Genomic DNA, 124,078 nt, shown 5'->3' with positions numbered 1-124,078 from the left:
CTTCTTCAGCTCCGCTATCGTTACGCTCTCCCTACTGCTAGCGGCTCTCTTCTTCAGCTCCGCTATCGTTACGCTCTCCCTACTGCTAGCTGCTTCTCTTCTTCAGCTTCGCTCCACACTCTGTTTCCAAACTCCATCTCCAACTCTGTCTCCAAACTCTGTTTCCAATTCTGTCTCCAAGCTCTGTTTCCAATTCTGTCTCCAAACTCTCCTCCAGACTCCACGTCTTGCCTCGTCCAGCTCCCAACTCCAACTCTTCACTCCCCTAAGCTCTCCAACTTCAACCCATCTCCAAGCTCAACTCCTTCAACTCAACTCTTCAACTTAACTCCCCCTCTGTTGACTCTGACCCCCGCTCTTATACCCGCTCTCATTACACCCCCAATTAATTAACCCGCGTCCCAAAGGCGCTCTGTGTGACCGTCGCACCTGTTTCTCGCCAGACTTCCAGACGCCTCTCCAGCCCCGGCAACAGCACCAACCAATCACAGCCGTCCACGGCTACCCCAGCTTAATTGCCCCAACATAACCTGCATTGTATTCGCCTTCACTACAGACTGACCCAAGATAACCCGTACTGTCTGTGTGATCATGTAATCACGCTGTTTCCACAACGCACCTTCATACTCCACTACACATACAATGAAACAAGAAAATGTAAAAAGATAAAACAGAGCAATGTAATACAATACACTATTAGACATTATTGTAAAAAAAAAAATTAAAAAGTCCATCCCATGTGTTAGTGAATTGTTAAATATTTTAGGCAGGAAATGGCAGGAAATTCGTTTTAAAATTTAGATTTTTTTTTTCTGGGTTGGGACCCCCAGACCGCCTGGAGGATTTGGGTCCCCCCCAATGTTGACTCCATGGCTATGGCCTTGCTATAAGGCCTCCGATGTGGACATGGACAATGCCAAGATACTGTCTTATTCTTTAGTTCTTTCGGTAAAGTCACGTAAATTATAATAAAAAGAAAGTGAATACAAATAATTTAAAAAAACACTAATGTAGACTGTAGCCTGGTTATTAAGTTTGGTGAGTGTACTGGCAGTCTATAATGTAGACTGTAGCCTGGTTATTAATCTGAGTGAGTGTACTGGCAGTCTATAATGTAGACTGTAGCATGGTTATTAAGTTTGGTGAGTGTACTGACAGTCCATAATGTAGACTGTAGCCTGGTTATTAATCTGAGTAAGTGTACTGACAGTCTATAATGTAGACTGTAGCCTGATTATTAAACTGGGTGAGTGTAATGACAGTCTATAATGTAGACTGTAGCCTGGTTATTAACCTGAGTGTACTGGCAGTATATAATGTAGACTATAGCCTGGTTATGAAACTGAGTGAGTGTACTGGCAGTCTATAATGTAGAATGTAGCCTGGTTATTAAGCTGGGTGAGTGTACTGACAGTCTATAATGTAGACTGTAGCCTGGTTATTAACCTGGGTAAGTGTAATGGCAGTCTATAATGTAGACTGTAGCCTGGTTATTAAGCTGAGTGAGTGTACTGGCAGTCTATAATGTAGACTGTAGCCTGGTTATTAAGCTGGGTGAGTGTACTGGCAGTCTATAATGTAGACTGTAGCCTGGTTATTAACCTGGGTAAGTGTAATGGCAGTCTATAATGTAGACTGTAGCCTGGTTATTAAGCTGCGTAAGTGTACTGGCAGTCTATAATGTAGACTGTAGCCTGGTTATTAAGCTGGGTGAGTGTACTGGCAGTCTATAATATAGACTGTAGCCTGGTTAAGCTGGGTGAGTGTACTGACAGTCTATAATGTAGACTGTAGCCTGGTTATTAAGTTTGGTGAGTGTACTGCAGTTTCGATCACAACACAAGCGATCGTCTTCAGGAGAAAAGAGGGGGAAGGTCACCGCAGGTTACCGTTTATAAAGGATTCAGAATTGGGCGTGGCACAACAAAATATAAAAGATCCTGTCTGTTTTTTTTAATCTATTGAGTTAAAGGTGATGAAACATGTGGCAGTAATAGGACTAGGATTAGTTTCAACACCTAACCTAGTCAACCATATTAATATTAATTTATTTATAATGTAGTGTGTAATAGAGTGCTGCCCAAAATGGCGTTTTTTACTTGTAGTGAGGCATGTCAATGAGTAATCTGTAAGCTACGGGTGACTGGTGAAGACCGTATAAAATAAAAAATATCATGACCATCTAGAATATTGTAGATTTGATGAAAAAAATGAACAGAATATGGGAGGTGCCATTGAGAAAGTCTCGGGGTGTGCTGTGTGTGATGGATGAGGTGACAGTTTGATGGGTTGAGTGACAATAGGATAAACACACAGAGCAGAGTTAGTGGTTAGGAGATGAGCAGCAATCCGCTCCACTGGTTCCAGACAGCCCAGCCGCAGCACCAAGACCAGCCAGGGGAGGAGGGCCTCTCTTGAGCAGGAGCCCACCTTGAATGACATGGCCACTGCATGGGGGTCTTCATAGAGCGAACTCCCAGAGCAGTGGCTAAGGCAGCCAAGCAGCTGGGGGGCACGCGGTGCTGGAGACGCGTGGCACGGAGCTGAGTTCCGATCTCCTCTTTAAGAAGTGGAACTCGGCTCCCTGGATCAGGTGGCATGGAGCGCCGCTCTGCGTCGATGAATACCACGCCAAGGATTTTCTGGCGATGCCAAGGGGGCTCTGCACAATGGAACACACAGAACACTACACACTGCACCACGCACATCAAAATTGCATCACGGACTGCAATATTTATCAAACACTACTGCGCACTATAGCATACCACATGTTATACTTTACCCATCTAGCCACTACATCACTGTACAATACTCTTAATTTAACGACACCCACTATAAACATGCACACAAACGCACATACAAAAACAGATACATACACGGATAAATACGAACACACAAAATACGAATGCTAAATGACTAACAAAAAACTGTAAAGATTCTGACATCGAAGGACATTTGCAACATCAGCACACGTTTGCAGTCAACTGTCAATCCTAATGATATTACCACTCTTGTGGATGACCGTCTGGCACGCAGCGGGTCAACATTCGAAATACTCGTAGATGAGGGCATAGAATTTAGGGGCTTATTTGTTTTCAAGACGTATCCATGAAGAGTGTACGGGACATGCGGTCATTGGAGGCAGGGGAGGCAGAGCCTCACCTGTCATTCTCCAATAAAAAATAGCTGTTACAAAAAGTAAAAAATAATAAAATGAAAATTAAGATTTTTCCACTGATCTGTGTTATAAATGTCATTTCTGTATGATTACAATCATGGCAGAGAGATAGTAACGGTCACGCGCTTGTTGCCCGAGCACCATCCAGTGTCTGAGGGGTTGCGCAATCAGAGGGGAGGCTGAGCGCGTCACTGCCTCATCTCTCTTCTCTCCCTGTATTTTCAGCGGAGCTCCACAAATTTGGCGATTTTGACAATACAAATGATTGGAATCATACAGAAATGACATAACTCAGATCAGAGTTATCCCACACACTCCCCACGTACACCACCACTAATGCCGAGGTGGCTGCGTGCACGCACGGGCCCGTGCAGGCGAACGTTGCCCACCACGGCTAGCGCTAAAAATAGCCATATGAATATGCACGCGCCCCTCCCCCCTCCTCGTGGCTATGCCCTAATCCGCGTGCCCGCAATGCTAAGGTAAACTGAAAAGATATGCACACCTACCCTCCGGTGGATCAGCCTTAATCCGCCGTGCAACAGATGCTACACGAAAAGAAGGAGATGACCTGCGGCAGGACCCTGGGTGCATTTCACGCTGTTCAGGATATTTCCACTGTGTAAACGCGCTGCGTAAAGCGCGCTGTGCAAACACGCGCGCGAGGGGTCGCGGTCGTCGAGATGGTAATCTATGCGCAAACGGCAGGGAGTGTATTTAGCGCACCCTGACACCCACTTTAATCACTCACGCAGCACAGCAGGTGCGCGTTTTCTACACACTCGAACGAAAACAATGACGGTCGTATAGATGGTAATAGATGCACACCTCACACACCAACCCCACACCCCGCCCCGAACGTAGTCGCTCCACTCAAAAATCACAGACACCACACGCCGAAGTTCATCCACACACACAGAAATCACACTACACCGATCTTATGAACTGAAGTTTATTCATGACGAGTCTAAAGAAAGCCCTGTGCGGCCTGGAATAAATATTCTGCGAGCAGCGCCTAACCTATCCCTATTCAATCCCTGGATGTACCCCCACTCTACTTGTCACCTCGCAGATGCACTCAGGGTGTCCCACGGACGATGTGGGAGTCAGAGGGACGAGGATCCGAGAGGTCTCTGCCTGGGATCGAGTTGTAGCAGCACTCGCTAGCTTCTCTCGGACGTTGCAAGCGGCTGGGAGTCGGACCGGGCAACTGAACGGCTGGAGGAGAACCCCTTAACGTTTTTCTGCCCTCTCCTTTTATGCCCTCGGAATCCAAAGATCCAGGGTCACGTGTTGTTATCCTGCACGGCAATCAGGCACCTACCTTTCGATTTTAAACCGATGCCCTGCCCCTACCTGGAGCGTTGCTTTCCCATTACGCCTCGATCCATTGTCTACACACCCGTCCTCCCCACCCCGGACTAAACCGGTTTGATCGGGGTGGCCATCCCGCGGAATACACATCTGCAGTGGGTCCAGGAATTTCCCTCCCACCTCCTTGTCTGTGCTGCCCGCGTAATATTTCCGCCCACCTGCCCCTTCCCCGTGCTGTGAGTGTCTCATTGCGGTTAGCCCGGTGAGCTTCGTCGTGCCCATACAATTTTAAGTCAATTTACGGGGGCCAAAATGTAATTTGTCCTGGGGGGTCGGCCAATCTCCTGGCACTGGGAAACCGTGGGACATCCCCGCTAGGAGCCCCTCGGGTAAAAACGAGACGCTACATGGGTGCTTGTGTTTAGTGGGGGTGTGTGTGCGTTCGTGTGGAGTAGTAACTGCACACATTGGGGTGGGGTGGGAGGAGATGCGTGCTTTGGCGCCGTGATCAGCGTCATAATAAATTGCGAAAAAATGTGATTGTATTATATATTCTAAGCTCTTTTGGTAAAGTCACGTTGAAGAGAAACAATAAAATAATAAAATATATATAAAACAATACAATTCTCACGACGTTTCGACCATAACACAAACGGTCGTCATCAGGTGTGTCATTTTGCATTAATTTATTTATTTTAAAACGGTGTATTTATTTATAAAAAACGTCAGCGCCATGCGCAGCGATTTGGCAGTTTATTTAGAAGAACTAGTAAATCTATGTTCTGAAAAGAGGAGGGGGGAGACGAAAAATTAATGTATGCTGTCTGAAAGCCACTGTAAGCGTGAACAATCAATTAAGACCTGAAATGGTTAATCAAATCTTTCCAATGATTGCTAAGCCAGAATCCATCTTCTCGGTTGAAATTGTCTCTGTGCTTGTATATGTGGTTAGCCTCATGAACGAATCTCTCATGGTAGCCACATGGCTTACAAAGAACCTCTGTCTTGGAAAAGTCAATGTCATGTGAGCCTACTAAATAATAATAATGATTTCGATTTAAAGCTTTCGTGACTGCAATGATTCATCTTCTTTGGTTCTTTCGGTAAAGTCACGTAGAATGATAATAAAATAATAAATTGATAAAATAAAATAACACAATAATATTCTCACGACGTTTTGGCCACAACACCTACCAGACAGTCTCGCCCCCTTCACCTGATGAAGGCCGCTTGTGTTGTGGCCGAAACGTCGTGAGAATATTATTGTGTTATTTTATTTTATCAATTTATTATTTTATTATCATTCTACGTGACTTTACCGAAAGAACCAAAGAAGAATAATAATGATCTGCTACGGCCGAGGTGTTGGTCCTACCGTGTTTAAGGTCTGCTTTGTGTTCACGAATGCGGTCCGAGACATGGCATTTGGTTTCTCCAATGTAACTACGACCACAGAGGCAACTTAGTTTGTAGAAACCAGGGTACTGTATGTCCGGAATCACATCTTTTACAGATGGAACCAGATCACGGATTTTATGTAATGTGTTGAAACGGACCTGGATCTTGTGTTTATTCAAGATTTTGGAGATCTTTTTTGTGATCCCTGCAATGTAGGGTAAAGTGATGGTTTTGAAAGGCTCCTCAAGAGGGTCCTTCTTCATGGTTTGAGTGATAGCTTTGCGGATTGTATAGTCGGAGTAACCATTAGCCTTATGAGCTTGGTGTACGTGCTTGAGTTCACTGCCTATGTGTTCCTGGTCGGATATGCATTGGGCTCTATGGTACAGAGTCTTGATGAGAGGATTCTTCTGTGATGGATGGTGGTGGGAATCCGGTTTCAGAAAAGCATCCGTATGGGTAGCTTTCCTGTAGACAGAGTGGCTCATTGAACCATCAGGTCTCTTTTTTATTAGGACATCCAAAAAAGGTAGCTTGCCATCTTTTTCGACTTCCATGGTAAATCTGATGGCTGGGTGTATGGAATTGATGTGGTCGAAGAATTGGTCTAGAGCATGCCGGCCATGTGGCCAGATGACAAAAGTGTCATCCACGTACCTCTTCCATAAGGTTGGGCGCAGAGTGGCAGTCTGGATGGCTTCAATCTCAAATTTCTCCATGAAAATGTTAGCTATAACCGGAGATAGGGGGGAGCCCATTGGGGTGCCCTCAGTTTGTTTGTAGAAAGTTCCATTCCAAGTGAAGTATGTATTGGTTAAACAGTGTCTCACCTGGGGGGGTACCTCAGTGTTTAGTCGTTGATGAACCAAGTCTTCAATGATTGTGATGGTGTCAGGTACAGGAACCTTGGTGAATAAGGAAACTACATCAAAACTGACAAGCAGGTCGTCTGGGGACAGGGAAATACCCTTGATTGTCGATACCAGGTGAGTAGAATTTTGTACCGCAGAGGTGGTTTTTCCAGTGAAAGGACGCAGGATTTCAGACGAAAAACGAGCCAGTTTGTAGGTGGGGGAGTTGATAGTAGAGACGATGGGACGAAGGGGTGTATCTACTTTATGTATTTTTGGTAAGCTGTATAATCTTGGTGGCCTGGCAGCAGAAGGTTTCAACGAAAATCTTTTAGAATGATCAATTAATGTGGTTGAATCACAAATTATTTTGTTGGTTTGTGTGATGAGGCTGTTGGTGGGATCTCTTTTTATTTTTGTATAACTACCATCGTCGAGTAATTCTTTAATTTTGTTGTTGTATTCTATTTTATCCATGATGACAGTATCATTGCCCTTGTCAGCTGAGAGGACTAAAATGTCATCCCTCTTTTTTAATTTATATAATTCAAAACGCTCATCTTTGCTGAGGTTGCTAGCTGGCATCTTAGCGTTTTTGAGGGTTGCAGCGATTTCAGATTTTGCTACGTCTGCAGCGATGTGACCCAGGCCCCTGAGAGCAACGTCTACTTCAGCAATTATATTATTAACTGGTATGTGTTTAGGTGTGACTGCAAAATTTAGACTTTTAGCTAAAACGGATTTCAGACCATCGGAAATAGAACTGTTACTGCGATTAATTACGACTTTGTTAACGTCTAACTTTTTGGTGTGTGGGTCCGGTCTTTTGTTGAGGGGGAGGTTAAATTTGGAAATCAGGTTGTCCTTACATTTGGTCGACATAGTAGCAGCTGAAGAGGCAGTCATATTGTCTACATGTTCCCAATCCGATGTGGACATTGTTGCCGTCAATGATAAGTGTGATTTGTAAAGTGTCTTGTCTAACTGATCTAGTTCAGTGCGTATAAGTCTGATTTTTTCTGAGATAAGAGCTAAGGTAGTTTTGGTGCTGCCCTGGGTCTCAGGGGTTAATTTCACCACGTTGGTCCTTTGTTGGTGAAGGCTAATTGGCCCTGGCAATGCAACACATTGTGCTGCACTGCCCCACCACGGGGCCCTGCCTTGGCCTTGTACAGGCAGTGAGCAAGTTGGTCGCCCATCCTTGTGCTGTACACTCAGCCCTGCTCGGCTGATTTGGTCATGTTCCCAGTAACACTAGTCCACATACTTGACACGTGGCTCAAACGCTGTATGTGTAGTGTTTTTTATAATTACATTTTGTGCTCCTGCTTTTGCTTGAGATTGCCACCTGCCCTGGGCAGAGCCAGAACTACCCGTGCACCTCCATGCAGGGAATCCCGAGTGTAGACGTGTTCGCACACAGTGGTTGTTGCTACGACCCTGCTCTACGCCTCTGCTTATACAGTGAAGCTGGTACGGAGCTGGCTTGTTGCTGAATAGGTAGGGAGTTGAGACACACCCATGCAGAACACGGGGAGAACATATAAAATCATAAGAGGTTCCATAATTGACTACCTAACTAGGCTCTTCTTGCTGACGTACTATGTTACCACAGTGGCATTCTGCTGCTCTATTCCCAAGAGTCCCAGTGAGCTCAATGTTCCCACTGTGTTATTGCCTGGATCTTTCAGTGCCTGGTTCCCTGAACGTCTTACTGCACCGGCGGCTACGTGGGGCTTCTCTTGTGATTCGCCGGACTCTCCCACACCCTCCCACCATGCTCCACCCAGTGTGCACCACAGATGGGCGCTTTGTGGTACCTGTGTCTCGGAATCTGACGTCTCCGCCGCTGGACCTGAGCACCGTGCACCTGACTGGCGGTAACGGTGCGCAGTGCAGCCCCGTGCTGGTGTCTGCAGACCTTGCAGTCTTTGATGTACCCATGGCAGCGTGTGGTGCCACTGTACAGGTGTAGTGGGTTCACGGGAAACGGAGACGGTGGATTAGAGGCAGCACTGTTAATTTAACTTAACAAGGATTACACTGGAAGGGGGAACGGCCCCTTCACCCGTATACACACTGGGACACCCCCTAGGCTATCTAGCCTAACTCCTGTGCTCCCAGTTCCTCCAGCTACAGGCGGTAGATGAGGCTATCTGAACTGGCCCTGGTCAAGTACAGATCACGGCACCCCACCAACCAGACTGACCCTTAAAAGGGCTCCGGCTCTGCGGCTCTGGGGCCGCACCACTGGCTTACCCTGCCGGCCCTTAAAAGGACTGCGGTCAGGGAAGTCCCAGGGCCTATCTAGCCGGCCTTCCTTCTTCACTGGTTCTTCATTCTTGGCCCCAACACACTGCCCCGAGCTCTCTGGCTCCCCGCCCTTTATACCCATACACCACTGAGGGCGGGGCTATAGCGGACGTGGTTGTAGCCACCAAGGTGTGTCTGTGTGTCACCTTCCCACACTGTGTGTTACCTTACCACAACACCCCTACATCACCCCCTCCTGTACAGCCTGCAGCCGTCCCGGCTGCAACAATATTGAACAATAACAACGCAACAAAACCCCAAACCGTGTGTGCCTCATAACAACCCAACTCCCCAATAAATAACCCAACCCACCCATACAAAGATACACTATATACAGCATATACATTTCCACCCCCCCCCCCCCCCCCGCATTCAACCTGAGCCACCCGTTAGCGCAGCAAAAGGAGACGTAACAGGTGAGTAGAACAGTGTGAACAGAACAAGTGCAACCAGAAGGCAACATTACAAAAACCGGCGCGTTTTGGCGAGAGTCCGTTTTGCGGGGCCATTGTAGGAGGGAGAATCGGTTGGGCTGGCAGTGGGTGCTGTCCGTTCGGGTGCGCCACCCTCCGGCATCCCGGGAGGACAAACCCCGTCCCCGCCGGGTGGCGCAGGCAGCTGGGAGGCCGTCATTCTCGAGGCACCTGAAGATGGAACAGTTAGTGGCATATCAAGGGCAGGCGGCGAAGTCGCCATCCGGGAGTCAGCGGACACATCACATGCTTGGCCTGTGTAATGTGGTGGAGGAACGCGCGGTGCCACAAATGGCTTCAGGCGCGATGGGTGTACATGCCAGCGACGTTTCCCCCACTGAATACGAACACACTGTGGCCGCAATTTCCACAGGACCCCTCCATGGCCGCAACAATTTCGCCGAGGTTGCCAACGGTACTTGAGGGCAGTGCAGCCAGGCTCTGTCACCTGGTCTCCACGCATGTGTGCATGACTGGCGCGATCGCAACCTCTCGTTAGCCTTCTGTCGGGAATTAGAGTTTTGGGCGGCTGCCTCTCGCACCTCAGTCAACCTGAGGATATTAAATTTTACATGGTCGGCCAATTTCGATTTTTCGTTTGGTTTGGAGACCCGCAGCTGAGTCTCAATAGGTGGATCAACATCACGACCGTACATTATAAAGAACGGTTAGAATCCGGTCGCCGCGTGAGGAGCCATTCTGTAGGCAGCCAAAACCCCGGGGATCTGAAGGTCCCAATCGGTCTGGGAGTCACACACTTGGTGGCACAACATAGGCGTGAGGGTCCTATGAAGGCGTTCCACCATTCCATCTGTTTGCGGGTGATAGGGGGAAGTACGTTTTTTTTGTACTGAGGAGCGCACACACCTCGTGCAGGACGCCAGAGAAGTCTTTTCCCAAGGTCAGTCAGAAGCCGTTCGGGAGCACCTTTGTCGAGGACATAGCCCTGAACAAAGGCCTCGGCAATGGCTGCTGCTGACTGGTTGGTGAGGGGCCATGCCATAGGCCATCGAGTAAAGTATTCTACGCCAACCAGCAGGTACTTATTACCCCTAGGGGTCGCAGGGAAGGGACCCAATATATCGAGTGCGACGAGTTTGTTAACTCAAGAGACTGTAATAGATTGTATTGGCGGACAGGCGCTCCTCGCTGGTGGCTTCCGTTGGGCACACTGAGTACATGCACCCAGGAGGTCATCCACATCCCTTGCCATGCCCGGCCAGAAGAAATCCAGCTGGAGCATGGCAAGGGTCTTGTGGGTCCCGAGGTGCAACAGTCGCTCGAGAGCAGCCCACACGTCCTTACCCCACAGAGCAGAAGGCACCACCAGCCTGCGACGGCAGGCCTTCCCATCCCAATGCATAAGGAGCCTCTGGTGCAGCCCAAATGAATCAACTCCCGTGACCCCCCTCATGGAATCCCCTGCTCGACAACGCAACGCGAGGAGGGATGCGTACTCCATGTAGAGGCACCCCCATTCCATAAAAGACAATCCCAGCAAGGAGTCTCCACCCCCCTGCTCGATAGGACCCACAGACACAGGGCCCTCGGTGGCGCCAGCAAGAATCGGAACATTTAAAGTGGGGCTATCATCCGGCGGCTTACAATGCCCCGATCCCATGAGATAAGCAAAATCTGAGGCGGGTGGCAGGTGAGACAACGCGTCCGCATTAGTGTGTCGAACACCCTTCCGATATGTGGTTGTGAAATCATAGTCCTGAAGGACCTCGAGCCATCGAGACAATTGCCCTGAAGGCTGTTCCACCCGCAAGGCATATTGCAATGCCGCATGGTCTGTACAGACGGTAAAGTGCCGGCTGTACAGATATGGCCAATATTGTTCTATAAAAAATACAATGGCTAACAGCTCCCGGTGGGTGACGCAGTATCTCTGCTCCGCCGGAGACAAGACCCTACTGCCGTAAGCCATGACGCACTCCACACCACTGACAACCTGTGAGAGCGCACCACCAATACCCGTATTGCTGGCGTCTGTATCGAGCAGGAAGGGTTCGGAAAAATCGGGGTAGCTCAATGGTGGGGCCCCCACGAGAGCGTCGCAAAGGGAACGGCAAACGATCTCCTTGACCTGGCCCCAGTGAAATTTCACTCCCTTTGCCATCAGGGCATGTAAAGGTTTAGCAATGGTCGCGAAGTCCGCAACGAACCACCGGTAATAAGATGCGAACCCAATGAAACTCCTGACCTCAGCCACCGAGGTGGGGGTCGGCCAGGAGCTGACACACTGCGTTTTTGCGGGATCGGTGGATATGCCCGATCAGCTGACGATGTGCCCTAAATACCGCACGGATTCTTGGAGCAAGTGGCACTTCTGTGGTTTGAATTTTAAATTTGCAGCGCACATTTTGAGGAACATGGCACGCAATCTCAAAAGGTGTTCGTCAAACATTTTGCTAAATACAATTACATCATCCAGATAGATCAGACAAACGTCCCATTGTAAGCCAGCCAAAACCAGTTCCATAAGGCGCTGAAATGTCGCCGGAGCGGAGTGTAATCCCATAGGCAACCGGTTAAATTGAAATAGGCCGTGTGGTGTACGGAATGCAGTCTTTAGTCTGGACTCGTCATCCAATGGAAGTTGCCAGAAACCTGACAACAAGTCCAATGTAGAGAAAAATCCTGCTAGAGCATCCAGAGATTCGTCCATTCGGGGGAGTGGATATGCATCGGCCACCGACATTTATTAGGCGACGAATATCCACACAAAATCTCAAAGACCCATCGTGCTTTTTCACAAGCACTATGGGTGCCCCCCACGGACTGGTGGAAGGAGATATAATTTCCGCAGCCAACATGTCGTCCGCAGCTGTTTTAACATGATCCTTTTCGGCAGGGCTCAACCGAAAAGGATTCTGATGTACCGGGGCATTTGCACCCGTATCGATGTGGTGTCGCAGCAAATTCGTGCACCCAATATCATATTTGTGCTTGCTAAAGACGTCAGCGAATTCAATCAAAAGGTTCCATAATCCGGCATGCTCGGAGTCGGATAGATCGTTCATCCCTGAACACAGTGCATCCATCCAACTATCGTCCTCAATGGAACGTGGCCGAGTTGGAGGGTCGGTCCCCACATGTCCCATAACCGTTTCTTCTACGGGTACCGGCGTCGCATGTGAAAGCACGGTCCCCTGGGGAACCACAGCCGGCTGCGCACCGACATTAAGGACCATAATGAACGGGTCATCGCTCCCCTTCACAATCGTTTGAGCGGCCACCAAATCTAGCCCGTTTTCCCAAGCCTTGGAGGGCCCTAACAGAACGCCGTGGCCTGAAACACCCGGCGCGAAAGGTCGATGCAACCAAAGAGGTACGAGAATTTGCGCACCCGGTGGCACCCATACAGTACGAGTGACGAATGGCTGTATCGTCGCGCAGGCCGTCCTTGAGGTGATGGGGGAGGGCAGGAACGTTATACGTCAGCCCGAAGGGAGCTAAATGCATCCCTGGTCAATCAATATTTTAATCGGCATTTTGGCTAAAAAGTGTGTCCCCAACAAGCACGGAACCGCCAGCTAGGATGAGACTAATATTGGCCCAGATAATTTGATATCCCAATGCAAATTTGTGCTCGGATTTGGCCTATCATACCCAACGAACCCCCGTTTGCTGCGTAACATGGAACGTCGACTGGCAGCAAGGGGCGGCTCTGAACGGAGAGGATATTATACATCAAATCCAACACAATTGTCGCCGATGCCCCCGTATTGGACACGCACCTCAACTCTATCGATACGACCCGCAACAACGGATGAACCCGCCAACGCAGCAACAACTCAGTGAGCCAATTCAGACCACTGACCTGGCCCGAGCGCCCTCTCGACCCCGCCGAAAGCCGACGAACCGGTGGCCGTACCACGAGATCCGTACATCGAAGCGCGTGAGGTAGTGACAGGTGCGTGCACAGGCCGAGCATGTGGGGTGCCGTGACTTGCTGGAGTTTGATGTGAAGGATTGAAGGCTGGAGCGCCGTCCGGCCGGGGTCCTGGCGGTCGCTGTCGCGGCGCCCGGCATCCCGAAGCCACGTGGCCCTTGAGGCCACAGTTATAGCAGGTGACGAGTGCACCTGCCGTCTTGGGTTGCTCCTGGTAGCTCGATGTCTTCAGAGTCGGCCTCCCTCCGGATCTCCACTCTGTAGGGCGACCCGCAGCGAAGATCTCCTCGGATGAGGGGATGGTTGACGTCCCAGCACACACCGCAGCTGCACCGTTGGAGACGAGAGGTGGTCGGCGTTGTGACAGCAGATGCGCGTATATGTTCCTTGCTGCCCGCAAGGAACACATGTCCGCATTGTCCGCTGCGATGACAACGATCTGCAGTTCCTGAGCCAGCGCCAGAAGTTTTTCCGTGACCATCGCGTCCACCCCCTCGCAGTCCATGCGCGGGAAAGCTGCTTTTGCAAGCGCCAGGAGAGCCGTGCGGTACGCAAGCGGCGACTCTTTCTGGCCCCTGTGCCACTCGTGGAACAGTTGGCGACAGTCCGATGGCGGCCAATAGACAGTGGCGAGGACTCGGAGCGCCGACTGCAGTGTAGCACGCGCCGACTTGGGAGCCGTGATGATGGTGGCGAGAGCGTCATCGTCCAACATGGCCAGCAAGGCACGCAGCGCCTCGTTGTCCGTCCACCCGGACATCTCCTGATGAGCGAGGAAGCGACGCTCAAAGGCCCCCCAGTCGCCCCCGTGGGACACAAATAATTTTAACACTGGCAAGCGCTGTTGGAACGATGGCTCCGTTTCCAACAGCCGCTGCGCGTTGTTCCCGCCGTTTTCGTCATCACTGGAGGGGATGGGGGTCCCCATCGGCGGTTGCGCCTGCCGATTGGTCCTGGCGGCGAACGTCCATTGGTGATTGGCCCCCGCTGTCCACGTGGTGCTGTGGCCCTCCAATCTCCGTAGTAGACACCGCCATGGCGGCGAATCCAAATTCTGGCGGCTGTGTGCTGGCGGGAACGGCCGTTGACCGGCGTTCTTCGCCATGCCGCATCGGCACCCCCAACCCCGCGCGGTTAATTTATTCCAGCGTGGATGCCGCGGCCGTACAGCAGCTCGGCAAGACGGGAGTGAGCCACCCGTAATCTGTCCCCTAACGGCGGCCACTCCTGCAGCTGCAGCGGCTGTTGGGACGCCTGTGGCATTTCGGGATCGTCGGCAAAGTCCGCTGGCGCTGTCCCAGCAGCCCCAGCAGAGTCGTCTTCCTCCCCAGGTTCTTGCGAGCGATTTGTCCGTCTTGTGTCCATTATAAGACCACTTCTGACTCCAGTTGTAGTGGGTTCATGGGACACGGAGATGGTGGAGTAGAGGCAGCACTGTTTATTTAACTTAACAAGGGTTACACTGGAAGGGGTAATGGCCCCTTCACCCGTATACACGTTGGGACACCCCCTAGGTTATCTAGCCTAACTCCTGTGCTCCCAGTTCTTCCAGCTACAGGCGCTAGAGGAGGCTATCTGATCTGGCCCTGGTCAAGCACAGATCACGGCACCCCACCAACCAGACCGACCCTTAAAAGGGCTCTGGCTCTGAGGCTCTGGGGCCGCACCACTGGCTTACCCTGCCGACCCTTAAAAGGACTGTGGTCAGGGAAGTCCCAGGGTCTATCTAGCCAGTCTTCCTTCACTGGTTCTTCATTCTTGGCCCCAACACACTGCCCCGAGCTCTCTGGCTCCCCGCCCTTTATACCCATACACCACTGAGGGCGGGGCTACAGCGGACGTGGTTGTAGCCACCAAGGTGTGGCTGTGTGTCGCCTTCGCACACTGTGTGTGTTACCTTCCCACAACACCCCTACACAGGTACTGGGCTCCTGGACTCTGCTTTGCCCTGCCCCTATTCTAGCAGTTAAATGGGTGACTTTTGTAACGGTAAACACGAGATGAAACCCAGTGATTAGTTTGCCACACGCATCAATGTTTAGCAATTGATGTAACTTCACCTAAATTGAGAAGCGAGGGCATATGCACTACATGGGAACGTGTGCTGCTGTGCAGTTCCACCGTGGCATTTGCCAAATTGTGCAATCATTGGCGTTGCTCTGGAAAGCCATCTGCTGTCTATGGGATCTGGACGTTGTTTCTGACAGGCGGTCGTTCAACAATCCCAACGCATTCACTCATGGGTGAGTGGCCTGACTCCTGATGCAGTTGTGTACTGACTGCCATATTTCCCATTATCATGGCTTGCACATCTCTTGTTGCTCTTTTTATAGGAGCTGCCTTTAGCAAGAGGTAAAAATCAATTATTCTTGCACGTAAATTATGATTTGGGATTCTGGTTAATGTTGCTTCCATTTGCCGCAGAGATTTAAATATCTGAATACAACACAAATGAAACTAACATGAATAGAGATGTTATTAATATTAACCTAGGAAGACTTCAGTCGCAGGACCCTTAAGAGACCTGTAAAGCTTTTGCAAGAGGGGATGATGCTGATATGTGATCCTTACAGACTGTTTACGCACTTGGAAGCTTAGTTGGTACCGGCTGCTTTAGTTCTTATTGACATTGTACATCACTCTGCGTGACAGCTAAAAATGGTATGATCATGTTGCATGTAAAAGGCCCTGTGGCGTGTCCAGTCAAGTGGGCAGCTCGTGTATGAGGTGCTGTTGGTCTCTGAGCGGGAGCTCTGCATGGATGTAAGCGTCGGGATCACCAAGTCCTCCACATGCAAGTAACCACTGATCCAATTGATCTGCTCGAGAGTTGAGGATGAGTTTTGCAGAACGAGAGCCACAACCTCAAATGGCCACTGTCCCTGTGGCATGAGATTTCTAGCATACGCCTACAGAAAGATGCCCAATTGCTGCGTGGTTTTTGTATTCAATCATTGAATCATCAAATGTAGACCCAGCATGATGTTGGCACACAAGGCCGACTTTTTTTTTCTTTAAATGTCACAGGATTTTTTAAACATTTTTATTGCAACTCTGCGCAAGCCTAGTGCAGTATGCCAAGGGGATACAGCTCATCAGTGGTCTCCTTAGTTTGAACCAATGGTTGTGAATAGCCCGATTGGTGATTATTTGGCCAAAATGGGACCATTAGAGCTTGTCCAACTGTTAGGACCCATTCCCCACCGCTCCATGTGAAAAACTGCACCTTACTACGTCTAGAGCCATTTGAGATGTAATTGAATGGCCAAATCTCGGCCTGAAAATATTTTTTTTGAATATGGACTACTGTGCCCAAGTTCAATGCACAACCCTTTTAGAGTGCATTCCCCTGTAACCGTCATCGCACTGGAACCCGACTCTCCATTTATACCACTAATCCACATGCCTTGTGAACCATGTCCCCACGCTGGCAGACAACTCCTACACCCCACTGTACCCACCCCGCCAGTATCCACTAGTGACGCTGCTGGGGTTGCCACTATGTGCAGGCATTGTTGCTGCACCACTCACCCCACACTGGTGCTCTTCATGGAGGACTGCTGGGCCACACCAACGGTAGATGAGACCCCACGCAGTGGAAGCTTGTGGTGGATGGGTGAGGCTTGGTGATAGTGCTTTCTATATACCCCCCCACCCCGCCCTTCAACAGCAAGGCCTTCAAAGGCAAGCTGTCTCAAAGCATTTTCATCTCTTACAATGACCACATTCATGTCTCATGGTGGCCTCCAGTACTGGCATCACACAATGGAAGTGACGATGAGCTTAGTCCTGGAAATGCTTAACCCCTGGCCTTGCCCCAAGACCAGCATGGGTTGGTTTACGAAAATTGTGCTGCCATCCTGCTTGGGATGTGACATTACTCCTCGAGTTGGTGATCTGAGCAATAACACTGCCACACTTCAGCCTCAAAGCTAGTCGTTTGTACGAGTGTACATGCAGTGATGGTTGCATAGCACAGACTCGCTGCATGGTGGGATTTTGGCATTCCTGCCGTGTGAACACGTCGCCTGTTAATTTGGCCTGGCTTATGTGCGGATTGATTAGAGGTTCATGCTTTCAAGCCTTTGCATGACCAAGTTTAAAGTTAACGCTGATGCTCCCTGTGCATCTGCCATATGCCGTCTCCTTGCTGCAGGGGCAATGTCTTCACAGATTTACCTGCATTGCTGTCATGGTGTGCAGCAGCTCAAGCTTTTCCACAGAGTTCAAGTGGCAGTGTGGACAGACCCCACAGGAGTGGGACAAACAAAATGCATGGCACATACACGGCAGACAGTACATGCTCCAATGCCAACAGCATCACACAGGGTGGCAGCAGCTCTACGTAATTTAGCTCACATTTTACATAGTGCAGCCATGTCAGTGAAGCCAGTAACAGGCACCACCACATACAGCTATCTGGAAACGCCCTGCCTGGGGCATTTGAAATGGGTTCCACTGTAAACAGACGACATTTATCGTGTGAAGTGGCCAATCGTTCGAGGGGGAAAAAAAACCCATTTAGCCGCAGATAGTCCTTCCACACTGAGCTGAACAGTGCTGGAGGCTGAAAGCCAAAGGGAATTTTAACTGTAGCCACGTGTTGGCCAGGATCATGACCATTTAGCCAGATAGCTGCATAGAAAACGATAACAAAAATGAACTGACCACAGGAGCAGAGGTAAATGCAGTTTTATTAAATCATAAGTTTAGACATGCAAATGGTAGATCAGAAGCTCGTTTTTAATTCCTTCCGAGTCGTGTGACGCCTCTTCAAAACAAACAAAGTCACCGTGGCGCTTGCTGCGACAGCCATCACCAGCGCAGCCACTCCCAAACCAAGAACGGGAGCAGCACCTGCAAAACCACCGTGAATTGAGTGTAAGGGATGGTGGGTCAAGGCATAGTACTTAATCTAGGGTTTCCACATGCTGTGAAGGTCGTGGGGGCATCGACCTTTCCTAGTATTTGGTAAAGCGGGCAAAGTGTCGTTCAAAAATATATCACCAGTAAGTTTAGCCATTTAACCCTGGTGCGATGGGTTTAGTTCAGCTTGGCAGGCAGCCCTGCAATGCATCTCGATTAACAAGCTTGCCATCTTAAATATATATACTTTATTTCTTACAACTAAAGGCCACTTCATGAGAATCATAGCAAAGTCTGGTGGACATTTGATAGCACTGCTGTAATATCCGTGTTTTGTACTTTTTTTTAGCTAGTTCTTGGGGAAGTGAGGGTGCAGTCGGGTATGGATAGTAGGCCGACAAATGGGAGGATGGTTTCCAAAATAAAATTAATTTCTGCCCAAATAGCATGAAGGTCCATAGAAATATGAAGTATTAGAGACTGCCAATTAAAGATGTCAACCTTAGAGACGATTTGCTGATGAAGGGCCTGGTTTAGCCTCAATTAGAATCTGGTAGCTTTACCTTTGGATGCAGAAACCTGTGGCTGCTGCCGTTTTTCAGGGCTGCTTGGCTCAGCATTATCCGAGAAGGGCTTGGCAATCACGATGGGGCCCAGCATTACATCTTCTGCAGCATATGACGGTCCTGAGTGAGAGGACCACATTTGGAATGTGGCGAATGCCCAGGCTTTAGAGCTTGGTCTTTTGTACTCCATATTACCCGATTGCATTCAGATAACGTGTTTTGAATTATAAGTCATTGGAGCGTAAGAGGGCACATGTCAACGTTTTACTGTAGCGCCAAAGAATCCCATGCAAATATCCATGTTAAATGCTTTGCATGGGAGAAAGTCAATTCAGAAAGTGTTTATCCAAGGGTCTATAGTTGGAAGCATGGTTTGCAAACAGAAATATCTACAAATTAGAGTCCAAAATATTTACAGCATAGGAGACACTTGAATATCGTAGATTTATCGCAGTCAGCCTTTGTATACCACTTTAGCCATCACGCGAGTTAGTTTGGCTCGCGTGTATACCTGCACCCAGAAGTACCATATAATATGCAGATCGTCATGCAGGTGTTGTTAGCAAGTATCTAGAAGGGCAGGCATGGCACACGAGGGGGGGGGGGGGTGACCAGAACCACAGCCAGTTACTTTGGTCTCTGGTGGCAATATTGCCACATTGTACACCTTAAGGACGGGTCACACCATTATCGGTTCAGAAAATCGATGCTGGTGTTAGGCTTGAGCAGTAACCCTACTCGGGTCACTAGGTTTAAGTCAGTTTAATAACTAGAGTTACGGCTCCCCACAATGTAAAAATAAACACTTAGGATTATCGTATAGAAATTCTTCATAAAAGGGTTTGTTTTAATTATTCATCAAGTTTTGGTACGGTACTCCTTTCAATCTGAGTATTTTTGATTGCCGTGTACCCAACCCTATTTAGGTAATGTTTAAATATCGTAGGATTTTACAAGGACCCCCCCCCATGATATTCAAGTGTCTGTTGAAGGGATTACTTAAAATGGCTGATTACAACGGTTGTATTCACCAGTCATTGCTGCCGCATCCCTGCGCCTTCTTCCACTGGGGCACGTGGACTCGCAGCAGCTGCACACCGAGTCTGAGCCATCAGCAGAGACCCACCTGCATTGCGCACACCACAAATGCCATCTGTAGTTTCAGACAAAGCTAACCATAGCATCTCAATGGAGGCAAGAGGCGATTGGAGCAGCTGTTTAGGCCAGCAGCAGTGGTTGTAGCATGTGGCCAGTCCCATGCTCGACCACCGACGTTTACAACACGACCACGTATGGAGGGTTGAGCCAGTTTAGCTACCACCCTCACGACGTAAGTGGTAGTCAGGAATAACCCTGGTTGAAGGTCGTAATTTCAGACGTATATAAAAAGACGGACCACCTGTAAAGCAAGAGAATAACAGCACATGCACCCCAAAGCATTTATAGCATCAAGGGGTAGTGGGTCAACACCACTTCCAGTGCAGTTGGACATCAGCTCTGTGCATCAAAAGGAGTACCAGAGGTCCAGGCCTGTTGTAATTGTTTACCACCGACTTTAGCAATGAGATCGGTTCTCTCTGGGGGACCAGGTTCATAGCACGACGCACCATCCAGTGGGACTACAAAACAGCTGAAAAGGAGCCAATTGTAAAATGCAGCTTTCCAAACATGAACGCAACAAGTGTAGGCCACGACAAAGCTCCTAGAAAATACCAAGACTCGAGCAGACTAGTGAGAAAGCACATCAATGGCTGCGATGCCGCAGCAAAATGGCGTCACTTGCAGCAAGGAATCAAAGCCTCGGGGATCTTGTTCAAGCATACATACAGCAAACTACATTGCAGCCATGTATCGAATGACCCGAAAAAGAGATTGGGCAAGTCAAGAAAGTAGAAAACCTGTATGCATCCAAGGGGCTGTAGGTGCAAGCTTTATTAACGGTCGTTGGAGAGGTGGCAACATCTGCAACCTTCAGTTGGCAGAAGATGAAAACCTGGACAGAAGCAGAAGATGGTACACTAAAAACATTGTCTACCAGTTGGCTAAAGGGTTTGTTTTTTCCTGTAAAAGCCTGCATGACAGTACATCACCTATAAGAATAGGTTTTACCCTTTTAACTGGCACAAAAACTGACACCTTTATTCAAGGTATCATGTTTGCAATAACCACAACACAAGCAGTCAAAATGCAAACAAAAGCTGTCTCGGGTGTGGACCAATCAAATTCAAGGACAGTGCATATTATTATCAGAGTTGTCTTTTTTGTTTGCATTTTGACTGCTTGTGTTGTGGTTATTGCAAACATGATGCCTTGAATAAAGGTGTCAGTTTTTGTGCCAGTTAAAAAAAGGGTAAAACCTATTCTTATATCTTGTTTCTGGCAAAGGAGGTCTCATAAAGTACATCACCTGATCGCCATTGTTGGTCAACGTCGCAAGGAAGCGGAAGGAATCTATGAAGAAGCGAAGGACGTTGTCACTTTGCCGGAGCAGGAAGCCAGAAGTAAGGAGAGCATCATACGAGACTTTGCCATCCACCAGACACCTGCACAGACACCGTAGTGTTATGGCACGGTTTCATATAGGGCAGGCCAGCAGCAAATCAGCAGTGAGATCGTGTATAATACTGTAACCCAGGCTGTACCAAGCCCACCGCTGCAAAAGTAGGGGCGTTTGCACACCCCCACCCATTGTAACTCAAAGCAGAGTCAATTGGTGTGCATTTATCTGTCCTACTGATGGCAGATGCAGTCATGAGGAAAAGCATTAACTATGCACCTGGCCCTGCTTAGCCACCAGAGCCAGATTCCGGGGCATTGCAAGGCCAGGCTCTGTTGTACATTTAACTACTGGAAGAATGGCACCTATATAAGGACCAGAAACATTTTAGGTGCGATTAGGAGAGAAATCTCACCCAGAGTTAGAAATTATTTGGTAGCTGAGGGGAGAGTTCCTGTCCGAAACCGGGGTTGCAAAGCAGCTGACCACGAAGATCCTGAGTGGAACGTGGTTCAGTGTCTGCACGCTCGCCTCGACATGCAGAGTCTGGCCCAGCTGGTATACGGTGGAAGGTCGCGCCACACTCCAGTCGTCTTCATAAAAAAAAACAATTAGACATCAAAAACACAATTGCCAAGGCCGAGTGCAGACTCAAAGTGCAGCTCGGACAGTGCTTGCTCACGCCACTGCTTGTGGAAGAATCCCATATAAATCATGGGACCTTTTTGCCAGTACCAAAATATGAGAATAGGTTTTCCTTTTTTGGGCAACGGATGTTGGGATGTTAAAACAAACTGAAACCTTTTACGAGGAATGATGTCTGTATTAACCACAAAATCTGTGGTCAGAAGGAATCATGCAGACATGATTGCTTGTAAAAAGGCTTCAGTTTGGTGTTTTAACATCTTAACACCTGTGTTGTCAGAAACATGGGGAAAACCTATTCCTAAACAGATAAAGTTTAAGGACCTCGGGTATACATCTGGCCTATTCTTCAATACCAAGCAAACATCTTTAAGGGTTTAAAGTCTAAACTGTCATTCTCGTAGCAGCCATGTACATAATAGGCAATCAACGTCCTCACATCACCACTGACCGGTCATGAGCCTCAGCGTGAAGCTCAGCTGCTGCTGCATAACCTTGGCGCTGCTGAAGGGGATCCATGTGGGTTTGATGGCATTGCTGGACACGTTCCCCTTCCTACAGTGCAAGAGATCAGGCACACATTCTCTTCGAGTACAGGTGGGTGATGCGCAACTGCACCACTTGTGAACGGATTCTTAGTTCTATGGTGTTACGAGCTTACAAAGCAAGTGAAGATACACAACGATAATTGGAGTAAATTTAACGCAGTGAAAGACGTGGATCAGACGAGACAAAGATTCCAAGTCACTTGTTCAATGAATGCTATGTAATGGAGTACACAGTGTATGTAACCACGTCAGTGCGAGCACTTGCAAGGCGAGTGCCGTGCAAGAATGTTAATTTCGATAAACCTCGCAAAACAGGTTTGAAGCAGGCCACGACAAACAGGAGCGTGATGTGAACCGTTCAGTAAAGGTGGCTCCAACAACCCCCACGACAGACAGCACAGGGAGACTTTCCAGCAGTGGATTAACGCGATGTCATTTAGCTGCAGTGCAATACAGACATCGCAAAGTTCAAGAACACGCAACTGCATTACATTTTAAGACACCGGTAGAATTGAAAGCCGTTTAGCTGGACTTTAAAACCGAGCACAATGCAACAAGAGACTGCTGGTGAACTCGCCTGGGATAGCGGCAAACGACCGGCACGGCGACGTAGTTTGTGCGGATAATGCCCGTGTTGGACGTGGGGCGGTAGTAGAGGTAGTTCTCGTAAGACAGCAGCTCTGCACTCATCTAGGAAGAGGGAAATGTGGGGCCCGATTACCTATGGTGTATGTGGAGTTCAAAATAAACGCAAGCGCCTTTAAAATACCTAAAAAGCAGAACAATTTCCACGAAGAGTATGTTCACCCGAAACTGCACAAAATACGGAAGATGCGGATTTCCGATGCCCAAAATGGAAAATTAAAAAAGTGGTCCAGTGTGCGACTGTGGCCGTCCGTAAGACTATAAAATGATGCAATGCCCGATCCACAAATACAAAAGGAGACATCACAGCGATGTTACACGCAGCTGCTCCCAACTCAGTGGGCTGGCTCGAGCACCAGAAGGCGAAATAGTAGTGTTTGCGCTGCAACTTCATCAGCCATACGAACAATAAGTGGAAAAGTAGTGTATATAAATCAGAGTGGTCAATAAAATATTGCAGGGATGCACAACGCAAAAAGGAATGCGCAGCATTAGCAGCCAGTTACCTGGAGGCTGCTGCCACAGCTTTCCAGTGCGTAAAGGAACGTCACCGTCCCAGCAAGGGCGTCGCTCCCAGTGACGGGGCAGGCTGGCACTCCCAGGGACAGGTCACTCGCCTGGGCCAGGTGACCCGTGCCGAACAGGTCCCTGCTCACGGTCAGCGTGAGCGTCGCCTCGTCACACACCACACTCACCGTGGCGGAGGTGGTCACTGCAGGTGGCGGTGCCACACGCGAAGAGACGCGGAAGTTACCAACACAGCAAGAGGCAGTCCCCGAGCCTCGTAACAAGCTGCATCCGAGACCCTGTTCACCATCACTACGCGGTTACTTGCAAAAAGGGATCGTGGGAAACTTGTGGACACGAATAGAAACACGACCGGAACTTAAATTAGTGCCCAGGTATTCAGAACAGTGACGTAAACACCTTGCCGATTTACCAAACCCCTCATGTACCCATTGTGATCACGTACTTTAACACTGTAGAAGCATGACGAAACAAGATAAGCAATTCACCAGAGGCAAGACACAGACACCCCAAGACCGCAAACAAAGCCCTCGTGGTCTCCATCACAAGGGCAGCTACAACCGAGACGTGGAACGGCACCAGAAGACACCACTCCGTGACTGCTCGACTCAGGACTTTTATCCGCGCGCGGGCTCATTCCGTTTCAAGTCATGAACCAATTAACTCCTCCTGCCCACGTGCCTCGTGATTGCGATGCAGCTCCTATTCATGCACGAGTGCTGAGTGCCACCGATTAATTATTAGCGGTTGGTGAAGGTTCACACCAAGACCGTAATTAAAAATGTCCCCCCAAATATATTGCTATAAAAATTGCTATGCTATGTAAATAAAAACAACAATTTGCTAATCCTTGGCCACAATAGCTGGACTTGTCTTCATATAAATCAATGCATAGATTTCTGTTTATATGATTGTAGTTATGTTTGTACTTTATTAATCCCTAATCTCTGCCATTACATACAATGAAACACGAAATGGTAAAAAAGTAAAAACAGAGCAATGTAATACAATACACTATTAGACATTATTGTAAAAAAACAAATAAAAAGTCCATCCCATGTGTTAGTCAATTGTTAAATATTTTAAGCAGGAAATGAGTTTTCAAATTTAGATCTTTTTCTGGTTTAGGACCCCCAGACACCCTGGAAGATTTTATCACCCCCAATGTTGACTCCATGGCTACGGCCTTGGTTCACACCATCCCAACCCTACCCATATTCTGATCTTTGGGGACTGATCTCATCTAATCTCCTTGGGTTTCACGATCAGTATCTTATTGTGAGTATTGTTAGTCGACTCCAAGAGACCGGGGTAAAGATCCACAAAATCACATCGGAATCTACATTCACGTGAAATCCCATACGCTTAAAGACTCATGTAACCGCACAGAGATGCATAGACTTTCAAAGAGACCAATGCACTTATAGACTCAAAGATCCACGCATAAACCCATATACATGCATACTCATGCGTTCAAATAGCAAACCAGAGACGTAGACAATGAGCCAATCTATACTGATTAGACAATGAATGGGTGGATCTGCTCTGATAAAATGTGACTGATAAGACAATGAGTTGGTGGAAATGATCTGATGAAATCTCGCTGATGAGACAATGAGTGCGTGGATGTGATTCAATCTGGATTGGGATCGCTTAGGGCTCCCCTATAAAAGAATTGGCGTGGCCTAAGGGAGGGGACATGGCCGATGAGTAATTTCGCGATCTTCTGCTGCGAGATGGTCTGCTGCTCCTGACCAGGTGATGATGAAGAGCTTGTGTGGAGTGGTGTTTTCCTCAACAGCTCTGGTTCATGAAGACTGTTTGTTGTACAAGTGAGTGACCGTCATACAGAAACGCATTGCGCTAAAAATGTCAAACTGCAGCTCTGAAATGTCTTGCTCATACCACTGATGATGGAAAGGCCTCAACGAGGGGGAGTTTGAGGATGGTTGGCCTCTTGTTACGAATACGAAGCGTGACCTGTAACGTGCACTACCAGCTCGGCCTCGAGAGAACGACACCGAATGGGAAGGCAGCAGCCATGCAGTGATCTGGTGATAACCAAGGGCTGGCCAATTGCTGGAGTGTGATGCTGAGTTGCATTTATAAAGCTCCTAGACTAATGATTCTGTTTTTAAATAAGAACCGAGGTGTATGAACATTTCTACCAGGTGACCAAAGGTAGCTTTGTTTAGTTCTGTTAACACCAACCTCCCCCCCCCCCCCCCCCTCGTGCACGGTGCTGGCCACCATGGGGGATGAAGGAATGGTTTACTCGCGTTCCCCCTCCTCTGGTCTTGGTGGTCACGTGTCTTGTGGTGTTGCCCGCAGCTGCCTCTGCTGGCGAGGCTCTGCCAGTCGCTGGGACCGCGGAACCTGGGTGAGCCGAGTGGTAGGGGGCGCTGCTGCAGCTACATCGCGCATTCTCTCTATCAATACCACCACGTGTGTACGGACGCTGCCGTGTGCACAAATAGAATGGCGGCGTCTCGGCGCATTGATGGCTACTGGCCACGCAGGCAGCGTGGGGGGGGGGGCTAGTTAATAATATAATAATCGAGCGAATGGGGCATTGGGGGACATTATGAACTCTTACGCGTGTCTGTTACTATAATACATTGCGAAAACTATGGATCACGGCTCCATTGCAGCTTTAAGTTTATATTGTGTGACTGCACAACTGCATGGATTATAATTAAGTGACTTGTGTAACGTTCATGACTGCACACTTACTGTAACTCGCGTGGCAAAATCTTCATTCCGTTTTTCACTTCTATTGTAGTAACGTTTTGTGCACTCATAATTTGACAATTTGCATATCAATATGTAACTTGGCACCCTTTTCTCTGCAATTCAAGAGTCCATTGCAGGGGTCTGCAATCAGAATGTCCAGCACCATGTTTCACATTTGGTACAAAAAAAACTTTCGAACCACTGCATGTGAAAAACGTCACGGAGTCTTTAAAGCATTGTGTGGCTTGGGAGCCGCAGGTTGCTGACCCCTGGTGTAATGTTAATACTGTCGCGTGTCATGAACGTGTGTTTTTTAAATTGGCGCCGAATTAGTATCGCGCAACATCTGGTAGACTTGTGTGCACAGAAACTTGAATAGACTGATGGGCGCCCACACAACAACCAGCACGGACTGATTTGGATGGCTCCATTAGGTGTAGTTGAATTCTCAATGCAATAACTGCCTCCCCCAGGTCTGCTGAAGCAGCGCCTCTCCTCCACTCCGTTTCTGTGGGATGGAGCATTGTGGTGCCACGATTCCCTCCTGGCCCCTGCACTAAACACACCCGCACACAGTGCACCCACGTAGTGTCCTGACAGGGGAATTGCCTGGCACATCGAGTTTTAATCCGAAGGGCCCCTAGAGGGAGTCCAATGGTTTCCCGGTGCTAGGAGATTGGCCGACTCTTGCAGAATGGGTTACATTGCGGTGCCCCTAAAATTTACTTTAAATTGTATGGGCGTGGGAAAAAAAGGCTCCTTGAGCCAACCGCAATGAGTTACTCAGCATTGGGAGGACAGAGGGTGGAATACTAAGCAAGCAAAAGCGCAAGAGCCCTTCTGGGCAATGGATGGCCAGCGCTGCTGCCGCGGCACTTGAGGAAGGACGCGGTAACAAGGGGCAGTAACCACAGGTAGGCGCATGATTGGTCGTGTGGGCCAAGCTCCATCCCAGCCCTTTGCAGTGAGGGGCTAAGGCCAGGGGAGAAAGGAGGAAACAAGAGCACGAGTTCGCAGGTAAGCGCACGATTGGCTGCGTGGTATGACATCACCCTGGGCCTTTGACGTTTAGAGAATAAGAAGGGGGGGGGGCATACGATTTTTCGTCTCTTGGCTTCAACCTCCGGGCGGTCAAGACCCCCTCGTCCTGCCTCTTCGAGTTACTCACAGCATACGTGTGATGCCAGCGAGTGCTGCCTCGAGACAGTGATAGGTCAAGCCTTCCCTCGACCTCCTCCCTCCGACTCTCTCGGCGTCCGCGGGCTGCCGCGAGTCCAGCTTCGAGGTACGTGGTAGAACGTTTGTGCGACTGGTTCATAGGCAGTGTTAGGCTTATCGCTCCTCGCGAAATATTCAACCTCCAGGTAGTGTGTATTTGTGCCATTAATAAACATTAGTTCAGAGTATCGGTGCAGTGTGATTGCTCTGTTTGGGTAGAACCTCGGCGTTGTCTGTAATTTGTGTGTGTGGGGAGACGGTGCGCACGAGAGCGCGGGGCTGCAGCGTCGGTGCGGTGTTGGTAATTTGAGCGCATGTGAGGTGCGTGTGTATTAAAACAAACACGATTCCCGGCGCTCGCGCGCATTTACACAGCGACAACAGCATTAACGGCGAGGCGCGTGTGCAATTTCGCCGGGCCCCCGCGGATCGCCTTATCGGCGGGGGCCTGGCGAGAGGTGGCGGAGGAAGGGGAAGTGGAGGGGGTGGACGTCGCGCCCTGCCCGCTCGCAGGCAGTTGGGAGGTTGGGCGTCAGCCCCCACAATTTGGTGTCAGGTGGTACGACTCCCCACACCTCAAAGGGGGATAGGTGCATCACCCCAAGTAAGGTACGTGTTTACCAGCGGAGGGATGATGTTGTGGAAATCGTTTGCCCGAAACTTCGCGTATGCGAATGCTATTAATGGCTGCACGGATGCGCAATCACTGCTGCAGCTCAATATTAATTTGGATGGGTGGGCAGTCGACTTTATGGAAACGCTACCCACAAGCATACAAGCGCATTGGGGAGGTCATGCACCGCCTCGGCCAGCGCTTCTGTGCGTATGACCGTGAGGAGGCAAAGGCAGCATTAAATGTGCACTGCCACCTATGCCGAGGACGTGCGCTGTTGAGATCATTGACCTCGCCGGCAAGAAAGTCCAGCAGTATCTGATTAGCACGGCATGGTGGCAGCCAGATGACCGTGTCTCCCATTTAACACCCTTGTCAAGCGCGCGTGTGGGAGAGATTTGCTTGAGCGCGCGCAGGTCCGAGGGCTGGGACATGAGCACAGCATCGCAAGCCTTCTTCCAGAGGAAAAGGCGTTCCCCAGGATGGTGAGGAGGGGGCCGAGGGTGCCCCGGAGACCCAGTGAGGCAGCCCCAGGATGGGTGGCAGGGCTACAGACCGGCATGGGAGATTGTCAGGAATATAAACAAGCTGCAATTTACAGTCGAGACAGTCCAGGCTGAGGTAGGGGGGATAACCAGACGACTGTCTCAACGAGAAGCGGAGCTCGAACAAATGCGCACTGGGCTGGGAAGGAGTGAGCAAGGGGCCTCTTATGGAGCCACCGCCCTTCCCCGTGCATGCTATATATGCGACCAACTGGGGCATCTCCATGAGACACTGTCCTCAGATTGCCCACACTAGACAAGCACCAAGGTTTAAACCCCAAGGCCTCCCTAGAGAGGGGACCACCAAAGGGTACAATCGACATGGTCCCAACCCAAATTAATTGTAATGACAATGGTGGGCACCCCCCCCCCCCCCCCCCCCCCCCCCCCCCCGGACACAGGCAGTAGCCTCACTCGTGAGCGCAACACACTGCAGCGTGATTGGGGTTGACGTGGGCCACCTGCAGGCCTTGGATCGCACACTGCAAGTGGAGCTGGGATGGGACTGCTGGGGAGGGTCACCCTTGATGTCCGTTTCAGACACCAGGTGTACACCCAGGAGTTCTGTCTCGAGTGTGTTGTGCCATGAGTGCATTGCAGGTACCGACCTGGAAAAGTTGGGGCTCAATGTACAGCCCCACCAGCGATGTGCCACCGTGGAGGGCAGCGGGGAGCGGATTCTGTTCTCGGGACCAGAGCTGGGTCACCTCCGCTTTGAGCCTGTGGCTGTTGTCCTGGCGTTGGCTGTTACTGTTGGCCCCCTCGTGGAGATGCTGTTGCCGGGAGCAACAACCCCCACCGACCCCTCTCACCGACCAGCGGGTGAGGTAATGTTACCTCACCTGGAGTTGTTGGCACAGTACGGGGTGGTAGGGTCAGCCACATTGGTAAATGCTGATGGGGGCTGGCTGTTTTTGTGAGGTTTTTAACCCCCACAGTACCCCAGCAATGCTGCAACGGTGCACCACGGTAGCTACAGTGTACCCCTGCATGCGCGCCACTCTAGCAGCTCGTTCGCCCTCTGGGCTGATGATCCCTGCCGCACCGAGGACAACCAGGACCTGATATGGCAGGTCGATCTGACCCCTAGAGCAGAGGTCAGGTACCCTGGGCAGATTTACCCAAGGGAGAGGCTGATCAGCTGCGAGGGTTACTCCGGGAGTATGCTGACATGTTTAGTAACCATGATTCGGATGTGGGCCGGACAGACCTCGTTAAGCACCAAATTGACACAGGTGCAGCCTGAACCATTAAACTCCCTGCCTTCGAGTGGGCGCACCCAAACGGGCCCAGCTTAAAGGGGCAGTCGCGGATATGCTCCGCGATAATATAATCCAACCCTCGGCGAGCCCCTGGTCTGCCCCGGTTGTACTGGTGATGAAAAAGGATGGGTCGACCTGGTTTTGTGTTTTATTATCAAAAGTTCAATGCAGTTACCCTCGGTGACGCCTTCCTCATCCCCCGCATCGATGATACCTTTGAGATCCTCGCTCTAGCGTCCAGATACTGGCAGGTAGAGATGGCGGAGGAGGATTGGCCAAAGATTGCATTTACCACCCTGATGGGACTGGTCGAGTGCCGAGTGCTTCCGTTCGGACTCGCTAACACACACCCGCAGCATTCCAGTGGTTGGAGTTGGTGATGTTGGGGGCCTGCAATGGGAACGGTGCCTAATTTACCTGGATGATGTTATTGTTCAGTAGGCCCCTGTCTGAGCACTGGTCCAGGTTACAGACGGTGTTCCAACAGCAGATCTCCCCCTGGATGGTACTGATCCAGGGCGGGGAGAGGGTCGAGAGACTGTGGTCAATGTCCGTCGACTATAACATGGCGTTTGGCCCTTATGGAGGAGGCACCCGCCTCTTGGGTGCCCTGAATACCCGCACCCCAAACTCTCTCCGAGATTTTCCTAGCCTCACTAACATCTCGTGGGTTCCACCCTCCCCCTGCAATGATGCTTCGCTCAGTTGCCTCACTTGACCCAGCCTGTCCTCATTGCTACAATCATTTGTGGCCATGTACTGTCCTTACACTAGCATAGCTCATGGATTTTTAAAGTTGCTTTTCTCCAAAAGGAAGCCACCCACTTTTATTGAGCATATCAAATTTGATTAATACCAGGATCAAAATAATGTTTTCTACTTTTTTTATTGCAACTAAAGTGTGCATTGTAAGGTTGTTTAACCTAATTGTTGTGTACTTGCACTCAGGAAGCGGGACAGTGGCTGATCCGATGCCATGACGAGTAATGTTTATAAGCACTACTTTAAAAAGGGGGGGGGGGGGTAAAATGTGCAGTAATTATTAAAATGCATAGGACCACGATGGGCTGGACTGGGTTTTAAATTTAAATATTGATTTAATCTTGATTTGAAGCTTTCGTGACTGCAGGAATCCATAGTCTCTGGTTCTTTTGATAAGTCACATCGAAAAAATAATAAAAGAGAACACGACGTTTCGGTCGCACCACAAGCGTCCGTCTTCAGGTGAGAAATTATCTGCTGTTGTGGCTTTATATAGGCATGGGAAGGGGGAAGGAGGAGTTTGGCTGTAGGAGTTAGGCACTGGGGGGGGAGGAGGAGTTTGGCTGTAGGGGTTCACAGGGGAGAGGGGAGGGTTTGTGGCGTGCATGGACGGGTGGGGCTGGAGAAATTGGCAGTAAATGGACTTGTACTAGTCGGACAACAATACACGGGTGGGGGAGTAACAATCATAGTTAAAACTTTACGCAGTTTATCACATCCTTCCAATGGTTGCTCAATCTGAATCCACCTTCTCAATTAAAGTTTTGTCTGTTTGCATATCTGGATGGCTTCGTGAACAAATCTCTGATGGTAGCCCGATGGTTTACATAGCACCTTGGTCTTCCTGAGAGCCTGGCATACGTGTTCAAACTCACTGGCTAGGTGGTGCTGGTCGGAGATGCAACGGGCCCTATGGTGTAGTCTTTTTAGGGAATTCTGGGCTGGATTGTGGTGGTAGTCGGGCTTTAGATAGGAATCTGTGTGGGTGGCTTTCCTATAGACAGTGTTCCAACGAGCCATCGGGTCTCTTCTCGATCAAAACATCCAGGAATAGCAGCTTGCCATCCTTTACTTCCACGGTGAATTTGATCGATGGGTGTATGGAATTGATGTGGTTGAGAAATTGGTTCAATGCTGGCAGGCTATGTGGCCAATGACGAAAGTGTCATCTACATCTGCTGGATGTTTTGATCGAAGAGACCTGATGACTTGTTGGGACACTGTCTATAGGAAAGCCACCCACATGGATTCATATCTAAAGCCTGACTCCCACCATCCAGCGCAGAAGAATTCGCTCATCAAAACACTACACCATAGGGCCCATATTCTTGGTTCCTTCGGTAAAGTCACGTAGAAGGGAAACAATAAAATAATAAAAATATAAAACAAAAAAATTCTAATTTTATTGTTTCCCTTCTACTTGACTTTACCGAAAGAACCAAGAATATGAGTCTCTGCAGTCACGAAAGCTTTAAATACAAATTTAATCTTAGGGCCCTTTGCATCTCCGACCAGTACCACCTAGCCAGTGAGCTGGAGCACATACGGTGAGGGGGTAAAAAGTATTTGATCCCCTGCTGATTTTGTACGTTTGCCCACTGACAAATAAATTCAGTCAATTTTAATGGTAGGTTTATTTGAACAGTGAGACAGAAAAACAACAACAAAATCCAGAAAAACACATGTCAAAAATGTTAAATTGATTTGCATTTTAATGAGGGAAATAAGTATTTGACCCCTCTGCAAAACATGACTTGGTACTTGGTGCCAACAAGGGTTTGGCAATCAGAGGTCAGACGTTTCTTGTAGTTGGCCAACAGGATTGCACACATCTCAGGAGGGATTGTCCCACTCCTCTTTGCAGATCTTCTCCAAGTCATTAAGGTTTCGAGGCTAATTGTTTGGTAACTCGAACCTCACCGTCCTCATGATCATTGCAACGTCACGAGGTGAGATCTTGCATGGAGCCCCAGGCCAAGGGAGATTGACAGTTTTGTTTCTTCCATTTACGAATAATCGCACCAACTGTTGTCACCTTCTCACCAAGCTGCTTGGCAATGGTCTTGTAGCCCATTCCAGCCTTGTGTAGGTCTACAATCTTGTACCTGACATCCTTGGAGAGCTCTTTGGTCTTGGCCATGGTGGAGAGTTTGGAATCTATACTCTTTGGTTCTATTGGGTAAAGTCACGTAGGTAAAAAAATAAAACAAAAATCACGACGTTTTGGCCACAACACAAGCGGCCTTCATCAGGTCAAGGGACGAGACTGTCTGGAGGACAGTGCTGTTTTATTTTTTTACCTACGTGACTTTACCCAATAGAACCAAAGAGTATGGATCCTTGCAGTCACAAAAGCTTTACATCTAGAAGTTTGGAATCTGATTGATTGCTTCTGTGGACAGGTGTCTTATAGAGGTAACAAGTTGAGATTAGGAGCACTCCCTTTAAGAGTGCTCCTAATCTCAGCTCGTTACCTGTATAAAAGACACCTGGGAGCCAGAAATCTTTCTGATTGAGAGGGGGTCAAATACTTATTTCCCTCATTAAAATGCAAATCGATTCATAATTTTGAAATTGTTTTTTCTGGATTTTTGTTATGCTGTCTCTCACTGTTCAAATAAACCTACCATTAAAATTATAGACTGATCATTTCTTTGTCAGTGGGCAAATGTACAAAATCAGCAGGGGATCAAATACTTTTTTCCCCTCGCTACACCAAGCCCTCAGGATGAATGGATTTTCTGACTACAATCAGCAAAGCTGCATCCCCAACCATGGGTAGAGAACCATCTAAGTACCCAATCAAAACCATCACCTTACCATACATAGCAGGGGTTCCCAAAAGGATTGCCAAAATCTTAAACAAGATCCAAGTTTGGTTCAATACAGTACACAATCCGTGATTTGATCCCATCAGTGAAGGATGCGATTCCGGACATGCAAATGTCCTGGTATCTATAAGCTGCGTTGTGTCTGTGGCAGCCGTTACATTGAAATTCGGCGACATGTCTCAGACTGGGTTCGCGAACACAAAGCAGATTTGAAACACGGCAGAACCAACACCTCGGTGGTGGCGGATCATTGTTTCAACACTGTGGGCACACATGACATTGTTTTTTCAGAGACCAAGGTACTCTGCAAACCCTCATACTACCATCAGATTTGTTCATGAAGCCATCCAGATATACTAACAGACAGAACTGTAATTGAGAAGATGGGTTCAGATTGAGCAATCATTGTAAGGACGTGATAAACCACGTCAAGTTTTAACTGTTGTGATTTTCCCTCACCCACCCGTGCCGTTTTTGTTTTCGGTTACTAATTCAAGCTCATTGACATATTACTTTCTCCAGCCCCACTCGTCCCTGCACACCACAAACTCCCCCCCCGCCCCCCCCCCCCCCCCCCGTGAACTCGTGCAGCCACGCCTCTACAAACCACCCCCTTCCCCCTCCCTCCCGTGCCTATATAAAGCCACAACAGCAGGATCATTCTTTCTCACCTGATGAGGGACGCTTGTGTTGCGACCGAAACGTCGTGTTTTTTTTTCTCTTCTATTTACGTGACTTTAACGAAAGAACCGGAGAGAATGGATTCCTGCAGTCACGAAAGCTTAAAATCAAGAATACTCCCACTTCAACAGCAAAGCCTGTAAAGGCAACCTGTCTCGAGTCTTTCGGCGTCCCCCCACCCCCCCCCCCCCACATAAGCAGATCCTAAGCCATTTGCATCTCTTACAATGACCACATTCATATATCTAATGGTGGTCTCCAGTACTGGCATCACACAATGGAAGTGACGATGAACTTGGTCCTGGAAATGCTTAACCCCTGGCCTTGCCATAAGACCAGCATGGGTTGGTTAAGGAAAATTGTGCTGCCATCCTGCTTGGGATGGTGACATTACTCCTTGAGTTGGTGATCTGAACAATAACACTGCCACACTTCAGCCTCAAAGCTAGTCGTTTGTACGAGGCCGAGTGTACATGCAGTGATGGTCGCATAGCACGGATGCGCTACATGATGGGATTTGGGCATTCTTGCTGTTTGTGAGCACGTCTCTTGTTAATCTGGCTTTGTTTATGTACAGATTGAGATAAATGCATGCATTAAATCCTTTGCATGACTTTGAGTTTAAGGTTAACGCTGCTCCTCCCTGTGCAGCTGCCCATGCAGTGTACTTGCTGCAGTGTGATCTTCCCTGGTCACTGACCTGCTGCTGCCTTCTCAATACAAGCGTCTGACACTCCCAGGCCTTCGCCTCCATGAGCCCTGGCCGCAGCACCACCCGCGATCTCGTGAGTGCTTGAAACCTTTGCTCATTAAAAACCAGGTAAAGTCGCGAAGTTAGAAAAATAATAGATCACGACGTTTAGATTGCAACACAAGCAATTGTCATCAGGTGGGACAACCACAGCAAGAAAAAACTGCTGAAGTATCTAGAGATCTGCTGTGGCACGAGGTTATATAGGCCTCGGTAGTAGGGGGGAGAGACAAGAGGGGGGGGGGCAGAAAGTAGACCCCGCAGCAGCAGCAGCACCCGCAGCAGCAGCAGCAGCACCCGCAGCAGCAGCAGCACCCGCAGCAGCAGCAGCACCCGCAGCAGCAGCAGCACCCGCAGCAGCAGCAGCACCCGCAGCAGCAGCAGCACCCGCAGCAGCAGCAGCACCCGCAGCAGCAGCACTCGCAGCAGCAGCACCCGCAGCAGCAGCACCCGCAGCAGCAGCACCCGCAGCAGCAGCACCCGCAGCAGCAGCACCCGCAGCAGCAGCACCCGCAGCAGCAGCACCCGGGTCACTGGAGTAAAGTGGGCCACCGCGGCAGTACTGGAGAGGTTGGCTGCAGGAGGGGAGACAGAAGGGGGGGCAGAAAGTGGACCCCACAGCAGCACTCGGGTCACTGGAGGAGAGATTGGAGAGGGAGACCGAGAGAGAAAGACAGTCGGAAATAACAGCTGACATAGGCAGGTAGGACGGAAACATCAGTCGGTTAAGAAATCAACCATTTAGCTAGTACTGATCTTAGGCTGTCCGAAATTGGGATGTTACTATGATTGATGACAATCTTGTTAACATCTATTTACCATCACTTTGTCATACATAGCAGGGGTTACCAAAAAGATTTCCAAAATCTTAAACACAAGATCCAGGTCCGATTCAATATTCCTGACATGCAATATCCGGTTGTCTACAAATCGAGTTGTGGCTGCGGCAGCAGTTACATTGGGGAAACGAAACGACATGTCTCGGACCGCGTTTGCGAACACAAGGCAGATCTTAAACACGGTAGGACCAATACCTCTGCCGTTGCTGATCATTGTTTTAACGCAGTGGGCTCACACGAAATTGACTTTTCCAGACGAAGGTACTCTGCAAACCCACCGGCTATTATCAGAGATTTGAAACCATCCAGATATATAAAGATAGACATAACTTCAACCAAGAAGATGGATATAAAATGAGGAATCATTTGGAAGGACGTTATTAACCAGGTAAAACCTGAACTGTGTATGGTTGTTTCCATCATATTTGCCGGGTACTCGTCTATTTTTCTGAGTTAATTTCCCCCCGCATCCCCAGCTTTCCCGGCCTCCCACTTCCAGCCCCGCCCACTCCCCCCCCCCCCAGCCTCACGTCCTCTCTCTCCCGCAGCGCCCCCTCCCCCTTCCCTACCTATATAACCTCTTGCCACGGCAGCTCTCTCCCACTTCAGCTATTTTTTCTTGCTGTGGTTTTCCCACCTGATGATGATTGCTTGTGTTTGTTCACACTGGAAGGAATACATTCACACACATGTTCTCTTTTGGTGTCCTCCAGGGTTTAAGCCCTTGGCCCACTTTTGTTCTACATATATTTGGCCCCACTTGGCCATATCATACACCAACGTGGACTTTGTTTTCATTGTTACGCTGATGACACTCAAATTTATATTAACGTTTAATCCTCCCTCAATCCAGCAGCATCTTGTGTGTCATGTTTTCTTGTGATAAGGTGTAGATGTAGTTTAACTTTCTTCAGTTAAAAGCTGATAAGACAGAGGTTCTGCTTGTTGGGTCCCGTCATCAATTGGCTAAGGCTGTCTTGGTCAGTGTGTTGATGGCCACAGTGTCGGTGCTTCTCAGTTTGCAATCTTGGTGCTGTCCTTGATCCCTCACTAACCTTCGAAGCACACATTAACAAGGTCTGTGTGTGCCAAGGATGCACCTCCATTCAATGGGTGACCGGGCCTTTCCCGTGTTGCCCCCAAGCTGTGGAATTAACTTCCATCGAATATTCGATCTGCTGAGTCCCTCGCTTTTGTTAAATACGACCTGAAGATTTGTTTTCCCCTTAAGGGCCTTTTCTCCTTGTTAATGTGGTTATGTTTGGCAGGGAGGTGTTGATTTGTATCTGTGGTTAAATGAGCCTGCGTTCTTGTATTAGGTTATATAATTGCGTGAGTTATTTACTAGCTTTTAGCTCTGTGCAGCGCCTTGCAACCTCTTGAGTGAAACGCGCTTCATGAGTGTCAATTATTACATAGTGCACTCTACGCACAAACGCCACCCTCAGCATTTCGCTTGGGAGATCATCTCTGCTCGGCGATTTTCCTGGTCACAGACTCTGGATCCCTTTCTGTACTTCCTCAACAGATGGCACTTCAGCCAGCCACTGACAGGGTGTGACTACTTCCAATATTTGAGAAGCCTCAAAAGGGTTATCCCCACTTTGCCCCATATTTTTCCAGGCTCAGGGATTTCCCCTCCCCCAAGACCTCACAACAACAACCGCCATTCGCCACTAAGTGGCGGTGACGTCACCACGACGCTTGTGCCAGGCCATGTGCACCTTGAGGCCACGTGAAGTGTCGAACGCCCGCTGGCAGGAGGTCACGGGGCAGACCCAGGTGCCACGGGTCGACTGACTGAGATGACTGGCTGGTGCACCACCTGTGCCCCCTACTGTGCCAACCTGCTGTGCTTTATCCACCCGGCGCTCCGCTCGTTGTTGTGAGCGTCGTTCCTCCGCCCTCCGTTGTTGTTGGAGGGCGACTACCTCCAACTGCCCAGTAGCGTCCTTCACGAGCCTCCTCCACAGCGGCCGATCTTGACACCGCTGGTACCAGTCATCGGCAAGTCCACTCAGCTCCACGTCCTCCTGTACCACATCACTCCATCTCTTCTCCAGCCCGTGCCGCGCCCGTTTAGCCCCCTCGATCCTGCCGAACAAAAGCTGTTTCGGCATGCGCGGTGGCTGGGCATGCGGGCTACATGACCCAGCCATCGCAGCCTTGCCCGCCGGAGGAGCTCACCGATGATGGGACCTTGCCCAGATCTTTACACACACACACAAACACGCACGCACGCACACACTCCCAGCGCGAGGCTGACTCAGAGTTCCGCAGGTTTAATTCGCAAATTGCGAGTTCCAGTTTTAACTTAACGTAAAAAAAAAGTTTAATATTTCATGGAAGCAGGATCGTAAGTGCGAGTGTTTGGAAGTCTCAAGTTCGTAAGTCTATGACTGCATGTCGTCGAGTTTAAAGGAGGGAGCAAAAGCAAGGAATCGATTCTAAAAAAACAATTATTTTGGAATCTATAATCGATTTCTTGATTTAAAGCTTTCGGGACAGCAGGGATTCATACTCTTTGGGTCTTTCGGTAAAGTCACGTAGATAAAAAATAATAATTTATTTTTAAAAGAATTGTTTATTATTTTTCTATCTACGTGAGTTTGCCGAAAGAGTATCGATTTCTTACTTCCGCTGAATTCGTCCTGATACATTAAAACGCTGCGCGATTAAATCGGTCACGGCGATCCGACTCCAGCCGGAGAATCTAGAGCCGCGATTACTGGAATCGATCCCATGCGGCTGCCTCCCGCCACGCTGTGAGTATCCAAAGTCGACCCCGAACCCGCGGAGTGGTCGTGGTGGTGGTGGTAGTGGTGGTGGTAGTGGTGGTCGTGGTGGTGGTGGTCGTGGTGGTGGTGGTCGTGGTGGTGGTGGTGGCCGTGGTGGTGGTGGCCGTGGTGGTGGTGGTCGTGGTCGTGGTGGTGGTGGTCGTGGTGGTGGATTCCCGCTCGCGACCACCACCACTTGACGATTACCTCGACCGGTCCCGGGGCCTGCCCTAGGTCGACTCGGCCTCAAATGAGTAACCCGGCGCGATGTGTTAACATCGCCACTTGGGGAGACGAAGGCGGTCGGGCGTGGTGTTGGCCTCGTGTGCCGCGGTTGTAGAGGCTGTCTCTGTGTCCAGGTGTCTCTGTGGTGTAGAGGCTGTCTCTGTGGTATAGAGGCTGTCTCTTGTGTCCAGGTGTCTCTGGTGTAGAGGCTGTCTCTGTCGTGTAGAAGCTGTCTCTGTGGTGTGGAGGCTGTCTCTGTGTCCAGGTGTCTGGTGTGGAGGCTGTCTCTGTGGTATAGAGGCTGTTTCTGTGTCCAGGTGTCTCTGTGGTATAGAGGCTGTCTCTGTGTCCAGGTGTCTGGTGTAGAGGCTATCTCTGTGGTGTGGAGGCTGTCTCTGTGTCCAGGTGTCTGTGGTATAGAGGCTGTCTCTGTGTCCAAGTGTCTCTGGTGTAGAGGCTGTGTCTGTGTCCAGGTGTCTGGTGTAGATGCTGTCTCTGTGGTTTAGAGGCTGTCTCTGTGTCCAGGTGTCTCTGTGGTGTAGAGGCTGTCTGTGTCCAGGTGTCTGGTGTAGAGGCTGTCTCTGTGGTGTGGAGGCTGTCTCTGTGGTGTGGAGGCTGTCTCTGTGGTATGGAGGCTGTCTCTGTGGTGTGGAGGCTGTCTCTGTGGTGTGGAGGCTGTCTCTGTGTCCAGCTGTCTCTGTGGTGTAGAGGCTGTCTCTGTGTCCAGCTGTCTCTGTGGTGTAGAGGCTGTCTCTGTGTCCAGCTGTCTCTGTGGTGTAGAGGCTGTCTCTGTGTCCAGCTGTCTCTGTGGTGTAGAGGCTGTCTCTGGTGTGGAGGCTGTCTCTGTGGTGTAGAGGCTGTCTCTGTGTCCAGGTGTCTCTGTGGTGTAGAAGCTGTCTCTGTGTCCCTGTGTCTGTGTGGAGGCTGTTTATGTGGTGTAGAGGCTGTCTCTGGTGTAGAGGCTGTCTCTGTGGTGTAGAGGCTGTCTCTGTGTCCAGGTGTCTCTGTGGTGTAGAAGCTGTTTCTGTGGTGTAGAGGCTGTTTCTGTGTCCAGGTGTCTCTGTGGTGTGGAGGCTGTCTCTGGTGTAGAAGCTGTTTCTGTGTCCAGGTGTCTGTGGTGTAGAGGCTGTCTGTGTCCAGGTGTCTCTGTGGTGTGGAGGCTGTCTCTGTGGTGTGGAGGCTGTCTCTGTGGTGTGGAGGCTGTCTCTGTGGTGTAGAAGCTGTCTGTGGTGTAGAAGCTGTTTCTGTGTCCAGGTGTCTCTGTGGTGTGAGGCTGTCTCTGTGGTGTAGAAGCTGTTTCTGTGTCCAGGTGTCTGTGGTGTAGAGGCTGTCTGTGTCCAGGTGTCTCTGTGGTGTGAGGCTGTCTCTGTGGTGTAGAAGCTGTCTCTGTGGTGTAGAAGTTGTTTCTGTGTCCAGGTGTCTCTGTGGTGTAGAGGCTGTCTCTGTGTCCAGCTGTCTCTGTGGTGTAGAAGCTGTCTCTGTGTCCCTGTGTCTGGTGTGGAGGCTGTCTCTGTGGTGTGGAGGCTGTCTCTGTGGCGTGGAGGCTGTCTCTGTGGTGCGGAGGCTGTCTCTGTGGTGCGGAGGCTGTCTCTGTGGTGTGAGGCTGTCTCTGTGGTGTAGAAGCTGTCTCTGTGGTGTAGAAGTTGTTTCTGTGTCCAGGTGTCTGTGGTGTAGAGGCTGTCTCTGTGTCCAGGTGTCTCTGTGGTGTAGAAGTTGTCTCTGTCCCTGTGTCTGGTGTGGAGGCTGTCTCTGTGGTGTGGAGGCTGTCTCTGTGGTGTGGAGGCTGTCTCTGTGGTGTGGAAGCTGTCTCTGTGGTATGGAGGCTGTCTCTGTGGTGTGGAGGCTGTCTCTGTGGTGTGGCGGCTGTCTCTGTGGTGTGGAGGCTGTCTCTGTGGTGTGGCGGCTGTCTCTGTGGTGTGGCGGCTGTCTCTGTGGTGTGGCGGCCGTCTCTGTGGTGTGGAGGCTGTCTCTGTGGTGTGGAGGCTGTCTCTGTGGTGTGGAGGCTGTCTCTGTGGTGTGGAGGCTGTCTCTGTGGTGTGGAGGCTGTCTCTGTGGTGTGGAGGCTGTCTCTGTGGTGTGGAGGCTGTCTCTGTGGTGTGTAGGCTGTGTCTGCGGTGTGGAGGCTGTGTCTGCGGTGTGGAGGCTGTGTCTGCGGTGTGGAGGCTGTGTCTGTGGTGTGGAGGCTGTGTCTGTGGTGTGGAGGCTGTCTCTGTGGTGTGGAGGCTGTGTCTGTGGTGTGGAGGCTGTGTCTGTGGTGTGGAGGCTGTGTCTGTGGTGTGGAGGCTGTGTCTGTGGTGTGGAGGCTGTGTCTGTGGTGTGGAGGCTGTGTCTGTGGTGTGGAGGCTGTGTCTGTGGTGTGGAGGCTGTGTCTGTGGTGTGGAGGCTGTGTCTGTGTCCAGGTGTCTGGTGTAGATGCTGTCTCTGTGGTGTAGAGGCTGTCTGTGTCCAGGTGTCTGGTGTAGAGGCTGTCTCTGTGGTGTGGAGGCTGTCTCTGTGGTGTGGAGGCTGTCTCTGTGGTGTGGAGGCTGTCTCTGTGTCCAGCTGTCTCTGTGGTGTAGAGGCTGTCTCTGTGTCCAGCTGTCTCTGTGGTGTAGAGGCTGTCTGTGTCCAGGTGTCTCTGTGGTGTGGAGGCTGTCTCTGTGGTGTGGAGGCTGTCTCTGTGGTGTGGAGGCTGTCTCTGTGGTGTAAAGGCTGTCTCTGTGGTGTAGAGGCTGTCTCTGGTGTGGAGGCTGTCTCTGTGGTGTAGAGGCTGTCTCTGTGTCCAGGTGTCTCTGTGGTGTAGAAGCTGTCTCTGTGTCCCTGTGTCTGGTGTGGAGGCTGTCTCTGTGGTGTGGAGGCTGTCTCTGTGGCGTGGAGGCTGTCTCTGTGGTGCGGAGGCTGTCTCTGTGGTGCGGAGGCTGTCTCTGTGGTGTGGAGGCTGTCTCTGGTGTAGAAGCTGTTTCTGTGTCCAGGTGTCTGTGGTGTAGAGGCTGTCTCTGTGTCCAGGTGTCTCTGTGGTGTAGAAGTTGTCTCTGTCCCTGTGTCTGGTGTGGAGGCTGTCTCTGTGGTGTGGAGGCTGTCTCTGTGGTGTGGAGGCTGTCTCTGTGGTGTGGAGGCTGTCTCTGTGGTATGGAGGCTGTCTCTGTGGTGTGGAGGCTGTCTCTGTGGTGTGGCGGCTGTCTCTGTGGTGTGGAGGCTGTCTCTGTGGTGTGGCGGCTGTCTCTGTGGTGTGGCGGCTGTCTCTGTGGTGTGGCGGCCGTCTCTGTGGTGTGGAGGCTGTCTCTGTGGTGTGGAGGCTGTCTCTGTGGTGTGGAGGCTGTCTCTGTGGTGTGGAGGCTGTCTCTGTGGTGTGGAGGCTGTCTCTGTGGTGTGGAGGCTGTCTCTGTGGTGTGGAGGCTGTCTCTGTGGTGTGTAGGCTGTGTCTGCGGTGTGGAGGCTGTGTCTGCGGTGTGGAGGCTGTGTCTGCGGTGTGGAGGCTGTGTCTGTGGTGTGGAGGCTGTGTCTGTGGTGTGGAGGCTGTCTCTGTGGTGTGGAGGCTGTGTCTGTGGTGTGGAGGCTGTGTCTGTGGTGTGGAGGCTGTGTCTGTGGTGTGGAGGCTGTGTCTGTGGTGTGGAGGCTGTGTCTGTGGTGTGGAGGCTGTGTCTGTGGTGTGGAGGCTGTGTCTGTGGTGTGGAGGCTGTGTCTGTGGTGTGGAGGCTGTGTCTGTGTCCAGGTGTCTGGTGTAGAGGCTGTCTCTGTGGTGTGGAGGCTGTCTCTGTGGTGTGGAGGCTGTCTCTGTGGTGTGGAGGCTGTCTCTGTGTCCAGCTGTCTCTGTGGTGTAGAGGCTGTCTCTGTGTCCAGCTGTCTCTGTGGTGTAGAGGCTGTCTCTGTGTCCAGCTGTCTCTGTGGTGTAGAGGCTGTCTCTGTGTCCAGCTGTCTCTGTGGTGTAGAGGCTGTCTCTGTGTCCAGGTGTCTCTGTGGTGTAGAAGCTGTCTCTGTGGTGTAGAGGCTGTTTCTGTGTCCAGGTGTCTCTGTGGTGTGGAGGCTGTCTCTGGTGTAGAAGCTGTTTCTGTGTCCAGGTGTCTCTGTGGTGTGGAGGCTGTCTCTGGTGTAGAAGCTGTTTCTGTGTCCAGGTGTCTGTGGTGTAGAGGCTGTCTGTGTCCAGGTGTCTCTGTGGTGTGGAGGCTGTCTCTGTGGTGTGGAGGCTGTCTCTGTGGTGTGGAGGCTGTCTCTGTGGTGTAAAGGCTGTCTCTGTGGTGTAGAGGCTGTCTCTGTGGTGTGGAGGCTGTCTCTGTGGTGTGGAGGCTGTCTCTGTGGTGTGGAGGCTGTCTCTGTGGTGTGGAGGCTGTCTCTGTGGTATGGAGGCTGTCTCTGTGGTGTGGAGGCTGTCTCTGTGGTGTGGCGGCTGTCTCTGTGGTGTGGAGGCTGTCTCTGTGGTGTGGCGGCTGTCTCTGTGGTGTGGCGGCTGTCTCTGTGGTGTGGAGGCTGTCTCTGTGGTGTGGAGGCTGTCTCTGTGGTGTGGAGGCTGTCTCTGTGGTGTGGAGGCTGTCTCTGTGGTGTGGAGGCTGTCTCTGTGGTGTGGAGGCTGTGTCTGCGGTGTGGAGGCTGTGTCTGCGGTGTGGAGGCTGTGTCTGCGGTGTGGAGGCTGTGTCTGCGGTGTGGAGGCTGTGTCTGCGGTGTGGAGGCTGTGTCTGCGGTGTGGAGGCTGTCTCTGTGGTGTGGAGGCTGTGTCTGTGGTGTGGAGGCTGTGTCTGTGGTGTGGAGGCTGTGTCTGTGGTGTGGAGGCTGTGTCTGTGGTGTGGAGGCTGTGTCTGGTGTGGAGGCTGTGTCTGTGGTGTGGAGGCTGTGTCTGTGGTGTGGAGGCTGTGTCTGTGGTGTGGAGGCTGTGTCTGTGGTGTGGAGGCTGTCTCTGTGGTGTGGAGGCTGTCTCTGTGGTGTGGAGGCTGTCTCTGTGGTGTGGAGGCTGTCTCTGTGGTGTGGAAGCTGTGTCTGTGGTGTAGAGGCTGTCTCTGTGGTGTAGAGGCTGTCTCTGTGTCCAGGTGTCTCTGGTGTAGAAGCTGTCTCTGTGTCCCTCTGTCTGGTGTGGAGGCTGTCTCTGTGGTGTGGAGGCTGTCTCTGTGGTGTGGAGGCTGTCTCTGTGGTGTGGAGGCTGTCTCTGTGGTGTGGAGGCTGTCTCTGTGGTGTGGAGGCTGTCTCTGTGGTGCGGAGGCTGTCTCTCTGGTGCGGAGGCTGTCTCTGTGCTGCGGAGGCTGTCTCTGTGGTGTGGAGGCTGTCTCTGTGGTGTGGAGGCTGTCTCTGTGGTCTGGAGGCTGTCTCTGTGGTGCGGAGGCTGTCTCTGTCTCTGTGTCCAGGTGTCCAGGTCTCCATGGAGATGGACCCAATGTGCTCCTGGGTGCCGCCAGCTGCTGCTTCTGCGCTTGATGCGGCACTCATGAAGCAGGAGGAGCGGACGCCATGGACGCATGCGGCGTTGAAGCTGGAGGGTGAGGGCCCTTCCCTCTGCACTCACCGCATACTTTCCACACTCGCCCTACTCACCACGCTCACTCACCACACTCGCCTCACTCATCCTGCTCAGCACACTCGGCCTACTCGCTCACAACGCTCACTCCACTCACTACCTATACTCAATCTTCTCACCCCACTCGCTGCACTCATCACTCACCCTGCTCAACACACTCACCACACTCGCTCGTCCCACTCACGTACTACACTCGCATACCACGCCTGGACCAGAAGTAGTCACACTCGACTTGTTGATGTCCAACTGAACACCGCAAAGCGGTGCATCACTGGAACCCTCAAGTAGACCCCAACACCCCTGGCTGCCCATGCTGTCACAAATCTCTCCCCAACCCATCCACCGCAATGCTGAAATCCTCCGGGAAGTCCTGAGAATCGAGGAAAATAGTCGCCTTGCCATTCCCCAGGACCTCAATAACGTCCCACATCATCGCTTGCAGTTACCCTTTTTGACCCCATGCGCTTAACCTTTAACAGTGCGAGTTCAACCCCAATGAACCTTGTAGAGCTGAATGGAGTTCAAAAGAACTCGCAAACACCTTGTGAAAGACTTAATGCAGAAGATCCCTGGCTTTGATCTTCTCATCTGATGGTTCACCATAAATTGCATCCGCACAAACCATGGCAGATGCAAATGGAAAATTAAAAGCTCTCTAGTAGTGTGCGACTGTGGTCATCCAGAATAAACCGTAAAACTTATAGCGACGCAATGGCCGATCTACAAATACGAAGGAGACATCACAGCGATACAGTCCTCTGCTCCTGGCTTGACCACCTGAATGTGTAAATGTAGTTGTTGATCTGTATCAACATCAGCAGCCATACGAAAGAAGAAGACCCATCAAGACCTGAGGCTCAAAAGATTCTGCCAATTTGCTGCGTGTGATCTCAATTGAAGTAATTTTCAGGGGATTTGATTTATTTTTTGCATTGGGAAGTTTTGGCCAATATTGGTTACACCGTGCGTGTGGGTGCTTGCTTTTTTTGGGTAGCTTCAGCAGGAAACTTAAGAACCTGGAGAGAACACAAGCAGAACCAGGGGGAGAATATAAAACTCAGCGCAGAAAGGCGATGCCCGAATACCCATGATGAGCAGCGCTCAGCACTGTGCCACCATTCCACCCCACGTGTCAAATGCGGCGATCCACGTTTGATTCCCGCTCACGACCAATAACAGTGAAAGCAAGTACAGTCTGTTGATCTCCTATAACACGGTAGTAGTTGCCTTTGCTGAATAAAACCGCATTATGGGAAAAACGCATTATAAATAATATATGATAAAGCACAGTCCGCGATAACATGTAAGTTGAGTACGCAGGCTGAACAAAGACTGGGGTATGTGGGTAGCATCGTGAATCATCCAGCAGCATCCCAATGCCTTGTGCGATGATGCTACGCCAAGACAGCCGTACAACGGATTATTCATACTCGCGTGACTCATTTCTGTTCACTCGATCGCATTTTAAGCAATTCGCATCCGTGTTATGAAAAATGTGTTGCTTAATACATGCATGGCGTTTTAGGATAACAGACTGTATTTGAACCAGGCCTAGGCCTTGCCTAGGTCGACTCAGCCTTAAATGAGTACCTTGTGTGACGTGTAACCCATTAGCACTACGGACGGCCTGCTCAGACCTCTCTGGGGGGGGATCTTTGTGTCTTTGTGCGTGCTGTAGCTACAGACAGCTGTACAGAGAGCCCGGGAGAGGCAGCGTCATGGCTCACGGTGAAAAGTGAAGCCTCAGGTGGGGGCTGAGCGCTGCTTCCCCTTCCCCACCTCCGCTCTCTGTGTTTAATTTGCTCGCCGCCATCGCCTCGTTGCGTTTTTCCAAACGCAAGTCTCAAGTCCTGGCCTCCTCGCCGTCGTCTAGAGCAGACTCAATTGGACAGCAGTGCTGGTTTGAAATCAAATGCACCCCCCGCATGCCGCACAGGGCCTACGAAAATGAAAAGCATAATAATCATACAGCGCTACCGAACGTCGGCTGTATTAAAAAAAAAAACAGTATAGCTAAATTCCCATCAACAACCCACGTAATGTAAAAACACTTAAATGAATAAAATGATTTGTATAGCTACTCACTTAGTGCCGCGGCTGCTCATTTCCTGTTGCCCGACACCTCTTTGTTTAGACCACTACATTGTAGTTTGGAACAAGTGGACTGGACTCTTGCTAGCTTTGTTTTTTTATTTAAACTGCCATTTGAAATGGGGGATTTTTCTGCTGGAGTGATGAGGATGGTCGTCAGATCGGTAGGAAGTACGTGCATAGAACCAGTGTGAGGAACTTCCTCGGATTTCTAGGGACAAAGGTGGTGGGGGAGGGGTCATTGTACTTCTGCAGATGTCTATCACACAAGTAAGGCCCAATGACCTATGTAGCTCTCTTTCAGAAGGAGATCTGCCCACAAGTGATAACTCAAATAAGTGGCTTATCTCATGGAAATTTATAGCAGCCAAATACTCTAAACGCACGTTTCTAAATCTGGAGGTGAAATCTGGAGGCGAGACCTGGAGGGGAAACCTGGAGGAGCCGGAAAGAAATCCACGTGACCACGGAAAGAGAGAGACACGCAAACTCCACATATACAGCAGGCGTCAGGGTCGGGATCGAACCCACGACCTCCTGTATACCAGGAAAGGTAGTTAACATCTCTTAGCCACCAGATAAAGTTGCCGTGGGGGTGACGGGGGGGCTCTGTGTGCATGCATTGCAGTGGGCGAACCGGGTGAAGGCGGCTGGGGGGGGGGGGGATGCCTGGGCTAGGTCATCGAGAAGGTGGGGTTTGAATGCATGGGAAAAGAGAGTTGATTTAATGTTTTACGGCAAGGCACGCAAAAATCCCCTGTTTAAATTCAGGTTGAATTTATGTCGAAGCTTTAAAATATATAAATATATAATAATATATTTAAATAAGTGGTAAAGATTAAAACACTTGGCAAGCCTGGAGGAAAGGGGGCTTGGGGTGCCGGGTCCGGCCCGCATTAGGTGTTTGACACCCCCTGGTCTAGAGCTTAGAAAACCTGCTGGTTATGTCCGTTAGGCGATTAATGTAGCCAATAATTTTTCCGGTCGCATCTTTCTCTCAAAACTTTTCAGCTTCAGCCCAGGGGTTGAAAACCAAAATAAAATAAAACGCAATATTTCAAGCGCCACAATATGCATCAAGGTGAATACGAAACAGCGGTCCTTAATAAATAAACGTCACGAAGCAGTTGCTCAAAGAGCTGCCGCATGCAGCTGCGAGCCACAAGTTTGCCGACCCCTGTTTCAGCCATGTGTCTTCAGACTTCTTGAACTGCTTGTTCTCTCCTTTTGTTCTACCCCATTCCCTTTCTCCTCCTACATACGTGTCTGGGCACTCCAACGTGTCACAGGTGCATTACAGCATACGGGGTAGTTACGTTCCCACGCGCTCCCCTCGTTGACTCCGAACAACCAAGAGCCACGTGCCCCCACATCTTTTTTTTTGCCGCTGCAGAGGACGGAGTGGATGGTGCCAGCTTCCCGTGCCTGCTGTGCGGCCGCGAGTTTGGCCGCCAGAGATCTCTGCGCCAGCACGAGCGGTGGCACCGGCGGACGGCGGTGGTGGCCCCTCACCCGGAGGGACTCGGTGACGACGATGACAACGTTACCGGTGCCAGCCTCCCGGGCCAGCCAGGCTCCCGTGCCACGGAGAGGCTTCACGGCTGTGCCGTCTGCGACAAGGCGTTCAAGCGGAAGCGATATTTGATAGTGCACCAGAGGACGCACACGGGCGAAAAGCCATATGGCTGCACCGAGTGCGGTAAGGCATTCACGCAGAAGGGCCACCTGCGCATGCACCTGATGTCCCACAGCGGCGCGAAGCCATACACGTGCAGTGTGTGCGAGAAAGCGTTCCCCAGGAAGGGGCATCTGCTGGTCCACGAGAAGACACACACCGGCGAGAGGCTGTACGTGTGCACGGTGTGCGACAAGGAGTTCTCTCGCAAGGAGCACCTCCTCGTGCACCAGCGCACGCACACCAACGAGAAGCCGTACAAGTGCCTCCTGTGCGAGATGGCGTTTAGGCAGAAGAAGTACCTGCTGATCCACCAGAGGAACCACACGGGTGAGAAGCCCTACACGTGCGCGGTGTGTGACAAGGCCTTCAAGAAGTCAGAGTACCTGCAGATCCACCAGAGGACGCACACGGGGGAGAGGCCCTACAAGTGCGTGCAGTGTGAGAAGGCATTCACGCAGAAGGGCGACCTGCAGAGGCACGAAGCAATCCACTCGGGAAAGAAACTCTTTGAGTGCCCCGTGTGCGGAAAAGCGTTTAAGCGCAAGGACTATCTTGCCATCCACAAAAATAACCACAGTGTGGTGAAGGGCGAACAAAAAGTAAAGGTGAAGTGAACCTGGGGAGAGATTCCCAGACTCAACAAGGACGACGGCAAGATAAAGCTTCCCTGTCCACTCTTGCTGTATTTAATCCTGCCTACGCGTCGCATGACTCCTCGTGCAGTCGGAGCCACTTGCTATTGCTGATTCTCCCTTTCCCCACATTTCAACACCTAGGAGACTCACTGCAGGTGTTGCCCTTTAAACTTGCAGTGTTCTTACATTCTGGAGTGTTCTTACATTCTGCACTGCAGTCAGGGTCTCATTGCTGGGTTTGTAGGCAATGGGCTTGCAGTCCACTCATTTGTGTTCTGTGTGTTGGCCTGGAGGAATCTGTGATGTTTGCGATTGCTGGGGTAAAGTATTCATGATGGGGGGGGGGCTATTGCACCAACAATTAATGTAGTGGATGACCTGACTTGGCGGAGGCTGTGCGAGTATCCTACTAGTGACTGGGATTGACAAGGATGGACCCAAATGCACAAGTGGTGTCCCCGGATCATGGAAAGACTGGTTGGGGCCCCATATCCTCAGTGGCTGCTCTGCGTCGCACACTGAGGGTTCAGGAAATGCAGTCGGTGGCTCGGGACGCATTGAGGACACGGAGACGGCACTGGTATGCATGGAGCCAGGGGGCTTGTGGAGAGGAAGAGGAGTACGTGGCCCCAGTGAACGCAGTGCCTCAGCGACTCCAGCAGTAGGAGCTGTGATGCTCTTGATAAGAGCCTTTCCTTGCATTGGGATGGGAGTGCAGGTGTTTCCTCCTGCTGTGGTACATAGAACGTAGCAGACATCACGAATATGTTAGAAGCCACACCGTTGCCTTGAGTGTGGCAAGTTCGATTCCTGAGTCCTTAAACTTTTCATATAGATCCAAAAGGCCTAGTTTGGAAAATACAATTCACAGGCATGTCCTCATTCAATGATAATTTTCCATGTGCTAACATGAGATGGCATTGATAAAAATGGACGGAAAAATATTGTCCAATTTGGTGTTTGCAAAATGTTTTTTTATGGAATCAATAATTATCTTATTCCCTTCCAGTACCATTGTAATGGCTTGTTATGTTATAGTGCTCTTGGATTTCATGTTAGCTCCTCAACTCTCCTCCTAAAACACTTCTGCTTTGTATTCTTGGTTCTTTCGGTGAGGTCACGTAGAAGGGAAACAATAAAATAATAAAATAAAAATATAAAACAATACAATTCTCACGACTGCATTTAAAAAAGGAATTGTATTTTATATTTTGTATATTTTTATTTTGTTTCCCTTCTACGTGACTTTACCGAAAGAACCAAGAATATGAATCCCTGCAGTCACGAAAGCTTTAAATCAAAACTTCTGCTTTGTGTTCATATACAGCTTTCATCACTGGTGTTTGGAACGCCATTCTGGTATTTATTGTCCCACCATTCAAACTCGTCTCACTGTTGTGTGGCATTACTCTAAGCCTGTTTATAGCCCTGTTCAAAGCATGTCTACGTTTTACTCTGGAATAAGGTCCAATTAAAATTCTGGTCGCACCCACCAGGCCACAATAACCAAATTGTTGCTTTGTAAGAATCCATATGAAGTGATTGTCACGTGCTGTTAATGCTTGAATAGTTAAGTCTGAATGTATTTTGGTTGTAGAACTAATATACAACATTTAAATATGAGAGCATGCGTTGGGGCACCCATCTCACGTTCAAACCGACAATGGGTAGTACGAGTGCCTTTTTAAAGTGTAATGTCACTCGTAATTATGCAACGTCACTAACACTTGCATTATGTGGTGATGTGTCGGCCAGTCCTCACTGCATTTAAAATACATCCCTCAGAAGAAAGTGAGCCTATGGATAAAGATGCTTTGGTCACCATCGATAGACCATGTGTCACTGCCACTGACAACGCCTCCCAGATGGACACCTGTGTGGCTCTCTAATAGCTTTAATGTAATGCCTCAATTTGTTCCTACACTAAGGTGCTGCATTGGAGAGGAGTGTTTAAATGCAAGTGATGTGTTTCTCGATAAATGGGGCGTTGCATCATGAGGTGCAGTGAAGTCTGTCCTGAGTCAACTCGGTGTCCATCGCAGCCAACTGCAGTGGACGACATGCCGACTAAACCCAAGGACCTGACCACATTCATTAACACTGCCATGAAGATACATATAGCACCGTGTTGCAGTGTGGTTGTGCAGCTGTGGGGGTGATGGAGGGATGGTGTCATGGAGTGGAATACTTTACAGATCGGAGTGTGTGAGGGTTTGATGGGTGCCAGAATGCTGGAGAGGCGGCTCTGCCAGGTGTTTGAGCCTCAGATTCAGGAGAAACAATGTGGATTCTGTCATGATCGTGGAACAATGGAGCAGATATTTTCCCTCTCACAGATATTTGCGGGGCCATGGGAGTATGCTTCTCCAGTCTACCTCCACTTTGTAGGCTTGAAGAAAGCATGTGACCATGTTCCCCGCAATGTCTGGGATGTGCTGCGTGAGTACGATGTACTGGTGCTGCTTTTGTGCACTATCAGATCTCTCTATTCCCCGAGTGAGAGCTGTGTCCGTATTTTTGGTGTTAAAGTCGTTCACTGTGGGTGTTGGACGCCGCCAACGGTGTGTTTTGTCTCCACTCCTGCTTGTGATTTTAATCAACAGGATATCAAGGTGCAGCCGAGGTATGGAGTGTATCCAGTACGGGGGCATGAAAGTGGCGTCCCTGCTTTTTGCAGATGACGTCCTCTTTGCCTCGTCAGTCTGTGATCTCCAGCGTGCACTTGAACGGTTCGATGCCGAGTGTGAAGCGACTGGGATAAGGATCTGAGGTCATGGTTCACTCTGGGGAGACGGTGGATTGTTCTCTCCAGGTGAGGGGGGAAGGGCTACCCGTAGTCGAGGAGTTTAATTACCTGGAGGTCTCTTTCACTAGTTGTAAGTGGGAGCGGGAGAGCGGGAGATCTGCCGGCGGATCGTTGCGGCGTCCTCAGTGTTGCAGGCACTGTACCATTACGTGGTAGTGAAGCAGGAGCCGAGTTCTCGAAAAAAGCTCTCGGTTTACAGGTCGAACTACATTCCCACCCTCACCTATGGTCATGACCTTTGAGTAATGACTGAAATTATAAGATCGTGGGTACAAGGGGCCGAAATGAGGTTTCTCTGCAGGGTTGCCAGGCTCGCTGTCTGTGATTGGGTGAGGAGCTCGGTGATCCAGGAGAGCCTCAGTCGAGCCGCTGCTCCTCCGGATCGAGAGAAGCCAGTAGAGGTGGTTCGGGCACCTGGTAAGGATGCCCCCCCGGTAGACTCCCCCTGGAACTCTACCGGGCATGTCCCCACTGGGCGAAGGCCACGGGACCGGCCCAGGACACGCTGGCGGGACTGTCGCTCGGCTGGCCTGGGCACGCCTGAGAATTCCCCATGAAGAGCTAGAGTCTGTCGCCAGGGAAAGGGAGGTCTGGACCGCCCAACTCGGCATGCTCCTGCTGCGACCCTCACCCGGACGAGCGGATTGAGGAACGAACAAACAATTATTACACTATATATTTTATATATATTTTATTGTTTTCCTTCAAGGTGACTTTACCGAAAGAGCTAAGAATATGAATTACTGCAGTCACGAAAGCTTTAAATCAAAATTATTACACTGTCACAACTTGCTACACAAACCCACCCACATGCCCCACAGCCTACAACCTTCAGCACAAACTGGGCACCGGGGTTTATGTCCAAGTGCTTACATTTCAACCCGAGTGGATAAAGCTCCCCGGGCCCTCAGTGTGGTCTTCTCACAACAAATGGAGCATTTACTGCTCTATCCGTGGTCTGCTTACAACTCACATTTGGTTGAGCTCCCGTGGTCCTTGGTGTGTGTGGAGGGGGGGGAGAAACAGTTTGTATAGATGTCATAGTTGATTGTTAACATCCTTCAACCAATCCACAGCAGCAGTAGGTGTTGTATGTACTGCAGCAATACCGCCAGGGTGTGCGTGGATGGCGCACTCGTCGGTGATGTGTTTGATGGTTTCGGCTTTACCACAGTCGCAGCTTGGCGATTCTTTGATTTTCCATTGATGGAACATGTACAAACATATCCCATGATGTGTTTGAACATTGTTGGAGAGAGAATCCCGGTTCATCAATAGTCGGGTCCTCAATTATGTTTTTGTTTGCCATGTTCGTAGCTGTCCACCATTCAGACCAACGAGTGTGGGTGTCTTTATTTCCAGCTGCCACAGTTGAGGTGAGTATCCAGATTGGCTTCCTGGATTTAAGCCTTGGGCATGAGAGTTCCTTTATATCTTGGTGGAGCGGTAGGGTGAAGTTTTACATGATGTTGTACTCCCTAATCGTCGTGGTATCACGTCGGATGTTGGCTGGAGCGATGTTCACGAGTACAGGAATCCACAGGAGCAGAGTGGACTTCAGGGTGCCGCTGATGGTACGAAGTGCAGTGTTGATTTCGTTGTCGATGAGGTTTGTGCGAGGACTGGCCCTCCACAGTGGTGCACATTACTCTGCTGCAGAGTGGACCAGGTCCTGCGTTGATATCTTCAACATGTGGGCATCACTTCCTCATCTTCCCGCGAGTTTCAGGATATTGTTCACTTGTGCTTTTGTTTTTAATTTTGGCTTGTTCAAGGTGGTGCCAGTAGTTGAGCATTCAGTCTAGGGTAACTGAGGACCGACTGCCACCACACCGCCCTCGCGAGGCAGGTGAGACGCGACATCCGCCCATTCCGCTCCCTCCTCCACCGCGTCAGTTGGCTCCCGCCGGGCCCCCCACCAACCGAGTGACGGGGCCCCCCCACGCTAGCGCCCTTTCGGAGGGACATACTCGTGCTGCTGGCTTTGGAGCCACCGCGGAGTTAGACCACACGGCCTGTACACACCGTAGCTATCACTGACAAAGCGGGCCGTGAACGCGCTCGCACCTGCGAGCGATTACCTCTTAATGCATGCACACGCCGCAGCCCTGCGTTCACTCTCGCTGCGCGGTCCCCCACGCAGTCGCTCCACACAAATCAAAGACACCACACCTATGCTCTGTGCTAAATTTTATTCTCGGCACAAACCACGCACTACCCGGGGGGGAATATTTTGCGAGAAGAGCCTAGCCTAAGTCCCCAGTCACTCAAACGCCCTACCACGTAACTCGTAGCTGTACTCGCGGTAAAATCACGTAGATAGAAAAAAAATCCCGGCGTCTACAAATTAAGCTGTATCTGCGGCAGCAGTTACATTGGGGAAACTAAACGACGTCTCGGAACATAAGGCAGATCTGAAACACAGCAGGACCAATACGTCTGCCATGGCTGATTATTACTTTAATGCGGCTGACTCACATGAAATTTATTTCTCTAAGACGATGGTACTTTGCAAGCCGACTGGCTATCAACAAAGATTAGTTCACGAAGCCATCCATGTATACAGATACGGAAACAATTTCAACCGAGACGACGGTTTAAACTCGACAATCATTGGAAAGATGTCATCAACCACTTTGGGCCATGACTTGATTTGTATTTTCTTGTCAACCTCTACCGTTAGTGTGGATGTGTGTAGCGAGGTGCAATGCCCCCCCCCCCATCTATCCCCCCCCCATCTATCCCCCCCCCCATCTATCCCCCCCCCATCTATCCCCCCCATCTCTACCTTCTTGCTCCCCCCCCCCATTGTCTAACATACTTGGCCTGCGCCCTCGCCTTCAGCTCCACCTCTATCTCTACCCCCCTCCCCTTATCTCTACCCCCTCCCCCCCCCATTGTCTCCCCGCCCATGCTGTGTACACACAATCCTCCTCCCAACTCCCTCATTGTCTACTCTACCCCACCTTTCTCCCCCTATCTCTACCCCCCTCTCTTTCCCCCTATCTCTACCCCCCCCCCCCCCCCCATTGTCTCCCTGCCCATACTGTGTACGCACAATCCTCCTCCAACCCCCCATTGTCTACTCTACCCCCCTCTCTCCCCCTATCGCTACTGCCCCTCTCCCCCTATCTCTAACGTTGCTTTTCAGGCCGGAATATCTTTGCGTAGAATTCTACTACCAATTTGATTACATTTGTTGCGCTTTTGCACGTAGCAGGGAAGACCGCAAGCAGGTTGTTATCTTCTCCCCCGCAGTGGGCCCTGCAGATACGCCTCTCCGTAATAGCCCAATCAGCCCCGCAGCCCCAGGTACAGCACTCAGCTTCTCAGGCAGCACTGCTTGAGGCTCTTTGCATCCTTGGATGTGGTTTCTACACACTCCAGCAGTTGATAAGGCCTTCCTGCTGGTGGCTGGTTCCTGCTGCCCCCACCTTCTTTTCTCCTCCCCCATAGTGTCATTTGAATTGCCTTTTTCCACCCTCATTTGTATTATCTGTCGGGGATCACACCAGAATGCTGTTTGAGCCACGCCCACATTTGTATCACATTTCCTAACATGCATAGGCATGCTCCATCTCCTCTCACAAACACACAAAACGAGTCATTCTCCCAGATATACACCGAATAAACTCTAATGGGGTATGGGATTCTTTCACTTTTTCACATCTCCCAAGAAGAAGCAACGTTTTCTTCGACTCTTTAACATGAGCCTGAAATAGAAGCCATTCCACCGACTAACACTATTTTCATGACCGACTCCTCCTCAGGTAGTCGGCTCCAATGTCAGAGATGTTAATAATCCGTATGGTATATCTACACGGCTGCAGTGACAATGCCCATCTCATTACACGGTCATTTTAAATGTGTGGCCTGTTAAGGAAATTAGTGTCTTGTGATGAGTTTCCAATAAATCACAACCAGAGATAAACATCAATAATTTATGCACTGCCCATACCAAAGCCAAATACTTTTTGGATAGTCAAGTTTCACCTCTCCCTTGGTAACAATTACATACGTCACAGGGAAATGTTTAACCATCATGTTTCTGCATCAGCTCATCTCCCAAGTCTGTATCTGATGCATTATTAGCAAAATTAACATCTTGCCCTCATCAGGTAATTTTGGAATTGGGTCTCTCATCAGACTTCCTCTCAATTTGGAAGAGGCAGTACTAGCCACCACATTTCATTCCAGTTGATTTGGTTAGCACTTGGCCATCATATGTCGATGGTTTGGATATTCCAAAGGATTTTGGAATACAATTCCAGTAATTTTCTCAATTCTTGGTGGCAAGGGAATTAATCTGCAAAATTCGAGTGACTTCATTTTTTGGGGGGTTTGATGTCCCCTTCAATTAAATGCACCAAGAAGGCCGTTTGTGCAAAGGCTACATGGCATTCCGTGGGACGTGCTGTGAGATAGTATTGTCTTAACTGCTCCAGTACTTCATTCAACACAGATATCTTCCTCCCATGTATCCATGTTCATAATAATTCCATGAATGTAATTTACAACATTTGGAAGACCTTGGAAGAGTTTTCGCAGTCGTAATGGAAGGCTCGGGTGCCAGAACCCGGAGTCCATGTGGGGCCCATTGTATCATTTTTTTACCAGGATGTCTTGGGGTATGTACCATGGGTGGGGTGTGATGGTGAGATCCACGTTCCAAGATTAGGCGCTGAGACAGGTTGGGGTCAGAGTTAACTTTTAATAGAGCTTGCCCATTGACAGTCACAGTTTAACCCAGCATGCCAGGGGCGCAACATGTCATTTGGGAAATATAGTGGATTACATCCACAGATGCCGAAACTGACTGATGTTGTTATCTAAGATGTGGGTATTTCAGATCACCATCTCTTGATGTGCAAAGTGGCATGACGGATTATTCGCCCACCCATCCCAACGATATACAAAGGCTAGAAACGACTGGACCACAATGCTTTCCATCAGAAGATCTGGTCATCATTAGCATGTCTAATTCCTGCATCGACAATTGATAAATTTGCAGCTCAATTAGAAAATTATATCACTGGTGTTCTTGATGAACTCGTGCCTATCTAAATAAGCATTGCTTGTGTTGCAGTCGAAACGTCGTGAGAATTTTATTGTTTTATACAGCCAGTAACTGTTTGTCACCGGAGGCAATCACTGCGAAGCAGATGTGTAGGAGGCTGGAGTATCTTTGGAAGAAAAAAATAGTTTTGAGACTCCATTCGCTTACAGGGCCATCTACAGATTTAGCAACTGATTTTTTTTATTGAGTCTCGTAAATCATTCTATGCTATGCATGTAAATGATTCGGCTCGCGACTCCTGTGCTCTGTGCCAGTGGCAGACGTGTCAATGTTCATTGCATGGCTGCCAAATAAAACATGGCATCTTGACTACATCCACATGTCAATTTTCAAACCATGCTCAGACGTGCTTGCACCACTGATTGTCCACCTGGCAAATCTTTCGTTCAGCGAGGGCTGTTTCCCAGACCAAGTATATTCATAGGGGCCCTGGTCATAGTCCTGAGCCCTTCCTGGGCTCCATTCAGAGGATTCGGTGGGTCCCCCTTCGTAGCCCGGTCCCCAGGTACAGAAAGCCAGACTTGAAAGGCATATGATCCAGTTTCCTGGTAAATATTCTTATTCAGCACGGTGCTGTTTTGAAATCTAGTCTCTTCAGTTGTTGAGAAGTCCGTTCTTGCTATTATGCTCTTGAATGCAAGGTCAGTTCTGAATTGTGTCCCATTAGTGCGTGACACAATCACTTTAGGATGTCCTCGCCTTGCTTTTATCACTAAAACTTGGCTGTGCAACCAAAACTTGGTTGCGACCAACCTTTGGCTGATGCAGACCCCAATGGCTACTTGGTTTTGCATGTGCCAAAATCGGGTATGAAAAGAGATGGGGGTGTAGCTATAATTTCCCAATCTGATCTCATTTGTATCATTCATCCAGGTCCTAGGGTCGGGTCGTTTGAGTATTTGATCGTACATTGCACCACAGATGGGAACCAAAGGGATATATTTCAATATTGATTTGAAGCTTTCGTGACTACAGGAATCCATACTCTTTGGCTCTTTTGGTAAAGTCATGTAGGTATAAAATAAATCACGACGTTTCGGGTGCAACACAAGCGTCTATCATCAGGTGAGAAAGCATGGTTTGAAATGGGTGTAGCCCAAGGGTCATAAAGAAGTGGCCGGGGCTAGTGATGTTAATGTGAGAAATTAACTTGTAACTTTAAGATAGGAGAACGGCCTCCTCGACGAGGGAGTGCAACCCAACGGGTGCAATCCAAAGGGCATGTGAATATGAGAGTGCAATCAAAAGGACATGTGAGCATGAGAGATCTAAGAGAGAGGCATAGAGAGAGACACAGAGAGTCGGAAATAACAGCTGACATAGGCAGGTAGGATGGAAACTTCACAGTCGGTTAAGACTTTACCTGGTTAATAACGTCCTTCCAATGATTGCTAAGTTTGTACCCATCCTCTTGGTTGAAGTTGTCTTTGTTTATATATCTGGATGGCTTCATGAACATATCTCTGAAGGTAGTCGGTAGGTTTGCAGAGTACCTCCATCTTGGAAAAATCTATTTCGTATGAGCCCACAGCGTTAAAACAATGATCGGCAACGGCAGAGGTATTGGTCCTACCGTGTTTCAGATCTGCCTTGTGTTCACGAACGCGGTACGAGACGTGTCGTTTCGTTTGCCCAATGTAACCGCTGCCGCAACCACAACTCAGTTTGTAGACACCAGGGTATTGCCTGTCAGGATGGGATTAAATCACGGATTTTGTGTACTGTGTTGAAACGAACCTGGATCTTGTTTGTTTAAGATTTTGGAAATATTTTTGGTAACCCCTGCTATTTACGGCAAAGTGATGGTTTTGATTGGATCCTCAGAAAGCTGTCTCCCCATGGCTGGAGGGAGAGCTTTGCGGATTGTACGGTCCGAGTATCCGTTCATCCTGAGGGCATGGTGTACGTGCTCCAACTCACTGGCTAGGTGTTGCTGGTCGGAGATGCAATGGGCCCTTTGTATTGTTTTGATGAGGGAATTCTTCAGGGCTGGATGGTGGTGGGAGTCAGGCTTTAGATAGGCATCCATGTGGGTGGATTTCCTGTAGACCGAATGTCCCAACGAGCCATCAGGTCTCTTCTCGATCAAAACATTTGCTACCACTGGCGATAAGGAAGAACCCATAGGGGTACCCTCATTTTGTTTGTAGAATGTACCATTCCAGGTGAAGTATGTGTTGGTAAGGAAGTGCCTTACCAAAGTTGGTACATCTGGATTCAGTCCTTGTTGGACCAAGTCTTCAATGATTGCAATGGTGTCAGATACAGGTACATTGGTGAACAGAGAGACAACATCGAAACTGACAAGCAAATCATCTGGAGACAGTGAGATGTCCTTTATTAGAGAAACCAAGTGAGCTAAGTACAGCTGAGGGCAACTTGCCCGTGAAAGGAAGCAGGGTCTCAGACACAGTACACAATCCGTGATTTGATCCCATCTGTAAAGGATGTGCTTTCTGACATGCAATACCCTGGTGTCTACAAACTGAGCTGTGGCTGCGGCAGCAGTTACATTGGGGAAACGTAACATGTCTCGGATCGTGTTCGTGAACACAATGCAGATCTGAAACACGGTAGAACCAATACCTCTGCCATTGCTGATCATTGTTTTAACGCTGTGGGCTCACATGAAATACATTTTTCCAAGACGAAGGTACTCTGCAAACCCACCGGCTATCATCAGATTTGTTCATGAAGCCATACAGATACATGAACAGACACAACTTCAACCGAGATGGGTACAAACTGAGCATTCATTGGAAGGACGTTATTAATCATGTAAAGTCTTAACTGACTGTGATATTTCCATCCTACCTGCCTATGTCAGCTGTTATTTCCCACTGTGCGTGTGTGTGTCTCTCTCTCTCTGTCTCCCTCTCATCATGTGTACCTCTTGCTTAGGGGGGGGGGGGGGGGTTTGTTCCTGTTGCCCGGCTCTCTGACATTGACATGCTAATCTTCTCATTGGCACGCCTCCGGTGGCTGAGCCGTCTCACATTGACATGCTAATCTCTCAACTTTACAGCTTCAAATCAAGATTTACGTACAAATTCATTCTCTAGCTTCACCCACTTACCCTTGGGTTGGGCCCACCAAAATCCTATATAAACTCTCGTTGCAGCAGCTCTTTCTCCTACGTCAGAATTCCTCCTGCTGGGTTTCACACTTGATGACGGTTGCTTGTGTTATGATCGAAATGTCGTGATCTATTATTTTCTACCTACGTGACTTTACCGAAAGAGCCAAAGAGTATGATGGCATACTTCGCTCTGCCATCGATATTGTGCCTCGTCAGTCCCTACTTTCCCAGTGGTGTTTGCTCCTTGGTATTATGAGTGCCATTTGCGGAAGCAAGAACTTCGGAGGAAGGAACGTTGTTGGCCTATATCTCATTGCGATGTTGGCCGGAATCTCTGGTGGCTTGTCAACAGGATTACTTAAAGGCAGTCTTTCTGGCCAAAACATTTTATTGACAGGAAAATTGATTTGGCAAGGAACCATCCAGCTGAGCTATTCAGGATGGTCGACAGTTTGTTACATCTTAATTATACAATTGTAGTGACATAGAATTGGTCACTACGGAGCAGAGCACTAGTTTCTGGCGGAGAAATGGATCTGCAGTTGCAGCAACCCTGTCTGACAGCAGGTCACGTGGTAAACCAGAGAGGGATGTAGGGGAAAGGTTACAGAGGGGGCATGTGAGGGAAGCCCGGGAACCCACTTATAGGTTCTAGAAAGGGGGCATGGCTGGGGCAGAGCAAGGCCACGCTGGGAGGATAAAAGGGGACCCTGAGCAGAAGCTCGGGGCTGTTGCCTGGAGTGGGATCCCGTTGTGCTGCTGGAGTCTTCGCCGCTGTCTACGTCTTCACCTGCGCGTCGTCAGTCAGGCAGTCTGCCAGCTGTCCTGACTGGGACCTGGAGCTACTCTGTGTGGACTGTCAAGGCTGTTAATAAATAGTGCCTCCTACTCTTAGTGTCTGAGTCAATCACTACACAATCATCATGATTATTCCCTCTGTTGAGCGATCCAGAGATTTCCATCAGTTTTTTTTTTTTACCAATAAGATTGACTCTTTGGTTCCTTTGGTAAAGTGACGTAGGTAGAAATAAATAAAATAAATAATAGTAGCATACGACGTTTCGATTGCAACACAAGTGCAGTGACTGGGAATGTCACTGTGTGGTGCTGGGCTTGCGAGGCCCCGGCGGGATGTATACTGTTGTGTACACCCCGGACACAGGGTGTAGTACCAGTCCTAGTGGGGTCTTGGGTGAGCTATGTTTAAGCGCAGTGGCACCACGCACAGTGTGCGGTGTGGGCTCCCGTTGAGAGAGCGAGTGTGTCAGCCAGCTAGGGTTACGTTGGGGGCATGATACTCTGGCTGACCTGAGGACATGTGACCGGATGATACTGGAGGGGGGCCACCAGTGGAGGAGGCTAATGGGTGGTCACGTGGTCCGGGAAGAACTCTCGAGAGCCTTCGGGCAAAGGCGAGAGAGACCGAGAAGGTGGGCGGGGCAAGAGGTGGAGCCAGCCCCAGCCCGATATAAGGGGGGCCCTGGAGGGACTCGGGGTTCTTACTGTTGGAGGGGCAGGAGATCCACGTCAAGCTTGAAGAAGCCTCCAGCCATGCAGTCCGGGACCCAGCTTGTGGTCCAGACCGGGATAGTGGAACTGTGTTTAGTTCTGCCGTAGCGTGGTTAGTTGGGTGGTCACCACCCAAGAGTGTGTTGTGTTAATAACCTGGAGTATGTTGTGTTAATAACCTGGAGTATGTTGTGTTAATATCCTGGAGTACGTTGTGCTAAGAGTTTAATAAAAACGTGTTGCTCCCAAGACAACGTCTGCAACTCAGTTGGACTCATGACACAAGCAACCATCATCAGGTACGAATGAATGAGAAAGCAAACCTAGTAAACTTAGAAATATAATGCAATACAACACAGTCGGCTAACATAACAGTCAACACCCTACCTGGTTGATTAACGTTCTTCCAATGAATGCAAAATTTGGAGAGAGACAAAACACAGGCACGGAGACACAGACAGACACAAGTAGAGAGAGAACACACAGAGGGATACACACATAGACACACAGAAAGGCCACCTCTGTGTCGTGGCCTTAAATATAGAGAGGGGGGTGGGGCAGAGGGGGGGGGGTAGAAAATAATGAGAGTTGTGTGGAAGTCCTGCCCATAGCGGGTGGAGGAGTGACACTGGACTTCTAAACAAACAAGCACATAGCAGGCGGATGACCCTGGACAATAGACTTACAAACAAGCACAGAGAAACGTAATCAACCAGGATATGCGTTAACTGTGTGTTAACCGACTCTCTTGTTGCATTGCATTACACTTCCTAATTCTACTAAATTAGCTTTCTCCGTGTTTTCTACCCCAACCCGCCCCCCCTCTCTATTTAAGGCCGCGACACAGAGGCGTTGTCTTTCTGTGTGTCTATGTGCGTGTCCCTATCTGTCTGTGTTCTCTCTCTGCATGTGTCTCCGTGTCTGTGTTTTGTCTCTCTCAAATGTTGCATTCTTTGGAAGAACGTTAATCAACCAGGTAGGGTGTTGACTTATGTTAGCCGACTCTGTGTTGTATTGCATTATATTTCTAAGTTTACTCAGTTTGTTTTCTCATTTATTCGTACTTGATGATGGTTGCTTGTGTTGCAATCAAAACTTCGTACTATATTATTTCATCTATTTATTTCTACATGACTTTAACGAAAGAACCAAAGAGTAATTCATGCAGTCACCAAAGCTTCGAATCTAATCAGATTGATTTCATCCGCAATACACTCGGACCCCCAGACTGTCTCATGGTCAGCCTCATGGCAAAGACTCCTCTAGTTCTGGATAGGTTTGCCCCAATTTCTTCAGCCCTCTTGCAACTTGCTTCTGGGATGAATTGGACCACCTGTGATTTGGATCCCTGCCCTTCATGCCTCCTAAAGGAGTAATTTGAGACAGTAGCCCCAATACTTACTTAAATCATAAATTCCTCCCATTCGAATGGCGAGGTCCCTGTGTCCCTTAAAAAGGCACTAGTGCGATCACTTCTTAAGAAGCCGGGACTGGATGTTTATGTATTATCAAACTATCACCCAATCTCCAACCTCTCATTTCTTGAAAAGTTGTTGAAAGTGGTCTCAGCCCAGTTGGAACATTGCCTTGAATCTGGTCGTTTATTTTTTCATATTACCCAGTCCAGCTTTCGAGCTGGTAAGAGCATAGAGACGGCCTTCATTTGTGTGGCTGATGACCTTCAGTCCATGGATCAGGGACAGATATCCACCCTTGTCTTGCTTGATCTCTCAGCAGCTTTCGACACAGTTTACCATGCAGTTCTGCTACAGCGCCTGAGAACCATGGCAGGAATTGGTGGAACTGCCTTAAAGTGGATTGCCTTTTTCTTGTCAGGAGATACCACAGAGTGTCTATGGGTCCCCATTTGTCACCTGAAGGGCCTGTCCTGTTTGAGGTCCCGCAGGGGTCTGTTCTGTCACCCCTGCTTTTCAACCTATATGTTCAGCCGCTGCGGGATATTATCCGGAGGCATGGCCTATGTTGCCACCAGTATGCCGATGACACGCAGATCTATGTCTTGCTTACTGACAAACCTGGGTTGCGTGTCTCTGCATTGCCTGAATATCTGTCCGAGGTAGCAGCAACATGGCTGGATAATAATTTATTTTAAAAAGTTAAAACCTGACAAGACCGAGGTAATGATCGTTGCCTCTGATTCTCGATTCAGGCTGGGCCAGTGCAATATCTAATTTCCACTTATTAACAGGGTTCAGATTCGTGCCTTTCCCAAGGAATGCAACCTAGGGGTTCGATTTGACCGCAGCCTAAAACTGCGTGCACAGATGGCAGCTGTGGTCAAGTCTGGTTTCTTTCATCTCTGCCAACTCCATGTTTTGCGCCCTTTGTCAACTCGTGCCATTGAGTCATTAACCAATGAATTCGTATCGACTCTTCTCGACGACAGTAATGACCTTCATGAGGGGCTTCCACGTATTTTTTGAGGCCGCTTCAGTTCGTGCAAAATGTGGCAGCCCAAATTCTGCGGCGTGTAGTCCGCATTGAGCACATTATCCCCACTTTCCACGATCTGCACTGGCTTCCAGTAAGCGTTGGCATACCGTATACGTTAGCCATTCTGGTCTATAAAGCTCTTTATGATCTGTCACGACAGATCATATACTACGCTCTTCAAAGCAGGACCGACTCTCACAGCCTCGGCTCTTGCGCTCAATGCTGGGGAGTCGGGCCTTCTCAAGTGTTGCCCCAAGGATATTAATGCCTTGCTAGCAGTGATCCGGCATCCTACAAGCATCAGTGTGTTTAGGAGGGAGTATAAGGCTCACTACTTGATACCCCCTTCAGTAGAGGTGATATTACATTTCAAATAAATACAGTTTACGGTAGGCAGATTTACTCCGAACATTTGTCCCAGGTAGCAGATTTACTCTGCCTACCATTAGACTTACTGTAAAGTATCGCAATCGTACTTTGCCAGGCAGTGGTGGTTATGGTAGTGGCCTGTAATCCAGCACTGTGAATGCAGCAGTGAGGATTGGTGGATCACACAAATATTGTGAAACTCCCTTCCCATGGGCGTCCAAGATGTGCCATACCCTGGCTGGTCGGGAGGCAGTACAGCGAGCAAAATATTCATTATCTGTTTCCATCTGTATGGGGATTGTGTTACCTCCTCGTGTGCGTGGATGTTGTCTGGGTGCTCCGGTTTCCTCCCACATTTGTTATTAGTCATCAATTGGATGAAAACATCTTAAAATAAAACCCTATGTATGTATGTATGTTCAACTTCTGTCGCATGGTACGTAGCCAACTATGCCAATTGTAGGTGCATGGTCCAATCAAGGAACATGGTGAAAACGAGTCATACGACTCAGTGTCGCTGTCATGAATGAGTACAATTTCAAATAACGACCTCCCTTCTTCCCTTGTACATGTCCTGCTTTATTTTCAAGTGAGCTTTGATATCGTGTAAATCCACAAATGTGATACCCTTCTTGAAATTGTGTCCCGCTGAAGATCAGGACACGTCTTTACATGCCCCAATCTTAACGAATGCATCTAGGATGCGTACAGTACGTAATAAGGAAAAAAAAATATTTGTACAAGTCTGATTCTACTGGAACACTCAAATCACTGAATAGAAATGGACCAAATAAATCCTTGCTCTTACACTGCACTCTCTTAATGTTGTCAACCAAGACATTCCAAGTCTCGGTAATGTCACCACTTGAGGGTAGTACGGGCCGTAACTTTGAAGCCACGAATGAAGCGGCGCATTGCTCACTACGATCAACGAGCTGGGACGGTGGAGGCTGCGGAGACCTGCAGGTTGATGAGTCACTGTTGTATCAGAGGGATCTCGTACTTATCTGCATCTTATTCATCTGCGTTTCTCCTTCCATTGAGAGATCCACACCGAAATTGACGATGAATGTACTTTTCTCTAGGTAACCCGTTGCTGCTGTCACATTCTCAATATGGTCAGAATATCATGAAACTAAACTGAGATATTTGGGAGAGTCTTTACATATACAGCTCTGCATCAAGCCACTGCCCAGTGAAAACCATATTGGCTATGGAGGTTGTGACCAGACTTCAGCAATGCCGTGTAGAGGAGATTGGGGGCACAGAACCAGCTCACATCACTCAAACTGACAGTCATTGCCAATAATTGGATACCAAGGTTCATGGTGCAGTGCTGTAACCACTAAGCACTGAAATTTGGAACTGCTTCGCTACATCCATTGACAACGCATTCACAATGGATAACCCTGTGCAACTTAATTTTAGCCAAGCATTGAGTTGAAGTAAGCACACGCACACTGCATGTGTGCATAGTGGACAGACTGCCATACCCCTTCCGTGCTACCACACGGATCCTCTTGTGCTTTCTGAGCAGTTTACATGGGGATAAAAAATATCCCTTTTCAAGCTTGGGCATCCCCCTTTGAGTCAGCAACGTCACAGCACAGATTGGGAGTCGCTGTCACAGCAGTGCAAGAATTGTCCATGCTACCAACACCCAGCACGTCCAGGTTGCTCTCCCAAGAGCCTCAGAGCTCCTCCTTTTCTGCTACTTGTCAACCTCCTCCTGTTACTGATCCTAGCACTTTCCACGAGCCCTGTGGCTCCACGCACACCGGCGCCGTCTCTTTGTCCTCAGTCCGTCCGTCCCCCGAGCTACCGGCTGCGTCTCCTGAAGCCTCTCTCTCTGTGCGAGATGCGGAGCAACTGCTGGGGACATGAGCCCCCCCTGCATGGTCCATCCGGGCAACACCACTCGTGCATTTGGGTCTGTCCTTGTCGATCCCCAGTCCCTTGTCACTCTGCTGGATTCGCATCTCTCTATCAGGAGACTCACACAACAATCGCTCAGTCAGGTCGTAGTCCACTACATTGTTGGTGCAACAGCCTCTCCACTTTACTCCAGCAATCTCACACATCACAGACTCCAGTGCAACGTAGAAACATATCAGAGACCAGACTGCAAGCCCATTGCCTACAAACCCAGCATAAGACTGATAGGCAGTGCAGAATGTGACAACGCTCCACCACGTTAATAATACATATATTTACAAAACATCTGCACATTCCAAGTTAAAAGGTAAAACACCTGCAGTGAGTCTCCTGGTGCAGAAACGTGGGGAAATGGGAGGATCAGGCATGGCGACTGACTGACTGCACGATGAGCCACGCGACGCGCAGGAGGAGTAAACACAGCAGGGGTGGACAGGGAGGCTTTATATCTTGCCGTCGTTCTTCGTCGAGTTTGGAAATCTCTTTCTGGGCTCACTTCACCGGAGTTTTCCCCTTCTGTGGTGCGTGGGTCCATTGGTGGATGAGCAGGTAGCCCTTGCGCGTGAATGCTTTGCTGCAGACGTGGCAGCTGTATGGCTTCTCCCCAGTGTGAATTGTCTGGTGCCTCTGCAGGTCGCCCTTCTGCACAAATGCCTTCTCGCACAGGGCGCACTTGTAAGGCTTCTCCCCCGTGTGCGTCCTCTGGTGGACCTGCAAGCATTCGGACTTCTTGAAGGCCTTGTCACACACATCGCACACGTAGGGCTTCTCGCCCGTGTGGTTCCTAAGGTGGATCAGCAGATATTTCTTCTGTGTAAACGCCATCTCGCACGTGGGGCACTTGTACGGCTTCTCGCCCGTGTGGGTCCTCACATGTCTCTGCAGATCGCCCTTTTGGACGAACGCCTTCTCGCAGAATGTGCACCTGTAGGGTCTCTCGCCCGTGTGGGTCCTCCGGTGCCTCTGCAGGTCGCCCATCTGCACAAACGCCTTGTTGCACTGCGCGCACTTGTAGGGCTTCTCCCCCGTGTGCGTCCTCCTGTGGATCTGGAGGTACTCGGACTTCTTGAAGGCCTTGTCGCACACCACGCACACGTGGGGTTTCTCTGTCCGCCCGGAGTGGTTTCCCTCATGAAACTGCAGGTACTTCTTCTGCGTGAATGCCTTCTCGCACAGGAGGCACTTGAATGGCTTCTCGCCGGTGTGCGTGCGCTGGTGCACGAGGAGGTGCTCCTTGCGGGCAAACTCCTTCTCGCACACTGTGCACACGTAGGGCTTCTCGCCGGTGTGCGTCCGCTGGTGAATGAGCAGACGCTCCTTCCTGGGGAACGCCTTCTCGCACACACCGCACGCGTATGGCTTCGTGCCGCTGTGCGACCGCAGGTGCATGCGCAGGTGGCCCTTCTGCGCGAATGCCTTGCCGCACTCGGCACAGGCGTATGGCTTTTCGCCTGTGTGGGTCCTCTGGTGCACGACCAGGTACTTCTTGCGCTTGAACACCTTGTCGCAGATGGTGCAGCCGTGCAGCCTCTCCATGGCGCGGACGTCCGGCTGGCCCGGGAGGTCGGCGTTGGCGTTGTCGTCATCGCCGAGTCCCTCGGGGCGAAGGGCCACCACCGCCGTGCGCCGGTGCCACCGCTCGTGCTGGCGCAGCGATCTCTGGCGGCCAAACTCGCGGCCACACAGCAGGCAGGGGAAGTTGGCGCCGTCCACTCCGTCCTCTGCAGCGGCAAAACAAAATTAGAGGGGCGTGTGGCTCTCGGGGGTTCAGCATCTGTCCGGTGCTTGATGAGCTGCATTGGCTTCTGGTTGCCGAACGACGTTATTATAACTTGCTTGCCACAAATGAACCACAATACCTTGGGATCTTTTCAAGGACCATAAACTATTATCAGGCAAGCTCGGTCATCCTCGCAGCAGCGGCTTTTCGCTAGGCATCGAACAAAGATGGTCAGTGCTATTGCGCGCTTTCGGATGCGCTTCTGCGGCCATCTGGAACACTCTTCATTCCGTAATTAGGAGGCCACTGGAGCTATGCACTTTAAAATCATCATCTAGATTGACAAACACTTTTTTTAAACTGCTTTTTGTGTTTGGTTTGTTGTTCTTCCCCTGCACCTCTGATTAGCGCAGTTGTCTATGTACAATGCGAAAAAAGTTGAACATACATACATACATGAACGAGGCACCGGATGCCCTAGAACAAGTAGTGACCACTCAGTGGTTCGCAATCCACGGGGTCTATGATCACAAGGGATTTTGTCATGGATCTCAGGACAAGTCAGAATGAGCACTAACATAAGCGCACAATAATCTACGTTACAGCCAATGGCAAATACAAATCTCCGACTTGGAAGTAATATATTAAACACATAATAACTTTGACCAATACATGGTGCTGGTACTTTGTCTAAACAGCCATGCTTTGTTATTCGTGAGGCATATATGTTCCGGAGATGTTTGTGAATAGCAAATTTTGCAGATGATACCATAAATAAATACATAAATACGATATTTAATACATGAAAATTATCATAATAAAACATCACTTCATCTCATCACTTTAACGCATCACATTCTCATCACTTTATCTCATCAATTTATCTCTTTCTCTCTCTCGATGCAGTTGTCGTGTCGAGTTACAGACGCGATTCACGGACAGCTAAAATTGCGGATGGTGGGTTGGTGAATAACGAGCGGAATGCCACGGTACATTATAGGGCCAAATGCATTTGGGTGATTGTTGAGTTGGGAGTTTTCTGGGTGGATCGAGGAAGAAGCCAACTGAGATCCAAACCAGAATGGATCGCAGCAGTACTCTATAACTACCTTGATGAATGTAGTTTGAATAGTTACCCCGCCCCTGTGTCTGATCCAACATGGTTCTGAGAAAGAAATGTACAATTTCAGTAGATCACCGATTATAATCTGGCGGCTTCGGGGGTGGGAAGGGGGCAAAGGGCGCCGGATTTTCAAAAACGCCAGATAATCACTACTAAGCATTTTAAAAAAGTTTATTTTTAGTTTATTATGTTTTTAGGTGTTGTTACGTTTTTTTAGTCTTTCAAATGTATGTTTTTATGTGAAATTGGCATAAACATACAAATAGACAAAAATGGATATCCTATTTTAAAAAGTTACGAAACTTACTGTACCGGACTTACAGTGAGGGAAAAAGTATTTGATCCCCTGCTGATTGTGTATGTTTGCCCACTGACAAAGAAATTATCAGTCTTTAATTTGAATGGTAGGTTTATTTGAACAGTGAGAGACATAACAACAAAAAATCCAGAAAAACGCATGTCAAAAATGTTATAAATTGATTTGCATTTTAATGAGGGAAATAAGTATTTGACCCCCTCTCAATCAGAAAGATTTCTGGCTCCCAGGTGTCTTTTATACAGGTAACGAGCTAAGATTAGGTGCACACTCTTCAAGGGAGTGCTCCTAATCTCAGCTTATTACCTGTATAAAAGACACCTGTCCACAGAAGCAATCAATCAATCAGATTCCAAACTCTCCACCATGGCCAAGAACAAAGAGCTCTCCAAGGATGTCAGGGACAAGATTGTAGACCTACACAAGGCTGGAATGGGTTACAAGACCATTGCCAAGCAGTTTGGTGAGAAGGTGACAACAGTTGGTGCGATTATTCGCAAATGGAAGAAACACAAAAGAACTGTCAATCTCCCTCGGCCTGGGGCTCCATGCAAGATCTCACCTAGTGGAGTTGCAATGATCATGAGAACGGTGAGGAATCAGCCCAGAACTACACGGGAGAATCTTGTCAATGATCTCAAGGCAGCTGGGACCATAGTCACCAAGAAAACAATTGGTAACACACTACGCCGTGAACGACTGAAATCCTGCAGTGCCCACAAGGTCCCCCTGCTCAAGAAAGCAAATATACATGCCCGTCTTAAGTTTGCCAATGAACATCTGAATGATTCAGAGGACAACTGGGTGAAAGTGTTGTGGTCAGATGAGACCAAAATGGAGCTCTTTGGCATCAACTCAACTCGCCGTGTTTGGAGGAGGAGGAATTCTGCCTATGACCCCAAGAACACCATCCCCACTGTCAAACATGGAGGTGGAAACATGATGCTTTGGGGGTGTTTTTCTGCCAAGGGGACAGGACAACTTCACCGCATCAAAGGGACGATGGACGGGACCATGTACCGTCAAATCTTGGGTGAGAACCTCCTTCCCTCAGCCAGGGCATTGAAGATGGGTCATGGATGGGTATTCCAGCATGACAATGACCCAAAACACATGGCCAAGGCAACAAAGGAGTGGCTCAAGAAGAAGCACATTAAGGTCCTGGAGTGGCCTAGCCAGTCTCCAGACCTTAATCCCATAGAAAATATGTGGAGGGAGCTGAAGGTTCAAGTTGCCAAACGTCAGCCTCGAAACCTTAATGACTTGGAGAAGATCTGCAAAGAGGAGTGGGACAAAATCCCTCCTGAGATGTGTGCAAACCTGGTGGCCAACTACAAGAAACGTCTGACCTCTGTGATTGCCAACAAGGGTTTTGCCACCAAGTACTAAGTTATGTTTTGCAGAGGGGTCAAATACTTATTTCCCTCAAAAATGCAAATCAATTCATAACATTTTTGACATGCGTTTTTCTGGATTTTGTTGTTGTTATTTTGTCTCTCACTGTTCAAATAAACCTACCATTAAAATTATAGACTGATCATTTCTTTGTCAGTGGGCAAACGTACAAAATCAGCAGGGGATCAAATACTTTTTTCCCTCACTGTACCACTCCAATTTCGAAGACTCTGCATGGCGTGATGTATATACGTGCAGTATTTTGATTATTTAAGTTGCTGTATAGTGTTTATCTACTGTACATATTTGATACTGAAATCAAGCATAGCTACTTTTTTGTCACGCACACGGTGCCGATCGCTGGACTAGTTACAGCTTTTGGAGCGGTTTTGCTGGTTTCACGGATCAGCCTGGGACCACCAGATGTTGGGAGCCAGATCATCGCGCGTTGGATTATAATCAATGATCAAATGTAATGAACATACAGATTTTAACCAATTGTCCATTTTGTGGAGTATCCTAACTAGCTCATAACTGCTAGCAAATAAAAACTAAATCTTGACATTTTCGTGACTGCAGGAATTCATATTCTTTGGGTCTGTTGGTAAAGCCAGAGGGATGACAGTCATCCTCTTGGCCGACAAGGGCAATGCTACTGTCATCATGGATAAAACCACGTACAGCAACAAAATCCAGGACCTTCTTAATGATGGCAGCTACACCAAAATCAACAAAGATCCTACTAACAGCCTGACTATAAAAATAAACAATATCATTACCAGTTCGACTTCTCTAGTCGAACCAGCCAAACGGCTCTCCCTAAAACCTTCTGCTGCTAGACCACCCAGATTATATGGTCTTCCTAAGATCCATAAAGAAGGCACTACACTTCGGCCCATCGTTTCCACTATCAACTCACCTACCTACAAGCTGGCCCGTTTTCTGTCTGATACCTTGCTTCCATTCACTGGCAAGACTACCTCAGCAGTACATAACTCAGCTCACTTGGTCTGCATAATCAAGGGCATTTCACTGTCCCTAGATGATTTTCTCGTCAGCTTTGATGTGTTTCTCTGTTCACCAAGGTTCCCGTGCCTGACACCTTAGCAATAATTGAAGATTTAGTCCAACATGGACTGAACCCTGATGTTCCTACTCTGGTTAGGCACTGCCTAACCAACACTTACTTCACCTGGAATGGTACTTTCTACAAACAAAATGAAGGTACCCCCATGGGTTCCCCCTTATCACCAGTGATAGCAAATGTTTTCATGGAGAAATTTGAGACATGCCATCCAGACATCCACCCTACGTCCTTCTTTGTGGAAGAGATATGTGGATGACACGTTCGTCATTTGGCCACATGGCCTACCAGCACTGAACCAATTTCTCAACCACATTAATTCCATACACCCATCCATCAAATTCACCATGGAAGTGGAGGAGGGTAAGCTACCATTCCTAGATGTTTTGTTTGAGAGGAGACCTGATGGCTCTCTGGGACACTCTGTCTCCAGGAAAGCCACCCACACAGATTCCTATCTGAAACCTGATTCCCACCAACATCCGGGACAGAAGAATTCCCTCATCAAAACACTACACCATAGGGCCCACTGCATTCCTGACCAACACCACCTAGCCAGTGAACTGGAACACGTACACCAGGCCCTTAAGATGAATGGATATTTGGACCGCATTATCCGCAAAGCTGTTTCTCCAACCATGGAGAAACAACACCCTGAGACACCGATCAAAACCATCATGTTACCATACATAGCAGGCGTTACCAAAAAGATTTCCAAAATCTTAAACAAACACAAGATCCAGGTCCGATTCAGTACAGTACAGAAAATCCGTGATCTAATCCCATCTGTGAAGGATGTCATTCCTGACAGGCAATATCCTGCACCTGTGGTGATTGTTACATTGGGGAAACGAAACGACATGTCTTGGATCATGTTCGCGAGCACAAATCAGATCTGAAACACGGAAGAACTAATTCCTCCACCGTGGCTGACCATTGTTATAACGCTGTGGGCTCTCATGATATTCTTTTTTCCGAGACCAAGGTGCTCTACAAACCTTCGGGCTAGTATCAAAGGTTTGTTCATGCAGCCATCCAGATATATAACCATAGATAAAACTTCAAACAAGAAAATGGATACAAATTTAGCAATCATTGAAAGGATGTTATTAACCAGGTAAAACCTGAGCTGCTTTATAGTTTGCCTTCATATCCGCATCTCCAGTTTCTTGAACCTACTACGTCCAGCCCCGCTTACTTTCCAGCTCTGGCAATTTTCCGTGCCCGTCCCTTCCTCGCCCTGTACCTCCCTGGCTCCTCCCCCCTTCTCTTGCCTATATATAACCTCTTGTTACAAGCAGCTCTTTTGCCCACTTCAGCAATTGTTTCTTGCTGTGGTTGTCCCACCTGATGACAGACGCCTGTTGCGCCCAAAACGTCGCGATTTAATTTATTTTCTATTTTATACCTACGTGACTTTACCGAAAGAACCAAAGAGTATGAATTCCTGCAGTCACGAAAACTTCAAATCTAGATTGAATTTGTTTGTGCTCGCTGGTTACTCTTGGAAACCACATTGTTTATGATCACCAAGTTTAGAAAGGTATTTTATATCTTCTTTGGTTCTTTCGGTAAAATCACGTAGAATGAGAATAAAATAATAAAATAAAATAACAATAAAATTCTCACGACGTTTCGGCCACAACACAAGTGGCCTTCTTCAGGTGAAAGGAACAGACCTGTCGGGACGACAGAGCCTCAATTAACATTGTTAAGATTCGTAGCATATTTTAAGCTGGTTTAGAGAAGTGAGGCACCTTGACAAAGGGGTTCACACACCAAACAGGAGAATTTAGCATTGAAATAGCTGAGTGATTAGCTTGTGACTGGTCATAGAAATAGCTATGTTAAAGTCAAAGCTTACACATCCACAGAGGCACCTAGTACAAATCAAACAGGAGAATTTAGCATTGAAATAGCTGAGTGATTAGCTTGTGACTGGTCACAGAAATAGCTATGTTAAAGTCAAAGCCTACACATCCACAGAGGCACCTAGTCCAAGTTAAACAGGAGAATTTAGCATTGAAATAACTGAGTGATTAGCTTGTGACTGGTCACAGAAATGACTATGTTAAAGTCAAAGCCTACACATCCACAGAGGCACCTAGTACAAATCAAACAGGATAATTTAGCATTGAAATAACTGAGAGATTAGCTTGTGACTGGTCATAGAAATAGCTATGTTAAAGTCAAAGCCTACACATCCACAGAGGCACCTAGTACAAATCAAACAGGAGAATTTAGCATTGAAATAGCCGAGTGATTAGCTTGTGACTGGTCACAGAAATGGCTATGTTAAAGTCAAAGCCTACACATCCACAAAGGCACCTAGTATAAATCAAACAGGAGAATTTAGCATTGAAATAACTGAGGGATTATTTTATATCGTTCTAGGTTAGGATATGGATTTACATGTTATCGTAGTTATTTTATATTGGCAGATTCATACATCACTCTCACGTATAATATAATTTTACACATTTTATAAATCACCTTCTCACGTACCTCTTGGGACATTGCAATGTACCCCCAGTTGAGAACCACTGAGCGTACACGAGTAAACAACTATTTAAACTATAAAAAGTAGATTTTACTTTGCCAGGTAAAAGCCCACTGAGCTGTATAGCTCTGTTTCAAAAGCGACCTGGCTATCACAAATTATAGCTCAACGAAGTGGATTATCATCACGTGGAATTTACAGCAGCCAAATACTCTAAACTCCATACGACTGCAGCTAGAGACACACACACACACACCAGCAGGCATCGTCAGGGTCGGGATCGAATCCACGACCTCCTGAGTCACCTGGCTGCTCACTATTATTGGAGTCGCCCTCCAGCTCCACCTCGACTTCCGCCCAGGAGCGGTCCCCGCGTGCGTCCTGTTCCTCCAAAAGCCCTGCGTCACCGTCAGCAGCATCGCGCTCCTCCTCCTCCACTTCTTCCTCATCATTTGGGTCGATCCATGGAGGGGAGTGCAGCACGGTTAGAACGGGGCAGCAAGAAGCGAGATCAGGCAGGCCGGTAGGTTGTCAAATGGGTAGATTTATGGGTTATTTTGGCTATCCTGTAGGTATAAAATAATATGCGGAAAAATATATGAGACCTTTTTGGCACCATCCAAAATGATTGCCTTTGTATAAAGAATAGGTTTTACCCTTTCTGGCAATAAAACAGGAGGCGTTCAAACAGCAAATAGATACCTTTTGCAAGGAATTATGTCTGCATTAACCACATGTATTTGTGGTGAACATGCAAGCAAACATTCTCCAAAAATATATGCAGTTCTTGAAACTGATTGGCCTACACCAGAGACAGTCTTCTTCCATGAAATCAAGGAGAGAGACAGCAAACTCCAAATATACAGCAGGCATCAGGGTCGGAATCGAACCCACAACCTTCTGTATAGGGTCGGTACCGAACCCACAACCTCTGTATAGGGTCGGTACCAAACCCACAACCTCTTATATAGGATCAGGACCAAACCCACGACCTCCTGTATATCAGGAAGCGTGCGAAGCAGAAAAATCACTGGAGAAGCCAGAGTACAGCAGCAGGAGCAGTCTGCGCTGAACGTTGTCGCAAGATGTCACATGTTTGGCACCAAGGCTCCTTAGCTGCCTTGGTGCGATGAACGAATGAATAGGTGAGATAACATCTCGCCACCAAATAATGCGTTGAGTAGTCGCTGGCTTTAAATTCCTGTCAGGTGTTGAGTATTCACTCTATGGAGTAGACTCTCAATTATCCATGCTAATGACGGGAGAACGGCCGCGGATAATTAAAAACTGCAGGTAATCCAAAAATATCCATTTTCCGCAGATCTCTACACCATAAACCATTAATATAGGTATACATTATGTTTAAGATTCTCTGCCATCACAGTTTTGGAAATTAAAACTCAAAAAATAAATGATCGGATAAATCACTCAAAACAAAGCACAACTAAGATTTTGATTGTTACACTTTAGATTTAGAACAAATACTAATGATCGACCGATCGATGCATGTGTTCAGTAATACTTTCCTGCTCCCGAGCAGAAGACTCGGCCCACTAAGTGGAGAGCAGAGCCATACCAAACAACATCTATACAACTTTAACCATAGTTGTATAGATGTGCAATTACTGTACTGTAGAGGCGATCACCAGATGGCTTTCGGATGAACCGGAATGCATATTTGTTCGGTTTAAGCACGTAACAATGTAGAACCGTGTTTAGAGTATTAATTTGAGCTAAAGGGAAAATCCAAGAGTTATTAATTTACGTCAAAATCTCAGATGCGTGGTTAATCCGCAAATCAGATTAAATACATGCGGATAATTGAGTCTACAGTAATTTAATTTGGATACTGTGAAGGCTGTGGATGGGTAAATCGCGGTCCCCACCTGAGGCTTCGCTCTTCACCTTAACTCCCAGCCACGCTGCATCGCCTGAGCTCTCCGCACAGCCGTCTGTGGCGACCACATACACACAGACTGTTGGCGCAAGTGCTGTTCGCTAGCTGCACATATGAAGCTTGGCACGGCACACGAGGGGATGGGTGGCCAACACCACGACCACTCACCATTGTCTCCCTAGTGGCGATGTTTACACACCGCACCAGGTACTCATTTGAAGCCTAGTCGACCTCGGGGAGGCCCAGGACCGGTTCAGATAATCGTCACTGATGTTGGCCGTGAGTGGACATCGAACTCGGGTCGCTGAGTTTGTAGCGCAGCGCGTTAACCACTACACGACTGCTTCCCACCACCATCAAGAGTCATACCACAGTCATTATGTGTATAACAGGAACAGGATCACCTCCATCACCATCAACAATCTTATTGAAACACATCACCGTATCACTCACCATCATCACCTTCTATCAATATGAGAATCAACAACAAGCATCGCCATCATAATATCCCACATTACCATCACCATTACAAGTGTAGTGACATCGCGGATGTCAATGTGTAATGCCGGCCATAGAGAGGCACGGCGTGCGATGTATTGACATCGTGGGCACCACGTATACGTGGGTGCAGTACCGGCCCTAGAGGGGCTCGGTGAGCACTGACTGGGAGTGCTGGATGGCACCACGCTCTGCGTGCCGACCCCTACAGGGAAGGGTATGAAAGTGCCGGCCATGGGAATGGGGTTACGAAGGGCCATGGCACTCTGGTTGACCCCGAAGGACACGTGACCGGTAAAGTCTACACAGGGCCCCCAGGTGGGGGCTAGGGGTGGTCACGTGTCAGGGCCGAGATCCTGCTCGAGGGTGCTCGAAGGTGGTCGTGGCTAAGGGCGGAGCCAGCCACACCACGGAGGATATAAGCCGGGGCCCGAGAGGTACCGGCTGCTGTAGTTATCCTGAAGAATCTACATTCTACGTCCGAGAAGAGTCACCAAAACGTGGACCTGGACCCAAGCTGTTGTAGCTACTCCTGGGTGATTAGTGTAATTATCCTGGTGGTCCACCACCATATCTGGTCAAGGGGCAGTTACCCCTTTGTGTTGGTATCAATAAATGTATTGCCTCCAAAGAGTACGTCTACGAGCTCACTACACAAGCACCATCATCACCATCATCACAACCACCACCGTTACCACCCTTTACAGACTGTTGGGGGCAAGTGCTGTCAGCAAGCTGCACCTATGAAGGTTGGCATGAGGCACGAGGGGGTGGGTGGCCAGAACTAAGGGAGCCACGGTGGCGAGCTGTTAACTACCTCGCCTGGTATACAGAAGGTCGTGGGTTCGATCCCGATGCTAACGCCTGTATATGATGGTGGTGATGGGGATGGTGGTGAAGCTGAGTCGACTTAGAGGAGACCTGGGACTGGTTCGCGTATTTGTCACTGATGTTGGTCGTAAGAGGGGAATCCAACTCGGGGCGCCGGGTTCGTCACGCGGTGCGCTAACCACTGCGCCACCACTCCACACAGAAACCATACATGAGCACGCGGCACGATAAACCGAGGTAAGTGGAGTGAGGGCATTGAGTGTGGTGAGTGTGGTGAATGGGGTGAGTGAGCGAAGTGCGTGAGTGTGGTGAGTGGGGTGAGTAAATGGGGTGCGTGAGCATGGTATAGTGAGTAGGGTGAGTGTGCTGAGTGGTGAGTGAGCGGGGTGCGTGAGTGTCATGAGGTGATTGCGGTGAGTGAGGTGAGTGAGTGGGGTGCATTAACATGGTATCATGAGCAGAGTGAATGTGGTGAGTGTGCTGTGCAGGGTGAATGAGCGTGGTGAGTGTGCTGAGCAGGGTGAGTGAGTGATGCACAGTATTTGGCTACAGCGTACACAAACGCTGGGTACGAGGTAAACAATCGTAATAAGTGACATTATCAGTGAGCATGGTGTAAGAGTGTGGTGAGTGTGGTGAGGGAGTGTGGTCTGTAAATGGGGTGATCGTGGTGAGTGATCGTGGTGAGTCATCGTGGTGAGTGAGTAGGGTGAGTGGTGAGTAGGCGGTGAGTGCAGGGGGAGTAGGGGCCCTCACCCTCCAGCTTCACCACCGCCTGCGCCCATGGCGTCTGCTCCTCCTGCTTCACGAGCGCCATCTCAAGCGCAGCAGCAGCTGGTGGAACCCAGGGGCACACTGGGTCCATCTCCATGGAGACCTAAACACAGAGACAGCCTCTACACCGTGGAGACCTTGACTCCGCTCGTTGTTAATGTCGCTCCATTGCCCTTCATTGTTGTTGAAGGGTGGCTGCCTTCAACTGCCCAGTAGCATCCTTCGCGAGCATCTTCCACAGAGGCCGATATTGACACCGCTGGTGACGGTCATCGGCAAGTCCACTCAGCTCCACATCCTTCTGTACCACATCAGTCCATCTCGTATCAAGCCCATACTGCACCCGTTTAGCCCCCTCTATCCGGCCAAACAGAAGCTGCTTGAGCATGCGGTGGCTGGGCATGCATGCGGGCTACATCAGAAATTGTACTTATACTGCAAGAGAGCTATAAAGCTATTTTTCACAGATGTCCAGTAGGGGCGGTTCATAACGTCACAACAATACAAAAACATTATAGGAGTGCAAAGTATAGGAAAGGTAAACAAATAACTTAAGAAAGGTACAAATAAAACTAAACTATGTTTTATCTTACCAGGTAAAGCCCACTGACTTATCACTTTCTATGTTTGAAGTGACCTGGCCACAAAAGATAGCTCAACGAAGTAGTTTATCACGTGGAAATTTATAGCAGCAAACTAATCTAAATAATAACATGACCCAGCCAAGGCAGCCTCGCCTGCCGGAGCTCACCGATGGGACTATGTCCTGATGTCTCAAGGAACTGTGAGCTCCTCACATTGTAATCCAGTCTGGTCAAACCCAGGATGGATCGTAGACAGGCAGGCCAGCCTGAATGTTTCAAACTGGCGCAGATGTTCCTTTGAAGGGCTACATGTTTCGCAAGCATTAGAGGATATGACTGTGGCCGAAAATACCCACACATCATATGGAGCAACAGGCCAGGTAGCTTCCATACAGCAGCATCACACAACTGATGAGAAGGCCATGCCGGTCGACTGATTTGGAGCGAGACCTCCGCTGCCAAACCAGAGCTGGTCATAAGCCACACTGGCCAGGTATGCAAACCTATCCACTCTCTCCAAAAGTGCCTCATCGCTCATGGGAAGTGCAGGGGGTGAATGGTTTGATGACCCAAAATACCCAGGCAGGTGCTTTGTTTTGGTGGGGATGATGGTATTCACAGTATCACCTCGATATGCGAATATTCGATGAACGAAGTTTCAATATGCAGGTTAACCATGCACCTGAGATTATGATGTAAATTTACAACTCTTGGATTTTCCCTAAAGCCCAAATTAATCATCTAAACACAGTAATACAATTTAACATGTAGGCTTTCGTGACCAATATCATCCATAAGAGGTCTTTAGGGTTAGATCATGTAAATATATTAATGTGTTGCTAAAACCTGCCACCACCTGACACAGCCAATTAAGTAAGGTTTGTCACGTAAACAGAACATACCAATACACACAATGGACAGGAAGGACAAGATCAAAGGACTCGCATAATGCGCATACATAATGTACATTCACTAATTAATTCCCCCCATCCACACTTTGCGCAAGAGCGCAGAAGTGTAGTTACCACATCTATGCCTCGATATAAGGAAGAAAACAGGTGGATGTCTCCACAAATCTGGCTTTCGCCTGATGAAGCTAGTTGTAATTACTGGCGAAACGTTGTACTCAGATTGTAAATGTTGTGGCTTGGCTCTCCAACACACCGGTGTGCTGTACTCGTGATGAATTGGCACGCTCTGTTTAAGTGACAACCCTTGCTTGTCGGCTGTGTTGGGTGGTAGCGGGTTTTAACGACACATTTATATATTTACGCGATCTAACCCAAAATACCTCTATTATGGACAGTAATACAACATTGTTATTCTTGGAAAGGTTTACTACAAGTCACGTGCTTAAACCGAACAAATATGTTCCTCCGGTCAATCCAAAATCCACGTGAGCGCCTCTATAGTACAGGATCTTAATATCTTTACAACAATGGGTAGCGGGGTTTGATTTATGTTGATTGGTGGGACTCTGCTATCATCCACTTCGTGGGCCGAGTCTTCTGCTGAGCTGGAGAAGTGTTATTTCTGAGCACGTGCATAGATTGGTCGATCGTTAGTATTCGTTATATATCGAAATGTTTCCTCCTTTGTTCATTACCAAACTCAATTTTCCTAACTTAATCATAATGTATACCTATATTAGTGTTTTTTGGCAAAGAGATCCACGGGAAATACAGTGAGGGAAAAAAATATTTAATCCCTTGCTGATTTTGTACGTTTGCCCACTGACAAAGAAATGATCAGTCTATAATTTAATGGTAGGTTTATATGAACAGTAAGAGACAGAATAACAACAACAAAAATCCAGAAAAACACATGTTAAGGGGACAGGATAACTTCACCGCATCAAAGGGACGATGGACGGGGCCATGTGCCGTCAAATCTTGGGTGAGAACCTCCTTCCCTCAGCCAGGGCATTGAAAATGGGTCGTGGATGGGTATTCCAGCATGACAATGACCCAAAACACACGGCCAAGGCAACAAAAGAGTGGCTCAAGAAGAAGCACATTAAGGTCCTGGAGTGGCCTAGCCAGTCTCCAGACCTTAATCCCATAGAAAATCTGTGGAGGGAGCTGAAGGTTCGAGTTGCCAAATGTCAGCCTCGAAACCTTAATGACTTGGAGAAGATCTGCAAAGAGGAGTGGGACAAAATCCCTCCTGAGATGTGTGCAAACCTGGTGGCCAACTACAAGAAACGTCTGACCTCTGTTATTGCCAACAAGGGTTTTGCCACCAAGTACTAAGTTATGTTTTGCAGAGGGGTCAAATACTTATTTCCCTCATAAAAATGCAAATCAATTGATAACATTTTTGACATGCGTTTTTCTGGATTTTGTTGTTGTTATTCTGTCTCTCACTGTTCAAATAAACCTACCATTAAAATTAGACTTATCATTTCTTTTTCAGTGGGTAAACGTACAAAATCAGCAGGGGATCAAATACTTTTTTCCCTCACTGTAGATATATTTGGATTATCCGCGATTTTTTATTATCTGAGACCATCCTCCCTGTCATTCGCGGGGATAATTCCCCTGTATAACTATGGATGTGTAGAGGAAGTTCGGGACATCCTCACACACAAACACCAAACAACCACGGGTTAAGGGTTACGGGAGCACTGCCATGCACGACACGCAATCCGAGTGAAAGACACTCTGATCGGATTGGTGCGAGAAGGAATATAACTAAGGGCGGAAAAACCCGATAAGGGGATTGGTAGAAAAGGGGGGAGACAGACTATTTAAGGGAAAGAAGTTGGAGGGTTCGAGGTTGGTTTTGGATGACGAAGTGTGGTGTGAGGTTGCCTTGAAAATAAAGATCCTTAATCAGCTCGTCTCCTCTTCAGATGTATTCCCCATTATATCCATGGTAAAAACAGAATGCATTGAAATTAGTTAATACATTTTACAAAGTCCCCATCTACAGTAACTATACGAATAAGAATACAATTATGAGATGCGGCTCCTTGGAGCGTTCATTTACATTCATCTCGACCGATCAGCGTGCAGCAAGGCACCGCGTCACAGGGCTGTGGCATTTGGTGGGCAATGCAACTTCACGACTGCACCCAACGTTTTGCTGGTGAGTGTGAATATCTTTTACCCAAGGCCGTAATTATAATATGTATTGGGGGGGGGGCACACACATCCCCCCCCCCCCCCAATATTCAAATATGCTCAAAATGTCCCCCCCAATATATTGCTATAAAATTGATATCTGTTTATATGATTGTGGTTATGGTTGTACTTTATAAATCCCTTATCTCTGCCATTACATACAATGTAACAAAAGATAAAAAAATTTAAAAAAAACAGAGCAATGTAATACAATACACTATTAGACATTATTGTAAAAAATAAATAAAAAGTCCATCCTATGTGTTAGTGAATTTATTAATTATTTTAGGCAGTAAATTAGTTTTCAAATTTAGCTATTTTTTTGGGAGGGGGAGAACCCAGACCCCCTGGAAGTTTTGGTCCCCCCCAATGTTGACTCCATGGCTACGGCCTTGCTTTTACCACGTTTACTTTTTCGATTTTCAATTTTATATATTTACAATATGATCGGTGAGTTACGAAGTGTCTATATATTTATAACATCAGTTACTCATGGCAAGTTTCCATATACAAACGAAGCTCCAGGATCCACATCGTATATCGAGGTATTTAGTGGAGCCACCACCACTATTAACTAAAGTCGTTGTGTGTATAACAGGAGCATGATCACCTCCATCATCATCATTATCAACAATCTTATCTAAAGACATCACTTATCACTCACCATCATCACCATTTATCAATATGAACATCAACAACCAGCATCGCCATCACCACAACCAACATCACAATCCCTGATCACCTTGGACAAGCACCATCACCACCAAGACAGATTCCCCGAGTAGTCTGTAACAGACTCTAGGCCGGGCAAGTGCTGTTAGCGAACTGCACCAATGAAGGCCGGTACTGTGGCACACCACGCCCGGCCGCCTTTATCTCCCTTAGTGGCGATGTTTACTACACATCGCTACACCGTTACCCATTTGAGGCTGAGTCGACCTCGGGAATGCCCAGGACCAGTTCTGATGATCGATATCATCAGTTGTTGGTGGTCGTGAGCGGGAATAGAACTCGGGTGGAATGGATTCGTAAGGCAGCGTAGCGCTTACTGCTCCCTATATCATCACCGTTACCATCATCACCATCGTTACCATCACCACCGTTACCATCATCACCATCGTTATCATCACCACCGTTACCATCACCACTTACCATCACCACCGTTACCATCATCACCATCATCACCGTTACTATTGTAGTGTTGACGACCGTTTGTGTTATGGTCGAAACGTCGTGAGAATTTGTATTGTTTTATATATTTTTTATTATTTTATTGTTTCCCTTCAATGTGACTTTACCGAAAGAACTAAGAATACGAGTAGACTTCTTAGGAGGCACACTCTGTTTATTGTACTATTTCCTTATACAATCCTTAACACACACAGAGGGATATATGGTCCCCTCACCCGATACACTAGGGAGGTACAGCCTCCTAGCTGGTGTCCGAAAAGCAGTCTTAGGTTTTGACGCTTCGTCGAGGGGGAGTTGCCAAAACCCCGACAGAAGGTCCAAAGTGGAGAAATAGTGTGCCCATGCCAGGGCATCCAATGACTCGTCCATACGAGGAAGAGGGTAGGCATCAGCTACCGAGATTTTATTGAGGCGCCGAAAATCAACACAAAAATGAAGACTGCCATCGTGCTTTTTAACCAGCACTGTCGGAGCACCCCAGGGACTAGTGAAGGGAGAAATGATATCGGCCTCCAGCATGTCATCCACGGCCGATTTAACATGCTGTTTCTCTGCCGGGCTAAGCCGAAATGGGTTTTGGCTAATTGGGGCAGCGTCACCAGTATCAATGTGGTGACGCAGTAGCTTGGTGCAGCCAATATCAAATTTAGATTTACTGAATACATCAGAAAATCCTCGCAGAATGCGCAATTTAATTTGCTGCTAACGAGACAGATCATCTGTGTCTGCGCAGAGCGCGTCCAACCATTCCTCATCCGATTTCTAAGGAGGTGGAACCTGTGGCGTGTCACGCGCGTGTCCCACGACTCCGGTCCCCAATGGCACCAGGGTCGCGTGAGCGAGCACAGTTCCTTGCGGAATGACGGTTGTGGACAATCCGACATTCAAAACCTGCAAAAACGGCTCCCTGTCAGCTGCTACGAGGGTCTGTGCAGCCACCAAATCCAACCCCTTAGCAGCTGTGTTTGAAGGTCCTAGCAAGATGCCATGTACCGAGGCATCCTGAGCGAGCGGTTTTTTTTAGTCGCAAGGGGACAAGCATTTGTGTCCCTGGCGGAATGCTGACTGTGCTAGCAACGAATGCCTGCACCGAGACATTTGCCGTGCGCGGATGTGAGGGTATGGGCAAGAACGCCATCCGTCGACCCGACGGGAGTTCGATGCAGCCTTGATCTACAAGGATCTTAATAGGCATTTTCGCGAGAAAATCAGTGCCTAACAAACACGGCATGGCGACGGAAGAAGAGACCAAAATAGGCCCTGCCAATTTAATGTCACCAATCGAAATTTGTGCACAAATTTGCCCAATAATGCCCAGCGAACTTCCATTAGTGGCAAAACACGGGAAATAAACCCGTTCCAAGGCGCGGCATAGTACGGGCAGTATATTATAAATCAAATCAGAAATTATCGTAGCCGACGCACCCGTATCGACCAACACTCGAAATTCCACACCCTCGATTGATCCGACAACCACGGATGAACCTGCCGTCGCCGCGACTACCCTATGGGCAAACTCAGACCACTGCCCAGGTCCGAGTGGCCGTGAAGAACCGCTGGAACACCCCCCATCACACGCCAAATCGCGAGCCTTTCTTATGGTGTGTTGCGGTGTGTCTGGTGTGAATGAGGGCCGAGCGTGAGAGGCGTCGCGACTCGCCTGATTGTGCCGCGATGCCGTGGGCGTCCTGTAGTCCTGGCCCCGGGATGCCGAAGAGCGTCGTCAAGGTGCACGGCAGTCGGAGGAGATGTGACCTCGTCGGCCACAGTTGAAACACGTTACGTTGCCGCGTGGAGGAGGCCATCCCCGCTGCTGGTCACCGTGGCGACCAGCGTGGTCGGACGATCGCCAGCCGGTCGACCTGGTCGCCATGAAGGCCCGGTCGGGGGAGAACTCGGCGTCCCTGCTGGCAGGCTCCGACGTCGAAGCCGAGGCGGCGATGGTCGATTCCGTGTGGAGCAGCAGGTGTGCATGGATGCTCCGAGCGGCTCGTAGCGAGCACATACTGTCGTCGTCCACTGCTTGGATGACGATGCGCAGCTCGCGCGCCAGCTCCAGCATCTTCTGGAGAACGATAGCGTCGATGGCATCGTCGTCCATGCGGGGGTAACCCGCTCTTGCCATCGCGAGTAGGGTGGTCCGGAACGCCAACGGAGACTCCTTAGGGCGGCGTCACCTGTCGTAAAATCGGCTGCGGACGTCGGACGGAGGCCCGTAGACGTCGGACATCCGTCGGAGGGCCGATTGTAGAGTTGCCCTGTGTTGCCTGGGGATGGCGAGGAGCGAGGCGAGAGCGTCGTTGTCCAGAGTGGCCGGTAGCGCTCGGAGCGCCTGTGCGTCCGACCATTCCACCATTTCCTGGTGGCTCAGGAAGCGACGCTGGAACGCCGCCCAGTCGCCCCCGTCAGACGCGAATTCTCGGAAGATGGGCAGCCGCTGTTGGAGGGCAGACGTTGTCTCCTCCTCGGCTTGCACCGTCTCAAACCGGAGATCGGTGATTGCTTGGCCGATAGTGTCCACTGTACCCTGTTGGTACAGTGATGATGTGGCATCCGCAGAGCATCTTGATGACGCTGCGGGTGGTGATTCGCCCCCAGCGTTCCCAGGATGCCCCTGGCTTCCGCTTCCGGCGGGATCACGTGGTTCCTCGGCGGGAAAGTCAAAATGTCCGCCTTGGCCGATGGCGGGAACATCTGCCGGCGGTTGAATCGGCCCGCCGGCGACCTCCGAGTTGACCGCGGCGGCGTGTAGAAGTTGGGCAAGACGGCTGTGTGCTGCCCTGAGTCCGTTCCCATGGCAGGAGGAGCGACCGGCTGCTGAACCGGTGGCTGGGCGGCAGTCAACGCGGCAGCATTCTCAGCGAAGCTAGCTGTTCCCGCAGGTGAGGCAGAGTTATCTTCATTCTGGCTTCGCGCGTGGGCTGAACTTCTTGTTTCCATTTTCAACTACTTCTGACTCCAGTTGTAGCGTTGTAAAGACGAGTAGACTTCTTAGGAGGCACACTCTGTTTATTGTACTATTTCCTTATACAATTCTTAACACACACAGCGGGATATACGGTCCCCTCACCCGATACCCTAGGGAGGTACAGCCTCCTAGCTTGGCGGGACTTGCAGGTCTACCGCTAACCTCCTTGATACCTAAGGAGGTACAGCCTCCGGACTTGGTGGGACTTACACGTCTACCGCTATCCTAGCCTAGAGTCCTCCGGCTAGGACCTAGGGGAGGCTATCTGACCCACCGCTGGCCCGGTGGGTCCTGACCACTGGGTATGCCGAGCCTTAGCCCTCAAAAGGGCTGGAAGGCTGGTCCAGGGTCCTAGCTAGTCTTCAGCCCAGTCTTCCGTCTTCGTGTAAGGAGAGAACTCCTCTAGCTCTGTTGGGTCACCCTTCTTACACTCGTTCGTGGCCAGGTAGAACCAATCACACATTCCCACGTGGAACAGTCTGATTGGTTCTTACCAAACCGTGGCTACGATCCACTGACCCCAACGGTTGTACCCAGAGGTAACGCTGCACTGCCCTGGTGGCAATGCAGGTTACCCAACAGTGCGGAGTTAACACCTCTTACTATCATCACCACCGTTACCATCATCACCATCGTTACCATCATCACCATCGTTACCATCACCACCACCGTTACCATCACCACTGTTACCATCAGCACCGTTACCATCATTACCATCGTTATCATCACCACCGTTACTATCATCACCACCGTTACCATCATCACCATCGTTACCATCATCACCATCCTCACCATCGTTACCATCACCATCGTTACCATCACCACCACCGTTACCATCACCACTGTTACCATCACCACCGTTACCATCATAACCATCGTTATCATCACCACCGTTACCATCATCACCACCGTTAACATCACCACCGTTACCATCATCACCATCGTTACCATCATCACCATCGTTACCATCATCACCATCGTTACCATCACCATCGTTACCATCACCACCACCGTTACCATCACCACTGTTACCATCACCACCGTTACCATCATAACCATCGTTATCATCACCACCGTTACCATCATCACCACCGTTACCATCACCACCGTTACCATCATCACCATCGTTACCATCACCACCGTTACCATCATCACCACCGTTACCATCATCACCATCGTTACCATCACCACCGTTACCATCATCACCACCGTTATCATCATCACCATCATCACCGTTACCATCATCACCACCGTTACCATCACCACCACCGTTACCATCATCACCGTTACCATCGTTACCATCCTCACCATCACCACCGTTACCATCACCATCGTTACGATCACCATCACCACCGTTACCATCATCACCATGATCACCATCGTCACCATTATCACCATCATCACCATCGTTACCATCACCACCGTTACCATCATCACCACCACTACTCACAGTGAGCGCGGCTCCGTGATGAGAGGAGCTCCCTGGGAGGGAACTGTGAGGGAATGGTGAGGGAGAGGTGGGGAGGAGAGGTGAGGGACGGGGAAGAGATGACGGAGGTAGTGAGGTGAGTTGAGTGAGAGAAGTGAGGAGGTGGTGAGAGGTGAGGAGGTGGAGTTGAGGTGAGTGAGAGGTGAGGTGAGGAGGTGGTGAGTGAGGGCCGTAGCCACGACCCTGGCACTGAATCGATTCGCCCGTCCACGCCACCTGTCAAAACAATTCGCGATTTCGATTTCGCCATTGGGTTAGGTAAGGAATCGAAATGATATTCGCGTCAGAGGTTTACCGATATCGCTCAACGTGAGTCGATTCCTTGGTCGCACGATTCCGCTCACGACGCAAGGGCGACGAAATCTATCGGAATCGAATACCTGGATTGGTAAGAGCGTGGAATCGCTCAACCGATACTCGTCCCCTGTTACACCTCGCCCTTTACCCCTCGCCCGTTACCCATTGGTCTCGCGAGACTCCTCGCCCGTTACCCACTGGTCTCGCGAGACTCCTCTCGCCCGTTACCCACTGGTCTCGCGAGACTCCTCTCGTCGATTACCCACTGGTCTCGCGAGACTCCTCTCGCCGTTACCCACTGGTCTCGCGAGACTCCTCGCCCGTTACCCACTGGTCTCGCGAGACTCCTCACGCGTTACCCACTGGTCTCGGGAGAAGCGGCGCTAGGAGCGAGGTGAGCGCTGAGTCAGTCAGCGCAAGGAGCGAGGTGAGTGCTGAGTGAGTCAGAGCTAAGAGCGAGGTGAGTGCTGAGTCAGTCGTCTCAAGGAGCGAGGTGAGTGCTGAGTCAGTCAGCGCTAAGAGCGAGGTGAGTGCTGAGTGAGTCAGCACAAGGAGCGAGGTGAGTGCTGAGTGAGTCAGCGCTAGGAGCGAGGTGAGTGCTGAGTCAGCGCAAGGAGCGAGGTGAGTGCTGAGTCAGTCAGCGCTAGGAGCGAGGTGAGTGCTGAGTCAGCGCAAGGAGCGAGGTGAGTGCTGAGTCAGTCAGCGCTAGGAGCGAGGTGAGTGCTGAGTGAGTCAGCGCTAGGAGCGAGGTGAGTGCTGAGTCAGTCAGCGCTAGGAGCGAGGTGAGTGCTGAGTGAGTCAGCGCTAGGAGCGAGGTGAGTGCTGAGTGAGTCAGCGCTAGGAGCGAGGTGAGTGCTGAGTGAGTCAGCGCTAGTAGCGAGGTGAGAGCTGAGTCAGCGCAAGGAGCGAGGTGAGCGCTGAGTCAGTCGTCTCAAGGAGCGAGATGAGCGCTGAGTGAGTCAGCGCAAGGAGCGAGGTGAGTGCTGAGTCAGTCTGCGCTAGGAGTGAGGTGAGTGCTGAGTCGGCGCAAGGAGCGAGGTGAGCGCTGAGTGAGTCAGCGCTAGGAGCGAGGTGAGTGCTGAGTGAGTCAGCGCAAGGAGCGAGGTGAGTGCTGAGTGAGTCAGCGCTAAGAGCGAGGTGAGTGCTGAGTGAGTCAGCACAAGTAGCGAGGTGAGTGCTGAGTGAGTCAGCACAAGTAGCGAGGTGAGTTGCTGAGTGAGTCAGCACAAGTAGCGAGGTGAGTGCTGAGTGAGTCAGCACAAGTAGCGAGGTGAGTGCTGAGTGAGTCAGCGCTAGTAGCGAGGTGAGTGCTGAGTGAGTCAGCACAAGTAGCGAGGTGAGTGCTGAGTCAGTCAGCGCAAGGAGCGAGGTGAGTGCTGAGTGAGTCAGCACAAGTAGCGAGGTGAGTGCTGAGTCAGCGCTAGTAGCGAGGTGAGTGCTGAGTGAGTCAGCACAAGTAGCGAGGTGAGTGCTGAGTGAGTCAGCACAAGTAGCGAGGTGAGTGCTGAGTGAGTCAGCGCTAGGAGCGAGGTGAGTGCTGAGTCAGTCAGCGCAAGGAGCGAGGTGAGTGCTAAGTCAGTCGGCGCAAGGAGCGAGGTGAGAGCTGAGTCGGCGCAAGGAGCGAGGTGAGCGCTGAGTCAGTCGTCTCAAGGAGCGAGATGAGCGCTGAGTGAGTCAGCGCAAGGAGCGAGGTGAGTGCTGAGTCAGTCAGCGCTAGGAGCGAGATGAGTGCTGAGTGAGTCATTCAAGACGATATTGATGATGATGCTGGCGGGAGCGGTAGTGTAGCGGATCAGCGCGCTGCGCTACTAACCTGGCAACCCAGGATCGATTCCCCCTCGTGACCAATACCAGTGACGGTTATCTGAACCGATTCTGGGCCTCTTCTAGGTCGACTCTGCCTAAAATGAGTATCTGGTGCGGTGTGTAAACCTCGCCACTAGGGAGACAAAGGCGGTCGGGCGTGGTGCTGGCTACCCACCCCCTCGCTTGCCATACCGGCCTTCATAGGTGCTCGCTAACAGCACTTTCCCCATCAGTCTGTTACGGCTACATGGGGGATATTTGTTTTCTTTGGTGATGATGACGGTGGTGGTGATAGTGATGATGATGGTGGTAATGTTGGTGATTATGATGGTGGTGGTGGTGAGGGTAGAGGAGCGACGGTCACAACAATGAGCGGAGCGCTGGGTGGCTAAAATACAGCGAGTTGGCAGAGTTGGCACAGTGGAGGGGGGTACTCGTGGTAACTGCGTCTGTCCCGAGACCACCTGTCAGCGAGCTTTCAACACTTCACGTGGCCTCAAAGGGCACCTGGCCTGACACAGGCGCCATGGTGACGTCACCGTCCCTTGGCGAATGGTGGGTATTGGTATTGGTGGTGGTGATGATGTGGCCTGGTCTCAGCTAGCTGAGGATAGTTGCAAGCATGATTTTCAACATCGCTTGCAGCTGGGTGTAGCATCATGCCCCCTCCTTCTGATGCTGAGGGGAAATGGGTGAGGTTCAGGACTGTGGTTCATGCAGCTGCAACGGCTGCATTGGGTATGCAGTCCAGACCTCCTCAGACGCTGGCTGAAGGAGGTGTTCCGCTGGTTGAGAAAAAACGACAGGCTCACTCCCGTCTACAACATCCAACATCGGAAAATGAGGATGCTTACCGCAGCCTTTGCTCAGAGATTCGGAGGGCTGTGCGGAGCTGCAAGGATGAGTGGTGGGCGCAGGATGTTCAATCTGCCTCAGTTGCCCACAATCACAAATCACTATTTCATTCCATCAAAAAGTAACTTGCAGCACCTCACCTATCACCATCCTTAAGGGAAAGAACGTTAATCCGATCTCCGACCGCCAGGAATAGATCTGCAGGTTTGCAGAGCATTTTTGTGAGGTCTTGAGGGAGGGGAATTCCCTCAGCCCAGACAACATCATGGGGCAAGGTGGGGACGACCCTGCTAGGGCTGCCGTGCCTCAAATATTGGCAGAAGTATCCACCCCTTCTGAGTGGTTGGCTGAGATGCCATCTGTGGAGGAAGTGGGAGGGGCGATCTGAAGTTTGATACCAGGAAAAGTGCCTGGCAGAGACGATCTCCCAAGCTAAATGCTGAGGGAGAGTGGCATCTGTGTGCAGACTGTCCGACATGAAATCATCACAACTGTCTGGACGACATGACTGGTTCCGCAGGATTGGAAAAATGCCCTGGTGGTCCCCAGACAGATTGTAGCAACTATGGGGGCATCTCTATTCTCACTGTGTTGGGAAAGGTCCAGGAATGCTGAGGAGAGGCTTGCGGAGCACCAATGTGGTTTCAGACCAGGGTGGTCCTGCACGGATGCCATATTTTCTGTTTGTTTGCTACAGCAGAGGTGTAGAGAATTCCAACAAGTCCTACATTTCTGCTTTATTGACCTGGTCAAGGCCTATGATACCATCAACAGGATAGGGCTGTGGGCAGTTCATCTTCAGAGTCCCAGACTCTCGGCTCATAATTATTAAGGGCCTTTATGATGGTGGACAGGCCCAGGTAAAGCTATGTGGCCAGGAGTCGGAGCCATTCCCTGTTCACCTTGGGGTGGGACAGGGATGTCCTCTGGCTCCCACATTATTTACCATCATCTTTGACCACGTTGTTAGAGAAACTTTCCATGACTGTACCCGAGGTGGCTCGTGAAGAACGCTACTAGGCAGTTGGAGGTAATCGCCCTCCAGCAACAACGGAGGGCAGAAGAGCGATGCTCACAACAATGAACGAAGTGCCGGGCGACTAAAATGCAAGAAATGGGCACAGTAGGGGTACAGCTGGTGCATCTACCAGTCATCTCAGTCAGCCAACCATGGTACCTGGGTCTGTCCCGAGACCTCGTGTAAACGAGCCTTCGACACTTCCCATTTCCTCAAAGTGCAGCTGGCCTGGCACGGGTACTGTAGTGATGTCACCGTCACTTAGTGGTCAATAGGTGCTCACTAACAGCAACTGCCCCAAGAGTATGTTATGGCTATATGGGGGATCTTTGTCTTTGGTGGTGATGATGATGGTGGTGATGGTGGTGATGATGGTGGTGATGGTGATCATGGTGGTGATGGTGATGATAGTGTTGATGATGATAATAGTGACGATAATGGTGGTGGTGATTATGATGGTGGTGATGATGATGGTGGTGATGATGTTAGTAACCGGACATGGGCCTCCCCCAGGTCGACTCAGCCTCAAATGAGTGGACGTTGATGATGACGACGACGATGGGACTCGTGTGACATTTAAGATGATAACAACATAGAGAATACCGAAAATGCTGATGGACAGATAATAATGTGGCGGAGCTGCGGTGGCTAGGATATGTTAACTACCTCGCCTGGTATACAGGAGGTTGTGGGTTTGATCCTGGCCCTGATGCCTGCTATATATTTGGAGTTTGTATGTCTCTCTCACCATGGTCGCGTGGATTTTTATCCGGGTCCTCTGGTATCCCACTCGACATTTAGAATCGACATCCGTTTTAAGAATATTTGGCTGCTATAAATGTCCACAGGATAAGCTACTTCGTTGAACTATCGTTTGTGATGGCCAGGTGGCTTCTGAAAAAGAGCTACACAGCTTAGTGAGCCTTACCTGGTAAAATAAAAAATAGTTCAGCTTTCGCGCGGTGAACGAATGAGCGAGTGTTCGTTCCCTTCCATACAGCGGCGGTAACGGTGGCGGTGGCTGCCATGGAGGCCGGCTCTCTGGCCCTGCCGGTCTCCGCTCCGTCCCAGCGCCCGAGGGTGAAGCAGGAGGATGCAGCCTGGAGGCGCCAGTCTCCACCCGCAGATGGGACGCCGTGGAAACGCGAGGGGGACGGCCGCGGTGAGAAGCACCCCTCACGAGCACCTCCTGAGGTCACTTGGAGCCACCACTACCACCCCCACCTTCCCCCCCACCACCACCCTCACCAGAAATATAAAACTAGGAACAATTTTATTTATATTTTTATTTTACCAGGTGTAAGGCCCAATGAGCTACGTAGCTCTTTCTCAGATGTGACCTGGCCATCACAAATGATAGCTCAACCAACTGCTGATCATCATGACGTGGAAATGTATAGCAGCAGCCAATTACTCTCGATGTGTGACGTTCATTCTAAATATGTGGCAAAAAACGGGAGGACCCGGAGAAGAATCCGCGTGACCAAGGGGAGAGAGACACGCAAACTCCAAATATACAGCAGCAGGCGTCAGGGTCGAGATAAACTCACGACCTCCTGGATACCAGGTGAGGTAGTTAACACCTCTTAGCCACTGTGGCGAGAGAAGGAGAGACATGCAGACTCCACATATACAGCAGGCGTCATCAGGGTCAGGATCGACCTCATACCAGGCGTGCGTTAACTCTGTCGCTCCCCTCTCTGCCCTCCTCCGTAGAACCGATTGTGAAGAACGTGCATGAGCGCAGGGCCGGCTGTGACATGTGGCTGGAGGTGAACATGACGCGCGACGGCTTGGCCCAAGGCAGGTGGCACTCCCTGCTGCCACTGCTGCTGCTACTGCTGCTGCTACTGCTGCTGCTGCCGCTGCTACTACTGCTACTGCTGCTACTACTGCTGCTGCCGCTGCTACTGCTGCTGCCGCTGCTACTGCTGCCGCTGCTGCTACTGCTGCTACTACTGCTGCTATTGCTGCTGCTACTACTGCTGCTGCTACTGCTGCTGCTATTGTTGCTGCTGCCGCTGCTACTATTGCTACTATTGCTACTGCTGCTGCTACTGCCGCTGCTACTGCTGCTGATGCTACTGCTGCTACTGCTACTACTGCTGCCGCTGCTGCTCCTGCTGCTGCTACTGCTGCTACTGCTACTACTACTGCAGCTGCTGCTGCCGCTGCTGGATGTTGCACGGTGCCGTGCGGTGTTTTGTAGTGGACGTGCACATACCCTGGCACAAGCGCCGTGGTGACGTTGCCGCCACTTAATAGCGAATGGTGGCTGTTGTTGTACCCAGGGAGTAGGTGAGGGTTATTCGGTGTCTTTTGAGAACGGAGGGGAAATATTCACCAAAGAATGAAGATAGGGTTCGTACATCAGCACATCACTTACTACCCCTTGACTCCACCACCGCTGCTGCTGTCATGCATTGCCAGTCTCCACCCACAGCCGGGACGCCGTGGAAAAGCGAGAGGGGACTGCCGCAGTGAGAACCGCCTCTCACGAGCAGCCCCTGGGGTCACCAGGAGCCTCCACCACCACCCTCACCACCCCCAACAGCACCACCACCCCCAATTTACAGCTGAAGACTGTGCAACATTCTGCTCCCCGCATTCACACAGTGGGCTGTCACGTAAACACGCCCCATCGATGTTCGTAAGCAGCACACGCTCCCTGGTCACACCTGAAACGGTTGAACTGCACCAATTGGCGCCTTGGGATGATGCGATGTGCAGCTTGAACACGCGTGGTTTAGAAGCCACTTGCCGTTTCTCCCGACACTGCCCAGAGTCGGTGCACTTCGCTCTTTTGATCCTCAACAGGTGCGGGCTGTAGGAGCGTTGATCGCACATCCACCAGGCTTCCCGTGAAGACTGAAAGTAAGTCGTCATCCCTCCCATGGTGATTCTCCTCCCCCGATGATTCCTAATCTGAACGACAAACAATTTTTGAGGTCCACGATGTGGGGGCACTTTACAATGCACGGTCAGCGTTGCTTGCGCTGCACGAAATGGTATGTCTGTGTGTGTGACATGTACAGTATTGTAGCGGTTAGCGCTATGCTGCGTTACTAACCTGGTGACCCGAGTTTAATTCTCGCTCACGGCCAGCACCAGTGTGACGATTATCTGAATCGGTCCTGGGCCTCCCCTAGGTCGACTCAACCTCAAATGAGTACCTGGTACAGTGTGTAAACATCGCCACTAGGAAGAAAAAGGTGGCCGGGCGTAGTGCTGGCTACCCACCCCCCATGTGCCGTGCTGGCCTTCATAGGTGCTACTCGCTAACAGCACTTGCCCAACAGTCTGTTAAGGCTACACGGGGGATCTTTGTCTTTGAAGCATGCATCTGCCGCGGAAACAAGGGAGCCTATTCTGCGATGTCACTGAGCCTTGGGTTGTACCAGGCAGGTTTAGATAGCTCCCATCACCCCACATCTCTTACAATACTCCTTGTGCAGTAACAGCAGGGAGGTGAGTCGGTCCCTAACTGCCACATTATCACTCCCCCTCCACACCCCCTTGCAATGCGGTCAGTGTTGACACAGCAATTTAGTTTGTAGAATTTTAAATATATATGTGTCAGCTTGACAGCTATCAGTGCTCAGTGATATACAATTTTAGTGCTGGGTGCCACAACACAGTGGTGGGAGTCGCTGAGGAGCCCTGCAGAGATGTGTGCAGGCGTGCCCACGTGAAGCAGCGGTGAGAGGAGCCGGTACTGCGTGCCCACGTGAAGCAGCGGTGAGAGGACTCTCTCTCCTCGTGAGAGGCACCGGTACTGCATGTGCCGCTGTTTGCCGCTGTTGCCGCCCATGGCGGGCAGGGCTCAGCAGGTGTACCCTGCTCACCTAGGTATGCAAGCTGACGGAGGGGGCCTCCAGGCCGGCGAGGAGACTTACGGCGGCGGCGGTGACTCATGTGCAGGGCTGGGAGAGGAGACGCGAGGGAACCGCATGGCTTCGGGCTCGTGGGCCGAGGTGGAGGTGGAGCTGGAGGACACGGGCGACGGTGAGCGGCGGTGGCGCCCGTGCGGTCATCTATCTTGGGCGGCCGATGCCAGAGGCATGGACGGTGACTAGGGAATGTTAAGTAGCTCACCCGGCATACAGGATATCATGGCTTCGATCCCGACACCGACGCCACCTGTTTATTTGGAGTTTGCATGTCTCTCCCTGTGGTCGCATGGATTTTTCTCTGGGTCCTCTGGTTTTTCCCTCCACATTTATAAACGTGCATTTCGAGTATTTGCTATAAATTTCCGCATGAGCTACTTCGTTGAGATATTGTTTGTCATAGCCAGGTCGCTTCTGAAAAAGAGCTATTTCGCAGATCAGTGGGCCTTACCTGGTACAATAAACATAGTTTAAATATCAATAGTAGGGGTGGGATGGAATGACGGCAAACGCTGTGCGGTGGAACGCGGGGAGAGGGCGGAGAGATGTGCAGTGCGGGTGTCATCGTGTGACGTCGCTGTGCATGTGACGTCGCTGTGCGTGTGACATTGCTGTGTGTGACGTCGCTGTGACTTCGTTGTGCATGTGACGTCGCTGTGCGTGTGACATTGCTGTGTGTGACGTCGCTGTGACATCGTTGTGCATGTGACGTCGCCGTGCGTGTAACATCATGTGTCTTCGCTGTGAAGTGTGACGTCGCTGTGCGTGTGTCGTTCAGGGCGGAGTTGGGCACCCACGCTCCAGTTCCACTACGTTTCACCTGCGTCTTCATCTCAGGAGGTGAGCAGGACTGTTGCTATGTTTGATTCTTTACCTACAGGCATTCCTCTACTTACGAACGCCCGATTTATGAACGCCCGTACTACCGAGCCAACTTCCATGAAATAGAATAGAAATAACATTGACTTACAATGCATACTAGCCATTGCAAACTGAACTGCAAAACTATTTTGTTCAAAGGAGCGTTCCTCCATGAGATGTAATGAGTCAGCCTCACGCTGGGAGTGTTTGCGTGTGTGTGCACGCGGACGTTCGTTTCTCAGTCCGCTTGTCCTGGTGAGGATCACGGTGGCAGAAAATTGAGTAGGGTGGTCCAGACCTCCCTTTCCAATGGCGACAGACTCTAGCTCTTCCTAGGAAATTCCCAGGCATTCCCAGGCCAGCTGAGCGACATAGTCCCGCCAGCGTGTCTTGGGTCAGCCCCTGGATCTTCACCCAGTGGAATGTGCTCGGGAGAGTTCCAGGGGGAGTTTATCGGGGGGCATCCTTACTAGGCAACCAAACCACCTAAAACTGGCTCCTCTTGATCCGGAGGAGCAGCGACTCGACTCTGAGGCTCTCCCGGATTACTGAGCTCCTCACCCAATCACGGAGAGTGAGCCCGGCAACCCTGCGGAGAAACCTTATTTTTCCCCTTCTACCCACAATCTCATCCTTTCGGTCATGACCATAGGGTGAGGGTGGGAATGTAGATCAACCTGTAAACTAAGAGCTTTCTTCGAGTACTCAGCTCCTGCATCACTACCACGGAACGGTACAGTACCCGCCGTAGGACACCGTACCGATCCGCCGGCCGATCTCCCGCTCCCACTTACCATCATTGGAAAGACGTGATAAACCATTTCGGTTCTTGATTGATTGTATATTACGGTGACTTTCAGACCACAGTCCATTCGCTGGCACTGCCTCTTAGTACCTTTCACACGACGGTCAATGGTATGGTTTATAGCATATTGTATAATAATAAATAGCATAACAGTGTAATGTTTAGCATAATTCATAAGGCAATATATAGTATCGTAATTGTATAGTGAATATACAGCAGTGTGGTATACAGTAGGGTTGGTAGAATAATACAGTGTAATATTACAAGTCTAATATTTTTATAGTCTAAAGTATAGGGTAGTGTATAGTAACGCATTGTATAATACATTGGTGGGGCTTGTCTATGGCAGTGTATATTACGGTGTATAGTCGTGTAATGTAGAAAATAAGTTTCGTTGGAGGCATATCAATATAATGCATAATGTTAGAGCTTACAGTGGGCTGTGTATATGATATTATACAATTTAGTTTAGATTGGAAGGTATAACATTGCAATGTATACTAGTCTAGTTTATAACATAGTTGTAACGCAACACAGGACAGAGCAGCGCATCGTGGCTGTTTCTCCCCCCTCCTCCGTTCCGAGCATAGATGGACTCGTCCGTCTGAACAAAGCGCGTCGCTTTCCGTGGCGCTAACGTTGAGGAAAAAAGAAACCGCCACTTTTTTCGACATAGAATTGTAATGTATAATGACTTTATTGTTAGTAGCTCAGCTGATTGGAGAGTATATTGAGTTTATTGATAATATTGATGTAGTATATATATTTTAGTTTTTTAACAGTTTGCTATATGGTATTATATAGTGTAGTGTATACCCAGTTACTTTATGTTAATAGCTCAGCTTATTGGAGAATATATTGAGTACATTGATTATATTGATGTAGTTTATATTTAGTTCTTTCACATCGGTTTATTGTATGATAGTTGGGTAGTTGCAGTTATTTAGCGTCAATATACTAAATACCTCTGTTGATATGTAAACTCTGACTTTAACATAGCTACTTCCGTGACCAGTTACATGCTAATCCCTCACACTAACATCATGCTAATCTCCCAGTTACATGCTAATTTCTGACTTTTAACATCCTGCTAATCTATCACATTAACACAGCTACTTCAATGCTAAATAATTCTGTTGATATGTAAACACCTTTGTCAAGGCGCTCTGCTCCTCCCACCCAGCTTAAAATACGCTGCTAAGCTTAGCAGTGTTCATTAAGACGCTGTCTTCCCGACAGTTCTGTTTCTTCACCTGAGGAAGCATACTTGTGTTGTGGCCGAAACGTCATGAGAATTTTATTTTATTACGTTGTATTTTTATTATGTTATTATTTCCCTTCTACGTGACTTTACCGAAAGAACCAAGAAGAAGATTCTCGACCATGGTTCGCATCAATTGAGAGTGATTACCGCACCTGAATGTGGACCGCCCCTGTGTCAACTCAGCCTTGATTGAGTGCAGAGTGAGGTGTTTAAAGCATTGCCATTTGGTGGCTAGATGTTTACCACCACGCCTGGTATGCAGGAGGTTGTGGGTTTGATCCCGACCCTGACGCCTATATATGCAATGCTTTGTTGCTCGGGGTTCCAACCAAAGTCTTGGGCCTACTGCAGCTGGTCCAGAACGTGACTGCCAGGATGTTCACGCAAACTGCTTTCCGTGAGCACATTTTTACCACTATAATAAAATATCTGCATTGACTTACAATTAAATTTAGGGTCCAATTTAGAGTGTTGCTACTAACATACAAGGCCTCAAATGGCCTTGCACTATTTTACATTCAACAGCTGATTCACTTGCATGTATCATCACGACATCTCTCATCCACTAATTTACATCTGCTCCATGTGCTGAGCATTTCCATGCACTGCCCAAAGACTATGGAACACCCTGCCACCTGTAGTGAGACAGGCGAGGTCACTCACCTTGTTTACATCTGCTCTAAACACTCACTTGTTTCGCCTGGCCTACACTTTCCATGTGTGATCAATTCTGGCTGTCGCCTGATGAAGCTGGATTTCAAATCTCGCTGTCGCCTGATGAATCTAGTTGTAATTACTGGCGAAACGTCGTACTCAGTTTGTAAATGTTGAGGCTTGGCTCTCCCAACACACCGGTGTAGTGCTGTACTCGTGACAAATTGGCCACGTTCTGTTGACGTGACAACTCTTACTAGTCGGCTGTGTCGGGTGGTGGAGGGTTTTAACGACACATTTATATTTTTAAGCAATCTAACCCAAAAGGCCTATATTATGGGTTTAAATGTATGTGAATTTGGGTGATTTGTTCACCTCTCTTGTACTTTGCACGACTATCGTTTTTTGAAATTGTGTCGTAACGTTCTGACCCAGTGCCACTACTAGACATCTGTGAAAAAGAGCTTTATAGTTCATCAGGTTCCTCTTGCAGTATAAATACTGATTCTGATACGTGTGTATATATCTTATTTCTTGCGTGCAGAAATTATTGCCTGAAGGCAGCCTGTTTTGGAGGCATCTGTTCATCAACTCTTGTCAAAAGCATTTGAGGATATGCCTTCCTTCAGCTTTGTGCATTGAGCACAGGATATAGGTCAGACATTTAGCTCTTGGGGATCTGTTTTGGGTTTGCAATACATTTGGGATCGCAGCGAACGGTCATGCAGCACTTGAAAAACATGTGCGGCCATGAGAGTGCAAACTATCCCGTGTGGATGAGGAATTTGTTGGAAAGAAGATCTTTGGCTCACAGCCTTGTTATGTTTAAGTTGATGTAATTTCCTTGTTTATTTGTTACTGCTGCAATCATGGTCGTCACGATGGCCACTCTCATCATCATCCTCATCATTGTCTCCTTGTTGATCTGCTCTCGCTACTAACGTAGCAGGTTCCAGGACATGTAACAATGCTTAATGTTGATTCCTGCAGTTGTGATAACTTTCATTAAGTCGTCATGTATGAATTGATAAACTTCTATTTGTACATGTCGTATGTAATTGGTCCATGATACATGAAGTTGTCATGCAGTGCATGTGCTACAGGCTGTCTGATATTGATGAGTAATTCGTTGTTAAAGATGATCTTAGGCTTGCAGCCTTGCATGGTTCAAGTTACTTAATGGCCTCCATTGTGCTATTCAGAGGTGTGTGCCGCTGTGAGTTTTTATTTGTCACGTGCAGTTGTGATTCTCAATGTAAGAGGTTGTGGGACTTCCTCAGGGTTTGAATTAATTACCCCCCCCCCCCACCCAACCTCCCCCTCCGGACTGGCCGTGCCAGCGAGGATCCAGGCTGGCAATGCGGCGCCTAGTGAAGAAGGTGCGGGGCCCCCGGGTGACGCGGTTCTCCCCACGCGAGATGCTCACCCTGGCGCAAGAAGCGGCCCGCCGCGTGGGGCCCCTCTACGGCCATGGTGGCGCCCTCGCCAACGCGGCCACCCGTCGCCGGGCCTGGGCCGAGATCGCCCACGCAGTGCGGGCGCACAGCATCTTCCCCCGCACGCGGGACCAGTGCCGGCGCCGTTGGGACGACCTTCGGCGGTGGGCCAAGAGGAAGGCCCTGCGGGCAGCCGGCAGCGCTGAGCTAACGGGGATCAAGCGGCTGCCAGTTGGAGTTGTGCTCACCCGACCAGAGGAGCTCGCCCTCGGCACCTTCCCCGAGCTGTCCATGGAGGGGCTCGCCGTCTGGGACGTGGGGTGGTCTGCACGGAGCTCCGTCGACCGCGGCAATGGGGCAGAGCCGCCTGCTATGGTGGCAGCAGGGGCCGACTCGTGGCCGGACGAAAAGGCTGTCGACCTCCTGGTATTGGGCCCCGTGGCACCGCTGGTGGGCGGCCCGCTGCATTACGCGGCGGCGAAGTCGACGGAAGAGGGAGCAGACGAGTCGTCATCTATCCCCGATGTGGAGCGGCGTGATAATGTAGAGGAGGAGGAGGAAGATGAGGAAGAGGAGGAGCGGCAGGAGGAGCTGGCGGAAAGTTCGGATGAGGCATGGGCGGCGAGAGGCTCCTCCTCTCCGCCCAACGTTGTGGGAGGACGCCCCCTCGCCCCCATCTCCAGCACGGAGAAGTCGTCCGTGCTGCCCTGCCCATCCCCTGCCACCGTTTTTCCTCCACGGTTCCCCCCCCGTGTGTCCCACAGGGGCGCGCATGCAGGGGCCCCTCCCCCACCCCCGGCCCCGCCCCCGGCCCCGGCCCCGGCCCCTCGCATCGCCGTGACCACGCGTGAGCGTGACGCGACCGCGCATGACGCGACCGCGCGTGAGTGTGACGCGACCGCGCGTGAGCTCGGGCGACCCGTGGGCGAGCTGCTGTCGCGACTGGATGCACTGGCCGAGACGCAGCAGGAGCTCGTGGTCCAGGGCCTCGAGCACCTACGCCTGCTGAGGGAGCAGGCCGAGAGCCAGCGGCACGCCGAGCGCCACCTGGGCTCCATCGCCGCTGCCCTGCAGGAGCTGGCAGCGATGAAGCGAACGGGGGAGCCGCTACAACGGCCACCCGGTGGAGGTGCTGGCACCAGAGACTCCGGCCCCAGAGACTCTGGCCCCGGGCCCCTGGGAGGGCGAAGCCGGAACTGGAACAGGGCCCGTGGACGGGACCGGGACAACCGCAGGAAAACAGGAGCTGGTTTTACCCTGAGGACCCGGCAGAGCCATCCTGGACCCTGACTCCAACCTCCACTTCATGTTTTATTCAACTTGTCTAATGCCAAGTAATTTGTTGTGTCTCCAACAGGGAGAGGCTGCTGCGAGTTGTGTCAGAGTCTCTATGAGCATCCTTAACTGCGACCCCACCTGGTACAATTTTCAACGACGGCTTGATGTCATCTAGCTGTGCCTACCATGAACATAGCGATAAAGTGCTTTATATAAAAATCTAGGAATCGCAAGCTATTTTTTTAAGTTGTGTGTGTTGACATGTATGTATGGACGTTGAACTTCTTTCGCCAACCATGCTAATTGGAGGTGTGGGTGAAGAACAAACTAAAAACAAAATGCAGTTGTAAAGAAATTAGTTTTCAATCTAGATGATTTTAAAGTGCATAGCTCCAGTGGCTTCCTAATATTGGAAGGAAGAGCGTTCCAGGTGACTGCAGAAGCGCATATAAAAGCGGCCGATGCGGTGACCATCTTTGTTAAATGGCTAGCCGTAAGCTACTGCTGGGAGGCTGACTGGAGTGTGTAATGGTTTATGCTCCTTGACGAGATCAGCAAGGTATTGTGATTAATTTATGGCAAGCACTTGATGTGTAATGACTGCGACCTTATAACGTCTTCGTTCGGCAACCGGAAACCCAATGCAGCTCAGTGAGCACGTGAACTTTTCAACGGTATTTCACATATCCGTATTTACCTGATTGAGATGTAGAAGCCTTGAATATGATTGGCTTGCTAAAGCATTATGTGGCTTGCTAAAGCAAGCCACATAATTGTTGACTCCAGAAAAGCTTTCACTTTAGAGTCCATCTGAGGTTGGAGTTATTTTGGGATGGAGCTTCTGGTTGATGTCTGGCTCTTCTACCTGCATGATGTCTGCATGAATCACTGCAGCATTGATTTAATTTCCTTGTTTCTCTGTTACTGGACCTGTCATAGTTGCCCCAACAGCCACTTTCATCATCATCAATCTCTTCTTGTCGCTCTGCTCATGTAGCACATTACTGGACATATGAGAATGCATAACGTCGAGTCCGACATATGTGATGATATCTGTTGAGTCGTTCACGAAGCAATTACATACATTTTTATTTAATTGCTTCATGTAAAGCTGGCGACCATTAGGAGGTTCTGCAAAAGCAAGGATTCTCAAACGTAATCATCGCAAACCTGTATGGCTACATGGTTAGTTGTGAGAACGGCCACTCGATCATCCAGCTACCTCTCCTGCTTGTCTCAGCTGTTGATATTGCCACGACTGTTGCATTCAAAAGCAATCTGGCTTGACTCCACTTCCAATATCTTGGATGTGTTCTATATGCCTGGCCGCTTGATTATCCACTCTTGATTAGTGGACTGAGGTCATCTAACTTGGGTCACTACTTGGTTTAAAACCAAGGTCTCAATGGTGCTGACTAGGTGAGTTGATCCGGTGATACGAACCCATTAAGTTACCTAGCTACATATCGCGTGTGTTTTTAATAAATATATTTTTTATATATGGTTAATTTGGTCAAGGTTTTTTTGTTGTGACTAGATTATAATTAACTCTCACAAAGGTCCAATGGATTAATGCACCAACTATTCACCATTGCCGTTAAAGAGAATATGGCTTGGATTTGTGACGCATCTACATGTAAAATGTATGTATGGTGAACCTTTTTTGCACTGTATGTAGAAAACTGCTTATCCGAGGTGCGGACGAGGGACAACAGCCTACGTAAAAAGCAGTCCTAAATAACTGAGTTTTCAATGCAGATTTAAAGTGCACAGTTCTAGTGAGCTTCTAATGTCAGAAGGGAGATTGTGCCAGACAGTTGCAGAGGCACAGCTAAAAGCATGCAAATACCATGACCATCTTCATTTGGTGCATAGCTAAACGCCACTGTAAGGACAACCAGCGTTCGTGCGTTGGTCTATGGCCCTTGACAAGCTCCGAACGTTATTGTGGTTCGTTTTCAGGGAGCACTTTGTGTGTAATAAGCACGACCTTGTAATGTAGTCATTGAGCAACCGAGAGCCAATGAAACCGCTACGGTTGGATCTTGCAGTACCCATGCCAATTCGTTTTGTACATCATTCCCTCGTTATCCACGAAGGATACGTTCCGGAGATCAAAATGGTTTGTTTGATCAGAAACTTTATTTATACTGCAGGAGAAATCCGATGAGCTATGAAACTCTTTATCACAGATGTTCAATCGAGGCGGGGCAAACAAACAATACGAAACATAATCGGAGTGCAAAGTATAGGAAACGTAAGCATATCACTGAAACAATATTTATATTTGTTTATTTTGCAAGGTAAAGCCCACTGAGCTATTAGCTTATTTTTCATTCACGACTTGGCAACAAATGATAGCTCTACGAAGTGGCTCATGTGGAAATGTATAGCAGCCAAATAATCTAAACACATTTCTAAATGTGGAGGTAAAACCCAGAGGGCCCAAAGAAAAAAAATCCACCCGACCACAGGGAGAACATGCAAACTCAATATACACACAGATATATGTATCTATATATAGCAGCAGGCGTCAGGGTCTGGATCGACCCCCCGGCCTCCTGTATACCAGGCGAGAAAGATAACGTGACACCACCGTGGGGCCCTTAAGTACGTAAAAAAATTAAGTATATGAGTTCAAATTGCATAAGTACATAAATTCCCAAGTTTTAAAAAAGCAGTAAAACAGCAAAAACTGTCCCAGACCATACCAAGACAATACACAGTCCCTCAATAAAATTGTATAAATGTAACTCGATGCATTGTTAAGAATTACAAATCACATTTGAAAAGTGACTATCAAGCACTAATCTGCCTTAGCATTTTTTTTTTAAATAAAGGTTTATGATGTTAAGGGAGGAAACAAGGTTGTTCCAAAACGTTGGTGTTGCAATGGCAAAGACTTTGGCACCTGTTCCAATTCTTGTTCTAGGGATAGTTAAGAGGCAATCAGATGGATGCCAGGTTTATTTGGTTTGGCAATGGGGTTAATGAATCCATTAGTATAGTATATATTTCCCAATAAGGAGTTTATGGATGAACAGGGCCCAATGTAGATTTCTTATTGAATCAAGTAATGTGAGATTAGATTTTAAGTATCGGTTACAATGGTGGGTCTGTATGGTACCATCCTGTGCAAATCGAAGAGCAAAATTACAAAGTGGATTTAGTCTGTTTAGTGATTCATTAGGAACTTATCTGTAAGCATCATCACCGTGGTGGTAGAATGATAGCTTCAACAATTTGCAGGCGTAATCGATTCGGAAAACAATGTTTCTATATGAAACCCAATTTTTGATTTGATTTTTTTTTAGTTGGAATGTGAGTTTTTAATCCATCAGTAAACCCAAATGTTTGAAGCACTCCGTTTGTACTATGATGTTGTTTCTGATATCCGTAATAGGTGAAGAGAATTCAATTATATTTTTGTTTAAGGAAAAGACCATGATCTTCGTTTTTTTAGGCTTTAGGATAAATATTAGTGATGACAATTGGTGTTGTTTCAAATCGAAATGGAGATTTACCTGATACGAGCATGACAGTGTCATCAGCAAACATGTAATTCTGAGTGATTTAAGTTTAGTCCAATATTGTTTAAAAATAATTAGAACAAAATTTGAACCAGCACGGAACCTTGGTTATTTTAATATTTGTGGACGAGATGTTATCAATGTGTACCTTTTGAGAACGATCTGAGAGGTATCTCTTAAACCACTTTATTGTAGTCTGAAAATGTTGTTGGACAAAGTCGTGTACGTAGAACCTTATGGTCAACAGTGTCAAAGGCTTTTGGCAAATCGAGGAATAGTAGACAGCAGTAGTGGCCTTTATCCAGGTTACTGAAGAAAAAATTGTATAGATCCACCATTGCTGTAGTGGTATAGTAATCCTCTTGAAAATCAGACTGTTTACTGTGAAGGAGATTGTGAGTTTTTAGGTAGCAGTTTGTCATTTAAGTATTTTTCTATTTTAGTAACTGGTGAGAGAATAGAGATTGGTCTTTAACATATAGTCTTCTTTGGAAACATTTTTATATACTGGACGAATAAGAGTGGATTTCCATTATATCGGAAATGTACCTTCACTGAGAGGTTGAACATGTGTGAGGGGTTTATACATCTGCCACAGCCACGAATGCAGGTAACTCATCTTCTCCCGTGGATGATGGTGTATTCATTGATGGTAATTTATGCAATAAATCCAGTTCAGATATGGGACTAAACGAGACGTGCGGACGATGACTTTCACTCGCATTTTGAGCTTTCCTCTGTTTTCAACTGAGCTGAAAGTCTTGGGATTTTTTTTGTGAGTTTAGAATAGATTGGTGGTCGTAAGAAAATGTAGCATTTCTTACTTGGGAAATACATATATTTCTCATTGTTCGATAATTTAGCGACTCATTAAGCTCATTTGATGTATTTGCGTTATTCATGGCGATATATGTAGTTGAAATGTTCGGATCAAACCAAGGTAGACGATCAGCCTTTATTCTGAACCTTTTTTAAGACGGCATGTTTGTTAGTTTTTTTAGGAATTGGTTCTCAAAATGTGTACAAGCACATTCAAAATCTGGGATGTTGCACACCGTATCCCAGCCAGCTTGAAGAGTGTCATATATAAATGATAGGTCAATTTGTTTAAAGACCATTTTACAATGATTATATGAGGTGTTTTCTTTTTTTATGACGAATACCAAATATAATGGCAGTCACTGAGATGGTTATCTAAGGCTCCCACTTATTAAAATGCACTGGGTGAATTTGTAAGTAGGATATCAAGTATGGACAAACGATCTGAGGTTTTTAGATTGGGTCTAGTGGTTGAAGTAATCAACTGATTTTGATTGTACTCGTTTTTTTAAACTCGAATGCATCATGTAGTAGGTTTAGCCAGTTCAAATTGAAGTCCCCTATGATCAATAGCTCACATTTTGGAATGGGTGAGATAATTTTATCCAGGGATTAATTCGATATTTTGCTGTTTGGTGGTCTACAGCAACACAAACTCTTCCTCAGGGGTCCGGAATCTAGTCCCAAGCCAGGATAAAATAAGTCATATTTTTTAATACTTTTTTTAAAAACATGCTTTAATGAAATGTATCGTACTCGTAATGGCAAAACTCCAGGAAGTGGCCCCGAAGCTTGCCATAACGGAAGGGACCGTGGTGATTTACAGCCAACGTCAGTTGAGCGTGGACAATTAGACCCAAGCCGAAACATAACATATAAAAAAGCTGTCTCGGGTGTGGACCAATCAAATTCAAGAACAGTGCATATCATTATCAGAGTTGTCTCTTTTTGTTTGCATTTTTGACTGTGTTGTGGTCATTGCAAACATGATCCCTTGTGTAAAGGTGTCAGTTTTTGTGCCATATAAAAAGGGTAAAAACCTATTACTTTAAAACATATTTTTTTTCTTTTTAATGATAGAATATAGTATTGTCATCAGTATGACATAAGTTTACCAAGTTTGCAGTCGATAGTACATTTGGAAGTGGGTTCAAATTGAGTTACAAGATTTGAGGATACGACAACAGAGTGAGTTAATAGAAAGCGTGTAAAAAGAATGTTTACAAATATATTTTTTATGATAGAATATAGTATTGTCATCAGTAAGACATAAGTATGCGAAGTTTGCAGTCGATACCACATGGGGAAGTGGGTTAAAATTGAGTTACAAGATTTGAGGATACGACAACAGACAGTTAAATAAAATCGTGTAATAATAGTAAAAAGGATAAGGGTCGGCGAAAGGGTGCCATCAAGAAACATAGCTGCCAAATTCCAAAGCAACAAAGAGGCTGAGAATGGCAAATGAAGAGATCGCAGTATGGACATGGAATGTGAGAACAAAATGGAAAGATACAGGTACGACATCCTAGGACTGGCAGAAACGAGATGGCCAGGAATGGGGGAGAATAATGGGGGTGAAGTGATCTGGTCAGAGGAAGAAAAAGTGCATACCAAAGCAATCGGATTCTTCTTGAGCGCAAAAGCCAAAGTGTCATTATCGGGACACAGACTGATTAGTCCAAGAGCAATTGTAGTGAGATTTAATGGACAACCCCAAAATGGCTGTCATCCCAATATATACACCAACATCAGATAGCACAGAAGATGTTATTGAATAGTTCTATGAAACGCTGGAAAGCACGTTAAAGGAACTGCCTGGGAAAGATGAAGATTGCTGTGGGAAACTAGAATGCAAAATCTGAGAAGGGTAACACCGGATGGGAATGCATCATGCGAAGGTACGGATATGGAGAATGAAATTAAAGAGGTGAGAAACTGCTTGAAATCGCTTAACGTGATGTGCTAACATGTTCTACTAAGTAAATGGACATGGACGGCACCGGATCTAAACATACGAATATGATAGATCTAGTAATTATCTAGAGACGCTAGAAAACATCAGTTCGATTATTCAAAACATTCCAAGCAGCCAATGTGTCATCAGACCACAGCTCGGTACGATGCAACCCGTGACTAAAACTAAAATCTATATCCTTAATGCAATATGAGAAGAAGAGCAACAGAGAGAGGGACTCGAGAACGCGGAGACAAGAAGGAAATATGAAGAGGAAATAGCAAGTAAAATCAGGGGGGCAAAAATAGATCCCCTTAGTATAGACAGCAAGGCATTAGCACGAAAGAAGATAGTGGAGCGAGCAGTATAAGCAACAATACCCTTAGTATTACAACCACAAAAAGAATAATTGAAAAGTCCATATTATTTGGGTATTTCGGTAAAGTCACGTAGACAGACTTTACCGAAATACCCAAAGAATATGAATTCCTGCAGTCATGAAAGCTTTAAGCCAAGATTTTATTGAAAAGTCGCACAGGAAAGAGAAAAATAAAGATAAAGGAATCGGATGAGATGGCGACTAAGTACAAAAAACCTATGCAATGGGGTAAGAGCATTGGCTAGAAAGGATACGTATAAATGGCTAGAAGAGTAACGTAGCGACGTTGAATACTACGCTGGAGAATACAAGACCAAGGAGGTGTACAAACTAGTCGAGCACAAAAAGGAAATTGCAACCAAGGCAAACGGCGATAAAAGGCAAGAATGGAAAGATCTTGATGGACAAAGAAAAAAGATTAAAAAAAAGAGATGGACTTGAGTGTTGCAGCGATTTGTACAGGGATACAGATCAAGAGAACAAAAACTGCGAGATGAACTATAATCGATGCCCCCACCACTGAGAGATGATGAAAATGATAACATTGTATGAAGCAGAAAAAGCAATACAACATTTTAAAAATAAAAAGTCCAGAAGTGGATGCCATCAGCGGAAAAATTATAGAATATTGTAGACTGGAGGGAAATAATTAACAATATGGGAGGTGCCACTGTTTAAAAAAAGTATAGGGGGTGTTGTGTGTGATGACTGACGTGACTGTGCGCCTCAGGTCCCATGCCCACATAAAGAAGACAACGACGATGATACAGTTGGCGCAGATCAGCGGTGAGGCGATGGTGGCTCGTGGGGCAAGGGCCCAGGTGTGGACGCATTCAGTAAGCAGCTGGGATGGTTCCTCGCCAGATGTCATGGAGCTGAATAGACAGGCGTCTATGGGAGATTGGAGAGAACAGTCTAGTGATGACCTTTATATGCCACTTGATTATACGTTCACCCTTGAACGTGCATGTCTCATGTTAAGTCCGTGAACTTTATTCAGAACTAAATCTTTTATGGCGCGCCAAATATATGCAACATGTTGCATAATTCGTGGTTGCTGGGTAAACAATCTGCATGCTCTATTTGTGTGCGTTGCAGCGTGGAGCGGCTCCACTCCCAAGTGTGGTCTTGCCATGATGTAAAAGCTGACAGAGTGGAAGAGATCGATTGCAGATGATTCTCATAGAGATGACACCATGCACACCACTTACGGATATGTGAAGAGGTAGCACAAAGTTACTGGGAGGGAGCAGGAGGTGCACCCCCCACAAAAGCACACTATTAGAAGATAAACTCACAACGTCACTTTTTTTTTACCAGTTTTAGTGGATAAGTTCTCAAACCTCATCAAGTGTGTCTCGGGTTTCAAACCCTCGGACGAACACAATGGCGCTTATGAAGTTGGCGCAGATCAACAGCAAGGTGATGGTGGCGAGCAAGGCAAGGGCCAAGGTGTGGACGCATCCATTAAGCAGCTGGGATGGTGCCTCGCCATATGTCGTGGAGCTGGGTAGACAGGCGTCTACGGGAGAATAAGAAAAAAATCAGAAGATCTTATTTTGTTGAAGCAAGCATAGGCTTTAGCCTTTCAAGCAGGAGTCATTCTATTTTCTTGTAGCAGGCACTGAGGATGGGAATCAAGTGGCAGCTATTCTGCATCTGATGCGTACTTGCCAGATTTAAGGATGGCTTTAGTTTTCAAAGCTTTCGTGACTGCAGGAATTTCTCTTCTACGTAAAGTCACGTAGAAAGAAAGAAAATTAAATAATAATAGAATACGACGTTTCGATGAGAACACAAGCCATCGTCATCAGGTACGAATGAATGAGAAAACAAACCTAGTAAACTTAGAAATATACAAACAAAACACAGACATGGATACACACATAGACACACAAGCAGAGAGAGACTCACAAAAAGACAGAGAAAGACACACATAGGCACATAGAAACAACGCCTATGTTTGTCTCTGTGTGAGTCTCTGCTTGTGTGTCTATGTGTCTCCATGTCTATGTTTTCTCTCTCTCTCAAATTTAGCAATCTTTGGAAGAACTCAATCAACCAGGTAGGGTGTTGACTGTTATGTTAGGCCCCTCTCTGTGTTGTATTGCATTATAGTTCTAAGCTTACTAGGTTTGTTTTCTCTTTCATTTGTACCTGATGACGATTGCTTGTGTTGCAATCGAAACGGCGTATTCTATTATTATTTTATTTTATTTATTTCTACTTGACTTTACCGAAAGAACCAAAGATTGATGGCTCCACGCCTGCGGATTGGGTGTCCGTGAGAAAAGTGGCTAGCCATTTTTATGCTCGTGGTCCCAAGCTCTTGATGAATTGCAGATAAATCCCAATGGAGACCTGTGGGCTTCCTGCATTTCATCTGGACAATACCACCGTCTGCTTCCTCCATTGAGAAAGGACCATGGAATGTGGACTTTGTTGGGCAGCAGTAGAGAGTGCGTGAGAGTGTTTTTGTAAACATGTATTATATTATTTGGGTCTTTCGGTAAAGTCATGCAGATAGCTTCAAAGAAAATAATAAAAAAACTACTACGTTTCGATCGCTTAAAGTCAAGATGATGTATTATGTTTTTTGTCGATCAGCAACGTCGTTAGGGTGGACTTGGGGAGGTTTGTAAGCTAGTGTCGCCGTTTCTCCCAGTAGCCTTAGGAGGTACCAGACTTGTCTGCTCTCATTTTGATTCTAGTGCCTCGACTGTTTCACACCACCTTTGTCGTCTTGCCAAGTCCAGTGGCTTAAGCACTCGTTTGCGGTCCCCTGTTTCTGATCAGCATTGAATTGTCGAAAGGTTGTTCACTTTATGAAGACCATCGGGTTTGAAGGCTTTTCTAAAGCCTTTTGCGATGTTTTCCCTTTCAGCTGACTTGAACGTTCAACTGGCTTTTGCGTTATAGAGCACGTGCTTGTCTTATGCTGCTGTGCATGATGTCAGTTGTTCACCTCTTTGATCATTGACATTATAGCCCCACAGGGTGTGGTGGCGATTAAAGTTTCCAATATGAATGGTAGGGTGGCACCGACGGTGCTAGTGCTGGACATGACCACTCCATAAAGGCGTGTAGACATTTTGACCACTGTTAAGTCATTGATTTTGGATGGCGATGTCGTGGGGCGAGTTGTTCCGCATGACCTGTACTGAGTGGTTCAAGTCAGTCGTGACAAAGGTCATATTTCGGATGGTGGCTTGCAGAAACGAGGGTACATTTTACCAGCACCGGGGCATGGATATGAATAACCTATGAATACAGTCACATCTCAAGACGCTAAATAGCTGTGGAGGATACGCAAAGACGATCCACAAGACTCTACTTCCAGTCAGTTGTAATGACAGCACACACCATGCAACACGCAGCATCCATTTCACTTTTCTCACCTTCCACCGTTCACAAGTAATACCACAGACACCATTCTTCAGCCCGTACATTTCCCTGATAGGTGGATCAGTACCAATACTCACTTATCAAAAATATGGTCAGACCATCGAGTAGCTTGGGGCCATCAGAATGATGGAGCTCATACTCATCTGAATTTTAACAGAAAGGTCATATTTCAGTATTGTAAAAAAAAAACATTGTAAACCCCTGACCTTACCTTGTATCACCAAATCGGTTCCTTCCATGATCTCAAACGGAATTTCCTGCGACTCCATGTGTAATATTATTCGGCAGGAGTATGTATTCTGGTCGCTGTGCCTCACGCCATTGATCTGTAACGAAGCCTCGTGTTTGTCAGGATTTCCCACCAGGGTCAGGCGGTTCGTGAAGAGCTCGTGGACATGGGTCTGGTTGTCCGTCCTTTCGAAGATAGACTCCCTGATAAATTTTCCAATTCTCCATATGACACTGATGCTGCTCGGCTTCTCGGATTCGGGGAAGGCGAATCTGCAGGGAAGAATGGTGGAGCCTCCCTCTACAGCCTCCACAGCCCTCTCTACGCACACCTCGTAGCTGTTCAAGCTGTTGCAGATCTCCCCAATTCCAGCATCTGCGGGTAACAGGGAGGAAGGTGGAATTAACACGGCCACGGGTTGTGTGGTAGAGAGCAGCATCTGCACCAGCACAGGTGACTCAAGCCTCTGCACAGCCTCACGTGACTGGATAGTCAGAATCAGAATATGTATTTAGACTTGAAGAATCCGATGAGTTAATAAGCTCTTTTTCATAGATGTTCAGAGGAAGTGGAAAAATATACATTCGGTGGTCTTGGCAGGTGCGTCGTAATGATGTCATAAGGAGCGCCGCAGTGGAGAGATGTTAATTACCTCGCCTAGTATACAGGAGGTCGTGGGTTCGATCCCGATCCAGAACCTGACGCCTGCTTTATATTTAAGGCCACGTGAAATGTTGAAGGCGCGCTGACAGGAGGTCACAGGACAGATCCGGATGCCATAGATTGTGCTAACTTGCAGTGTTTTAGCCACCTGGCACTCCGTTCATTGTTGTGAGCGTCGCTCCTCTGCCCTCCGTTGCTGGAGGCCGACTTTCTGCAATTACCTAGTAGCGTCCTTCACGAGCCTCCTCCACAGAGGCCAATCATTAACAAGTCTACTCAATTCCATATCTCTTGCACCACACCAGTCCATTTCTTCTCTCGCCCATGCCACGCTCATTTAGCCTCCTTTATCCGGCAAAACAAAAGCTGTTTGGGCATGCAGGCTACATGACCCAGCCAACACAGCTTTACTTGCCAGAGGAGCTCACCGAATGGATTGTTACACCGAGGATAGATCGTAGACAGGACAGCCTGAATGTTTATATCTGACGCAGATGTTCCATTAGTGGGTACATGGTTGGCAAGCATAGAGAAGAAAGGGCATGATCGTGGCAGAGAAGACCTGAAGCTTTGTGTGGAGTGCCATAACAGGTAGCTTTATGCAGCATTACACAGCCAATTAAAATATAATGCTGCTCGACTGATTCGGAATGAGACCTGTGCAGTCAAACTGGAGCTGCCCGGGTATGGAAACCTCTCCATGCTTTCCACAACTGCCCCATCACTAATGGGGAGTTCAGGGGGTGGAGTGTTTGATGACACAAAATACGCAGGCAGGAGCTTAGTTTTGGTGGAGCTGATGGTAAGGCCCCACCTCTTCGTAACACGCTCCAGGGTAAACAGCAGAGCCTTCAACTCCTGCTGATTGCATTGTGCACACAAATTATCATGCAACCTTCAATGGACCACTGCTAATACCACGCAATCAATTCTTAAGCCTATACACCGACAACTGTTTTCTCACGGGTCTAGCAAACCCGATCCGTGGGTCAACACCAAGACCCAATGCTGCTATCCAGCTCAGAAACTCGGCTCAGACTATACGGCTCCTTTGAAGACTAATCTGAATTCAATGGGTTTTCAATATTTCAGTATCGTAGAAATGTGTTCATCCTGGTTCTTACATTTTATCACAAAATCGGTCCTTCCATTATCTCAAAAGGAATGATCAAATAATCTGTTTTTATAGGTTTTCATGCCAGTTCTCACCTTGTATGATTAGATTGGTCCCTTTTGTGATTTCAAACGGCATTTCCTGTGACTCCGTGTGTAACATTATTCGACAGTAGTACGTATTTTGGTCGCTGCGCCTGACTTCCCTAATCTGTATCGAAGCCTCGCCTTTGTCAGGATTCCCCATCAGGGTCAGGCGGTTCGCGAAGAGCTCGTCGACAAAGGTCCGGTTGTCTGTATTCTCGAAGATGGAATGCCCGAGAAAGTTTCCAATTCTCCATATGACACTGATGCTGCTCGGCTTCTTAGATTCCGGGAACGCGAATCTGCAGGTAAGATTGGCTGAGCCTCCCTCCACAGCCTCCACAGCCTTCGCTACGCACAGCTGATATCCTTGAGAGTTGGTGCAGACCTCCCCAACTGCAGCATCTGTGGATGGCAGGAGCGTGGGATTGGCACAGCTGTGGGTTGTGTGGTAGTTAATCGAGCCAACACCGTCGTCTACTGCTCCACCAGCACGGGTGACTTCAGCCTCTGCGCAGTCACACACCACTATATACATTTTGCTAAGGCAGAGGCAGCGGAAATATCGATTTATATTTCGGATTGGCGCAAGTGTTTCTCATGACAAGTTTGCAGCATGAGAGCTTAATGGTTTGTATTTGCACAAAAGCCTGACGCCCATACACAGACACTTGTGACACTTCATTGACACAGCAACAGGCACTGGGCAAGTTAGACGCAGACACATTAGCATGCACACACACACATAGAGTGACACAGACACGTGTAGTTGACCTCAACCAGGTGGCTTAGCTGGAAGTGCTGTAGAGCAATTACGAGAGGTATATGGGAATGGCCTGCTGGAATGCGCTAAATTATGCCCATACAGCCTCTGACTGCCAATTGTCATCATCAATTGCTGGGCTGTTGTGGCATCCTCAGTGAAGATTAGTCGGCTGCTTAAAAAAATATATGCATGGTGGGACGCAGACCCGTATATGAACATAAGGTGAGACGTCAGATTGGTGTGATATTAAGCATGGGTGTTCATTAAGGATGTATTTATCACCTACGTTGTTTAATGGCCTGATTGCCTATGTATTTACGAATACCGTGAATGCAGTTAGCACATTAGTGAATCCAGAATCAATAGAGGAAAGATGAAAGTGCCGCAAATAAAGTATGCAGAAGATGCAGGTTTGTTGGCTAGGATCTTGACAGGAGCTGTGCAGATGTTGGACATCTTAGGTACCTCGGGTAGACACTGGGGCCTGAAGTTAACTTAACCCAACGTTAATGGCGGTAGTTATAAATGGGGCTCCTGTGCTAGGTTCGTAAGTCACAGTAGGGAAAGCGAAAGTTGATGTAATAGAAAACTTTGTGTACTTAGGCAGTAATGTCCACATGCGGGGGGCTGAGGTCGGGCTTATTAAGACTCATGGAAACCACTTTGGAAGAGAAGAAAGGTCCGTATGAATGAAGAGAAATGGGTGTTTGGGGCAGCAGCAACAACAGCAGCAGCAGCAACAACAACAGCAGAAGCAATAGCAACAACAGTAGCAACAACAATAGCAATAGCAGCAACAGCAGCAACAACAGCAGCAGCAATAACAGCAGCAGCAACAGCAGGAACGACAGGAGCAACAACAGCAGCAACAGCAGCAATAGCAGCAGCAACAGCAACAGCAGCAACAACAGCAACAACAACAACAGCAGCAGCAACAACAACAACAGCAGCAACAACAACAGCAGCAACAACAGCAGCAGCAGCAACAACAACAACAGCAACAACGACAGCAACAGCAGCAACGACAGCAACACAAATAGCAGCAACAGCAGCAACAACAGCTGAAACAACAACAGAAGCAAAAGCAACAACACCATCTTCTTTGGTTCTTTCGGTAAAGTCACGTAGAATGAGAATAAAATAATAAATTGATAAAATAAAATAACACAATAATATTCTCACGACGTTTCGGCCACAACACAAGCGGCCTTCATCAGGTGAAGGGACGAGACTGTCTGGTAGGACAGCGCTGGAGTGAAAGAGCCACGTTCAGATCACGGCTTTTAAGCTGTGTGAGAGGAACAAAGCGCCTTGACAAAGGAATTAGCATATAATTTAGCATTGAAATAGCTGAATGATTAGCTTGTGACTGGTCACAGAAATAGTTATGTTAAAAGTTAAAGCATACACATCCGCAGAGGCACGTGGCTCTTTCACTCCAGCGCTGTCCTACCAGACAGTCTCGTCCCTTCACCTGATGAAGGCCGCTTGTGTTGTGGCCGAAACGTCGTGAGAATATTATTGTGTTATTTTATTTTATCAATTTATTATTTTATTCTCATTCTACGTGACTTTACCGAAAGAACCAAAGAAGATGAATCATTGCAGTCACGAAAGCTTTAAATCGAAATTCAACAACACCATGTGAGACACGGCTCTAAGGAAAGCTGTCTCGGGTGTGAACCAATCAATTTCAAGGACAGTGCATATGTAGTGGAGTTGGAAGGTGCGTGGTGCAAACAGCGTGATTACATGATAACACAGACAGTACGGGTTATGTTGGGTCAGCCTGTAGCGAAGGCAAATACAGTGCAGGTTATGTTAGGGCAATTAAGCTGGGAGAGCCAAGGACGGCACTGATTGGTTGGTGTTGTTGCCGAGGCTGGAGGGGCGTCTTGAAGTCTGGCGAGCTAACAGGTGGACGGTCACGCGGAGTGCCGTTGGAACGCGGGTTAATTAATTGGGGGGTGTAATGAGAGCGGGCATAAGAGCAGGGGTTGGAGTCAGCAGCGAGGGAGTTGGAGTTTGGAGAGCTTGGAGACGGAGAAGGTTGTTGAAGTTGGAGAGCTTGGAGTCAACAGCGGGAAATTGAAGTTGGAGTCAACAGCGGGGAATTGAAGTGTGGAGAGCTTGAAGACAGAGAGTTGGAGAGACAGAGTTGGAGAGACAGAGTTGGAGACGGAGCTTGAAAACAGTGTAGCGATAGCGGAGCTGAAGAAGAGAAACAGCCAGCAGTGGAAACAGCATAGTGATAGCGGAGTTGAAGAAGAGAAGCAGCCAGCAGTGGAGAGAGCGTAGCGATAGCGGAGCTGAAGAAGAGAAGCAGCCAGCAGTGGAGAAAGCGTAGTGATAGCGGAGCTGAACAGAGACGAAGCAGTTAGCAGTGGAGAGAGCATAGTGACGGTGATAGCGGAGCTGAACAGAGACGAAGCAGTTAGCAGTGGAGAGAGCATAGTGACGGTGATAGCGGTGAATAGAGACGAAGAAGTTAGCAGTGGAGTAAGCGCAGTAATAGTGGGGAGCGGAGAGACAAAGGTGGCGAGCGAGTCGAGTGAAGCACGCCGAGCGAGCCGTGGGGACATGGATATTGTGGAATATGAAGGACATGCGGAGAGTTGTAAATAAAGCGGTGTTCGAAGAAGACAAGAGCTGTCCGAGTGAAATCGAACACTACACATACATTATCAGAGTTATGATTTTTGTTTGCATTCCGACCGCAGGTATTGTGGTCAATGCAAACATGACTCCTTGTCAAAAAGGTGTCAGTTTTGTTGCTAGATAAAAGGGTAAAAAAAAATAATTATAACATTACTGCTGTTCTTCATGTACTCATGCCCATCCGAACAAGCACACCGATAATGTGGAAAGCGGCACAGTAACTGTCTGTCGCCGGAGGCGATCACTGCGAAGTAGAAGCATAGGAGGCTGGAGCGTCTTTGGAAGAAAATTTGTTTCAAGACTGCCTGACTCGCTTACCGTGCCACCCCTAGATCTACAAACCAACTCATTATTGATTCTCGCAGATAGTTCTATGCTCTGGTCGTTAATGAGTTGGCTTGCGACTCCCATGCTCCATGGCGCGTCATGAAGGGTCTGCTTCACTCCAACCACCTAGCAATTAGTCAAGCCCGTCTATGCACAGTACTTGCAATGTTCTTCGCCATTAAAATAGTGATGATCAGGACGGCTGTTTATAACTTGAAAGTAACGCGTTCTCCCGGTCTGGCATCTTGAGTTTTATCAACCTGGAACCAGTGCAAAACTCGAGACCTTCGCACCAGCGTCGATGGCAGAGGTGACAATGTTTATCACACGGCTTCCAAATAAGACATCGCCGCTCAACACCACCAGCAGATCGTGGGTTCAATACCTACCCTATCGCCTTTATATTTGGAGTTTGCACGTCTATCTCCCTGTGGTCGAGTGGATTTTTTATCTGGGTCCTCCAGTTTTTCTCTCATTTATAATCAACATAAAGCATTCAGAGTATTTGGCTGCTATAAATATCCACATGGTAAGCCACTTTGTTGAGCTATCGTTTGTGATAGCCAGGTCGCTTCGGAAAAAAAATACCTATTTAGATCTCGACTATGGCGCCAGTATATTTGTAGTTTGCATGTCTCTCTCCCCGTGGTCGCGTGGTTTTTTTTCTTTCTCCAGGCCCTCCGAGTTTCCCTCCACATTTAGAAACATGCATTGATATTATTGAGATTATTTTGCTGCTATAAATGTCCAAATGATAAGCCGATTTGTTGATCTATCATTTGTGGCCAGGTCGCTTCTGAAAGATAAGTTAATACCTCAGTGGGCTTTGCGTGGTAAGATGGGGATATTTTCATTTTATTTGTATGTGGTTGGGTCATTTGTTTACCTTTCTTGTACTCTTCACTCCTATCGTGATATGGTATTGTATGAGTTGTCGCGTTCTGACCCCGTTCCCCTACTGGACATGTGTAAAAGAGCCTTATCTGAGTTCGTTGGCTGAGCATGTTAGGGAAAAAAGGTTGAGCCTTTGGTGCAAGTTCCAGTTAAGTGTATGGCGGCGCCATTGTAAGTGGCCAGAGGGGGGCAAAGGGTCGATGCCACTTGCAAATCATTGGAGTCGCCATGCTTTGGAATCTCGCAACATTGAGCTCCAATGCCTATGCTGCGATGTGGGTATTGAAGTCTCGGCACTGCCCTCACTCATTTTACATAGTATCCCCTTGCAGATAGGCACGGGATTCTGACTGGATTCAGTTGAGGTTGGGATTCCAACCCAACCATTTTCGTGTCAACTTCGATGCATGACATAGATTGTTCAGAGGACTAAAGTAATGGGCCAAATATTGATATGATTTTGAAAACACACGTGATTACATTTCTGTTGTAATATTTGTTATGCCCGTTCTCACCTTGTATCACCAGACGAGTGCCTGTAAAGGTCTGGTATTTAATATCACGTGACTTCATGTGTAATATTATTCGGCAGTAGTACGTATTCTGGTCGCTGTGCCTTACACCACTGATCTGTAGAGAAGCCTCGTGTTTGTCAGGATTTCCCATCAAGGTCAGGCGGTCTGCGAAGAGCTTATGGACAAAGGTCTGGTTGTCTAAGTTGTTGAAGATGGAATGCCCGAGAAAGTTTCCAATTCTCCATATGACGCTGACTTTGCTGGGCTTCTCAGATTTCAGGAAGGCGAATCTGCACGGAAGAGAGGCGGAGCTGCCCACCATGGCCTCCACGGTCTTTTCGACGCACACCTCATATCCGTAGTTATTGGTGCAGACCTCCCCAGCTCCTGCATCTGCATGGGGAGGGGTACAATCGGCACAGCCGTAGTGATTCAATCACAACCGAAAATACTGACACGACGTTTTGGACAGGGCGTGCACACGAACAGTCAGGGAGTAAAACAAGCCCTCTGATTGGTTACTTAAATGGCCTGAAAATATATATTTTTAGAGGCATGGAATTGAATGGATTGGAGGAGAAATACAAATAGAAAGAGCGGGAAACGGAGGATGATTGACAGGAAATACGGTTGGAAATCCATTCGGGAACGTGGAAGGTGATTGGCTGGAAGGGAAGCAGAAGGTCAAGGAACCTTTGGCAAAGGGGCTGGAAGCGTTTATTAAGGAGAATTGAGAGAGTTCGGGACGCTTGGAGAAAGGGGAATCTTTGAAGACCTGTGTGTCTCATGCTGGAAGAAATAAAGGACTCCTCTTAATGAAGACTACTAAGACTACTATGTCAGGTGTTACGACACAGCTATGATTTGCAGTTATAATAACAGCATGAGCCCTCGTTATCCACAGTACCAATATGGTTGACTGCAGCCACTGCACAGCCATACCAACATTTATCTAAGGCAGAGAGTGGACAAAAACATGTTTATGGCAGGCACTTGTACAAGGACGAAACATTGTGGTATGAGAAGATTGTAGTTTGCACCATTTGTGCAAAAAAAGTAGACAGGTATTAAAAAACCATGCACAGACAGTGACACGAGAGACGAGGAACGAGACGCGTGCAAATAAAAAGACAAATATCCCCTATAGTGCGAACAGATTGTTGGAGACAAGTTCTGTTAGTGAGCACCTTTGAAGGTCGGAAATGGCGTGTGAGGGAGGTGGAGATCTCCCCATTGTATCCTAACACGTCCACCACCCACGTGGTTCTCCTGGCGCTCACCGCGGACAAAATACGGAGACAAACTCGGCTGCACGAACACGCCTCTTGAACCATAAAAGAGGTGTTTGGGTTTGATCACGGAAATACAAATGTGCTGCTAAACCTGCCACCACCAGACAAAACCAACGAGTAAGGTTTGTCACGTAAAACAAAACGTGCCAATTTGTTACTCGCTCAGCACACCAGTGTGTTGGAGCCAGGACACTTGGCTCGCACATGCCAGACGATTGCCGTAAAAAGTGAGTCGTATTGTCGCCAGCACACACGACTGACCAACAGTCCCTGTGAGCATGCAGCAGCTAAGAGCACCTGAGCTGCAACCTCATGATGATGCTATGCCGTGAAATGTTGCCGAGAGATAGGTCACGTAGCATTATATCGCTGGCATTCATTGCTCTGTTACACTGGATTATGATTGCAAGGTAGGCCGAGTTAGACTGATAATGTTCTTGTAAATAACAGTTGATCATCGATTATTCGGCTTTCAACATTATCCGGCAGTCGTGGACTGATCCGGCGAAAATGGCAAAACTGCTCCAAAGGCTGTCACCAGTCCGGTGATCGGCACCGTTTGCGTGACAAAAGCAGCTTATTCCAGTGTCAATTATTACATACAGTACATTATACACTGCATACAACTTAAAATATAAAAATACTGCACGTATATACATCACCCCATGCAGAGCCTACGACAATGGAGTGGTAAGTATTGTACAGTAAATACAGTTACTTTGAACGGGATATTTTTTGTCCATTTGTTCATTTATGCAAATTTAATATTGTAAACAAATGCAAAACGAACACACTTTAAAACATAAAACATAATGTCATACAATAATATGCAAAAGTAAGCTATTTAAAATATGTATTGTAGTGATTATCCGAAGTATTTGAAAATCTGGGGCCCCCTCTCCCCCAAAGCCGCTGGATATTCGATGATCTAATGAAGTTCCACGCCAGGTAAGTCTCCACCTTGAACTTTATGACGTCTTCAAGCACAGTATGCCACACATCAAGAAATTACTCCATTAAAGGCGCCAACCCCCTTATATCTGCGTCTCTTATTATCACGAGCTTTTTAAAATTATCCTGACCTTTCAATCGGATTGTGCACCTAACCCGGCTCCCCCCACCCCGTAATAGCTCGCCCATGAGAGCTGAGCGCACCATTTTAACTCTGAACGCCGTTAAACCTGCTAAGGGGCCGTCCATAAATGACGTCACGCGATTTTGCACGATTTTTGACCCCCCCCTTCGTCACACGGCGTCACAAAAAGTCTGACCCCCCCGTGATTGGCATTCGATCGCAAAGCAATACTGCTGAAAGCGATCAGATTGTTAAAACAATAAAAATTCCATATATCTCAGGAGTAACTGACAAATTAGCCCGTGTTTTGCAAAAGCAAAACATTACAGTAAGATTTGGTACAGTACAAAAAATTCAAAAACTAGTATCTTGCACTAAAGACGCATTACCTAAATTATCAACAGAAGGTGTATATCGGATTAATTGTTTATGTGGTAGATGCTATATTGGACAGACGGGACGTAACATCAGCATAAGACTAAAAGATCATCAAAGAAATATTTAATTATCTCAAACACAACTGTCGGCAGTGACAGAACATGCTTGTCAACAAGGACACTCAATTGATTTTGATAACGTTGAAGTGTTGTGTAAAACGAATTATTACTGGCAAAGACTAATTAGGGAATCCATTGAAATTTAGAGGAATAGAAATAACTTTAATCGCTCTGACAGCTACAGGCTTAGTGCGGCTTGGAAGCGTGTTATTAAATAATACATATTACAATTCCTTATAGGGGAAACACATACTATTTTAACGGATTACTAATGTAGCATATAATCACTAACACACATTACACCTAATTACTAATCTACAACTCATTACTAATCATAACCATTAACTGATTACTAATCGATTATATACTTACAATACCCCCCCCTCTGCCTCAAATCACTGCACCTGAAATTAGTTAAATGATGACGTCACCCTGCTGCTCTATTTAAGACCGGGAGCAAGCGAGGGCTTTACCATTCTGGCGAATTGCCCGATGATGCTGGATGTAATTACCAGCGAAACATCGTACTCAAACTGTAAATGTTGTGGATTCACTCTTCAACACACCGGTGGGCTAAAGTAGTGAACTATTTGTCTTTTGTCAACGTGACACTTTTTTTGCTGATTGGCCGTGTCAGGTGGTGGAGGATTACGACACATTTATAAATAACGCGATCTAACCCAAAAACCTTTATTATGAATAATATTGGTCGCGAAAGCCTACGTGTTAAACTGACAGAAGAACCAGTTGAAGACAGAAGGCCAGCTAGCCTAGGACACTGGACTCGTCTGACCGCCGTCCTTGTCAGGGCCGGCAGACTGAGTCAGTGGTGGGACCCTGGAGCCTCGGAGCCTGACGCCCTTGTCAGGGCCGGGTCCGCGTGACCAGTGTTCGAGACCTGCACCTACGCTGGGTCAGGTCAGACTAGCCCGAGACCCTAGCTCAGGGATAGGCGAGTTCTGTGGGGAAGTTTATCCCCTTAGCTAGCGGGTGGAAGGGCCGTTACCTTTCCTGTTGGAAGGTGTTGTGTTATGTGGAGAAGTCCGTGTTGTAATAAATAAGTGCTGCCTCAACTACCCGTCAACGGCGTCCAAAGAACCCACTACATCTGCATACCATCCAAATGCCAGTGTCAGCATCTACAATACCACTCATGCTATTAGGGCTGACAGCGCAGCTACTTATTGACACAGGGGTGGAAACTAAATGTGTTACTAAGTGAATCCTGGACATGTTGATCACATTGACAAAGAATATCCGAACAATGAGTGGGATATCATAGGAATTCTGGACATACTCAGACTGATGGCACTTGTACTCAAATACATTTGAAAGTAGTCAAATATGAATGGCTGTATTTGTAATTTCGTTAATGTCCTTTCTTACCTTGTATCATCAGATGGGTCCCTTTTGTGATTTCAAATGGGGCATCGTGTGATTCCGTGTGGAATATTATTCGGCAGTAGTAGGTGTTCTGGTCGCTGCGTCTCACATCCCTGATCTGTAGCGAGGCCTTGCGTTTGTGAGGATCTCCCACCAGGCGTAGGCGGTTCCTAAAGAGCTCGTGGACAATGGTTTGGTTGTTCGTGTTATTGAAGATGGAAACCCCAATGGAGTTTCCAATTCTCCACATAACACTGATGTTGCTCGGCTTTTCAGACTTCAGGAATGTGAATCTGCAGGGTAGAGTGGCGGAACCTCCCTCCAAGGCCTCCACAGTCCTCGACACGCACACCTTGTAGCCTTGAGAGTTGGTACAGGCCTCTTCAGCGACTTTTTCTGTGGATGATATAGACAGGAGTGTGGCATTGATGCAGCCGTGGTTTGTGTTGTAGAGAAGAGTGTGAGCCAATAACGTCTACAGCTCCACCAAGTTCACATCACTCTCTCTCGGAACCTCTCATCGCTTGTCGTTTCAGCGCTATGCTTTTACCCTAGCCCCTCCCCTATGATCTTACCCTTTGTTCGCCCCCTCTATTTTTCTATGCCCATTGACCTCTGGGCCAAATGTCCCCTAGGCTCAGGTCCCATCTATTCCCTGTATGTATGTACGTTGAACTTATTTTGCACCGTATGTAGCCCATGTTGGATATCGAGCCTTTTCCAAAATTAAGATTAACAATAATATTTACCGTTACATATATCAT

General features: G+C 48.5%; 5 protein-coding genes and 1 long non-coding RNA gene across 20 annotated transcripts; 3 read left to right on the top strand and 3 right to left on the bottom strand.

The window, feature by feature from the left end:
- Window positions 1-18,101: 18,101 nt before the first annotated feature.
- Window positions 18,102-24,323, bottom strand: LOC116958515 (zona pellucida sperm-binding protein 3-like). Of its 2 annotated transcripts, none has more exons than XM_076057130.1 (10): window positions 24,209-24,323; window positions 23,699-23,904; window positions 23,121-23,237; window positions 22,451-22,550; window positions 21,770-21,947; window positions 21,265-21,400; window positions 20,756-20,850; window positions 19,889-19,983; window positions 18,855-18,977; window positions 18,102-18,282 (listed from the first exon to the last, which is right to left on the bottom strand). In XM_076057130.1, exons 1-10 carry the CDS (start codon window positions 24,261-24,263, stop codon window positions 18,155-18,157), a joined length of 1,233 nt encoding a protein of 410 aa, XP_075913245.1. In that variant the 5' UTR covers window positions 24,264-24,323; the 3' UTR covers window positions 18,102-18,154. The 2 variants fall into 2 exon arrangements, with proteins under 2 accessions (XP_075913245.1, XP_075913244.1); XM_076057129.1 differs by having other exon boundaries at window positions 24,166-24,255.
- Window positions 24,324-25,377: 1,054 nt separating this feature from the next.
- LOC116958517 (uncharacterized) lies at window positions 25,378-27,857 on the top strand. 2 transcript variants are annotated; one of them, XR_012931056.1, is made up of 3 exons: window positions 25,378-25,552; window positions 26,052-26,165; window positions 26,927-27,857. It is a non-coding gene; the product is annotated as an uncharacterized LOC116958517 (long non-coding RNA). The 2 variants fall into 2 exon arrangements; XR_004405418.2 differs by having other exon boundaries at window positions 25,379-25,552; window positions 26,052-26,112.
- Window positions 27,858-38,625: 10,768 nt separating this feature from the next.
- Window positions 38,626-51,390, top strand: LOC116958512 (uncharacterized). The gene is made up of 4 exons (XM_032981143.2): window positions 38,626-38,720; window positions 44,267-44,398; window positions 46,115-46,183; window positions 47,921-51,390. Exons 2-4 carry the CDS (start codon window positions 44,281-44,283, stop codon window positions 48,817-48,819), a joined length of 1,086 nt encoding a protein of 361 aa, XP_032837034.2. The 5' UTR covers window positions 38,626-38,720; window positions 44,267-44,280; the 3' UTR covers window positions 48,820-51,390.
- Window positions 51,391-59,035: 7,645 nt separating this feature from the next.
- On the bottom strand, window positions 59,036-87,863 carry LOC116958502 (uncharacterized). 4 transcript variants are annotated; one of them, XM_032981126.2, is made up of 5 exons: window positions 87,526-87,863; window positions 78,190-78,310; window positions 76,094-76,159; window positions 74,513-74,644; window positions 59,036-67,790 (listed from the first exon to the last, which is right to left on the bottom strand). In XM_032981126.2, exons 2-5 carry the CDS (start codon window positions 78,302-78,304, stop codon window positions 66,562-66,564), a joined length of 1,542 nt encoding a protein of 513 aa, XP_032837017.2. In that variant the 5' UTR covers window positions 78,305-78,310; window positions 87,526-87,863; the 3' UTR covers window positions 59,036-66,561. The 4 variants fall into 4 exon arrangements, with proteins under 4 accessions (XP_032837017.2, XP_032837015.2, XP_032837018.2 ...); XM_032981124.2 differs by having other exon boundaries at window positions 74,513-74,647; window positions 87,526-87,848; XM_032981127.2 differs by having other exon boundaries at window positions 74,525-74,647; window positions 87,526-87,840.
- A 72-nt stretch (window positions 87,864-87,935) lies between these two features.
- Window positions 87,936-103,236, top strand: LOC116958496 (uncharacterized). Of its 10 annotated transcripts, XM_076057116.1 has the most exons (8): window positions 88,802-88,965; window positions 88,999-89,391; window positions 92,541-92,702; window positions 93,257-93,343; window positions 94,358-94,414; window positions 95,390-95,545; window positions 96,209-96,270; window positions 100,355-103,236. In XM_076057116.1, exons 3-8 carry the CDS (start codon window positions 92,567-92,569, stop codon window positions 101,738-101,740), a joined length of 1,884 nt encoding a protein of 627 aa, XP_075913231.1. In that variant the 5' UTR covers window positions 88,802-88,965; window positions 88,999-89,391; window positions 92,541-92,566; the 3' UTR covers window positions 101,741-103,236. The 10 variants fall into 10 exon arrangements, with proteins under 10 accessions (XP_075913234.1, XP_032837004.1, XP_032837003.1 ...); XM_076057119.1 differs by lacking the exons at window positions 88,802-88,965; window positions 88,999-89,391 and adding an exon at window positions 87,936-88,288 and having other exon boundaries at window positions 95,462-95,545; XM_032981113.2 differs by lacking the exons at window positions 88,802-88,965; window positions 88,999-89,391 and adding an exon at window positions 87,939-88,255.
- Window positions 103,237-103,778: 542 nt separating this feature from the next.
- LOC116958492 (sialic acid-binding Ig-like lectin 12) lies at window positions 103,779-114,924 on the bottom strand. The gene is made up of 3 exons (XM_076057131.1): window positions 113,920-114,924; window positions 112,030-112,422; window positions 103,779-109,935 (listed from the first exon to the last, which is right to left on the bottom strand). Exons 1-3 carry the CDS (start codon window positions 114,443-114,445, stop codon window positions 109,751-109,753), a joined length of 1,104 nt encoding a protein of 367 aa, XP_075913246.1. The 5' UTR covers window positions 114,446-114,924; the 3' UTR covers window positions 103,779-109,750.
- Between the last annotated feature and the right edge of the window lie 9,154 nt (window positions 114,925-124,078).

Source organism: Petromyzon marinus, chromosome 79, assembly GCF_048934315.1.
Source record: "Petromyzon marinus isolate PM22_M1 ecotype Great Lakes invasive population chromosome 79, UKy_Petmar_22M1.pri1.0, whole genome shotgun sequence".
Lineage (NCBI taxonomy): Eukaryota > Metazoa > Chordata > Hyperoartia > Petromyzontiformes > Petromyzontidae > Petromyzon > Petromyzon marinus.
The sequence above is the reverse complement of the archived record's forward strand: the minus strand, read 5'-3'. Positions and strand labels throughout refer to the sequence as shown.

What these genes read in the sequence shown, in the direction of transcription:
- LOC116958496 (XM_032981113.2), top strand. Translation starts at nt 92,567, where the DNA reads ATGGAGGCCGGCTCTCTGGCCCTGCCGGTCTCCGCTCCGTCCCAGCGC. An exon ending in ACGCGAGGGGGACGGCCGCG is followed by an intron (nt 92,703 to 93,256) that starts GTGAGAAGCACC and finishes CCTCCTCCGTAG; the next exon opens with AACCGATTGTGAAGAACGTG. An exon ending in GCGCGACGGCTTGGCCCAAG is followed by an intron (nt 93,344 to 94,357) that starts GCAGGTGGCACT and finishes GATCCTCAACAG; the next exon opens with GTGCGGGCTGTAGGAGCGTT.
- LOC116958515 (XM_076057130.1), bottom strand. Translation starts at nt 24,263, where the DNA reads ATGGAGACCACGAGGGCTTTGTTTGCGGTCTTGGGGTGTCTGTGTCTT. An exon ending in GCTGTGGCAGCAGCCTCCAG is followed by an intron (nt 23,238 to 23,698) that starts GTAACTGGCTGC and finishes CCCTCTTCCTAG; the next exon opens with ATGAGTGCAGAGCTGCTGTC. An exon ending in CACGCTGAGGCTCATGACCG is followed by an intron (nt 21,948 to 22,450) that starts GTCAGTGGTGAT and finishes TTTTTTATGAAG; the next exon opens with ACGACTGGAGTGTGGCGCGA.
- LOC116958512 (XM_032981143.2), top strand. Translation starts at nt 44,281, where the DNA reads ATGGAGATGGACCCAATGTGCTCCTGGGTGCCGCCAGCTGCTGCTTCT. An exon ending in TGCGGCGTTGAAGCTGGAGG is followed by an intron (nt 44,399 to 46,114) that starts GTGAGGGCCCTT and finishes TGCGTGCTGTAG; the next exon opens with CTACAGACAGCTGTACAGAG. An exon ending in GGTGAAAAGTGAAGCCTCAG is followed by an intron (nt 46,184 to 47,920) that starts GTGGGGGCTGAG and finishes TTGCCGCTGCAG; the next exon opens with AGGACGGAGTGGATGGTGCC.
- LOC116958502 (XM_032981124.2), bottom strand. Translation starts at nt 78,304, where the DNA reads ATGGAGATGGACCCAGTGTGCCCCTGGGTTCCACCAGCTGCTGCTGCG. An exon ending in GGCGGTGGTGAAGCTGGAGG is followed by an intron (nt 76,160 to 78,189) that starts GTGAGGGCCCCT and finishes TGGTCGCCACAG; the next exon opens with ACGGCTGTGCGGAGAGCTCA. An exon ending in CAATAATAGTGAGCAGCCAG is followed by an intron (nt 67,791 to 74,512) that starts GTGACTCAGGAG and finishes TTGCCGCTGCAG; the next exon opens with AGGACGGAGTGGACGGCGCC.
- LOC116958492 (XM_076057131.1), bottom strand. Translation starts at nt 114,445, where the DNA reads ATGTATATAGTGGTGTGTGACTGCGCAGAGGCTGAAGTCACCCGTGCT. An exon ending in GACCAATCTAATCATACAAG is followed by an intron (nt 112,423 to 113,919) that starts GTGAGAACTGGC and finishes TGTTACCCGCAG; the next exon opens with ATGCTGGAATTGGGGAGATC. An exon ending in AACCGATTTGGTGATACAAG is followed by an intron (nt 109,936 to 112,029) that starts GTAAGGTCAGGG and finishes ATTCTCCCGTAG; the next exon opens with ACGCCTGTCTACCCAGCTCC.